The following is a 144,179-nucleotide window of genomic DNA, read 5'->3' as shown; positions in this document are numbered from 1 at the left end:
TCACCGCTTGGATTCCTCTGTGCCATAATGGGTCAGCGGAGTCTAATTGTCAAATATATTAATTTCTCTATGTCAATAAATCATGTTTAAGTCTTTCTGAATATCTTTCCTTACTGAAGGAAGACAGTAAAAACAAAAAGCAATAATATGGAGTCCGTCTGCTATCAGTTTACAGTTCAATGAGGTTAAGTTGGCACTCTGTACTTGCGATCCATGTGTGATAATCTGGTGATCAACTGTGAAAAATTGTCAGAAATCGCACACACATACACAGAAATTTGCAATAAATACAAACTGATATTAGCTAAGCTACATAAAGTTTAACTCCAACCAGAAACTCAAAGATTTGAAACAAATTCTTCCAGAAATAGTTACAAAGTTGCTACAGGGTGGGTTTACTACTACAAGCCACAGGAGCTAGAAGCGCAACCAGCTGGCAACTACTCGAGTGCTCTTTTGCAAAAAGATATGTTGTAGATAAGTTGGATCATCTGCACCGACAAAGTCAGACTGATGCTGGCAATCAGTCAGTGTTCCTGAGAGTGATTGCAGTCAGTCCGAGTCGGACCACAGTTCTTTGATACAGGCTGCTTCTTACCAGGCGACCTGTGCAATCAGCTTGCAATCAAAAGTAGTCGTTGCAACTACTTGCAATCATTCTCCAACAGCCCAAATAATTTAGTGCAAACATCAGATTTTTTCCTGGTCACAAGGAGGTTGGCATCTAGCATTACTAACTCATAAACATGATTGGTCATTGGAACTACAAGTTTTAGCTGTATACACCACTATAGTGGGTTTTAATTGAGTAAATCAACACAGCATAATGTTAAATATAAAGATTGTTTTTAATACTTCGATGAAAATCCCAGTCAGTTGTTTGGTTTTTTTACATTGCACATATTAAGGTTTGCAGAAACAGTACCTCGGGCTACGTGTTCTTTCAGTTCTCAGTGGTGTTGCACCACAGCATGCGTTGGGCCTGCTGGTCCTTCCAAAATAAAATTCTGGAGGAGTAATTTACTACCAACAAAAACACTCAGTGGTGCACTCTGAATATTAGTGTTATTGAAACTGAAGTTCCATAAAAGAAAGAAAAAACAGACATTCAGAATCAGTTCAACTTAAGCTTATTTCTAAATACAGAAATGTCACACTGCATTGAACAGATGTTACTGTAAGCAAGTAATTTGATATTCTGAAGTAATTTTATATATAAATAAAAGTGTACATCAATTAGGAGATTTGTTTCCTAGATGAAATGTGACATTGCATTAAGATTGTTGAGCCAGCATCCTGCAACACACAGTGGCTCGGTCTACATGATGGTCTGTGTTTTCAAAAGTAAAAGTAGAGTATTGCTTTTTTACCACTAGAAAACAACATACGATTATATTATAGCCAGTTTTTTCCCAACAATTCACTTCTTAAAGGGCGAATGCCTACATCGTCCCTTTCACACAACACTGTGGTGCTTCATGTGCCAGATACGATCCAGCAGGTAATGGCTTACTTGAATGACGGGGGGAAACAGATGGTCAACAACAGCCCAGGAGAGACGTCTTTGAGTGGGCCACAGCACCAGGAGCTGCCAACAAAAAGCTCTTCAATCCAAAGTCCAGGGAGGGAACAAAAGGCCAAACGCAGGGTGAGTCAAGCCTTATTCACTCAGCAGCTGGCTGGGAACCAACTGGTCAGCAAACCCAGCACTTCTCAAAGACAACAAGAGAGAAACTCAGTACAGTGTGGCAGAGACGGATGGACAGCACATCATCGGAGAACCAGTAAAATCACTGATTGTTAGAAAACGTAAAAAATGGGAAATGTTAGATGAAAATTTGTAAATCTTGCAGGATTTGAATTTGCAAAAAGCAGAAACACATGCTCCTGATGAAATAATAAGGAATTTTTTCTCGCTCGTGTTTTTGAATGCAACCCAGAACTTAATTGACTGCTATTTGCTCTCATGCGGATACGTGAAATAGATAGAAATACAAATCGGTCCATTTAAATGCATTTTGAGTCAAAGCCGAAGCCTCGTAGGGCATCAGAGTGTTCATTCCTGCTGTAATTCATTCAGATTTTGATAATTATTTCTCCTGGGCAGAGATAACCACTACCAGACAAGTGAGTGTTTAATTTAATCTGTGCATTTGCAGACCCTCAACCGCAGCTGTGATCAGTGCCAGTGTTTACACTGAGACAACAGTGCAAACAGCCACCTTGTATATTTTAGAAGGCTTGTGGCGTGATTTATAATACAGTACAGTAAGATTGGCTGTAACTGCCTGTCTACCTGCCTGGCTGCCTAATTACATTTTTTCTTGTCTGTCTGTCTCGCTCTTTTCTCTTTTTTTGCTAGATTCAGTAGCCTGACTGAGCCCTGTTAAAGTTAATAGCTCTCCACAAGCACAGACGCCCAGACAAGCCAACACTAATAAAACTCAAGCAAATTATATCAGAGAAAAGGAGGCACCGAGGAGTCATTTTGTTATTGGGTTCGGCATTCCTCAGCTTCGGAGAGGGACTCTTCCGTCATGCAGAACTCGCTCCGAAACACTATAAAATAACAAAAGGAATAATGCAGACTGTGGGATTGAATATGCACATGGACTCGGAGCATGACTGAGACATTGTTAAGGCCTGGCAGCAACATCCCGACAAGGTGAAAAGTGTGCTGGCAAAGCTCCTGTCCTCTTAGCGTCTGTCATACACCATATCCTGTGGCCGACTGCTGGTATTAGACATCTGGCTTGTTACTGTCTGCCAAAATACAATTATCACAAAGGTCAGCAGAATATAAATGTTAAGGCAGCACCACGTTCACTGTGATTAAAGCAGGTTGAAGCCAGGTAATTTGATTAAAAATTATCCTGGAATCTTGAAATATAATTTCTCCTTTTGTTTTTTAAGCCATTGTCTGAGGTATAAAAATAACATATCAAATAAACTCACTGACTTCTATAAGTATCCTTTCATTTTGTTTTTGTGTTTTGGTTTTTGTCCATTAATCTGTACACTTAGCTCTGCATCAGAGCAGTCTTCCAAGGAATTACATTCACACTGGGCAATAATACAAGATGGTTTGCATCCAATTCCATGTCCAACGTCAGTGCAGGAAGTAGTGTGTCCGGTGCATGGCAGGGGAAACACGAGGTATTAAGCCTACAATGTTGAACAGTTCCAGAAGTCAGCATCTGCATCAAAACTACTGGAACTATGTCTTTTTCAGATTATGAAAACCAAAGCAGAAAGTCCAAGAGGTCATAGATTATAATTACTCTTGACCACAACAGGAATACATTATTTATGAGTTTTTTGGGTTTTTTAAATCATGCTTACGCTTTGTTTGATGCAACTGTTCATATGTTTGAATTTTAGTCATCTAAACCTGTCCACTCAACCTGTTCGTGAGTGGCTGCTGGAGATTGCTAGCAGTTGCTGTGGATTTGATTGCTAAACCACAGCCACACAAGGCTAGAGACTAGTCAGTGACCAACTGGTAACCACTGGTTGCTAGTGAAAAATGCATATTACTCAGTTGGTGAGTGGTTATGGGAGGTTACTTGGTGTCTTTAAGTAAAATTTATGGCAAAGAGGTCTAAAGGGCTGCACTGAAATCTCCTTGCTATTATTTAGTTCCCTAACCGATTGCTACTGCCATCTTTAGTTTGCATGGAAGGCTCTTACTCTTCTCCAAGCACTCGTCAATTACTCGCTAAGCGGTAATAAAATTAGCTTCACCGCTTTACCATGTTTCAGCATTAAAGCACAACTTTTATTTTGAAAGGGAACATTCTAGTTGCACTAATTTGAACTTTTAATACAGTTTGGAGATAAAATGGCGAGCGTGCATACAAGTTGGCGTCATTCATGCACACTGTTTGCCAACCTGGCGACCAAGCTATCTGCTAGCAACCAAATATTTTTGTGCTACACCCTCTTTGGCAACAGCCAGCAAACTCCAGCAAGCATTCACCAACCAGTCGGGGTATCCACATTTTGCAGAGAAAGGCCTATAAAGTGATTTAACATAAGTGACATTGGTTCCAAGTGAAACTGGATACAATACCAGTAGTAATGCAGTTCTGTTCAACTCGCAGAGCTTCATGTTGTGGCGCTGACACACAGTTTGGCTCACTCCCCCAGCCTGGCTGGCGGTGTGTATCCCTGTCTGAACAAGAAAGACTGGGTCCAACATTAGTCACTGATTCAACAGAGATTAGCGTGTACCAGAAGTGTTTATACAAAGAAACACTGTATATGAATTGAAAAGTTGAGAGTGTAGCTGTCTGTGACCGACAATGAAGCAGACACAAAAACCTGTGGTTAACTCACCGTGTAAACAAATGACATATTCACAGCTACTAGTGGAGCGCTTTCTCTGTATAATGAGAGCTCACAGTTCACCGAGGCCCAAAACCTCGGGCAGAGGCTCTGCCAGGCAGTGTAAATATTTAGGGTCACCTGTCGCACAATGGAAAATATAAGCCATGACTTTCACTGCGCGTGTGTACGTGTGTTTGAGTGTGTGTCCAACAGAGATAGAGAGCCCTTAGCATGAGTGTGTTTCTCTGTTAGTGTATATACTAGAATCCACGTCTGTCTGAATTGCGTGTACGTGCGCGCATGCACGTGTGCGTTAGGTCTCTGTGGACAGAAACCAACAGCAGACACTTGCACATGTTCGACTAAAAACTTTGATTCCCCCTTTTTTAAACGTTTCAGCTCTTCCCTCCTGCTGGTACTTTGACAGGAGGCAGAAAACAGTTTGTGTGTGATGTGGAAGCCGTGACATTTGGGGCACCACATTAATCACTGCTCGAGAAATGCCTCTCCGCTTAACATAAACACCATCCTCCAGAAACAGATCATGACACATCGTAGTGCTGAATGCAACAATGCTCGCTTTTGTTTCGTCACTCAGCAGCTTCCGTCCTTTGGCTCTCGTTTGAACTGGGAATTTTTACCTTGTATCTTTTTCTTGTGCATCTTATCATTTATTAGTCCTCTGGCGGAATTAAAGTGCCTTTTAGGTGTTATTAGTTAAAGCTGTAAGGCTCATTTTTTTATTTCTGTTTTTTATTGTTTGATCTGTTATTCATAAGTAGATTCAGCACATGATTATGTTTTACCAATAAAACACCTTACAGCTATGCTCAGATACATATGCACATAACCAGCTCTAATAGCTCTGCCATAATAACTGCCTTAGCTTAGTCAACAATTTTATTTGCAGATCATTTGGTTTGTGATTCCTGAGTCTTTTCCTCCTTTATGATTGTCTGTCTTGCAATCATCGGCTCCACTTCATTAGCTTTATGTATTTATACTCCTCCATTTCTCCTTGGTTCAGCGTGTCAGTTTTCTCTTTTGTTTTCCTGGCTGGTTAGCTATATGTGCTCCTTGCATCTTCTTTTATCTATGCTTCTTGTGTCGTTTGGACTGTTCTGGATAATTACTCAAAAGCCCACATTTTCAACTTTTCTGCCTCCAGGGCCCTGCGCTTGGGTCTTTATCTTTGTAACCCATGACAAAAAAAGAGGGTGAAATTGAATTGATTAGCTCATCCTTCACTGATGCTTTCACCCTTCAACCCCCAGAAGATCCCAGCATGGTGGGCAGCAGAACTAGATTTCTAATAAATCCTGCATATATGCAGCAGCTTTCTCACAGAGCAGATTTAAGAGCAGAAGGTTAAGTGAACAAACTGGGGGAAAAAACTGCAACTAAAGTTGAAAAAGGCTTGACATATTAGAGCACATAATACAGAAGCACTGTTAGTTGGAGGCGACGGCTGTGATTTGGGAGGACGGGGGCGACTTTCAGAATAAAAATCCAGTGTTGTCAGGGAACAGGGTTACACTAGGAGCATTTATAGGTGCTTTGAAAAGAGCCTCACAGCCCTTGCGACGAAAGAAAAACTAGCTGGAGACATGGGGGGATAAATATAACTTTGTGTGTGTGGCCTGCGGTGGATACCCTGCTCCTGTTTAACACCGAGCCCACAGGGCTCATTCGCTCGCCGAGAACAGACAGCTTTGACCCCACAAGGAGTCACGGCAACTCTGAAACCAGCAAGTCATAATGTTATCGTCACTCTGCCGTTTTACAGGGGACAGAACAAGGTTTCAGTCTCACATCTGCAACAAATTGAACTTGATAAATAAACTGCAGAATCAACACATGTGTTTGTTGCCTGTGTAACTATCCTGAATGGTCCATATTCAGTTTATACCTTAACAGGTCTGCCTTGTTCTGCGCTGTGCCCGACACTCCCAGAGACATTCACCCGGTTGTGATCCTCTCAGTCATAAGCAGAGGTGGAAAGTGCCTGATACTGGGAAGTTCTTTAGTTAGTCATCCTCCAGGATGGAAGTAAAGTGTATTTATATAGCACCTTTCTACTGTATATAAGGGTTACAAATTAATTCCCAAAAACAAACAGCAAATAAAACACAAGTAATTAATACAACAATCAAGCAGTATCCACAAGTTATTAGTTCTGTTTAATACTGCTCAAGTTCAATACAGGTAATTTCAACTAACTCAAAATAGCATTAATCAGTATTTTGGCAAAAAATGTAGTTTTTGGCTAAATGTTACAATATTATATTTAAGTAGCTGCTGCTCAGACTACAGCTACACTAATCTGGATAAATCTGAAATTTTTTCAAATTTTCTATCGTTTTCATCCACTCTGAAAACACCTACGTTCCTGTACTGTGCATGCGTGAAATGTAAGACAATTTGACCTGCATCATTTCTGTCTGCCGTTTATTTACTTTCCAGTTCTTTGAAACGTCACGGCAAAATGTCGAGGAAAAGTGCCGAGTTTTTTAAATGGACTAACAATGAGGTGAAGTTGTTGCTGTGAGTAACACAAGAGTAGAAAGCTGCAAAAGCGAGCGAGAATATAGACTTGCTCTCTCTCTCTATATGTATATATATATATAACAAAGCAACTGCTGTACAGTGCCGTCCGCCATCTTAGTTGAATTGGTCACGACTGCCTCATATGACTAAAATGCGTATCGTTTTCGAAAGCCTCCGTTTTCACAGTCCACACTGCGAAGCGGAAAAAGCGTTTTCAAATGTATCCACTTTGAAGAGCTCAAAAGGAGAGAAAAAGATGCATTTTCAAACAAAAACGTCTTAGTGTGGACATGGCCTTAGTTAACATCACACCTTAGTTATAAACAGGAAGTTTGGGGGTTGCCTGAATTTCTTTATTCTGATTATTTGCATCCAAACTGAGATCATCCCCCAACAAGTCACGGCAGATGGCTTCTGGAGCTTTCTTCCTGTTAAAAAGGAATTTTGCATTCAGGCGACTGTTGTTGTGACTCTGCAATATACAAATGAAACTGAATTGAATTGAATGACTTACTTTCTTGATCATCCCCACTCCATAAACTCCATAAACAATCCCCATCAAATTGACAAAAAGTTGAAAATATAAATCATTCACCTCTGGAAATATCAAAGTTGTCATTCATTTCCAGTGCCTGGCATCTTTCAGGCTTCTCACAAGGAGTTTTAAGCAACTGTGACATAAAATATATTATCTGCAAAAGCTAAATTAGACTCGGGTGGAGATGCAGAGATACATTTTTCATGAGTTTCAGCAGACTCAGCTGTAATTTAGGTCATCCCACATCATTCTAACTGATTGGAGGCGAAATGCAGCCTCTGTGTCTTTGTCAGCAGCTTTCTTGCTGTAGCTGAAAATGAGAAGAAGCCTGGCAGCTTTGATGACTGATCAGGTTAAAGAGTCTGGAAGTGTTAAGAGCAGCACTGATGCGGAAAGTGAAAACTGTTTGACGTCATCGGACTTAAATACTGATGTTGAAGCAATGATGTACTCTTTTTTCCATTGTCATTTTGAGAATGTGACATTTAACACATTAATACGAAATATATATCTGAAATATCATCAGTTAGAAGTTTGAAACTTACCTTTAGCCTCTGGATTTGAGCAATGTTCGCATGAGAGATTTCAATTTTTTTCTGGTTAGTCTCAGTAACCCTGATTAGTGTTACCAATTTTTGGTATCGTTTAAAAAGATATATCTATAGATATATGGATTACCTTCCTTTACTAATTAATTCAACTAATTCAGAACTAGTTAGGGTAAACACCACTTTTGTAATCATAAAATTCTGGACCTGTACCCGTACTGGTAATCGCCAGTGCCACCCTTAAGAGTCCTAATAGACACACCTATGGTATCGATTTCAAAATCCTACGTTGCTTTGTTCTGAAGTTATCGCATTCACAAGAGTTTCAGAAAATTTACTTTGACCTTGAGGTCAGTGAGATTCAAACTCATCCAAGATTTTTAGCAGATTCACATCCGATGCAATCAATTTCAAGTCCAACGTCGCCGTGTTCTCGAAGTGTCACAGTTGCAAAATTTTCAGAAAATTCGACACCCGACCCTATCCTGGATGTCCTCTTCTGGCCAGTTGTGTTTCTGCCGTCCACCATGGATCTCTTGCACTTGTCAAAATAGCGACCGTAGAGCTGGAATTTCATTTAGTCAAAAAATGCTTTTCAGGAGTCACTGAACTTTCTGATTGAACCTCACAGCTCTCCTTTATCAACTCACCAGGTGTTAGGCTCTAAATAAGTCTGTGAGGAGTGGAGAGCCGAAACACTTTTGGAGGGGCAAATCTAATCAGCTCTTACGCCAGGGGAGATTGATGAGTCCTCGCAAAAGGAACAGATCTATTTCAAATACTAATAGCGGTTCAGCCTGGATTTGTCCATTAGACAGTGCCGAGCTCAAGTCTTCTATTAGTTTTTAGAGAGAAAATGTAAAGAGTCTGCAATATGGATTCACTTTAAAGAAACAGGCTAATATATCAGTCAGCCATTTAACAGGGGTGTGAATCAACATTAGTGACTCAAAGATTACTTTGGCATGTTGAAACGTCTGGCTTTAAAAATTCTAATCTGTTCTGCAACAAATGCTCCACGCCTGTTTTGATTTTTGACACGTAACTCAACAGCAACGCCACCCAGCCTTTTGACTGGTGATTTAACTGGCTGTGCACAAAAAAATAGCCAGCTCATGTCTCTCTCAGTAAGTGTCGTATAGGTTTAAAAGAGGAAACATGCGAGGTGAGAAGAAAAGGCACCAGTCTAGTGGTGAGGAGTTTATGTGCAACAAATAGATCTGCTGATGGATTTCAGTATGAAGCATTACTCAGAGCATGAATGAATGAATGATTGAATCAAAGTAAATGAGCACAAGATGACAACTGAGGGGGTTTTTGTACATTAACGCGATAAATCAACTGTCATTACAAAAATCACCAAAGTCAAATTTATTTATCACATGTGAAACAACAAAGATTACCAAAGTGCTGCACATTAAAAGTATATAGCCCCAAGAAAAATGACACACAATCCAGAAAAATTCAAAGACAATAAATAAAATAAGATAAAAAATAAAATCAGCCAAAAGGATGTCACACTAGACCCAAATGCCAAGAAAAGTAAATGTGTTTTTAATAAAGATTTGCGTGTACCACATGCACTGTGTGGATATGGAAAGGTCGCCTTGATCGCCTCTCTGCTTTGAGCACCACTGCAAACAGCAGGTAAAAACCTCTGCAGTCCCTTCAGTCCGTATGTTGTCTATTTATAAAATAATGTTTTTCAAGATGGACTCTAATTTTATCCTTTTATTTTCATCCACTTATCCAGGGGTCGCGTGGCACCTATCCACTATGTCACCATAGAGTGAAAGGACTGGTCGCCAATTTGTCAGAGGGTAGCACGGGGAGACAGACATAGCTTTAAACCTAATGCCAATTTCAAATCACTTAACCAGTTAAAATGCACGTTTTTGGACTGTTGGATGAAGCTGGAGTACCTGGTGAGAACCAACGCAGTGCTAACCAGTGTAGTTCCAGTTAACGACAAATTCAGATTCATAACAAACCGTGTATGACAGCTTTTTCATGTCTCTAAATAAATGTTGGTTTTTCAAATGGAACTGTTCCTTTCTAATGTGTCCTTTCCTCTTTGTTTTTTTTTTGTTTTATTTTATGCCAACTGTCTACAAGTCGGTACATCTGCTGTAGTGGCCTCGCAGTGACTAAAGTTAGAGTGTTTTCCTTTTCTCCAGCAGCAGAGGTCTTTCACCCTCTCTAAGTTTTACTTTCTGGAGCCACACTATATAATTTTCTCTAAGCCAGCTGAGTCTCTATTTTTTTCCAACCACTAATTAATTATAATTCAGCGCAGTTTGATGCAGTCAGGCCAAAGGAATGCCGGAGCCTGCAAGTCGAGTTGGAGAAGAGGAGGCGGCTGACAGAGGGATGGATAGAGAGTGGGAGGGGAGGGAGGGAGTTTGTGGTTTCTATCTAGCTTGAATGCCCGGCCCATTGAAGGGAATTAATTACTTATATGACCAAAGACTCAGAGGCAAGGACATAACATACTGATGTCTGCAGAGGTGTGACTATCGCGCCACAGACGATTACCGAGCCTTGTCTAACCTCGAGCGCTTAATTGCTCTAGTCCCGAGCTGGTGTTTGGATAAACCAGAAGAGCTGAGGAACAGACACTTAGCAACAGGTCTGAACTCTGACAAAGCCACTTAGCTGCCACAATACACTGTGTATGAGATTCATGTTTCCAAGCAATTATGGTGGAATCAACACATGTAAATGGACAATATACATATACATATGTATATATATGTACACGATTAATCCAAAACTGGGGAAATTTACTTGTAAATTTGAGACAGAAGAATAAATAAATAGAAAAATAGACACAAAAAAGCAAAAATATTGTACAAGACAAATTAGAGTTACAAAGTTACTATACACAGTAAAGTCCACTAGAATACATGTCACAGAGATTTTTATATGGACATAAAGTGCAGTGGATTAAATACACTTTTTTTTTTAGCAGGTGTTTATCAGATATGGTATTTTACAGTCTGACTGCTGTTGGTTCTACATCATCTGTTGAACCTTTAATCTAATGTGACGTCCCATGCCATGGATCAAACATAATTTACACAGTGATACCAGAAGAGAAAAGGTAAGAGTTTGTGTGTTCTTTGGCAAACCTTAACATTGCAATTTTTTTTCAGGTGTATTTCTCTCTGCTGACTTGACAAAACTGACGAGACTGCAGTTATTTCACTCATGTTACTTAGGACATCAGCTCCAGGTATGCAAACAACCCACCTGAATGTCAGGCAAGAACATCAATATTGACAAAAAAAACACCAATAAGAACTCCACATTACAGCATATGATTGCATTTTGTATGACCAAGGGCCTGCTACTCTTTTTTAAAGTAAAATATAGTCTGCAGGACTTGTGTGTTGAGAAAAATGATAGATTTGCTTCTTAGAACAGTGGATCAGTGTGTGATTGCAGAAAATGTGAAAAGCATGAACAATGTGCAGCTGAATTGTGGAGTTAGACAATTCAAGTGTATTAAACAGTTTTGTTTGAAGAACTTTTTGGGCTGAGCAGAATCGGTCCACGATAACGTCCCAGGGTTGTTTCTCTGGCATGACCCGCCCCTTAAAACTATAACGTTATAAATACCAGAGCGCATTGGCACCAGTGGCTCCCGCTCCCAGCTCGACTACACGTATCGTTTACACGTCTAAATGTTAGCATTGGTTGACAATCATCAGGTGCCAAATCGCCCACTGAACTTAAATTCCTATGAATTATAGGCTGGATATACTAGTCGCAGTGACACTGCCAGTATTTCATTTCCAAGAGCAAAATAATGAGTGAGGAATACGATGTAAAAAATGGTGCGATGACCCACAGCAGAAAACAGATGTTGTCAGCTATATGTTCTGACACATTGATTTTGAGTTTATTTCCAACAAGATCTGAGTCAGTATGATTTGGGGAAAAAACATTTGCTATAGGTTTAAAGAGCAAGCATCCTTTAATACAAAAAACATATGTCCATTTTTGCAGTGCTTAAAGTGGTAATTTATGGATTTGATTTACTGGAAGACGATATTAATGAAATGGGCCGCTTGCACTGAGGTGTGAAACCACAGCGTGGACTGTTGCACATTCTAACTGCTCACCCTGAGAGTGCAGTCAGAGAGGACGTGAAAAGGGAGAGACGCAGTCCACGTGAGCTCTTTTCTCCTCGTCAGAAACAAAAAAAAATTGCATCTCCAAGAACCTACAGTAGCAAATTTTCTGTGATTTCTTTTCTCTGCACAGCCACGGAATCAGCAGTTTGCCAGATCTTTCACCAAGCACACGTGTCCTGTTCTGCTCAGTAAAAGCTCTGGCTGCTGTTTGTGCACGGTAGCAAGAAGTACTAGCTAAATAATAAATATTCAAACCCATTTAAGGACCCTCAAAGCTGATGATTGAAATTCAGATGTCTGAAGGATGTGCTCATGTGTTATTCAGAAATATGGCCAAAGAAGGTATTCCTGCATGATGGAATTAGTGCTGTCAAAATTAACATTATTGTTTTATGTACTTTTATTTGTATCACTATATTTTATTTATTTGCCAGTGTTGATGTCTAAAGTTATTTTCTTTTAAGAATTAAAACACAACTGTGAGTACTGCCTGGAGGACCTATATAATCTTTTAAAGAGGATGAAAATAATTTCTCTTTTTAAATGTTTTTGAAAACGTATCACTGAGGGTGTCAAAGAACAATTTTTAGATTTTGGGAGTTGCTGATGGAAGAGTTTTGGTTTTTTTTAACACCTCTGTGTTCCCACAAAGCAAATATCAACAGAAAGTCTTGATGTTCCAGAGCAGTTAATGATACATTAAATTTCACTTTGTCATTTTCGTGCAGTCCATTAGAGAACCAAAAATGCCCCCATTTCCCATGTTCTACATTTCTGCGGTAAGTCTTTGTGCGTGCACTTACACAGCCTCAATAAAAATTTCCTCATTGATTTAGCAGACGGATCTCAGCTTCAGCCTGCTAAATCAGTGAATTTGCTGATGTAGGCCCGTGTGGGTGGTCTGGCTATTCTGTCTTACATTAGGACTTGTTCTACGGGGCCGACGATGTCATCACTGCCTTGTCTGCATTGAGTTCACACAGTCATCACACACTTAGGGGTTGAGGAATATGATGAGGAGGGGGGGAGGATGATTTATGAACACTTTCAGTGTGTTCCAGTTTGCTTTCACACTGTCACTGACTGTAGTGCATTCAAGCTTGAGATACACATTATTCATCTTTCGCTCTGTGTTCATGAGAAGAGCAGCAACCAAAGCAGAACTTAGCCGCAGGGCACTTTGGTCAAAGCAGACTTTAAATTGAGCAGAAGATTCTGCTTTCACAGTTATTGTGACCAAAAGAATTCACAGAAATTCACAACTCACAAAAAAAGTCAAAATTATGCTTATTTTTTAGTTTCTTTGTCTTTATTAATTCACTATCCGGTCTTGAAGTGATGACGTGATGAATCCTGCTTCCAGGTCCAAACTCTACTCTGCGTTTATTAAGGCTGTTGTGTTGTTAACATGTTTTAATGCTTTGTACCTTGGTCTATTTAATCTGAACAAGTCCCTAAAAAAGGCAGTGATCACTGTCGGCCTCTCTCGGTTTTTATTACAACTGTTCATTTTAAAGCTCAGTTTTTAAAACCTTACGATCTAACTACAGCCCAGCCCATGCATAAATAAAAAAAATTATAGCCTGGTATTGTGGATGGATTATCTCAGTTGATCTCCTGACTGAAGTTTGGTCCGTTTACAGCATCCTGCCATACAACTGCATTTGTACCTACCACTGGGAACCCTCACGCTAACTTTTATCAAGTGGGAAAAAGTTAGCGTTCATCCTCCAGCTTCACTGTGCAATGTGTTTATATTATGCTAACCATAGCTGTGTAGCTAGCCACCATGTAGCACATCATTATATACAAGCTAGCCCAACTTCAGTAACCCTACAAACGTCACTGCTGTTTAGTTTCAAGTCTTCATTTATGTCAGAAGTGATAGCAGAGCTGTATGTTTTAATTTTTTCAGAAATCTCTCGGTCAGAACATGCTATATTATGTTTAGGTGGAAACTAGCGAGCTAACTCCCTGCTAACTCCGTTAAATTTCATTGTTTCTCATGGATGTTTGGATTTTAAACTTAATTGTTACACCTGGTGGAGCAGTAACAAGGTGAATTAACATGTCTGTTTTTTAATATGTGAACAAAGCAAACAAGCCCCACAAGGCAGTTTTTGCTATTACTACCCGTAAACTTTGTTATTTTTCGTTTTTGTCTCTTGTTCATGCAGGTTATTTCCTGAATAATTTGCTTACTTGAAATGACTTGAAAAGAATCGATATGATTGAAATCCTTGATCTACAGGAGGCCCTTCACTTCACAGAATTAATAACGTGTCTGACCTTTCTAACTTTACAGCAGGGCATCGGTAACAGTGGGTTGAATCCAGTAAAGTAGAGCCAGTGTTTTGGTCAGAGGTTACGGTAAGAAGCTCCCCGAATTGCCGTCCAGTTATAGCTCAGCAGTCTGAATAACATGCTGCCCAAATAACCCAGCATACACACATAACACTCATAGAAAATACATGGTTAGCATCCTGAAAAACAGCAATATACTTTCACGCAAGAACCAATGCAGCTGTTTTACTCTCCCATTTTGGGGAAAGGCAGCTGTGCCGTGGGCATCTTCACCACAGGGTGGTTGTTTGCAGAGACCAGTTTAGACCTGTTTGTCTCACATCCATCCCTCCGGGCCCTCGGGTGGAAAAATTTCAGCCCCGTCCTATTACTGTTCAGCACCACAAAACCTGTACCCAAGTGCTTGATCGTAACTTCTTTCAAAATGAGCCCAACAAGAGAAATGCTTGGACGCGGAAGTTTGAGATCTCTGACTCAGGCTGGGTCTTCATAAACACAGAGCTGTATGTTAGAGAAAGACTTTATCCGGGATTATTTTAAACTTGAGTTTACCAGAAATTTCCGTTGCTGGACTGTAAAACTTGCCGTTATCCTCGGCTCTGTCAGACAGGGCATTTAAGGGTACTGATTTGTTTCTGGCAGTGTACAGAGAGGACTTTATTTGAACACCTTCATTCACACTTGTCCACATTTCTCTGACGTACAAAATGTGCACTCTCCCCCCCATTTCTTTCTAATTTTTTAATAGATATAAATACACACCCAGTTAGTCTGTTGTAAACCAGCTTTTATTGGGACATAAAACTTTTTTCCATCAACACCACGCAACTGCTGCTGCACACAGGAGCATTTAGGAGGTTTATACTTAAATACCTCCACTCAGGCTCCAGAGGAATTTGTCCATCACAAATTCACAAGAATTCCTGCATCACAATCTTCTCATTGTTTTCCTGACTGGCTCCTCTGTGCTTAAACTCTCCTGGAGCTCCAGCCTCACTTTTCCCTGCAACTCCTAATGGAGTTTTCTGTGACAGAGTCAGTCAGAACATGGCAATTTATCTTTAGGTGTAAATTGGCAAGCTAACTTCCTAATAACTTCTTACACCATTTAACATGGTAAATCTTCTTTTTTGCGGATGCCTGGATGTTCAACTGTATTGTAATACCTGGGAGAGCAGCCACACTGGTCGTTCTCTTACAGATGAAAAAATTTGGACTGTTTTTATCTCTCATTGATGAACTCTGTTGCAAAAAGCATGTGTTTGATTGTGGAAACCAAAGAAGAGTTTGGACTCGAAAATGGCTGATGAAGTCAGACTTAAAAATCAGACACTTCAGTATCTCGGCCCCTCCTGTACCAGATTTGTCCAACATGTTGTTGTTGGGTTTTTTTTAAAGAAATGTATCCTGTGTCCTGTTCCGTTGTTTTATCCATACTGTTACTTTGTCATTTTAATCCAGTTGACGATAGCTTTTTAAAAGTAAAAAATAAATGAAGGCTAGTCTTAAACAAAAGGTTTGATAGCTGTCATCAGGATGTAGTGACCAAAATATTAGAAAGTATAAGAGAATTGCCTGAAACATAATGACTACAGGTGATGATTACATATTCAGCACAGTGGATGTTCATTTCCATATGACGCGGCATGCACTGCACCGACCGCTAGCTAGAGCGAATGACCAATAATCTGTGTTGCGCTGGTCGCTGCGCTCTGCTTGTATGTCGTTGTTTTTGTGCCTGCCCTATGTGTACTAGATGTCTCGTAAAGAAGAAAGCTGTGTAACTATCGCTTTCCACTATCAGCAAAGCGATAGGAATGAATGGGTTTTACAGTGCGTGGCCATGTGTGCTGCATCCTTCGTGAAAGGGGCTTTACAGATGTTTTCAGTCAGTCAGTTGCTGTTCCCTTGCGTAATTCTCACTGATGGCTAGACTAAAATAAACACCCACTCTTACAGTAGAAGCGGCCATTACTACAAAGGTCAGAAGTCACAACAACAACCCTCGGATTTACTGAGATAGCAGCTAATAAACATGTCTGTGTTTCGTCATTTATACTACACTTTTTTTTTCTTGTAAGACATGACTGATTACAGCAGTCTGAGAGCTGTTTGTGTTCAGCAGTAGTATAGTGTTACTGCTGAATTGTTCATTTGGCACCGTTAGTGAGGATCTGCAATATGAGTCACACCGTCAGTGAATCATGTTTTGCCATTTCTAGGGATTATCTAAGACTGGCACATGAAAAAGATAAATGTTTCCTTTTTCACCTTTCCCTCCTTTGTTTCGGTCTTTCGTTCACTGCCTCTACTGTGTTTTAAATTGTTTCTGTCACTTTTATGCCTTTTTTTTAACTTCACGCTCCATAGATGCCTCTCCCACTCACACTTGCCTCTTTCATCCTCCCCTTGTGGCCTTCTTCTCATCACATCTTTTTCTTTTTGCTGTTTCCTCTTTAGTCTCTTTTCTTCAACCTTCTCTTCTTCCACCCTTCTCCTTCATGTTTCTTCTGTCCTCCGTCCCCGCTCAAATCCTTCTCCAGCGTTGTTTGTCGTGCTCCTCGCCCCATCAGCTGCTGCTGTGGTGGCTAGGAGGTAGACAGACAGCCTCAGGAGATATTTGTGGTGCCAGGAAGACATAATAAAAAATAAAACCGGAGGGACGGATAGGAAAATCTATTAAAGGGACTTATTCACGTATAATGTGGCAAATATTGCTTTTGGTATCCCTGAATAATATTGTTATTATCCAGCAAAAAAACATCAGCCAAAGACTGTCTAACAGGCGGGAAACAAGAAGAGGCATTTAACTGCTGAATGTCATTCCCAGCTTAAATGAGTCTCTCTGAAATAAGGCGTACAAACAGATGACTTATTCACACCATACAATGCTTAACGAAATATCTGTTAAGTTTGTAGATTGTGTAACTGATGGTGTTTGTTTGTATTTACCAGGAGAAGTTAGGACCTCATGGTTAAAATATGAGGCTTCTCTGAAGTGTTTAGTATCTTTTAATTTGAAATTGCACACTTTCTTGTAAAATCTAAAATAGGCAAAAACTTAGAATCGGACTTTCCACATGTAATAAAATCACTAAAACTATACTGTGATGTAATAGGAATCTAAGAGTCCAATAACTGACAAGCACAGTAACTGCCACACACCATTACCACAATAGCTTCCTGTTCAGTGCTGACCCAGAAAGCTCAGTGAATAATGTTTTAAAGAGTAAAGGAAACTAGTATTCCTTACAGGGTATTAGCTTTATCTGATATGAGATAAAGTTGACATCACACTGAACAACCTAGCTCTGTTTGTGCGCCTTTAGGCACGGGAGTCTTTTAAGCTAAGTGTTACTGTTAGCATGCTAACATGCTTGTAGAATGCTAACATGCTACTGTTAGGGGTGGGTTTGATAATCGATTTATCAATTAAAATCGATTCTAGCTTGGATAACGTGATATCGATTCATTAGAATCCTGAATCGATTTTTTAATATGAATTTATTTTGCCCGAAACACCAGAATCTCAGGTTAAACCTCACAAATTTTCAACAACCACCAAACAGCTAAAACAGTAAATGAGAGCACGTACACGGATTCTGCGCAGAGATGTAAACACAAAGCGCGGACCCGACGGATCAGAATCAGTGAGATGTCGCCTTTCTCACACGACGGCACGGACACGGTCGGGGCTGAAAGCCGACAGCTCGCTGATTCTGATGTTTCGGCGGGTCCGCGCTTTGTGTTTACGTCCTTTTTGCGCTAGATTCAGAAGTTGTAGCTTTTATCTCTCTCCAAACAATATTCACTGAACCAGCAGCAAAAGAAGATCCAAACTACGCTTCACATAAACATCGTCATGAATCCCCTCTTCCTTTTGCTGTTTTGTTTCCACCATGATAAAATCACACTTCATGCACAGCTCTCTCTCTCTCTCAGTATACTTCAGGAACAGTTTCCCATCTAAAAATCTGTTTTCTGCATTATTCGCTTGCTTGTTATGCACAAGTCTACCGTTGTTTACAGCGCTGTCGGCCGCCGTTTTTTCCTTTTACTTACTTCCGAAAAGAAATCCTCATTTCTGCTGTTCAATACTGAATAAAATTTAAACTTTAAATTATGCAAAATTACCAGGAAAATCACCTTCACGTTTTTCTGTGTTTTATCCTCGGCTACTTTGACACAAAGGCATCTGCTGTGATGCTTGCACCTTTGATAAACTCTCGCAAGTGTTAGCTTTCTTTTTATAGATATAAAAATATAGTAATGTACTGATGCATGATCTCAATTATAATATTTCTGACTGTCTGAGGCAAAATTTCCCCGATTCGAATCGAATCGAATTGAATGAAATCGTGGGTCGAATAGATTTGGGACCTTGTGAATCGGAATCGAATCGGTTCTACAAATCAGTGACGATACCCGGCCCTAGCTAGCGTGTACATATTTAGTAAAAACAAAACACCAATTATAGCCGAGGCTGATGAAGATGTGAAATTTTGAGGGGCTTTTTTCTTTCACCAGCATGTTGGACAAAATCACATCTTGATGTGATGACAGCATTGTATGCAATCTCTGAACCAAAGTACTGCACAACCAATCAACAGATTAGCTTTCCCTGAAGTAGCAGGCCTTAAGGATGGGAAAGTGACTAAAAAAAACTATAGTTAGGCATGAGAATGTTGTATTATCCAGTTTATACTTTGCAATTTTGTTTAGTGATGATGTATAGTCTCCTATGGGGTGTGTATGACAAGTGTACTAACTGATTTAATATCTTTACTCAGCATGTTATATCTCTTTGCATCAAGTTGTAACATATAGCTTCATGCTACATGCCTTCATGTTATTATTTACCTAGAGTGCAGCATCTGAAGCCTGTAAGTTCTTTGTATTCCCATGACTGTATGAAGGTGGTGACAGCACCAGTGGTGGCCGCCAAGGTGACGGGATTTTAATTTGTCTCGCTCAGCCTGCTGTCTGGCAGCGTATGTTAATCGCCGAGATGCCACTCTAACGGTTTAACAATAATAACGGACCTGTTTAATAGAAATGAATTACCATCATTATACAGCGAGGGCCTGCCGATCCCAGCAACTGTGAGCGCTGACACAGTCAGGGGGGGTAGACAGTAAGCTGGAGCTCACTTCTCTCCTCTGCAGTAAAGTGATAAATGAGGCTGGTGGAATACTGAAGACCTGGCTGCATAGATAGGCAACTGTCAGGGTGAAAATATAGTTATACGGTTGCTCTCTTCACCACTTTACTTTTCTTGTTATTTAGCAGGTAATTGCACCAATCAAAGTAATCTCTACTATTTAGTTGATATGATAAAAGTGACTGAATACGATCTAGTCACGGTCACTTTTAGGATTACTGGGGAAATAAAGTTAGCCAGTATTGATTTCTTTCATAGCATGAAATGGTCCTTTGACAGGCAACACACAAGAGCAGGGCTCAAAATGCATGATGCAGAACAACAAGGGTAGAGGACAAAAGGCAGCTTTTTAATGAGCAAAGAGGGTTCAGTAAACAGGACATCAATCCAAATCAAGCAAAGAAATCCAACACAAAGTACAAGGACAGTCTGGCACGAAGAGAGCAGAAGACAGACGAAATACAAAGAGGGAAGGACAACTAAACACAGATGGCACACTTTAGAGAAGGGCAGTTAATCACACAGGTGGGAGAACACAAGGACAAGGAGTGGACAGTCTAAAACAAGATAAAGTTCCAAATTAAAACATGGAGCTGACAAACACGAACAGAGACAACACATGACTAAAGGTGGCAGTTTTCTTAATTAATTTCAAGTAACTAAAAATTCCTCTTGGACAACGAAAAGTTATAGCACACCTAAATCCTGATGAAGTTCACATTTCAGGGTTTTATCCTTGCTCTGCCCTACATGGATATAAAAGATCAAATTAAAACACTAAAGCTGTGTGCATTTAAAACCACAGTTGGCAGCTCATGGTGCTTAATGACAGCTTTTGGAAAAATCATCTTTTGTTGCTGTCTGTCAAAACAGCCCGGTGACGGGTGTTTGAAATGCTTCTGTTCAGGCAACATTTCATGACAGACAATTAAATTAAATTAAGTTCAAACCACAGATCAACAAAGCCAAAGACACAAGCGATACATTTAAAGAAGCCAGAGCACTGATATGACAAAGAAAGAGGATGTGGCACAAATTTGCAGGTAAACATTTATTTTTACCCTAATATGCTGGATAACAATGACTGGAAGACCTCCATCTCGTTCCCCCAACACGCAGCGAGCAGGTTCGTGTGCCTGCACATTTATGGCACGCCACCCAGCCAAAGAACCATTGTTTTATTGTAGCTTTACACAATGCGAGTTGTTAAGCCTGAAAATGAACTCACATTGAATCAACAGCAGCTTGGGCTCGGTTCACTTTCTACGATTGCTGTTGCAGGGGAAGAATGCGTCCACTTTAACAGACTATCAGGAGCTTAAAATGCACCTGCAGAAGAGCTGGTTTAATATTTTTACATGTTTTTAGAAACTCTCCAAGGTAATTTTTCAAGATATCATGTCTAAAAAAACTATAATTTGGTGTCCTTTTGTGTTGGCAGCTACTTTGTCTTCATTGTCTCATTTGTAAAAGAACACTTTGCACTCCTCCCACATACCCTCATTTATTTTGCTGAAACTGAACCACTCTTTTAAAAAAAAACCAAAAAAAAAAAACCCAAGAGGATCATCTTTCATCATAAATTCCTGATGAGTGGAGCTGAAATTATCTCACATGTAATGTGGTCATTGTTATGTTCTTACTCCTACAACATTTCAGAACGCTTCCACTTGTCAAAAGCAGAAAGCAGAAGGAAACAAACCGCGAGAGGCTGATTCACAGATCCCACCGCTGCAGACCTGTCTGATTCCATAAAGTTGTATATGCAAACAACGTCCCGTGCAGCCAAACTTCTTTAGGTAACAGGGTTGAGTGATTTTATTTTTGTCACCTCTCGGGTATGTATCTAGGTTGTCGGAACAGGTTTGTGCTCTAGCGCTTGGCGGCCTGGCTCTTTCGGCTCAGCTGCTGGTGATTAATGAGCTGTCAGTGTGGAGGGAGGCTTTAAAAGACAGCCTTCCCCTGGTCAGAAAAGATAATTACTGTTGATCACTCGCGCCGTAAGAGTAATAACTGTCTGCCTGTCTCTCTGCACATCTGCCTCTGCCTACGTGACTGTGTGCCTGCTTTTCCAGACTTTACCTCCTACCTGTCTGACTGTTTAGCTGTCTGCCTGTCTGAATTCGTGCCAGGGGTGTTACCAAACGGGTCTTATTGAAATTTTGTTTCCCATCATTTATGATTAAGCATAACAAAGCCTGGATAATAGATCTGGTTGAATTCTCTCACTGAGCTTTAACACAGAATGCGGGGGCACTAGTGGAAAAGGCTAATCAGAGGAAACTCAGTCAGAACTTTTGTTTATTTCCACATACAAAAATAGAAAGGTTAATAATTTTGAAAAGTTTCAAAGTTACTAAAAATGCAAAAATTTTCAATGTTTTCATTTCAGCATTAAAGGAAATCTGTACATCAATCCGTATCAATACATTGCAATCTTTACACATTTTAAATTAGAGTAGCAGTGTGAAGATTAACCTCAGAGAAAGTTTCAGGCTAAGGTCCAAACTCAGACTCAGACAGGATGAGACAGAGAGAGAACGGTTTATTGGTACATATTCAAAGGGAGACACAGTCCAGACTTACAATTAGATGCAGAACACTTGCAAAAGCAAAATGCAGAAAAAATCGTTTAAAGGTTCAAACGCAGCAGGTATGTCAAAACAGACGAGGGTGAGGACGGGGAAGCAGGGGAGTCAGCTACTGAACTCGCTCTCATGCTTTCTGCATCATCAATAATAAGTAATATCAGGTGAAAACAGTGACAGTCTTTTATAGTTTCAATCCAAAAGAAAAAACAGCTTCAGTCTTAGAGAGCATATTGCAACTGAGTTATATAAGGATATAATAAAAAAGGGTGTCTGCAACTCTGCTATTTATAAAATCTGTCTTTTCTGCTGATGCTGTAGGTTTAAAGCTTCAGGAAGCCTTCAGTCTCTCAGACTTTGTTCACAGTCTTTGTTCTAACTAGAAAAACTGAGAGCTTGCACATTGCACTGCAAAATATGTGCTATATTTTAGCTAATGCAGCTGTGCCTAATGAATTACTGAGCTATACTGTTAACTATTAGGTGACACCAGCAGCATACAAAGTGGTTTCAAACTAAAAATGCCATTGATTTAAAGAAAATAGCACAACTTAGCCTGAAAGTTTCCATTTTTCTATGTTTTCTAGAATTGCAACTATAGTCCAGTTATTGCGTTTCTGTCTGAACCCAGGCTACAGCCACACTCTGTGTGAACATACAGGCTTATGTGTGGCTGTAGCCTGTTTTTCCTCCTGATCCTGACTTTGAGATATTCTTACACTGTAAAACAGACAAATGTGGCAGATCTTGCCCGAGAAAGCATTTGTGTGTCTGATTGCCCTGACAGTGAACAAACGTAAAAGGACCCAGTTCCTTCCTGTGTTTCTGCTTCCAAACTATGTGACAACAGGTTCTTTTTTGTAAGCAAAAATCAGCTATGCAGTGCACGCTGCACACCTGGTGGCTGCTTTGAGCTGCTTAGTTCTGCACACACATTTGTCGGGAATATATAAGTGTTTGTGAAGAGCTGCAAATGTGTAAATATATTATAAATTGATCCTCTGCAAACCAGAGGAGAGGTTTTGCCAGAAAAAAAGAGGCTGCTTTAAGGGTATGAAGCTCACAGACATGCAGTAATGGTCTTCATCTTAAAATATCATGTGCTGTAAATTTTGAAAATCCTAAATTTCAAGTTCAAAAATGTTATTCTTAAATCATTGATGATTGTCCGATGAGCCCCTCATCCTCTCTGGATGCCCTTTTTATAGCACTGATACTGGCACTGACCTTTATTAGTATTATTATTAAGCTTAGTGCCACTCTCAAAATTTTAAAAATGTTTTAGTTGCATCAAATTCAAAATAAGAACATGGACTTCTAAAGACAATAAAAAGACACAACTGATATCCTGTCTTTATACAATTTTAATTAAATATTTGCAGATCTTTTTTTTGGAAAGAGGATTGTGAAAATCAGTTTCATTTGAAGTAGTTGCTCACTGTCCCACTTTGAGCTTCTGCTTTTTCTTAGAGTTTTCTTTTCCCTAAATCTTTTTATGTCCTCCCATTCAAACAGTGCCACTGTGCTTCATTTCCATTCTGCTCAGAAATATAAATATAGAGAGACAAAGATAAAGACCTTATTTGGAAAAGTGCCATTTATTCATTTTTGCACAACTGAGGCTTCACGCATCAAAATCCAAAGACTGCAAAGATAAAACTTTGGTTTAAAAGCACAAGTTGGTATTCCTCTTGAACTTTCAGTAAACATGCTTCCATGTGGCTTTTCTTCTTTGTCATCATTTCTCTGCAATCTTCCTTACCACAGTGCATATAGTAAGTTTACATATAGCTCTATGTTATGAAGCTTTCCATATATTAGCCCATATAAATCATCGCTCTGACAGCAAACTGCTCCAGCGTAATGACCCCTCTTTATGTGGGTTCTTCAGAGCCAGCCCTCGGTGCACATACAGATGCAATTACTTGAAGGATGACATGGCTTTCATGTGGTGCAAGCTTTCCCTCTATTGATTCACTTCATCTTTCAACTTGACTATTATCAGTTTGGATGTTTGTTTTTTTAAATCGTGTGCTCCTTGGAGAGCTCAATTCCTAAATGTATCGCCCTTTTGAATGCACTTTCTATAGCTGATATATAAGTTCAAGTTCAAAATGGCACAACGCTCTCTCTGGTTTAGGGAGAGAAGCCACCTCCAGTGGGGGATTTCACGGTCTCATTCATGTGTGATGGGAAGGCAGGGCATGAGTTGGACTGAGTTGGTGCAACGTCAGCAGTAATGCAGTACAGCAGAGTATTAGATGTTGCAGTGAAAGATTTACCAGTCCAGCTGCATTCCAACCCTCACCTATGGTCATGAGATTTGGACAATGACCGGAAGCTTAAACTTGCAAATACAAGCGGATGAAATTAGTTTCTTCTTTTAGATTGAGGAATTTGGACGGCCAGAGCAATCCCTGAGTTCAGATAATAATAATGGATTGGATTTATATAGCGCTTTTCAAGGCACCCAAAGCGCTTTACAATGCCACAATTCATTCACTCTCACATTCACACACTGGTGGAGGCAAGCTACGGTTGTAGCCACAGCTGCCCTGGGGCAGGCTGACAGAAGCGAGGCTGCCATATTGCACCATCGGCCCCTCTGGCCAACACCAGTAGGCGGTAGGTAAAGTGTCTTGCCCAAGGACACAACGACCAGGACAGAGAGCCCGGGGATCGAACCGGCGACCTTCCGGTTACAGATACGCTTCCCAACCCCCTAGATGAGTTATTTCGATCTGTAGTAGGCTACTGGTGTGAAGTCTTTGACCAAAGAATCAAAAACAGATTTTATGAGGGTCGCCTGAGAGCCATGTGCTATCTGTCTGGCACTGTGGAGCCATAGAGTATCAGAATTGGCAGATCCATCACTGGCACCCTGTGCTTTTCACAGATGAGGGCAGGTTCACCCTGAGCACAAGTGACACACATGAAAGGGTCTGGAGAAGCTGGGGAGAACGTTATGCTGCCTGTAACGTTGTTCAACATGACCGTTTTGGTGATGGGTCACTGATGGTCTGTGGAAGCATATCCATAGAGGTACACCCAGACCCAGGCAACGGCACCCAGGTATCAGGATGTCCTTGTTCCCAATGTCAGACCCTACGCTGGTTCAGTGGGTCCTGATTTCCTCCTGGTGGAAGACAATGCCAAGCCTCATGTGGTGAGATTGTGCAGGCAGTTCCTGGAGGATGAAGGAATTGATACCATTAATTGGTTCCCACGCTCGCCTGACCTAAATCCAATACCACACCTTGGGGATATTATGTTTTGCTCCATCAGATGCAACCAGGCTGCACCTCAGAGTGTCCAGGAGCTCAGTGATGCCCTGGTCCAGATCTGGCTGGAGATCCCCAGGAAACCATACATCGTCTCATTAAGAGCATGCCAATCAGTGAAGTATCTATCTACCACACATCATTCCTTGTATTTTACTTAACACTGTAAATGATTGCAGCATGCCCCCTTCTCAAACAGCCTGAAGAGTTTTCATGTTTTCACTAAAGAGACTAATCAAAGTTTCCCATTAGGATCTAAAGTGCATGGCAGCTGCCAAACATAACATTAAGTCAAGCTGACAGGAATGCAGAAATTTTCTATATATCCAATATCTCAAAAATACTTGTTTTTCTTCTTGATTTCACTCTCACTGTGACCTCAAAGTATTCCTTTTTGAACATCAGGTCATCAGTTCAACACATGCCTCTGAAATTGGCTCCTGGCACCGTCCTGCATTATTAAGTTTAGGGTGGGAAGCAATATTCCTCCTGCCCAAGAGCACTACAGCTTACTGGGACATCCTCAGCTGCTGGAGCCATATACAAACATTGGTTCCTTTAATTAAGGGTGGCAATGAAAGTGCAGAGTAATTAGTCACTGCTCGAGTCTGGGGGAAGAATGCAGCTACACCTCCACGAAGACGGAAAGATTTAAAGCTGCAGACCTCCAATAAGATGTGTTTATCTTTGATTATGTACGGTTCTCCCTTTTCTTTGTTTTGGCATTTAAATTTCTTGATGCGTGAAAATGAGCACTAATTACCCACAGTCGATATGATAGATGTAGACAAAAGAGGTCACATTTTTAAAGACTATCTGCCTGCCTACATTAAAACGGCATTGAAGTAGCATTAAAACTTGATTACTGATGACCTGAAGGCTAGGGATTAACCTCCAGTCTTTGGAGCTGATAATAGTTCATTAATAGAACCTGATATTAATAGCCTCAGTTGCTGCTGCTGCCAACCCACATGCATGTGCAAGCAACAGTTTTGGCTTCTTACAGAGAAAGTAGTTGTCTCTGAGATATGCAGCCAAGAGACATGGATGAGTGTGGGTTGCTGGGTGTTGTCTGAGATGGTATATTAGTGTGTGGGTGTGTATATTGTACTGTATATTAGTGGTAGCAATGTGCACTTTTAGACATCTGTAGTGTTATGTTTGGGGTTCAAAAACCGAACCAGCCACTGCCTAAGGACTTGGCATCGTCTTGCTTTTAGGTGCAACAGGCATGGACTTGCAAAGTATGTAATTACAAAATTGGATGTCTTACCAGCAACACAGCGATTTTGGTCTACTGCAGGTCTGATTAGCGCTCAAAGTGGCTGTAAAGGGATTTCTGGGATACCAGGATTTACAGATGCAAACAAGCAAAAAGCTGTATCCTGAAATGAGATTTGCTCACCTAAAAACTCTAATAGTCTGCCAACACCCATTAACCCCACAGATTTTTTTCATTAACATCCCAAGTTCATCTGCACTATTAAAAAAAAACATCTTAAAAAAACAGTAATGTTCCAGCAGCTGGGGCGCCAAAATAATACCGTAAAATAACAGAAAATAACTTCCTCATAAAAACACGGTTATTTTCAGTAATGACAATACAATTTGTTGCCCTAATTTTACATGGGATTTTGCCTTTTCCAAGTGCTTTTAAACATTAAATTTGGAACATTTTAATGTGATTAAACAATGAAATTACCTATAAACAAGGTCAATGAATGTGTCAATATGAATAATAATGCTTAAATTCACAGAAATATACAGTTAACAGTTGGGTTAAATAACATTATTTGATGTAAAAAAAAAGTTGTATATTCAATTATATTTGATGTAATACTACATTATACAGCACAAAATAATTTGATTTATCTTTCAAAACATGTCAAAAAACTAGATATTGGCTTTAAAATTACAATTCACTGTTAATTTTACATAATATCACACGTAAATTTAGATTTGAAGCGTAATTTAGCATAAATTTCCTGAATATTTACTGGACTTTCAGTTTGAATTAAGTGTGCTCCCTGTAAGATTGTGGGTTTTATCTGTCACAAAACACCCAAAGAACCCTTATTAAACAAAACCCCTGATTATAATTACATCAAGATTATGTTAATTCTTGATCATATGTTGTGTATGAGCAGTTTGTAGATATTTATTTTACTTATAAGACATGAGACATTGTTTCAATCATTAACATGGATTTTACTGACAAGAGGATAACCCTTCCTGGAACAATCCAAGAACAACTAACACTTATGCATAAACAAAGGCACGTAGAAAAAAGAATGTAATGCAAACGCACATTTGAGCCCCAAAGAAGGGGACGATGCCACCTCGAACGTTCATCTGCCTCCCCACATCTGGAGCAACGAAAAGGGGTATATTTGAGGCACATAACCTGCAGGTTTAGAAGTAGCTCTAGCTTTCTGAAAGTCTCACATTCAGGGCTGCTGCTGGCCATTTGGGTTCCCTTGGAGAAATTTGCAAAGTAATCATATGCAAAGAACAACTCGAGTAAAACAAAAGCCTCATTGTTATGCTGATTATACTTAACTGATAAGTATTGATATGTTGTAAGTTGTCACTTTAACACAAACTTTTACCAAAATAACTGAACGAATGGGACTGTGTTTGCAGAGCAAGCACCACAAGTGTCAATGCCTGTTACAATGAACTGAGATGAAGATGATACTTAAGACAATGCTACACCTAAAGCAGGACAGAGTGACAGAGAGCCTGTCAGCAGACAGTAACATACCAACTGGCTAGCACTAATGCTAGCTAAATGTGAATAGGATTTGCAGCCTATATTTCACTTTTCCTCTCTCAAGCAGGCCACCCGTGCTGTTGACATTGACCATGAACCAGAGACCAGTGTTACTGAACAACAGATATAGTTATCCTCAGGATAAAAATAAGAACTTTTTATGCTCTCCACTCATAGTTTGCAATCAACGTCAGAACCTTTGGATTGACTGCAAGGTTTTTCTTAGACGTGTTCCACTCCATTTTGGATCCCTTGTCGGGGTTTATCATAAGGCATCTGTCGAATGAAAAACAACAACTTCTTTAAGAAACTGAGGACTGGACTGTATGTGTTTTTTTACATTTGGGCTACTGGATAAGAAATGTTCGTGCAGTAGTAAGAGGCAAACATCAGGATAAGTGCGTCGCTAAAGATAGTGATATGGCCATTCACAATTGCCTGGTCCACAGATAACATGAAGTTCTCGGCTGCCAAAGTAGAGTTTCCTGTTGTGTACATGAACAAGAGACAAGGGGACAAAAAAAACAAGTCCACACATGACTCAAACAACTAACTGCAATGTTACAACTGATGTATATCAATTACGTACACTGGCATGCAGTTTGGGCCCTACGATCAACTACAAGGTGTCTAAACTTTTGCTGAGGGCCTTTTCCTTTTCTGTTTAAAAAAGTATGAAAATGATTTTATTTAAAATTAAATGTCATCTATAACTTTAAGCCATTTGGAGATTATTTCATCTTCTACTTGCTTAACTGTTCACATGAACTTAAATGTTGACCATGGGTGCCCAAACATTTACATTAAAGCACCACAACTGCGACAGGTGTAATCTTTTGACATCCTTAAATGCAGCACAATACTCACCTTTACAGCTTACTGAATAAATTTGAGAACTCACGCTACTAATCTGCAGGGGAAGAAAAAAAACCTTATGAATCATGAAACCTGCCAAAATCCAAATACATGTATGCAATGTACGTTTAAATGTAGTCAAATAATTCGCCTCAGCTGCTTTAGCCCTACTTCCTTTCCACAAAATAGAAGGAAATACCTGGCTTACATGTTCATTTTATTTTACAGGGCAAAGCTAGCACAGTGGGCTACTTCTATTTCCTATTTCTCTCACTTCCTCTCACTTCATCACGCAGCACATCTTGGCACGCACGAGCTCTCTACAAGAGTGCAGGTGCGTTGCTAGAGTGGAACAGGTCGCCTCTTAGCTCTTAAGTTGCATACTTACTTTCACATTAAGACAAATGCATCAGTGGCAGCTGTCATCATGGGCCCCCTAACGGGTATTAGTGGTGTAGGAACTATCCACATAGCAACTGCTGTGTTTACACGGTCACAGAAAGCTGGCAGCTAACAAATTAGCGAACAACAACTCTGCTAGCTAGCAAGATAGCGGCTGGTCTAGCTGTATACTAACTGCACCTACACCTTTGCCTTCAAAGCTAGGGATTCCATGCTCAGTAAACTACGAGCCATAGTGGTCAAGCAATGCCAAGTTAATTCTACTAAGCTGAGTTTGATATACTTGCCTTGCAGCACTGCATGGATGATCTTTCAATCTCTCTCTTCCACCGCGCTTTCCACAGCCATACCCGCGACCTTGTGGTTGTCAGTTCTAATTCATTGGCCGATGTTTATAGTCATGTCGTTATGTGTCCGAACATCCAATGGCATGTCACATTGTTTTCATGACCGCGCCCTCACCCCAGGTGCAATGTATTTTCACAATCTAACTATGCATATGTACAGAGAAATATATTTGGGTAACAAGGAGATTATGTTTTATTACATTTACAGTGATTTTATGTTATTTTACATTTTACATGTGAAATCACAGTCGATTTATGTAAATTTGATGATATTGTGGAAAAACAGTACACAACTGTAAAATACACAGTAAAATAATTTGACATTACTATTTTTGGAACAGTGTGGCTCATTGAATTGAGAATTAGGATTCATCAGTTACAACCATTTTAAAACCAGACATCTGCCCACTCATAAAGCATGGTAATAACTCGCAAATGTGATGGCAAACTCTAATCTGTTACTGAATAATGACTAACCAGCCCTGAAGTCTTAGTGGCTTTTATTCATACAAATATATTACATGATGTATGCACTTTTAGTAGATGTGTATTTTATCAGCTTTAAAATAATATTATCTGTAATCTGAGCAATTCTTAAAATTATTCAGCTGCTTTCAGATCTTTTCATGCCAAATGCACTGATGGCAGTGAAACTGTTACTTGGCGGCTCAGTAGCCAAAACTTTATACGACTGCAAACACATTTTTATGATTAATGATGCTTCTTGACTTAAAAATAAGTGAAAGTGCAAACAGTTACGTAAAGGAGTTTTACATTCAATCTTTTTTTCCCTATGTGATTCATGTACAGCAGAATGGACAATGCTGATACTGAACACTGTAAAAGTTTGATAATGAGATCCGCTTATGTGCAAATAATCTGAGTGTGTTAAAAACTCAGACTGACCAGCTTCAGACAGTTTTTTCTTACTCTTGGATGTGTTTGATGCCATAAAAAGGAAGCATCCTTAATATAGTCATCCAGGTCAAAGCCATAGCTATGAATGTAGAGGCCCCGCCCACCTGCTTTTTAAACCCACTGTTTATAAGGGGCAACCAATAGGAAGAAGCTGCTTATAAAAGTGGTTCTCAGACTTTTTTAGCGCACACCACTTCAGAAGCTTAAAAAAAAGAGTTCAACCTCTATCAAGATTAACTTTTAGTCCAATTTCTAAAATTAAAATTTCAGTTCATTTTCTCACCAAAAATAATGCTAACAGCTAACGTTTTCCTTGGGTTTATGATAGTTGTCTTGATGTATGCTCCAAGTAAGAAAATCCCAGAATTTTGATACGGTTCATCTGGACGTTGCAATCTAAGCAATTATGCATTTTAAATTTTCTGGGATTAATGTAGGTAATCCCCTGGTCACCAACACCCTGACTACAGTGGCTCTATGCCCCACCCGGTGGGACCCACCCTATCGTTTGAGGAGCACTGGCTTAACATGGCTTATTTCAGGCACTTCCTGAAGAGGCTACTTCAAATATAAGAAAATAAAGGATTATTTTGAACTGACTCATCCAACACCACTCTAGTAGAGTCCATAAATACAAATTTGGAACATAATAGCCACCTATTATGTTTTAAAAACCCAGCCAGTCACATGATCTACCTTATTGATGGGAATTTGCTCACTTGATGTGGAGATAACTTGAATTTTATTAAATGATATACTATCAGATAACAGGCATGTGAAACGACATATAATTGGTACCAACAGTGAAGACATTAATGTGTTCTTCGTTTCCAAACTATACACCAAACTAAAGCTGTTTAAATTAAACCAAGCAGCCAATGGACAAAGAGTCTTGAAAATTCAGCTTGTACTGTGCACAAACCCATCAGAGGTCACCATGCATCACTGCTCTGTTAATTGTTTCTCACCTCTGGTATTTCACACCTGCCGGGAAATGTCGGCACAGACCCAGCAGCCAGCAGCTGAGCCAGGGCATGATTGATATCTGTGGTTATTTCACTCGGTCCCTTCACCCGAAGGCGTGGCTGCACTGCGAGCCTCTTCGGCTGCTGTTGTCTCCCACGCGTGTTGCTATAATTCTTCACCGTTGATTGTTCTGGCACACCTTGAATGCTTTGAGGAAAGACAGATTGATTGCACATTTAAGTGCGAGAGTTCCCGAGCAGATATTCGGAGACACGCTGCATGCACAAACATACATGTGCTGCACGTGACCTAGCTGACACACTCACAGAAGGACTTCTTTGCCCTCTTAAATCTGCTTCAGTCATAAAAGGGCGGTGCAGGAGAGAAGGGTGTTTAAATGATTATTAATCTAGGACACAGTTCAGCCAACAACCTGATACATGGCTGCAAGCCAGCACTGGGAGCTGTAATGGTTTGTGTCTTGTAGAAAGTCGACTAGTGATATCCCAGTAAGAAAACAGGTTAGTCGGAGAATATTTTTCTAGTTTCCTGAGCTTCCAATACTCCCGACAGCTGTTTCAGTGGTAATCAGGTGTACACGTTGTACAGACAGGCTGTACTGAACACACCTTAATGAGTGGCGAAACCAGACTATGAATACACAATCTGCCATTAAAATACATATTTGTGTAACAAAATGAAACAACAACAGATGAAAGAGATTTTTTGAAGTGCATTTAACATAACATTTAACCTTAAACGGTCATGTGGCCACTTGTGCTGAATGAATCATGTTACGATTTTGTTTTGTCATGCAGTTCTTTCATTAAAAGAACATTGTGGTGGGCCTGAGAGGTCAAATACAGCAACTTAAGAAAACCCCAGCAAATAGAAACTGGAACAGAAGCACATAAAACACAGCGGTTTTTGTGTGTTTTGTAATTGAACAGCTAAAACATTCACAAACTACTTTCTTGTGTTTAGTGAGGGTCTTTTTGTGAGATTTACGGCACTGTTTGTTTTTATATTTCCGTTGTGTTTGATCCAGCGTCCATTGTGCTTTGTGTGCTTTTACAGCTATTCACTATTGGGTGTTTTCTTAAACCTGTAATGCCAAGTGTATCATATTTGATATATGAGTTTCTGTGAATCTGTGAGACCTATACATCTAAATTCTAGAATTTTTTTATATTTGGGAGAAGGTTCAATAAACACTCCATTTTCAAAAAATTTTAATTTCCTGGAAATTATTTCACGGTTCAAGCTTTACACACTTGTTTTAAGGTGGATTATATACAGGGGCGTAATTTCCAGGGGGGTTATGACCCCCCCCCCCCCAATAATCAGACCAAACCAATATAACACCCCCAATAAAATTATGAACTATCTTGCATAAATAGGCTGTTGATTTTCTTAACTCATTTCAGGTATTACCAGCAAAATAGTTGCATGTTTAATCATCTGGGAATTTACCCAGATGTATTTATTTAGAGATCTTGACGCCCCCCCACCCCCCCAATGTTCAGCACAAAGTTACACTGATGATTATATAACATGAAAAACTGGTGTCAATGTATTTTGCTTTTCTACATCCAGAGAAATACTTACTCCGCTAACCTGCACCCTTTGTCTCCACGATAACCCACTTCACTGTGATGCATTTTTCTTGGGGAACTGGTATATTCAGCAGGTTAGACAAAGATTATGCGACCACAGGGAGAACATCTGTCAGAGAAATGAGACTAATGTACCACTTATTGCCAAGACACTTTTGATTAAGGCTCATTTGCATTGAAACAGTGAAGGCGCGTAGCTGAATTCAGGAGCTACCACAGCTGTTTACTGAAGTGTACTGACATGCATAGCTGCAAATTCATATTTATGAAAGACTGCACATTAGGAACACTTAACTTAAAGAAGACAAGGAGTTTGAAGGTACAGGGATGGAGACAAACATCCCTTTCTAAAAATAAAAAATACATAAACCTGTAAATTGCTACATTCCCCTTTGTGTTTTCTTCACGTTAAAGAGAGAGTCGAGTGTCTTGTTGCCCTTAACTCTTAATGCTAGTTTAATTGCTCTCTGACTCTGGCAGTGGTGTTGTTGTTAACAAAGCAGGAGAAATCTTCTCCTCCTGAAACAAAGATGGAGAAAATTCAAACAAGAAATTTTGCTCAAATGAATGTTTTTTTTTTATCCAGATATTACAAAGGCTCATTATAATCCTTCACTGATGCTCTTCTTGTGTTTTTCTTTCAATAGTTTGAATACAGTTCAGTCATAAGTGGCTAATTTATTTACTTAGAAGTAACATGAGTGAATCTGTCCAGTATGTACCTTAAATTTTAACCAGTTATTATTTAATTAATTAGGTGTTTGTAGTAAATAGTTTCATTAAACTTTTGAGCATTTTATCACACAAACAACATCAACTTGCACTGATTTCTGCTTTCTTTGTATCATTTTTAACAAAACCTCCCCTTGCGGTTTGAGAAATTGGAATTTACTACAAATTTACTCACTAATACAACCTTAAGTCACGACAAAAATACATGCATGCTCATTAGTTGCAGGTGTCTCAAAATCCCTGTCACTGTCTGTAGTATTGGATGTTAAGTTGCATATTGGATGAATGACAGAGAGTGTATTCTCAGCCTGCATGAATTCTTTCTAATAAAGGTACAGACGAGGAGAGACAGGTTAAAGATTCAGTGCAGATTCAGAGTCAGACCGGGCTTTATCTTTGAACAACAGTAGTCAACCGTTTCAGTAAATCCACCAGGAATGAAACATAATACTTTTGGGGTTTATTGTGGGAGGACTGACCAGCACTAACACCCTTTCCTCAAAGATCCTTTTTGTCTTAAGTGTTCAGTGGTGGACAGAGCAGAGCTAACAGGCGCTCCTAGCGCTTAGGCAAGCAGTTGTGAAAACACATGAACCCCGGCGCCAGGGATCTAACTGTGCTTTTTTGACCAAAAGCGAGAAGCTCTGGTTGAGATCACGGGGCTTGGAGGGGGCAGTGGGAAGGCCAGAGTGAAGATGAGGGGCTTGAAATTGTGGAAGATTATTGTCCGAGGCCTTAATCGGGTTTTTGAGGCAAGGCTCAGCGCCTTTAAAGGGGGCGGTTTGGAGTCAAATAATACTCACTCCGTCTGGAGTGTGGAACTCCTGTCAAAACAAGCTATCGTGAGAATGCAAGGCCTGGCTATTAGAGGGCACAGGGGAGGGGAAAAATCCTACCCACAAGACCAACAAAGGTGATTTATATGAAATAAAAGAGTGGAAGAGTGAATTCAAAACGGTTATTCAACGAAAAAGAAAAAATTATGGAGTGATACTTTATACTGGCAGTATTCAAACACTATCTATCATGGTAATATATGAAAAGGTATAAAATCTGCAAAAGAAATAATTGCAAAAAATGTGTTAGTACTTTACTGCTTCACAGTCTTCTCCATTAAACTGCTCAACAGAGAAATATAGTTTCATTAGAAAACAGTAGAAAACAAATACAACAAATTTACTTTGCAGACTAATCATGATCTCATTGCCCCATCCTTTTAGTTTAATTCATTTCAATTTTATTCATATAGTGCCAAATCACAACAACCCTCACCTCAAGGTGCTTTATACTGTAAGGCAAAGACCCTACAATGATAGAGAGAAGGACCCCTACAATCACAACCCCCTATTAGCAACCACTCGGCGACAGTGGGAAGAAAAAACTACCTTTTAACAGGAATAAACTTGATCTATCAGCTACCTGCCACAACTGGTTTGTGGTGAGCGGAAATACAAGACGGGACAGGAAGATGTGCTGTAGAAGAGAGGCACAGAGGTGGAATCGAGGCACAGAGGTGGTTGTAGCTTAGGAGGTAAAGCAGGTCATGTACTAATCAGAAGGGATGTGGTTCAAACCTTGGTTGCTCCAGTCTGCTTCCCAAATATCCAAATTCTTCTACTCTGCACCTACTGGAGTCTGAATTAAGATTAAAAAGCATTTTTTTTAAAGTGCTTGTGTGAGTATAGGTGAATGCTCAGGTAGAGTAGAAAAGCATGTCATTGGCTGGGTCTTTTGATCCGGCATTTTGAGTTTCATACCTTTTTGTATAATGATGTCCTTGCTTGTATAGTTGAGGCTGTAGTTAGTTCTGTTTCCCTATTTAGTTCTTGTCTGCCGAGGTTCCTCTCATTCTGTCTTCCCCACTATGTTAGTTATAGTGTTGTGTCTTCAGTGTGCAAGTCTGTCATGTCCCCTGTGTCAGTTAGACGCCCTTTGTGTGTCTCAGTGTGCCTTGGTCCTCTGTGTCCCTTTCTGTGTGTCTGTGTTTATGTGCACATGTCCCTTCTCAGTTTATGTCTCCATGTTTCTTGTTTTATTTTGAAAGCCTTGCGTTTCATGTTCAGTGTGTTTAGTTTTGCTTCCCCTGTGGCGTCATGTTCGTTTGTATCGGCTGTGTTTCCCGTGCGTTTCCACTTCCCTCATTACCCTGGTGTGTGTTTCTGTGGTTGGTTCACCCAGTTTATGTTGTTGTTTAGTTTCGCCTTGCCTCTTGTTGTGTATGTTTCTTATTCAGGCATCAATGAATCGCTCGCCCTTTGTTAAATCATAGTTTTGTTACAAGTGTCTGCATTTGGGTCCACCTCCTCTCTCCGCTGTATAAGAACCAGTCCATCTACCATTAATGTGCCGGACAAAGTGCATATCATGAGGTCTGTTTTATTTATTAGTCCTGAATATGTTTAAATTAATCTTCCTTTTTTCTATTGAAGTTCAATAAAATGCCTTTAACTTCAGTATGGAGAGAAAATATTTCTTTGGAATCACGGCATGTATTTATATCCAGACTCAAGATTATTCAAATGGCAAGCTTGGATGGTATGCACTCCTACTGCATTCCAGTGCTTAGCTCGAGTTGCTGTTTTACAGGTGTAGCATGTGTGAGCGAGCATTTCAGCTATACACAGACCTTAATGACTTTACTTATGATTGTATGAAATATTACTTTGCAGCATTAAACCAGCCAAACTAACAATAGAGTGAAACGTGAGGCTTTTAGATCAGAATTTGCGCCCTATCTGAATCACTCTGCTGCTAGTGTTGTTCACGCTGAAGTGCTCTCAGAGCTCTTTCTATTACCATGTGTCATTTGCGGTCTTCTATTTTGGATGCGACCTATTTAAGAGTGATGTGTGTGTGTTTATGCAGTCCTTTCGCCCCCACAGAAACACTAAGGTTACTATGCTGCAGTAATTGCGCTCCCTGCTTTTAGCTGTCATAACACAAAATGTTTAGGCTCAGGGAGAACAGGCGAGGTTGTCAAACTGAACAAAACCGCTAACCAGACATAGTAACCCACGTTTAACTGCAGGGGATGGCTGGGCTGCTATATAGCATCACTTAAAGAGGGAGGGAGCATAAAAGTGGGCAACTGTCCACTCATACCAGACAATAAAAGAAGAAAAAGGGGAGGGAGACATATATATACATATATATATATATATATATATATATATATATATATATATATATATATATATATATATATATATATATATATATATATATATATATATATATATATATATATATACACTGTATGAGAAGAGGCAGAAAGGAGGGAGGGCTGACTGACCGACTTTGAACTTACTCCCAAAGAATGCTTTTGAATGTTGTTTAGCACATTTTAGATTTTGAGAGGCAGACAAAGGAAGTCAGATAGACACAAAAGCAGATGAAGTCTGGTAGACACGCAAGCTGAAATAGATACAGACAGTTAAAAAATGATAGAGCTAGCAAGGTCAAACAGAGTGATAGAATTCCCGATCAGCATGAGCTACAGTTCAGCTGTAACCTTTTTTTATTCAGGCTATCAAGCCTGGTCCACTCTGGTGTTATTACTTTGCCAGACTGGGGCTTTTCAGATGATGAGTGATACTGAGGACTCCTGGCTTTGAGTTAGCTTTGACCAATTTTTTGTGCTCAAACAAAATTTTTAAATGAACCACAAAAGAGAAAATGGTATGAGCTTGGTAGCTGAGAAATTACCATTTCAGTTGAATATGATGGTACAAAATTCCATTTTGCTCATTAAAAAAGTAACAACGTCCACTAATGTGTTACTTTTTTTGCCTCTGACTCTCTGGCTTTCTGGCTGTATAAATAAATAAAGTTTTAGGGACATGATGTAGTCATCAGTGGATGTGTTCACATCCTTGGCCACAATCTTTCCATAACCTTGTTAAAAAAGTTTATTTATTTGCTTCATCCCAGCTTTATTCATTGACTTCGAGCAGCTCAGAGAACTGCCATGTGCCCCCCCACCACACACACACACACACACACACTATCTATTAGAAAAATTTCTGGGGGGTTTTGTTTTGTTTCTTTTTTCTTTTTTTTTTACAATGGTTTGTTTGTTTGTTTGTTTGTTTGTTTGTTTGTTTGTTTGTTTGTTTGTTTGTTTGTTTGTTTGTTTGTTTGTTTGTTTGTTTGTTTGTTTAAAAAAAACTATAAATTAACATAAAATTTCTGTTTTATGGTTACAGGACAAACTAATTTTTCACATTACAGGTGAGTCACGCTGACAAATTTCTTTAATTCATTACATCAGCATTTCTTGAAATTAAATGTCTTTTTATTATTTTAAATATTTTATTATAAATGGTCCTGGGTTCAGTTCTTGTTGTGAACTGGTGCTATAGAAATAAAACTGAACTGAACGTTATGATATCTCAGGAAATAAGTGTGTAATGAAACTTCTTTACACTGACAAAAACAGGCAGTTTCATTGGTCCTGCCCATTTAAGATTAAAGTAGGCCTATGTGGCCCACAATGTAAAATTAGCTTAAGAGGTTTTGATAATATTAGTGTACTATTAAACCCCTTGTTTCAGCTATTAAGGCCTCAGTCACACAGGTCTAGAGACCTGTCAGCGACCATCAGACATGAGGGAAAAGATGTATTCTCTATCTGGTGGGAAAGTAATTGGCAGGGCTAGAGAACAGTCAAAGGCCCCCTGGTAAGCACAGGTCTACAAGGAAAATTGTGTAATCTGCAACCAGTTGGCAAGTGGTTGTTGGAGGTTTCTTGCAGTTTGTAATAGCAGGTCACTGGTAGTTGGTTGCATACTGTAAACACTTGCAAGTATTTACAGTATCAGTATTGTTATGAAACCTAATATGGTCAGTTTTTTGGATTAAATATATAAGTGTAACTCTCTTGTAACATTGTGCAATGTTTTAAATGTAATTTAAAGTGGCTCTAAACATAAAACATTTCACGAGCACTAACATAGGTGACTGAAACCAAACAATTTATAATGCAGCCCTTTTATTTAATTAACAAGTTAATTAAATGCATTCATTATATTTAATTAATTGCTTTTAAAAGGAGCATGGATGGCTTATTTTGTTAAATGCCACGACTCCTCTCTCCTCGTACCCCTGTCTTACCTCCTTTGCTCACATCTCTGGTAGGAAGGACTAAGATGCCAAGAAAGGAGTCAAGGAGTCGAGGAGAGCTGTGCACCTTGAGAAATGAGAAAGTGGGTTACGGTGCAATCGATCTGAAGCGAGAAGTCAGAGATTTCAGGTTAAACGTCCCACTCAGAAGTTGGAGAAGCCACACCAAAACAGACTTCAGAGATGACAGCAGTGCATCTAAACTTATCAGTGGTGTTTTAAGTGTTTGAATCATTTCAATCAAAATCATTCGTGGATTGCATCCCACGTTATTCCATTATTGCACAGAAGCAGACAAAAACATCAGCGAGAGCCAAACATTCCTAGAAAAAGTGAATACTGCACTGAGGTATCTTAATCTATTTTCTTTGTTTCTAACTGCATTAGAGCCCAGTATCTACTCTCTTAAAGGACCATCCTCTTTTGTTTCCAAGGTAACCACCAACTGGCATCCTACTGAACCTCACCTACTATGCAACGTTAAAGTCCTTGCATGCTTTTGTATGGATTTCCAATTAAGGCTACTCGCCATTGTTAATCACACAATTACCCCCGGGACTGCAGAGAGCCTGTGAAATTGATTTTAAATCTTATAATCATGATTTTTAAATTTAGCCTCTTTGTACAATCAACAAATGAAGAATCTTTGTTGAAATAAAATTAACACTTGAGTTATTTGTGTTTTGTTTTGCGGACTGGTTAAGCACTACTAATTAGTCACTCTGCTGCGAGTTTGTTTTAAACATTTGAACAGTCTAATCATTCTTTACAATTACAGAAAGTTTTTAATCACCTGCCGTTTGCTGAAGAATTTAATTTGATCCACAAATTAAGAAAATGTTTCTGACGTGATTACTTTCTTTGTTTCCAAGTTCTTGTCACTGGAACGCAGGCTGAGTGGGTGTGTTGAAGGCAGTAGCTTATCCCCAAGGGAGGAAAGACAGGTACACAAAGAATGTAAAGACTGTGCCATATCAGATCTAAGCGTTGAGCTGTTACCTACCTCCTCTATGCTATACATATCGAGGATTCGGTTGCTTCGGAGTTTTGAAGAAAATGTACATATTTACATTGACAGGCTTCAAGAAGACTTAGATTCTCCCACAAACGTCAGCTGTCTGGAGTGACACTTTGACACCGCATTATTCTTAGCATGAGGTTTTGCATAATGTAAACATGTAGCCATACTTGTCAATGTGAATGCATATAAAATAGTACGTGTAAGCATGCTAGAAGTAGTTTAAGAACCATTTCTCCTGACTAGGTTTTTAGCGAGTTTTGGGGATCACATTTTTGTATATAATTTGTTTTTAACATTACAGATACAAATGCAAGTCCTGTTTGGCAAATATTTGTTTGATTGATAAGTCTGGATGGCACTGACATAGCAACATAGTTGAGGAAAAAGGGAAGGTAGTGATGTTTGCTATCTTGCTGTTAACTTCACTGTGAGATATTAGTTTCACAAAAAGGATCACCTAAAAGTTACAGTGCATAAATTCTCACTATAGATGTTGGTAGATTCCAGATTGTTTTTTACTTATGGCTCCCATTTCAAGTCCATTATCCTCGCCACAGTGACCACCGTAGAGCAAACAACTATAGCCTTTGCTGTAAATATGTCTACAGTGTCAATATGCCAGGTGTCTATATCTATTCTGTGAAATTTAGTGATATTTAGAAAACTCTGATGCAAGTCGATGAGCCAGTGAACATCCCTTCTGACCAAAGACAGTGATACTGAGGTCAGTTGTTGAGGATTCTGTCAGTAAGGACTGCTGTTTTTGCAGTTAGCTACTGTTAGCTGCTGTTAGCGGCTAACAGCAGCTAACAACATCCATTTTCTTTGAAGTAAATGTAACTTTATTTGACTGTGATGCTTAGTGAATAAACTCACATTTAAAATGAGAAAGTAATGAAACTGCTTATCAGATGAAAAGTGGGATTTTTAGGACCTTTAAGCCTAAAAATTATGCCTGTGGGCTGGCATAATGTTAGCTTATAACCAGTTGTTATTGTTGTTTAGCCAGCTTGTTGTCTGCAGTTTGGAGATGGAAGGATGCCATGTCCAGTCTTCTGACAATAAGTAACTGTGACAATATCTATAACAAATAATCCTTTTTATGCATGTTTTTGTATGTTAGGGACCTGACTCTAAATTCAGAAGCTCGGGCTTGAGGTGAGCAGGAAGAAGATAAAGTTTTAGTCAGATGTTAGTTGTGCTTTGTCTTTCCTTGACCTTTTCACTTCTTTGGTGAAGGGAACGCCATCTCAGATAATAAAATATAGGTACAATCCTTCAGTGTATCTTTTTGAGCACATTAAACATTGTTTTTTGTTTCCAGTAACATTAAAAAAATGACTGATGAAATTATGTTGCTTTAGTCCGAGATAATTTGAAGATCCAGCTGATTAACTTCACTGACCAGAAGATTTTTGACATCTTGGTGAAGGCACTTGTTAGCATACACACATTCAAGACAAAACTGATCGCACAGTAATTGTGTATGCAGTAAATCTGAGACAGTAATTTCACATGTTTTCCAGGGAGTTCAAGTGTGAAGCCCACCAAAAATTGACCACACATATCACACGTCAACCCAGGCTGCATTTCATCTTCATCTGAAACATGCATAATGTATAACATTGATTTCCATCAAGCTTTGAAGGTTGCACATAAAAGGTTATATGTTACATAAATGCAGATCTAAAAGTGTTTTATAGAGAAATCTGTCTTTTTATTGCTCCCTGCTGCAATAATCATTGCACTGCACAATCATTATTCAGCTTCTCATGTGGTCCCTGGTGGTCTAATTTACTTGTCTCAATTGCACATGCTTGTTTTAATGCAGGCTTAAAAAAAACATGTCAGGCGTTGTGACCATAGCACAAGCTTCACAGGGTTAACAAAGAACTTAATACAGTTCTAATAAAGCCAGTGTTAAGTGTTAGAGTTACACTTACACCTGCCTTCTGTGTTACATGAAACCTGGTGTGAAAATAGACTTACTAAAGAAGCCATACATGTGTACATTTGTGTTGCACATCTACTGTTAACAAATCATGTTTGTCTTCTGGTCACTCACACTGAACGGCACATACGTGTGCATAGAGCATGTAAACGCTATCTATGAAAGACGAAGGAAAAACTTCGGTTGATGATGCATGCATTCACTTTGAACTCAACAAAAATAAACAATGTTACCGCAGCATGTTTTTCCTTCACAACCTCTTAACAACGTCTTTAAACTGTTTAAAGTTTTGTATTTGTTGTGTCACCAGACTAAGTAGGTCTGCATATAAAACACAGCAGGAAGCTTAAGTTGAGCCATTAAGTTATTCTTAGTTTAAGCAACACAATATAGTCTTTATGTCATTCAAGTTATTGTCTTTCTGATACCTTCCATGCGAGGCTCAATCCAGCTCATGGCGAATTACATTTGATTCTGTAAACTCTTTGCATATTTACTTAAGAAAAACTTAGGGTTACAAAGAAAGTGGTGTAACTGGCTAAGAAACAAAACAGACTCTCAAACCTGATTTATATAGAAACTGAAGGACAGAACTTTACTGTACAGCTCACTTTGTGTGATTGACAAGTTAACAAAGCAAAGAAAGGGCACGCGGATTAGCTCTTAGCAACAGCACGGTGACAAAACAAAGTCAGAAGAATACACAGTAACGCTTGGAAATGAATAGATGGCATTACGTGGAGAAATGTCTATTATTGCACATAAAATACGGTAAGGGCCCTACAGGTATTTTTATTCATATTTACACTATTTGGACAAAAGTATTGGATCGCACCTCTTAATCTCTGAATTCTGGTGTTTATTTTCATTGCCAAATGTGTATGAAATCAAGCATTCAGCCATGCAGTCTGTTTTACAGACGTTTGTCAAAGAATCTGTCTTTCTAAGGAGCTCACTGAATCCAAGCGTGGTGTTGTAATAGGATACCGCTTTTGCAATAAGTAAGTTCATGAAGTTTCTTCCTTCCCAGATATTAGATAATCAACGGCAAGTGGTATTCTTGGAAAGTGAAAGTATTTAGGAACCAAAGCAGCTCAGCCATGAAGTGGCAGACCACGTGACATTACAGAGTGGGATTGTCATGTGAATTGAGCCCAGTGGGAATTCTGGGTCCCACAGACAGGCTGTATGTCCATGTGGCACGCAGATTACAATCAATCAATCAATTATTGATACTCTGCATCTCAACCTGTTATGTACATAAAGCAAACCTGTCTACCTGTTATCTATTCCAGCATCTCCACCACCATGGGCAAGACCAAAGAGCTTGTCAGGGAACTTGTTAATGATCTGAAGGCGTTTGGGATGACGGTCACCAGGAACATTACTGGTAACACACACTGTTGTAATGGACGACCCCCTGCTCAAGAAGGCACGTTTACAACCCAGTCTTAAGTTTGCCAGTGAACATCTAAATGGTTCAGAGAAGGTTTGGGAAGAACAGGACAGAAACAAACAGGACAGGACGACTTCACTACATTGAGGGGCCAACAGACTGGGCTATGTACTGTAAAATTTTGTACAAGAGCTTCACTCCATCAGGCCATGTCCCACTAATATGTTTTTGTTTGAAAACGCATCTTTTCGTCTACGTTTTGGCCTTCCATCCACGTTTTCAGACGAAAACGCCGTTTTCAAATCTATCCGGGCTAGTGTGGACGTAGCCTCAGCCAGAACACTAAAGGTGGGTCATGGATAGGTCTTCTAGGAGTGGCTAAATAAGACGCACATTAAGGTCATCGAGTGCCCTTGCCAGTCGCCTGACAGAAAATTTGTGGAGAGAGCTGAAGCTTCAAGTTGCCACGCAGCAGCCAAGAAGTCTAGAGGAGTTTCTCTGAAGAGGAGTGGGTCAAAATCCCTCCTAAGATGTCTGCAAACCTGATGACCAACTACAAAAAACGTCTTACTGCTGTGCTCGCCTAAGTCATGTTTTGGTTGAGGATCAAATACTTATTTCACTCAGTGACATGAAGATCAATTTATCACTTTTATATCATGTGTTTTTTGTATTTGGTCTCTCTGAATTAAAATAAAACTACCATCAAAAAGAGACTGTTTATCTCTTTTATATATATATATATGTGTGTGTGTGTGTGTGTGTGTAGTTGCTTTTTTTTTAACAATTTGGAATATTCCATTATAGTCCTGCACTTTCCCACAAGTTAGCCCATAACGTGGAGAATATGCTTAATCCCATGCAAAGTTATGACATATGGTCAGCGGCTTAAGTGATCTGGAGCCATCTTAAGATGTTAGTGGAATGCTATTCCCAAAGGTAAATAATGGAGACAATGCTCAGAAGATATGGGAAAATATTGACATGGCTGACCTCGCTACTTAACTGATTATGGCCGGTAACATGCCACAGCTGTTTATCTAATAGCTAGCAGTGTTTTGTTTTGTTTTTTAAATGTCAAAATCTCTGCTCACATTTTGGGGGAAAATCACAATTTTAAATTTGAAAACCAAGTTATGTGTTGCTGGTTTTGTGGGGACTATGTGGTTGTTAAAATCATTTTAACAACCACATAGCGTCGTTGTATTTATACACTTTAAATGCAGAAATACACCAACAAAATGAAAGAGGACAAACAGCCGGTGTAAACAGCGTAGATCTCAAAAGATTTTAGGTTTAGGTTTACATTGGTAATATAAATATAAATTAGCCTGTTTAAATGCTCTAAACTGGTACACACATCAATCAACACTCTTTATTCTCCCTCCTTTTCCCTCTGTGTAATCTTTGATAAAGGAACAGACAAACATCAGGAGACTTTTCACTTCACAAGTTACACTTCTGCACAAATAACTCAAACACAGTCAGAGGGCTAATCCTGCAGCCACAGGGCAAGAACTTAGCACAGCCTGCACAGGTCACCACAGAGACACAGATAACCATTCATACTCACATTCACACTTACAGGTTAGAATCACCAATTAACCTAACTTCACTAACCTTGTCTTTGGACTGTGGGAGACCAATATGACCCAGTATTGGACTGGTTTTAGCTGTCAGACAAAAGGTCTCGCGGTTGAGTCTAAAATACTTTGGTATGCTCAGGTCCTGTGGCTGCAAAAAACAAACCAAAATCATCACCCGTCCACCACTGTGCTAGACAACTGGTATGAGACGTTTATTCGGATATTCTGTTCTTGGTATTTCCCAAACGAACAGACATCTCTACCTTGGTCTCATCTGTCCCAAGGACATTATTCCAGAGGTGGTTTGTTCAGATGCAGCTTTGCAAACCTAAGCATGTTTTTTTAGAGAGAAGAGGATTTTACCAGACAACCCTTCCAAACTAGGAGAGGTTGGTTTTTCACACTGCTTTTGCATTTTGGCTTAGTTTTGTTACACAGATAATGATGCTGTATATTTATCTAAATTTAAGACCTGCTGGTGATCAGGTCATTTTTATCATGTGCAAAACCTTAGAACTGAAAATACTTTCTCTCACAACGACTGGCGGTCTGTTTAACTGAGATGGGTGCAGCTGTGTAAAGCACATGCTAAATTCTGATCGTATTATTTGTTCTTGTTCATACGTTCTTACTCATCTTTCTAACCAAAACTGGTCCAAGGCTGCTTCCAAGGCTTCCAATTACTGATTACCTGTGTGTTTCTCCTGACCCCACAACCCACACCATTACCGGGTTCCTCTAGTCATCAATGACGATCAATAGTCAATAACTCTGAAGGACACTCAGAATGTGCATGAGAATTAGGATTCGGGGTTTTATTTCAACAGCTATTCAGAACCAGATTTTAAGTGTTGATACAATAGAAAAACAATTATTCCGTTTTTTTGATTGGCATTTATCAGATAATTATGCTTGGCAACAGTTCTGCTAATTTAAATATGGGCTGCTGTGACAGTTCTTTGTTAGGCAGACATTGCGAAACTCTACTGTCTACACATTTTGTCCTTTCTCTTAGTTTAATAGCGGCTGTGTGTTGTTTGGTAAGTTAACAACTGCAAACTGTAAAGAGGTGAGCACTGCAGGGCCCCCCTTTGTACCTTAACAGAGCTGAATGGGAATTTGTCATCATCTGAATGAAGACAAACGACAAACAGTGAATAAAACCAGCCTGCAGCATGGCCACCTTCTCTAGAGCGTCATAATGTGCGACTGCAGATGTAACTACACATTTTTAAAGAACTATTGGGGGAAAATGATGGTGGTGGAGGTTTAAATTGTCTAAAAGCGAGAGAATAGCAGAAACTGAGCTGCACTGCGGTTTTAAATGAGACGTCTCTAATTGACAGCCTGCTCCTCCTCAGTGTTTCAGACGGCATCTTGTTGAGGGTTCTTCTCCGTTACGCCTGTTTTCTTTGCTGGCCTGTGAGTGATAACAAAACCCCCTCTTTAAAACACTCCTCAACACAACACCCCGCACCCACACCCCCTCATAAACACACAAACACTCTTGGTTTCACATGCCTGCGCACAGCGTGAGATGCAAGCAACACAAACCCCCCACATACATCATATCACACTGAGAAACGAGTGCAAGCGTGCACACGTTCACGTGCACGCACATGGACACACACAGCCGCATAATTTGCCATGCACACGCTCACACTATCTCACACACATGCACACACTCACTTACTCACATGCAGGGAGGGAGGAGTCAGCGCTAAAAGACTTGTAATTTGTGTTTTGCCAACAAAGGCTGGCTAATCCTGCAGTGGGCTTTGTCGCAGCTGCTATTTGTGTGTGTGTGTGTGTGTGTGTGTGTGTGTGTGTGTGTGTGTGTGTGTGTGTGTGTGTGTGTGTGTGTGTGTGTGTGTGAAAGAGAAAGAGAGTTAGGGACAGAGCGAGAGAAAGACAACGTGGGGGTTAAAGAGAAGACAAATTTAAGTGAGGGATGAAGAGAAAACTCGAGGGAAAAAGTGTGAAAGAGAAAGCCAGTGTGAGAGTGTGTGCGTGTTACTCTTTGTCCCAGCTGTGTGTGCATATCTGTGGGGGGTGGCAGTGTGTATTTGTCGCCTCCTCCTCCTGCAGTTTTCTGCATGACAGAGCTCATTTCGGCTCATCTCCTTCTTATTCCCATGGCCAATCCTCCTCGCCCTAGCCCAGACCTCTGCTCCTCTGGCGGCCCATGGTGCCGAGGGGTCGTGGGGGTCATGGGGGGAGAGGAATGGAAGAGCGCAACGCTTGTTGGAGTCGTTTAGCTTAAGATGGAGATGATCTCTCTGATATCTGCAAGGGGGCCTCAGTCGAGTCCAAATAAAGTCACCAATGTGTGACAGGTGGAAAGAGAGGGAGCTAATAGCTTTGGAGAAGTGAGGGGGTTTTCCTCCTCCAGCCTCCTGCCCATCCGACTCCATTCACAGGCTTAAAGAAACCACTGAATCAGAGTTATCCAAAGAAAGGCAAACCAGCGGGAGACTAATCAGATTTAGCCAAATTCATCAGCTGCCACAAAGTGTCTTCAAGGGGCACAGGTATCCTAGTTTTCGCTAGTTTTTATACTTCGGTTTTTTCCCGTTTTAGTTCCACAACATTTTGTTGTGTCAGGTTTGGGTTTTTTTTGTTTTTTAAGAACTTGCTGACAGGCTTGTGCACTCGATCCAGTGGCCTGAGGGAACCAACTGACGTGCAATCTGTAAATGCTGCTCTTTTCAATGAGCGGCGAAGTTGCGAGCCGCTCTTGGCAAATTCCCTCCATGTTGGAGCAGAGATTGTAATCTGCGTGAGGGTTTTTAGTGTTTGTGCGCTGGTATGAGTGACAGAGTACACAGGTGCAGCTCTGTAACAGTTTTTAATCTTTAAAAAACTGACATGCAGCAATAAAGAGGAAGATGGGTAGACTCTAGCTCAGCGGTCCCCAACCCCCGGGCCTCAGACCGGTACCGGTCCGTGAGTCGTTTGGTACCGGGCCGCGAGAGTTGAGGCTCAGGTGTGAAATGTATGGTTTTCAGGGTTTTTATCGGTTTTCAGCGTTATTTTGTTATCGTTTTTATCGTTAACTCGGTTTTCCTGGGTCTTTTCACGTGTGTTATGAATAAATCTTCTTTTTTCGGTACCGGTACTAGTTTTATTTTGTTGTATTTATCTGCGACACCATAAAGGCCGGTCCATGAAAATATTGTCGGGCATAAACCGGTCCGTGGCGCAAAAAAGGTTGGGGACCGCTGCTCTAGCTGATCAGGGATTGCCATCTCAGCCACGTCATCACTTTTCTATGTGTTTTTTTTGGGGGTTGTTTGTTCCTTTAGACCAATTTGAACCAGCGATCCCAAAAATATTCAAGCATATGTTGTGGCTCTGACAAATGCACACAGCACAATTTCACAGCAGTTTCCTCTGTGTGTTGCTGGGCATATCTACTTGTTACCAAAGTGAAGACAGAGGTAAGTGTATGTAGGTAAGTTATTTTTCTTGGCTTGTTACACTACGACATGAACTACCCTGGAATTTGTTCAAGAGTTCTGATAGGTTGAACCAGAAATCATGTTGTCACTCTTGATTGAAGGGTTAACAAAGTTGTGATGTTGTGAAATGTCACACACGTGGGGAGGAATAAAGCTTCGGAAACCTGATTGTAAGGCATCATACGTTTTAAGTGGTTTCTGTCAGCTGACTGTCTCTCCTCATTTACTTAAACCTAATGATCCTGACCATTGCCTTTATGCTCCAAAATCATAACCATGAAAGAAAAGGAAAGAGAAAGTATAGACATTAAAAGCATCATGACACTAAAACAGTAAGAAGGCCCTGGTTAGGGGATCGGAAAGGTCGGCTGCAGTGATAAGGTTTCAGAAGCTCTGCTATATCAGCTCTGTCCACGTAGAGCGTTACTTGTTAGTAACTGAATTTTAAACTCCATTCTGAATTTCCCTGGAAGCCATTGAAGGGACACGAGAAGAAGTGTGACATGTGACTGGCAGCTTGTTTTTGTTAGCAGGATTTCTGCTGCACTCTGCAGTAACTGGAGACGAGCTATGGACAATGCGCGTGAAAAGTGAATTGCAATAATCAAGGTGGGAAAATACTAAGGTGTGAGCTAGAATTTCCACATGACTGAATGACAACAAAGGATTAATACTGAAATATTTCTGGTGTGAAGGAAACAAGGCCTTCAAGAGTGAGCGCGAATCACCTAACCAGCAAACTGAAAGGAGGTGAGCACAGAAATAGAAGGTCTGTGGGCTGGTTGTTTGCTTTGTCAACTTTATGTTTATATGTAAAAACTACAAGAAAGATCATATGTGTGTCCTGATTAGGAAAGGGATTTATGTTGGTGTGTGGGTGGTGAGTTTCACATCATTTTATGGGGTAACAAGAAAGTAATGTAACAAGTAGTATAAGGCGATTCATAAAGTAACGCACTGCACGTGTGTAACAAAGTACTTCTCTTAGGTAACGATGGCAACGCTGGTCATAGAGACAAAGTTTCAGTATAAAGCTGCACCTTCACCTACAACATACAACCGTGACGTGTTCGGTGTTTCTTTGCCTTTAAGTGACAGATCGGGGACGGGTGAAAAGCACTGATGATTGATAAACGCCGTGACATACCTCCTGTCTGCCAGCAGCACTCCTTCACAGGCTCGTGCACTGCTGTTTCACAGGAATGCAGCTAAAACCAACGACCAGCAGTCGTCTATATGCAGACGCAAGGCTTTATGAATCATCAAATGCTCTTTGTTACACACATCAGAGACAGATAAAGCTTTAACTGACAGTTGCATGGAGTCTCGTCTGGATATATTGTTGAGTTCATCAGTATTATGCAGTGGCACAAGTTCATATAAACTATTGTTGCCACATAGATATGTCTGGACAATAGTGCCAGTTTTCAAAGTCGCACTGGTTTTCTTTTATGGATCAGTAAAAGAGACGAAAAGACTGCGATTGTGGTCGTGGTTCAAAGAAATCTGAATTTCCCAGATGTTATTTTTCCTTGGGAAGCTTATTCCTAGTACAGTCCCTTTGTAAGTTTTCCCACGTTTGCTTTTGCACAAATTCTGTGCAGCCCGAAATCATAAAGTTCAAGTGTGACGCACAAGTAAATCGGTAGCATCGAAACAGTTGATGGAGTACACGTGAAGTCACCGTTGATGTGCTCATTCTGTGTTTAAACAGATTAAAGAATAAGTGCAGAGCAAAGCATGTGTGCACACCTGTTTGGAGGGTGATGAGGTAACAAGGCCTTGTTTCACTGCACAGCAGATGAGATAACATCTAGCTTGACTGGCGGATTGTAAATCAAATCTGTCTAAAGTCAGTCATCAAGGCACTCTGTATGCCTGCTTTCACCGGGGCTTTACAAACAGGTCTGACAAGCAGTGTGAGTCTCTCCTCCACCTTCACCTCTCCTCCCACGCTGCTGCGCTTGCTGTACTGCAATCCAGTGGACGAGCCCAGTTCAGTGCGTAAAAACGAGAAACCCGGGGCACAGTTCCGCCTCTCCGCCCTCCCACTCAGTCATTAAAACAAGCCACATGCAGCCAGCGGAAAGAGAGAGAAACTATCTCGCTCCCGTCAGATGAAGGCAGCACGGATGTGCTCGTGTGATGAGAACATCTGAACAGATACCACACTGTATCACAACAAAATTATGAGGGAAGGCGGTGCCATTGTGTGTGCAGCCAGTATTGTTTTCACTGTTAAGCTTCATTAAGATCGCAATACCCACAAAAATTTCTACCCCTCCCCCAGCTCTGTGGTCATCCCTGCAACACTGCCACTCCTGTGTCGGTGTAATAGCATGGATGTGCACTGGATGCATATTCTGCTGCTCTGCGAAAACCCATCTCCTTTCCCAAATGTATCTTTCTTCCAAGGCTCTTGGTTGGAGCGGAGGCTTTTTGATGTTAGTAAAAAAAACAACTGAAGGAGCGCCTAAGAAGAAAATAGCGGGCTAAAAATAGCCTTTGGATGAGGTGCAGGCGGAAAATAGCCTTTCATCTGTCTTTGCAGCGTGCATTTTTATTTTTGCTGCTGTCCTCTTTGTCAATCACAGGGAAGGAAACCCTGATAATCTGCATGATAAATGATTTTTTTAGTACAGGTGAGATCAGTGAAAAGAGGTTCCAGCTGGACAGAATGACACTTTTTCTTTTGCAGCTGTTAAAATAAGTTGTTTTGTCAAACTGTGTTAGAGATTGTCTTTTTAATTGAAACTGAAAATGCCAATTTTACACCACGTTCCATGAATAATTGAAAATACTACTCGATTTATTTGGATGAAACAAAAGCAGCAACCCCTGAAGCTGCAAAAAATTGCAGTTCCCCAATTGGCCACTTGAGGCCTTGTCCAAAATATCGACTTCCATGTTAAAATGCCCAACTTTAAAGCATTTAAAAGCATTTCACATTCCAGTAAAAGAAAAAAAAAAGCAGCAGCCTATTCCAGCGTATCAAATTGTAACATTGTAAATGTAACCAGTAATGTAACCAGTATGTCTTTATGGCATTTTGGCTCTTGCTGGTAAGCCGAAGAATGGAAGTGCAGCATCTAATAAGGTTATTATTATGAAAAGGTCTGTTTTATCCACACAAAAACTTTTAAATAGAATAGAAACAGTAATTATTTTTTTAAACTAACTTAAAACTGAAGTTTTGCTGTTTGTGGCCCTGTTTTCTAACCATTTGTAGTCTTTCTCACACGACAAAAATGATGTCAAATCTGTGGTGCTCAAATATGTGCACAGTATATCACAATGTGTTTCCCCCAGCTGTTATGCTGCTTAATTATTTTTATAAGAGGACCTTAAGCAGTTCCTGTACTTGATTCTGGCCTATTTCATCATCAGTTTCTACAATGACAGACTTGAAATGATTTCTCCTCCTATTACTGCACAGCAGAGAAAGTTACTCAGTCTTTGTTTTAGGGTGAGTGACACAAAACCAAACAAATTGGCATACAACAATGGTGCTGCTGATGTAGTTTCCTATCATACTTGCGCCATTCAAGCTCATCTCTCGCTATGATGCCATGATCCTCTTGCTTATTATCCTCGCTGCACGACCTCCACCTCCTTTCCACTTCTGTGTCACTGTATCAGCAGCAGCCTCAGTGAACATGCGACCAGATGCCTCTGTGCCTTTTAAAATGTAGCAACGGTGTGGCGTGATCAGAGCGCTGCCAAGGTAGAACTCAGATGCTCTGATAATGTGAAACTTTAAGGAGAGACAGCCAAGTTTATATAACCTCAATAGCAAAATGTACACACTGTTTTGGCTTTGTGCCCGCTCACCACTGTGCAGTGCATGTTTGAGTAGTGAAATGTATAGTCTGCTGTCTGATGTGTGTCTTGGACTGTCCTTTGGAGCCGAACGTGGAGTCGTTTTGAATTTTCATCAGCTTCGGAGACAAAAAAAACCCTCCAAGTTGTCACTTTAGTAAAAGTAAATAACTCACAGTGGGAAATGACTGCAGTGCAAGAAAGAGAACGATACAGGATAGCATGCATTCTGATAAGCATAGGTAGGTCAATGAGGGGAACACATATGAAATAATGAAGGGACAGACTGTGCAGCAGTGAAAAGAAAAAGAATAATGGAAGGATATACGAGAAAGGCTCAAAGGATAAAAGAAAGGACAACATAACAGTGATGTGAGCCCATAAAATCCTTAAGAATTCAACAAAAGGTTAAAATCTGCCATCAGTCAGTCTCATTTCACTAACTGATTTAAGGAGATTGGGTTTGTTAAACTGTTGTACTTCCTGCTGTATTTCGGCTGCTGTGTGAGTGTGGAGACATACAACAAAATGTTTCTCTGTAATCCAAACACACAGCAGCGCGTCTGCCATCTCCATCTTGATACGCTGAAGATCAGTAAAGCTTTTTGTCACACTGGCTGGCTGGCAGCAATGCAGCTGGCAAACTTTAAAACACTCTACAGCTGATACACAGCAGGCAGGGGTGATTTTTCCATACTCTATTTTCTTCTACTCTCTGCTTCTTGCCAAGAACTTCCAACTGCCTACTTAACCGAGATATTACTTGACATACAAGGCTAACCATCGGATAACGTTACTTCCTTTGATCAGTTTGAAATGTTTAAGTGTGTGCTGGAACTTGAGAGAAGACTACATATCAATATGTAGAAAAAGATGCCTTCCTGGAAATTATTTTCATTTGTCTGATTTTGCTTTCTTTTCTCACTCCTACAAATCTACAAAATATATATTTTGCCATGCAAGCACGGTGAGAAACTCATGCTCTGCGTCACACTCTGGCCTCACATAGAGCATTCTCTGTTGTTTGAGTTTGCTTTAAATATAAATGAATATGTGTGGCGTAGCATTTCTTTTTGTTTGCTCCTTGTAAACAGCAGATTTTCTCTGAGTTTTCTTGGATGAGAGGTAGAAATTAAGCAACCTGCTTTTTGACTCTAAGAGGTTTTGGGGGGTGAGTAGAAATACAAACACAGCTGAGGGCTTGCTTTGTTTGATCTGTTGACTCTCTGTTTTACACCTCAGCTCGTAATCAGAGCAGAAGGGAGGTAAAGCCGAATTTGGAAATGGAGACACGCGGAGTGTGCCAAGTACCCGGCATGGAACAACCAGGCCACTGTACACTGGGATAACAGAGAGATTTAGTATCTCAGTGCTTCTGTGCCAAACTAGCATTGAATAGCAGTCATCAAGGAACTTATTTTAATTCACTCAGAGGGCTGTTTTTATCCACATAAGAACATTTGCAACCTCGCACCCTCAGCCTCAGGAAGCTCCACTGTCACGCAGAGGGAAATAATCAAACTCAGATTACAAATCATAAATTTGGCCATTAAAATATGCAGATTACAAAAAGTAGCAAACATCTATACTGAGAATCTGTGTGCTAAAAGTTCAACCAAGAGATGCGTTCCTCATAAATGATGTATTCATATATTCCATCTAAAACTAAACTACAGGAAAACAGTCCGCCAGATACAAACTGAATGTTCATTAGTTTTTCGACATAAGCATAGATGAGGGAGGGAAGTGAGAGTAGTGCTGACAGCAGGAGTTTCCACACTACTGTAAAACTTGTATTTAAAAAAAAAGTGCTTTAAAGATATTCTTTTCTAAATATTGAATAATAAGCAGCTTAATAAGTAAAATACAAAATTAATGTGGGTATTGTGAGATGAGGCAACAGAGATGAATCAGACGTTAGAGAAATGTGGTGCAGTTTCTGCACCATCTGATATTTGTGCAGAGGATAGTCAGGACCTGTTTAGGGCCAAATTTATTAAATGGGACAAAATACTATGTGAGTGAAATCTCCGAGCAGCGTTCATAGGTGTGGTTAGCTTTACAGGTTATTTACAAAAGATGCAATGTTTTTAACATCAAGCACAAGAAATAAGACTTTCTCTCTGGTTTTAAATATTGGTGCAATGAGCAGCAAGCAGAATGACACAAACAGGATTTAAATATTCTCCTAAGTAAGACAGGAACTCCCATGAAGTAATGATAGTACTTTTTCTATGCCATTAGTAAATCTGGCTCTTAACATCCATAAATCTGACATCAAGTCAGCTGATAGAGGAATCCACACAGTGTGATGCTTCAAGCTAATTTCAACCAGCAGTGATGGAAGAAAATTCTCTCAGCAAGTAATACGAACATATTTCACAGCTAGCCGTTGAATATCTGTGCCACAGAAATGTTCCTTTACAGTAACATGCTTGCAACTTATTAATTACAGCTATTGCAACCCATCCACATTTCTTCCTACTGCTACGATTAATGTCACTGTCCACCCTGAAGGTCCTGAAGCCAAGTATGGTCACACTGTGGTCAAGCAAGTTCCTTCCTTCGTAGCTCCCCAAAGGAAAGTCGACCAACAGAGCTAGCATAAAAATGGCTTGTTGTATTAAAAGATTCTGCATCTCCAGGACTCTACAGAAAAAATGCCCTTTTATAATGCTGTTTTCTACCTAAATAACACAACAGTAGCTCAGCTTATAAGGCATGAGTATGTCTTTGATGTAATTAAAACCAAGAAAAAAAACCTTTAAACTAATTCTGTAGCCAACAGGTAGTCAGTGTGCTATAGCAAAGATGAAAGTGATACGTTTCATTTAGCTTGTCAAAAGTCTGGTAGAGAAGTTTGGAACAAGTTGGAACTGAGGGCGTAGTTTTGGCTGAGCCCCAGTGGAATTACAATAATCCAGACATGACAAGACAAAAGCACAGATGATGTTTTTTCAAGGTTCACTTAAGATTAAAAAAATATCAACTACAATAATACATTATTCAAGATCAATATAATTTTTTAGAGTTTGGTTAAATATAGATTTATTATAAATTTATTATAAATAAATAATAGATTAGTATAGATTTATTTAAACGATTTAACTTTCTTTGATATTCGTATGTCAGAACAAGGTTTAAAGTTAATTATTACATCTAAATCTAAGATCACAGGTTATATCAAGTCATAAAATAACAAAACATCTCTCCATTACTAACACTCAGGGGAACACATAGTTGAATATCATCTGCATAACAATGAACATTGATCCTATAGATTATTTCTCCCAAGGAAACTATAAATAGAGTATAAAATGGGGGTAAAAATGGGGAAATGATTTCTACTAAAATTACAAAAAGGAATGAAACTAGACAACAGCAATATGATTTATAACAACATCACAATCAGTTATATCAAATGCAGAACTCGTTCAAAAGAACATGATCTGATATCGGAATCTTCCTGTTTCTGTGCTGTGGGTTTGGAATCTGGATTGCTACTGCCCAAAAACATTTTACTTCAATAAATGTGTAAGTTTAAAATTGGTTCGTTCAGAAAAGGTTAAACTCCTGCAAAGGTTATAAGCAATAAAAAATATATTAATAAAAAGATTTTAATGGCCAAAGGTCGGGTAGGGTAAATTTTTAGTAATCAAAGTGGAAAAATGTGAATTCTCTGCTTTTTAATCAGGACAGTGAAAGGTCAAAATCAAGCAGATGTCTGGAGAAATATTAATTTTGACTATTCCATTTATGATTATCTCAATTATTCTGTACAGCATGCTTTACTGTTTTACTTTTTCTCTGTAAAATTGTTTTTTAATTGTGTTTTTGGGTTTTGCACAGAGGAAGTTTACAAAATGCAGCAGTACCGAGCAACCACATTAAAGCCATTCACTTGCCATTAACAAGGCAACTTAATTTCTTTCTCAGCTGCTCATTTTGCACAAGTGACTAAACAAGAATTTTATGCCCATCCCAATCTTTAGCCCTCCTGCTGTCAATAACTTAAACATTGCCTGTTTGCTCTGATCTGTTTGCAAATGTGCAATAGGCACCCAGGGGAACGGAAGCTCAGTATGTCCAAAGTTTGTCTTGACGGGGCAATGAGTATAATCAAAAAGGAGATTTCATTTTTAATTGAAATTTGCAACTTCCAGCATAGTTCTGAAGTATCATATACTGCGTTGCCATCACAAATTTCCCAATTTCCTAGTTTTTGCATATTTTTCACACTTGAACGTTTCAAATCATCAAATAAGTTTTAATATTAGACAAAGATAACCTGAGTAAATACAGAATGGAGCTTTTAAATGAGGATTTCATTTACTAAGGGGAAAAATTATCCAACCCTACACCTCCCTTTAAATCGTAAATTAACTGTGAGTAACCATATTTTTTTAAAGCTGAGTTCAATTTCACTAGACACACCCGGGCCTAATTACTGTCAGACCTGTTGACTCAAGACATTCAAAATCATTTCTAAGGCTTTGGCATGATGACAGCCCTTATCTACAAATGGAGAAAAGGCGGTGAATGTTCCCAGGAATGCAGGTGTGACGTCACTCAGTCAAGGTCAGCGTTCATCATGAGACAATAAGAAAGAGACCAGGGCTGAAACCACTGCGGACCAAAGCGCACAAAGCCTCGTCTAACTGTTGCCAAAAAACATCCTGATGGGCCTCAAGACGTTTAAGAAAATGTTTTGTGGACTGACAAGACAAAAGTAGCAGGTTTGAGTCCTGTTACATCTGTCGTAAAACCACAGCACTTCAAAAAAGAACATCATACCACCAGTCAAACATGGTGGTGGTAGTGTGATGGTCTGGGATCTTTACCGGCACAACCACCTACTAGGTTTCGGGGTAATTACTTTTTCACACGGGGTCAGCTACGTTAGAATAATAGTTTTTCCCTTAATAAATAAAATATTTTTTTAAAACAGCCTTTTGTATTTACTTGGGTCATATTTGTCTATTTTTGGGGGGGAATTTTCTAAAACATGCAACAAAAATGTAAGACTAAGGAATTAGAAAGGGGGAAAACTTTTCTCAAGGCATTCTACTATTAATTGTCAACCATATTCTTATATTATTTAGAGAAAGTGACAATCGAGGAGTTCGTCAAAGAGACCACAGAGTCCTTGTGCGGCTCAATGCCACATTGAGAGCACAGTTATGTTGTGATTTACTCTTTTCGGTCTTTAGATGCATTGCTCTGCACAAACGTCCAGGGGCTCAGACTCAAGCTGTCTGTTTTGCAACTTCACCAACAAGCTCTCCACTCTCACAGTGACGAAAACACTAGCCCATAGAGCGAAAATGACTTGCAGCTCAGTGGTCTTCTAGAGAGGTGTAATGGCAGTGACTGTGCCAAACAGGTGGACTGGCTGTGCTCTATAACCTTTTCTCTAAAAAGCTCCCATTACGCCCAGCAGAGGAGAGACAATACAAAACTGTGTGCTGGAACCCCGCTGAGCCTCAGGAGAGTGTTCAGCTCACCTCACACTGCGCCTCAAACCTGTCAGCCTCATTTCGCTTTGAGGTGTGGGCGCCCATCGCAATTTGTGGTTACAAGGGAGTCGCTGCACGCATGCACTCGCATCGACTGTTTCCCTGTGTTCTTGGGTTTGGTCGCACAACTACTCGATTGCCAATAAGCTTGCTCTAAAAGATGCTGGGGGAAAAACGCCATACTAGCAATGCCCCAAATTATTTTGTGATCTAAAAAATAGTATTAGTATTATATTGTTGCAGGTGAAGCCCTATTGGTTGCACTGATCATGGTACATAGTAAATAGGTTGTGCTTATTATGAACCTGGCAAGCCTGTTTGTTTTATTAGCCTGGATTAATAGTCACCCATACTTCTTGAACTAATGTAAATTATGCAAATGCACCGACGTGTGATTTTGCTGCAAGCTGTCCTGTTTGCACTGAGATCTGAGGAAACAGAGCCTGATGACAAGCTGTCATGTTAGCAGCATAGCACCACTGTTTTCAATACACATAAATGGCCTCAAAAAACTCTGGCACGGTTTGCAGCTAGTGATAAAACCGAAGTGAAAGCTACAAGTTCCAACAAGTCAAACAGATATCCAACAGTCGGGGCTGTGTATAAAATGTAAATAAAATTAAGAGCCAGTTTGTTTTATTGTATAACCTCGCTTCCAGATAATTGACCTTTTTGGATTGCGCCTGCTTGGGCGCGCTTGTCTCTGGTTTCACATACTTTGTGTCTGGGAACGTTTTCTCTCAGAATAAAACTGTTTTTTCTCGTTTCCCATCATTCATCTCACAGCCCCTGTGAGTCATATAGTGTCTCGCTGGAGTGGTCTCAACCCCCTTGTTGAGAGCCGCTGATATACAGTATGTTAGCGGGTGCGTGTGACGACAGCAGTTGGTCACTAGCGTATGTGCAGGACCAAGAAAGCACTGCCAAGTGGAGTGCGAAGTGACCTCGGAGATCGACTCCCTCCCATTGTGCTGCATCTTTGTCTGGCCCGAAACTCCGGTGTTAATGATTAGCCCTGCTGCTTTTGTGCACCTCTTACAGACAAAACCAGTGCGAGTCAATTGGCTGTTGCCCACACAGGCAGTGTGCTGCGACGAGGCCCAAAGAGAAAACAATCAGGGCTGCCTGCTACTCGGGGTTATCAGTGAAAATATGTGCCGTGATAAGCTGAATAATGTAATGGGTGAAAAAGAAAAAAAAGAGAAAAACACAGAATTTATTAAAGCTGTCAGTTTCTTCTGGGCATGCCAGGCTTCGGATAATCAAGTTAAACTCTACGGACTCAGCGTTGTTGTTGTTGTTTAATTTTTAACTCCATTTTAAATGAAAAGGCCTCACCTTTCATCTCCTGCTGATCTATTCCCTCGAGGGGTTGGGTGGGGGGTGGGGTGTAAGTGTCTGTATGTGTGTGTGTTTGGGTGGAGGGGGTGTGTTATGTGTGTGAATACATATGTTTGTGTGAGTTCATTAGAAGTTAGAGTGTCGTGGGGGAGCTGGGAGGAGTTTTGTTTACGTGTGTGTGTGTGTGTGTGTGTGTGTGTGTGTGTGTGTGTGTGTGTGTGTGTGTGTGTGTGTGTGTGTGTGTGTGTGTGTGTGTGTGTGTGTGTGTGTGCACAAAGAGGTCATTTGGTCAGTTTGCCCATCAGTACTTGAGCTGTCTGACTGAGCATTCTCACCATCTGTATGACCTCTCCTCCCGACCGACTGGCTTTTGTTCCCGAGCTTGCCTGCCTCCCACCAGCGTTTCTCACAGAGCTCTGTAGTACGAAGGGTCACCGGGACTGGCCTTCATCATTAGTCTGCGCTCTTCGTCTTCACCAACATTAATGAGGACCTCTTTGTTCTTTCACCATTTGACTTTCCCATGAGGTCGGGCACGGGTACAGTATCACCTGTATGCATGACGTATGTAGAAAAATACAAAATAAAGCAGAATTCTTTGTCTATTAAAGCCAATGAGCAAATATTAAAGCATCCAAACATCTATATCATGTATGTAATTTAGATCCATGTCTAAAAACCTTCATTCACTCTCACACGTATGTCAGTTCGTGCACGTCTGACACATATTGTCACAAATCACTGCCGAGGAGCCCACCTCTGCTGAACAAATAGCGGCACACTCCTCAACCTTCCTCGCAGCCACTTAGCAGAGGTCTGCTGCGCTTTATGGTGTCATAAAGTTGCCTTCTCAAAACACAGTTTAAGAGATGTCGGTAATTGGTGTGTTGTTTGACGCAGAGTCGGGTGCTATCGCCTCTGTCCTGACTGCGGTAATTAGCCAAAGGCTGCAGTATATGGCAGATTAAATGGGTGGTTAATGGTAATTTGCTCTTCACTCAGCACACTTTGGGGTCTGAATGGTCAAACATTTGCATTGGCTGGTCTCAATCTTGAATGACAGTTCTGACAGATTATCGCATGACTTACAGTTTCCACAGTAAGCTGTAATTATTAGACAGCAATAAACCTACTTAAGGGAAAAGTACATATTTAATAATGTTTAACAGTGGAAAATAGAGGCGGTAAATTTTGAATCAGCAGATGCAAGACAAAGATCAGCAAAGCTTACTGAAAATGCATTGCTTTTGGCATGTATCCCTCAGCTTTAATGGTGCTTACGCAGAGCTACGCTGTATGCACCATGCACCCCGAAAACCACTGGCTGCAACATTCTTTGATATTGAGAATCATAGAGAACAGTCAGGGAGACGAGCAAAAGAAGTGATGGCAGCCATCAGTATTACTTAGAAGCTTTTTGAACATTGGCTACACCAGAAGCTCACAAAGGTGGGTGTTTTAGGAGAGTGTGTTTTATTTAGTTTCCCGCCTTTTTAAAAAAAAAAAAAAAGATAAATAAGTTAAAAATATTTTACAGTGGGGGTTTTCTCATATTTGTTATATCCAGGACTTCAGATGGACAAAATATAAATTCAACAAACTTCTGATCCAAAGACGTTTTCTGGTGTAAGTTTTTTCAGTGAACGGAACTGGTTGAGATCCCCCTCACTCTTATAGATAACTAAAAGTCTGCGGTCAGTCACCATGTGCGGACACTGTATTCATTTCCATACAGCACGCTTGTCTTCATTACATCTCAGAGCCATCTACTGGTGCCTCTGTACCCACGCTGAGTGTCAGACAAAAAATTCGGGGCTCATAAAGCAGCTCAGGATTCTCAAGTTTGAAAGAAAGAGATGGGAGGCGCTTGGACCATCCATCACTGGCTGCCTCTAGCGGACCCCGGAGGGGCGGCGCGCCGAAATCTGATCGCCCTTCCCCCGCTGCTGCTGTTTGTCCCAGCGGCGCGCAGGCTGGCAGAGGGAGGCATCGTGGACTCAAGAGGAGTGATGAGCGTCACACAATCGTACACGCGATGGTTCCACCTTCAAAATAAAAGCTTGATATCTAATCGCCTTATTGAATAGGACTCTTTTTGATGACTCAATTGAGTCCGCCAGGCTGATTTAATTGAGTTTGCTGCTAACGACAGCTAGCTGTGCTTCACTTATTTGTCTCCTCAGATGGCTCTGTTGGTATATCATTTTAACATATTTTAAATTTAAATTTACATATTCATTTATTGAAGAATGCATTCAGATTTTCATCAAATACACTGATTCACAACTTAACAATGATGACAGGATGTGAGCAATTAAGCAAAAAATACAATTAAAAACAGAAAAACATAATAAAGACTCTTATTTAAGTACACACAAGTACTAAAATGCATGAAACGATACGATATAACCATTGCTGCATTACAGAGTTCCTTTGTAGATGGCTCATAGGCTGGCGAGTGCTTTTTTTCCCTTACCTTTCCTGCATTTTCATAATTGAACGAGTGCCTCGGAGCAAAGCATGCGTCATCGGATCCGAGCCAAGGATTTTATTTTGAAAGTAAACCTGGAACTCCTCGTGTTTCCCAGCGGTGCACGGTTGACGGCAGCACCTTGCAACTCCTACTTCACAGACAGCGAGAGGAGAAGAGTCACCACTCTGCGTTGGTTGATCAGAAGCGACGAAACGCACCGAAACTGGCATCTGCGCCGGAGGAGACGCAAAGGAACCGCGCATCCCGCGTCCCCGTCCGCCTCGTCCACTCTGCCCCCTCGCAGGACAGGATGAAAGGACTTTGGAGGACTGGACACTTTGGACAACGCGGACAGCAGCGCGCGGCGGAGGACGGGATTTAGTGGAGAGAAGTTGGCGAAGACACTCGCCTTCAAGTCGTGAGGGGGGGATTTGTGACTCTTTTTTTCCGCTGTCGCTAAACTGCTCTCCAAGCGCTGGAACGTGAGGATTTAAAAGTAGTTTTGTGGGTTTTTGTGAAGTTTACCGGAGACTAGAGGCTATTTCACCAAAGGAAAGCTTGGTGCCATCTAAACTCTGAAGGCTGATCTTTTCTGTCAAAACGGGATACTGTGGGTAAATATTATTATTATTATTATTATTATTATTATTATTATTATTATTATTATTATTATTTACAAGCAGGTTGCGCAGACTCAGACACATAAGTCTCACAGCTTCACTTCCTTGTAGATGAGGACAGGTTAGAGCTTTGAGCACTGTGTACACTGCGTGAGTCGTGAAGCAGCCCCGCGGCTGTGCCACAGCACAGGTGGCGTGGAGGTCCCTGTTTGTGCGCAATTGGCGCATCTTGGCCAGTGTCAGCAGACTCTGGAGGAATCAACAGTCAGTGCGCAAATCTATTGCCACGGGTTCGGAGCAGGAGCGCAAAGCGGCTTCTGTTGTAGCTTGTGGAGGTGTGTGTGTGTGTGTTGCTGAAATTACGCACGCTGTAAGAAAAAAACGAGTGGAAAAAATACTGTAAAACATATTTGGGTTGGGAAACGTGTATGCTTTTTCCAGCAGTTGATTGAGTTTGGTTGATTTTTCAGTGAGGGGAAAAAAGTAATTTGCGCTAAAGCGTTCTCTCCACATCCAAAGTCATTCCCTTCATCCTTTCCAGTTTTTCAGTATTTACAGAAAAATCCACGAATGAGGGAAACTGTGAAACTGAGTGTTTTAGAAAGAAAGAGGCCAAATGAAATCACGCACGCTTATCCTTACACAAAGGGTGGTTTGTGGTGATACCTGCCAGATTTCGTTTGAGGTGAGCTCGCTCTTCATTCAGAATGAATCGAACCTATCCTGATTTTATCTTGTTTTTTTTTTTTTAAATAAATAAATAAATAAAATCCAGCCATCCCCGTGCTCGTTAGGATGGGCACGCCGTTTCTCCTCACCGCAGTAGTGACGTCTTCTCAGGTTTGGCGCTGAAATATGAATTGCACATCTCTTTCACAGAGCCGCACTCCCCCAAATCCTCTGATCATCTCTGAAGTTAGAAAGCGGCGGATTGTCCCCCCTCCTCTCCCTCTCATTGAATGAACTGTGCGGTTCTCTCCCCTCAGCAGCAGATCACTCATCCCCTCTTCAAACACATGCGCATCAATGGGATTCAGATGGTGATTTTTTCTTCTCCTTCTTCTCCTTTTTGGCCACTCAGCTCGGCTTTGACTCCCACCATGTCAACTCCCAACCCGAAGAAAATTATTAGATTATTGCGTCCTGCGAGAGAGACGCTGAAAATGAGATTTGGGCTCTGTTGCTTTAGCTTATTAAAAAAAAAGAAGAAAAAAAATGCTGTCATAAACAAGCGTGCGGCCGATAATAGTTGTGCTAATGCTCCAAATTAATTGTATCTATTGACCCGAGAAATAATGCGTGCCAGTGTGCAGCTTTTTCAATCAGAGGCGAGCCTCAGACACTTTCGGTTCCAAATGAGACTCTGATTGCCTCTTTTCATTAGTGAAATTGGCCCGAGACCATCGCTCTGCTCCTGGTTTAGTGCCTTTACGTTTTCCTTCTCGTTCATAAAGAGAAGGGTTCATTAATCTGCTTCAGCTTGTCTAATTTGACAGAGAAAAAGGATCATTACTTTCATGCACAAACACTCATTTATTATTTAAAGAAAACAAACTTATGTGACCTTATCTGAGCTTTACACTATACCTCTGATATAAAATTTGTGCCTATATATGTAAGGACTTCTAGTCTTTCTGTTCCCCTGTAATTAGGATTCTCACATGTCTGAGGTAGTAAAAGCTGAGTTTATACCAACCTTAGTACGATTTATAACATTTTAATGTCCCCCAGTGTCTGCTAGCAGCACTTCATGTAGTCTTTATAATTTCAAAAGGGACTTCGCTGTCCATCTGTATCTTCTGCTTTAACACAGAGGACAAAGCCCTGGCGTTCGGATCTTTTTCCATGTGCAGGCTGAGTCTCAGACGAGACGCCGCCCGTCTGAGTGTCAGCCCGAGGTGAGCTGAGCCCGGAGTCACCCCTGAACCTCTGACAGCTCTGAAGTGCCGAGCTCTCCTCTGCCTCTCAGCTGATCAATATCTCTTCTCACCTGAGGACTCGTTCGAGCGAGCTCTCTGAAGAGAGGGTGGCTCAGCTATGAAGGCAGGCAAGAAGTCGTGAAGGGACAGGCAGAAGGGAGATGGTGGGTGTGAGACATGCATTGCATTGCAAAAGAAAAAAGCTGGAGTGGAGAAAGGCGTGCTGCAAAGGAAGATGACCCACTTGTGTGTCTCTTTATTACCCATCTAACCTCCACTTGGCTCCACTCTCCAAAAAAAACCTCTAATCTCCCTTTTTTCCCCACCAAGAACACAAAGCTGATCCGGCCCCAGCCGCTGATTATCCGACTTAATTATTAAAGATTGCTGACACTCCATGGAGGTGTGACTAGCATGTGACTTCCTCACGTCGCTCCTCACTGAGGATAGAGGGATGGCAGGGATTTGAACCCGGGTTGAAGCGTTTTTCCGCCCCTGAGCTATTACAATGTGAAGATAGTCCTGCATGATTAATGCTCATGCCTTATTCATTGCCGTAGTTGTGTTTCCCTGCCATGCTTTAAGAAAATATTAGCATGAAAATTTGAGGCTTTGAACTCCTCTCTCGGTCTTTGGGATCCATATTACCTCATGTTCTTCTTCTACTCAGCTATTTGAGGTTGTTAAGTGATATCAAAGTGTTTTTAGCTGGTTGTGCTGTATATGAGGGTTTCATTTTCAGTGAGGATATCAGGTAGTTGTGTGTAATAAGGGGCACACATTAATTACTGCTCTTGCACATGGCTGTCATTTATTTCACCCAAATGCATCAATTACACTGCAGCACTTTGCTGCTCTTCAGATTCAAACACTCGCCGTGGACTCTGGCCTAGTCTAAACCCCTACCTGACACCAGATAAGTCAATGCTGCTATTGTATTAGATCTTCTTCTCACATGGTTTGAGAGGCTGTCATGCTACTTGTCTAAACAGATCTACGGGTTGATATGAACCAACTCTGAAGCCCTGTCAGCTCTCCAAGTGTACTGCCTTGTAAAAAGCTACTATTTTATATATATATGTATGTATATATTTATTTCTGTGTGTGTGTGTGTGTGTGTGTTTCTGTGCCTGCCAGAGAAAACAAAAGTTTAGATTTAGAGAGGCCTGTAATCAGCAACCTCCACGGCCTGAGAGCGAAGGCCTTATTGTGCTATATAAACAAACCTCAGCAGCATGTAGGCGTCTCGTGTTGTAAGAAGGTGAGGATGGGCTGAGACGGGAATAGAAGGACTCCTGGGAGTTCATAAGGAGAACATTAAAGGCTGAAGTATGTTGACGGGTAAAAGGTGCGGTGGCACTGTTTAAATTAGGACACCGTGTGTGTGTGTGCTGCTTTATTTATCCACGTGTGTCTTGTGAAGTGTCCCCAGTCTGTGTTTTTCTTTACTGAAGCTCGATAACGTGCAAATGCGTCCTCGCACTTGTGCTAAGCGAGGAGTGGGTCACAGGTCCTGCAAGGGAAAGAAAACAGTACTGTTAAGACTTAAGACAACACAACCTTTCTTTTGACTGTGTGTCTGTGTGCAATACACCTCAGTGTGTGCAAGTGAAGCTCGTTCTGTAATGTTAGCATGTGTATTCAATAAACGTCTCCGTAGGAGTGTGTGTGTTAAGGTAGACGTCCCACAACCAAAGGTATTCAGAAGATTCACAGACCCTCTGACGTTTAGGTTAATAGTGGTACCATGTGTGTTTACGTGTGCTCGTGTGGGAAGATTTTTCTTTTACTTTTCTGGGCATTTCACTCACATCTCACTGGGCATTCCAACTTTTCCTTTCTCGGGAAAACTTAGGGGCTGAACACTCTGCTATCCCTTTCTGTAGCCACCATGCTGCAGTCTGATAATGGAGGGTGACTTTGTCGAGAAGAGTCCCCGGGAAAAGAGCGTCAGGCTGTTTAGCTCTGTAACAATGAGCAAGTTAACTGATTGATTGTTGAGCTTGTGATCTGAACTCACGGTAGGGTACTGAAGTTTTCACTTTGAGCTGTTCGTGTGTTGGAATTTCTGTTTTCCCATCCTAAGAACCAGGTGCTCAGAGAAAGTTTCTAAGAAAAAACTTTGAAGAGGGATTTCCCGTCTAATCTTTAAAATCTGTGTGGACTCTCAGGTCAAAACACGTTAGCATATGCACAGACCCCAAGGCGCTTTGTTGCACTGCGTTCAATGTACAGCCATTTGATGTTGGTTTTTTTTAAGTTTCAGACTGTGTTGATTTCTGTGTTTATAGTCTCAATGGACATCCTGGCTTCTCTTTGACAGATTCTGCTGCTTGTTTCAGGTCCGTGGTGGGGAGCTGTCGGACAGATTCTTGCGGCATCTGCGGCCGCCCTTCTGCTGGACAGTATGCGAACGGAGGATGTTGTCTAAGTTGGAGTCGGGCCTCGCTGCTCTGCGTCTGACCTCTTCGCCCAGAGGAATGACTGCTCTGTGGTGCTCACTCTGGCTTTCTCTCCTCCTTCCTCTCACCGTCGTTCCAGCCGGGCTGCCCACTGCTCAGCCCACAGGTAGGAGACAGACATCCAACCCCACACTGCTGATGCCACATTATTAATTGTCCTAAGTCTGCTTAAGACGCTGAGAAAACTCATTTTGAATTTTGTGCCTCAAACTTATTGCAACATAATTTTAGAGAACAATTTGAGCAAAGATGCCCTTTAATGCGTTGTGATTTATATTATTAGCTAAAAATACCAAACTCTGAGTGGTTCCAGCTCCTTTTTTTAATCGTGATTTGAATAATCCACATGTTGGCTTTACATTGAAAGGGTAGAAAAGGTCATTAAACAGTGCTTCTTGTGCACTCTTGTTCATTGCTTTCTTTTCCATGTTCTTTGAAAGACATTAATTTTTCTGTGTTCATCACTTCAAACAATGGTATTTAAAAGTCCCATTTACTGTTTATGCGAATGGAGTCCTTTCTCTTTTTCAACAAAAAATTTTTATGACGTTTTTTGTCCGAGGAGGATTTAATTGGCCTCTTCTCGGTTCGCTGAGCTTAGTGAGATTTTCCCTCTTTGTTCTCGAGGCAGAGAAATACCCAAAGATCAATCCAAAATAAACTTTGACTGCGTTTGCTTTAATCTCTCCATATTGCTATTAAAAAAAAAAACAACAACACAGAGTAATCTTTATTCGTAGGTGTTAGCCAACACTTCTTTCTCTCCCCTCCCTTTTTTTTCCTTTTTATGTGAGGGTTATTTAAAATGAGTCTTTGACACTCTTTACACGGTACAGCGCATTAAGAAAGACGAGGAGCCCGGGCGCCTGCTGGAGAGGGCCCAGCTGTCTTACGCAAGCTGAGACACTTTGTGCATGAGTGTAAAAGATCGTGGTATTACAGCTTTTCTAACTGCTGCTTTTGTGTGTACAGTTTGTTTTGGCTGTCGCCCAAATAACTGAGGTCAGAGCAGAGATGCAGACTTTGAGATTCAAGACTTGGACTTAAGTCACTAAAGTGGAGTCTTGTGTTTGTGGGACTTAATCTGCTGATCAGTGATAATGAACACAGCTTTGAGAGATAACAGCTAAATAGCCACATTATCCTCTGCATCCAGCGACTTAAAAAGAGACTTGTCCCCCGCCCTCTCTCGTGTAAAACGCATAATGTAAGGAAAGACAATGTGTGATTCTGTCTGCCTGATTGCCTTCCCTGCTGGAAGCCATCACAGTCTCTCATGCGTGGGATCATCCAAAAAGCTGAGTGTGTGTCTGTGTTTTTTTTTTTTACCCCCATCTGGGTGGCGGGTGTTCAGGCTGTGATCTTCATGTACCTGCAGCCAAATGCACGCGGAGCCCACGGCTCTGAGGAGGATATTGTTTCAAGTTCCTAATGTTGGGGTGTGATGATTCATCTGATGTCAAGTGGATAGCTGTGGTGATAACACGTGCAGCAGTGCTTCTGCCAAGGACGCTTCCTGGTGCAATGGAAAGCTTTTTACCTTAGAATCAAACTGAAAACGCGAGACTCTTTGTTCACCTTCATAATTACCCACCCAGTCAAAACTTGCTGGAACGAAATGGGTTTTGCTAGACGTCTAAACAGCTCTGAGCTTTCGCTGTTAAGCTCCCAGCATTTTTGGGTACAATTTTTTTTTGAATGTAGGACAGCTACATGAAGGTTAGATGTATTTGCCCATTTATTTACATCTACATGTAAATTTAATTCCTTTTCAATGGTGCGTTGCATGGCAACCTTATTCATTCAGTCGTCTGGATTGTCATAGCACCTTATGACCACACCCCTAAGATAATAGACATGGTGTTTTAGAGTGGCTGATTAGCTCAACAAGCAAACAAAGTGGGTTGTGGCGATACTCCTTTAGGTCATTTTATGATATTGTGTTTCTGATGAGGGTGTAGGCACATGAGGTTGATCTAAATGTCATTTTTTGATTCAAATTGCACAGTGGGTTTGCATGTAAAGCAGCATCTTTTTCTTAAAATGTCCTTTCAGAGAGCTGGAAAGACTCTTTTTTTGTCACATTTGGCTTTTCAACCAAATCTTAAAGTTGTTATGTCTGCTAAAGTTTGTGTTATTTCTTCCGGGGGGGGACATTTACAGGCCCTATTTGCAGGTCCAAAACAAACACATCTTGGGCCAAATCAGATCGAATATAAACATTTTCAGTTGATATTTTTGGGCTAAAGAAAGAAAACCCTTGACTGATCGGTGTAGAAACAGCGAATACACCAACGTCTGATGTTAAGTGGGTACTTTCTTTACAGCCTTCGTGACACTTGGAAGTCCTGTTGTGATCTGGATATTATTTCTGAGACTTGTTTCACTTGAATATCTGGCACAAATTAATGTTTGGGGGGGGGGGGGGGGGGGGGGTTGTCATGGAAGTGTTGTTAGCTGTTTTTCTTTCAGTCATAGCAGAAATAGTAGTAAATACAGGTTGGTTTTGTTCACACATCATCTTAAAAGTGATCAATGACATTATCTGAGCATTGAGTTAGCATTAGCCAAGAAATTGGCTAATGCTAATGCTAAAACAAACACTAGCACACCGACAGTTATCAAGCTAACTTGACAACATGTTTATTGTGTTGTGTAAATTAATAAAGAATACACTTAAAATGCTTATCATTGGTTCAAGAATAGACTTTAATATTTAAAAAAAAACAGTTTTCCCGTTTTTTCCATTACAACAATGTGATTGGTCAGTTTGAATGTTGATCCCAGACCAACATTACTATGAAGATGCAGAAATACCAACAAGGGAATATCAGACACACCCTTACTTTGGCTAAGAGGACTACTCTGCATTCGAGGGTTGAAGCTACATTTTTATTTTATGTGAAACTATTAAAAATCCCCAAATTTCAGGTTCAAATTGATTTTTAAAAAAGTAAGAATCTCAAGTGTTGACAATTCATTGCTGTCCAGTTGGGACTGCTCCTCGTAGGCGTCTCTGGCCTGCGTCTTGTCTCCCCCGTGGCCCTCTGGCCTCCAGGAGAGTTCTCCACATCCACAGATGGACGAGCAGTAGGGGTAAAATGAGTGTTGTTTAATGGCAGATGGCACAATTTCCCCTCAGCAACCGCAACACCGGGCTGCAAAGTTGTCACTTAGGTTTTGTGTTTTCCGTGTGTGGCACTGTGTGACTTTGGGGGGAAGTGTGTGGATTAGTGTGTGTCAGGATCAGCAGGTGTTAAGGACAAATATGCCCTTGAAGGTTTACAGCTGGCCTCTAAATATCAATTCAGATCTTTTTCAGTATGTTTAAAGTGTGTAGTTGTTTTGGTTGAACTCTGGTTGTGATCACTGACCTCTGTTGGCTGCTGGATAGAAGTTATAGAAGGAAACCGCTTTATTTTTAAGCATAAACATTTTCCACAATGCCTTCTTAACAAGTAACAGTAATAGATCATAGTAGAAAAAAAGGTCGTAATTACCCTTTAAAAAGTCATCTAATGGTAATATAGTGGGTCTTTAAAAATCCTGTTTAAAGTCAAGCTGTTTTCTGGGTGTTTATTTATGTGTGTGTGAGGTAAGCAGGCCTTGTGGTGTGTGTTAAGTTGTGTCGGTGCGCAGCGTTGTTTATTTCTCCAAGAGCTGGTGTCATTTGCTGTGACAAAAAAAAAAGTTTGAGAGGCCAAGTTGACTGATGTGAGAGACTGATGACATAGAACAGAGACTGTGTGTGTGTGTGTCATTCGTAACCTCCCCTGAGTATTTACTGACCACACACACCCCCTGCTGATATCCCCGCGGAGCTCTGATGGAAGTATACGGCACATGTGAATCAGCAGACATGCACATTCAGTTTTGCCATTGCATCGCTGTGTGCGCACATTTGTGTTTACGCGTGAGCAGAGTCTGCAGTTAATGCGACATTATAAATAAAAGAAGGCAGAAGAAGAAAATGTGTGTCCGCATGAGCGAGAGGAAGACGCACCGTGGTTGTGTGGTCACCGTGTCCTTCAACTAGAGAAGAAAGCAAGTTGTTTGCCCCGTTTAGAGACTGAAAATGTGTGCGTGTGAGCGTGTGTGTGTGTGTGGTCACGCCACCCCATCGGCAAGGACTGTAAATGTCAGCAGGAGGTGTTTGGGTGATTAGGCGACTCGTTAAAACCTCAGCATTTGCCGATTTACGCTCATGCTCTACAGTTCACACACACATCAGTACACAAACAAGCATGAGTGCACACACACACACACTCTCGTTCTCTGCCTCTCCTTGTTTCTTACTTTTTTTCTACACACGCTCACTTCTACACACTTTCGAAAACCTTTGATGTGTGCTGTTAGTCTTTGATGGTGACAGCATCTTCCTGAAGGTAACAGATCTATCTATACCTGCGTGCGTGCGTGCGTGCATGCATGCATGCGTGTGTGTGTGTGTGTGTGGACAGAGATAGTTTCCAGTCAGCATTTATGGTGTGGTCAGCTGTTTCCCATCTCATGTCTGGAGGAAGAGTTCTATGTAATCTTTGTAATGGATGTATTGATGTGTTTAATCAGGATGTTGCTACTGTCACAGCAGAAGCGCTTTACTGTGCTGCTGTAGTGCACGTTAGTTTCTTCTATATCCACCTCTAAGCCCTTCTTCGCACTCTGAGTTTGCGTCAAGCAAGCACCCCTCTAGTCAGATGTTTATTTTTATTATTATTATCATTATTAATACCCACCCACAGCAGCTCTTTCCTTTCCAGTATCCCTGAGTATCCCTGAGACTTCTGGTCAGTCCGAGTTTCCCCTCTTTCTTGCTCAGATGTCCCTGTGGAGAATCCAGTTGGCTCTATCATTCTAGCACCATCAAGTCCTTTCCTTGTCACCTCTTACATGAGCTGTAAGTGATCTTACAGCTCATGTAAGAGGATTGTTAGTTGCCTTTGTGTTTACCTACTTAGCTCAAACGCTCTTATGTTCATAGGTCTGCACATGTTGCCAGCTGTGCAAAGTTTTCCTTAAACCTTCTTGTTTTTAACTCTTATTTTTTAGTCCTATTTCTTTATAGAGAGTGACTAAAAATAAATCATCTGATCTTTAACAAGCATCTATTTTAAATCACACCACAATGACACTGATCGTGTTGACGATTAGTCATCCGATGCACTTTCTTTCTTTTTTTAAGCCCTAAAGCAATACTCGTGTACCTTCTTGGTCTTATTTTGCATATTATTAGTATTTTTATTTCTAATTGTTTATGGTGGAGCAGTCTCCACATCGCTAGCCTGTAATTAGCCAGTTCTGTACATGTGTGGGCTCAGCGTGGCTGCCTGTTCATCACAACTTCAGCGTAAAAAGTTCCTCCGTTGTGTTGTGTTTTGGTTTTCACAGTGTCTGCGCGAAGGCTCATTTCCCCGGCAACATTATCGAGAAATCTTTCTGGCAAGTGGAGTAAATGTTCAGGCCAAACAAGCTTTGAATGATGATTTGTTAAACAATGGCACTTCTGTCCTCAGTCTGTCAGGCATTTAATCCAGTAGGCATTTCAGACACGTTTGTGGATGGGAATTAATCATTACAAACAAACTCACAAGGGATCATAGCGGGGTATTTCTCCTAGACTCTCTGCAGTTGTACAAACACTGGCACCAGTGTTCAGTTTTTACATCTGTAAACCTACACATGTTACTGTATTCACACAGTTTTTTAACAAAGAGTAATAAATGGTAGTTGATCATTTAAATCAACATTAAAACATGTTGTGTTGTCTCGTCCTTCTAAGCACGTTATGCATTAGGCGGCACTGTCTAGACGCAGTGTTTTTCCAAGGATAACACACAGCTGAGCATTAGTGGAAAAAGCCTGTTGCTTAGCAAAATGTTATTAAAGGTTTTCATATCAGATCACAGACTGAAGTGAAAATGCTCAGATTGAACTGTGCTATACTGTGAAACAAAAACCGGCTTGTATGTTGGGACCTCTGCTGTGTGAAAGAAAACCCGTCTTTGTCAGGTACGAGTTGGATGCACACCTTGGTGCACCTTCACTAGGTAGGCAAAAAAGAAACACAAAAAATTAGCAGACAGCTGTAGATCAGTAGGTCATTGTCTGCCCGCGGCCTTCGTACGAGCCGTGTCTGCAGGCCACAGCTATGCATGTATTATTACACCTCATTAATGCCCTTTGAAATCCTCTCTGCACACCGTTCAATGAATTATGGATGAAAAAGGCCCGTCTGTGTGTTCTGGTCACGTCTAACTCCCCGCCACCTTTTCTGCATTCTTCTTTGCCATATTTGAATGCATACATATATTATACAACATTTTAAGCCTTAAAGCCTCCTGTGTATCTGCTCATTTTTCTCCTCTCTGGCAAGTTTTCAAATCTCCATCAGTTTCTAAGCTCTGATTCCTGCATCCACTGCCTGCTTTTTTTGTTTCTGTTTTTTTTTTCTCCACCAGCACGTACGCACACTCGCCTGCCTCGTACACACCTGTGCATGCCCTTTGCTCTACCCCTGGCTGCGGTTCAGGGCGGTTCTTAGCCCGCTGGCTGACAGTGGCGTTGACATATGGTCGGACTTTTAATTACAAAGCTTCCCCTTAAGGAAATTGTTGAGATACTTAACAGATAAGGCAGACATGGAGCAGAACAAAAAGGCTCATTGTATCACATCAGGAAGACCGCTCTCGGAGGGCGCACGGGGAAAAGAGAGTTGGCGATTAGTCAACTGGAGCCACAGTTGAAGCTGACAAAATATTTTTGCACTGTGAAGTGATGGGTTGACAGGATTTTTTTTTAAGTTAGGTGTCTCACTCTTTCTGTTTTGCCTTCTGTCCTGCTGACATGTGGATTTATTGCCACCGTTGGTTCAATTGCATAATCTCACCTGAATCTTCAAGATGGATGATGATTGCAAAATGTACCCAATATACACCGTGCATGTCTAAACGTGTTTGTATGTGAACAAGCTGACTGTAAGCGTGTGTGTGTGCGCGCGGTTTGAGCCAACCCCATTGGAAGAGGTAATTTTGTTGCTGGCAGAGTCAAACAGATGGCAGGTTGCGCGCTGGGCTGTTAGAAATCCAGCACACACAGACACACACAAGTACCAAGAGAGTCACAGTCCTGGCTTCATGTCCCACCCATCATTAAGCCCCCAGACTCTCCCTGTGTACCCCACTTGTCTTCTGGGCCACACAAATAGTAGCTTACGTCTGTCTTTCCACTTTCTTGTTCTTCTATTTGCACCAATTACCATTTTTAATTGCATTTACTCCACCGTTCTCACTCATACTCATCCTTACAGTGATATGAACAGCACTCATGTCTTTATTTCCTCTATACAGAAACTCAACTCAGTGGTACTTCATTTGTCTTACAGGTCTCCGCTGTATCAGAGAACACGCTGTCTAACTTATAATAAAGGATCTCGTTAGCGGGAGTCAAAAGCATATTGAGTCATTAATAACGTGTATTTTCAAGATAATTAGACTAATAAAAGTCACATGGTGAGCAAGTTTACTCCAGGCCTCCCACGTGCACTGATCACTCTCCTCCTAACAGGTCCATCTCTCTCTTTCTTTCTTTCTTTCTTTCTCACTGACCACTAACCAGAAGCAGAGCTGTCTGGCTCTGCTGCACCCCATTTACATTTCTGTGAATGGAACCAGAGAGCCAACAGACAGTGTTTAATGCCGTGTGTGTTGGGGAGCGAGGGAGGGAAGCAGTTACTGCGCAGTATGAGATTACCTCCTTGCTTGTGATTGTGTGTGCGTGTGTGTGTGATTGTGTGTGTGTGCATCTCTTTCATATTCTTCTGTCCTCTGTCTTCCTTCCCCTTCATCCCTCCTTTCCCTGTCCCGGTCTTTGTGTCTTTCCTCTTCTTCTGTGTCTTTCCCTCTGCTCTTTTATTTCGTCTCCTTTACTTTAACAGGTGACTGTGATGCAGTAAGACTGAAAAAGGTTATACATGAGCAGTAGTTTCTTTCTTTCGTTCTTTCTTGGTTGAATCATCTATTTCCTGCCTTGATCCCCCCCAAAAAAACCAAAAATAAAAGACCTGGGGTCTCCACTCACACCCTTGCATGCGCTTCTGTTTAATGCTCCCTCGCATCCAGGGCAGCTGACACATCTAATATTGAAACCAAACTCCCTCCCATGTCTCGCTCTCTCACCCCTCTCCCCCCTCTCCCCCCCTTTATGTTATTTTGCCAGGAGAGCTAAAATAATAAAGCCTTGTGCCCTCTGCAGAGCGTAAGGGAAGCCTTTTTCCTCCCTGGAAAGAAGAGAGCGAGAGCGCTCGGTGTGCTGGCTAGCAGCAGAGCAGTGACAGAAGAGCTGACTCCAGATTTGTTTTTATGTTGGTTTTTTTCTAAACCATCAGATTTTTTTTCCTTTTTCAGAACTCCCATGAAATGTTAGTTTTGAGCGCGGTGGATGTGTTAATTGGCCGTCTTTTCGCCTTGTGCGCTGTCTTTCTCCCCGTCGCCCGTGCACCATGCAGTCAGTGGTTTATCTGCTGGCTGCCGTCACAATCAAACCAGGAAACAGCCTCACTTCATTTTTTATATTATTGATTCTTTGTTTTTCCAAATGTGTCCACTCGCTGCATTTTGGGGCGTCACCCTGCATCAGACTTTGTTAGGAGCTATGATGTCATCGGTGACCTTTATCGACTTCCTCGGCTGACAAGGAGTAACTTCAACAACGCTGATAGAACTGAACCCGATCTTTACTTTTCTGACACCCTGCTGATTCGGTGGCCTCTAACTGACAGAATCTGTAAAGTCAGACTTCCACAAAGGAGAGCACAGGTCCAGCTGATAAAGAGGCAACACGGAGCACGGCTAAATACCAGCAACCTACAGCAGCGCTCCAAAAACTGTACAGCAACACGCTTCGCTCATATGACGATGCTTTGAAATACATTTTTTTATAAAGGCTGGAAGAGCAGTTAATTTGTAATTTTATAAACTGTTGAGGCATTTCTCTCATTTTTATTTTCGCAGATAAAAGCCGCCTTCAACCCGCCACCAGCAGCAGCTTTTAGCTATCATCCGTCTCTAGCCGTTTAACTGTAAAAATCAAGTTTGAATTCTTTGCTCAGTGACAAGTTGGTGCTGGTCGAACAAGAATGCAACTGAAATTTTTCATGTGTATGCAGTGCTGTGGAAACACCAATGGATGCTAAAGGAGCGTAGGCGATCACATGCAGGTTTCAGCCATCCTGATAACTGATTTGGTTACCGCAAGTAAATCAAGCTGTCTGGGCAACTGCTAAGTAGTTAGTAATATTAGCTGCCCATGTCTTGTACTTAGAATTATTAATAAAATCAATTTTTTTCATTAGTGAGTTTAAAATGAAATCCAGGCTTTTTAAAATCATCCCTGGCTCTAAAAGCCTTTTTGCACAGTGGTAACAATGTAACAGTGTAGATGTCTTCGGACAACTGTGCTCCAGTTGTTCTTCGCCCCAAACAGAGGCTCCTCTCTACGGTCAGCCTGTGCTGTGAGTGGAGGCAGGACCTGGAGGGAAGCAGGAGGCAGGGATGATGGGATTAAAGGGCTTTTCCTGCCCCTGCCCTGCTCTCATAAGCTAACATACTCTAACAGTACTTCATTCAAGGCTTTCACCACGCTCAGACAACGACCCGCAGGGAGCTGTAATCTTGATACGTCCTCTGTGACATGTTCCTCATTTTTCCTTGTCAGGTTAGAGTGAGAACAAAAAAACGACTATAGGGAGAGCAAGACGAGAAGAAGAAGAGAGAGACGAAGTGACGAAGTGGTCGGTTGCCCAGAAAGCTTGGGATGTTTTTGACCGTGCGCCAGGTGATCTGAACCATGTGGCTGAGCCCAGCAGCAGGTTTCAGAGGAGGCAGGTTGGAACCAGGCTGAGGGAGAGACCCGCACGGTCCCGCCGCACTAATAAACCGCATCATAAACAGAGCAGTAAACGCTTTCACGTCCTGCTGATCCCAACCCCAGGTCTCATGCAAACATACACCGCAAACCCCCCCAACCACCCTGGGACACGAGTTAACAAAGGTAGACCAAATAATGCTGATGTATGCGCTGCTTGATATCAGTTGAGTTTCAATTAAATTCCCCAAAGGAACACAAAAGACATCAATCTAAAGTTTACTTAGGACACATTTATCTCCTGCAACATGTTTCTGGTTCCAACTGTGCTTACTTGAATTCACCTAAACACGGTTAATGCTTGATAGGCTAATTACCAAAACCCCAGTTGAGGTTTTAATTTTCAGCTCTTTGTTAAGTGAGAGAGAGAGTAAATACGATTACTGTAGGTTTCTTCACCAGATGAATGCACAACGCCGCCATCAAAGTTTGCACCGTTGCCAAGGGGAACAGACTAGACACGGAGCGATCCAGGATTTAGGCTTGTTTTGTAAATGTGTGTCTGAGTGCTCGAGTTGAGTACTGTGATCAGTGTTAAGGCACACTTTCCTTTTTAACACACACGCACACACATCGCTATCATTGTCGAGCCAGAGATTTTGCGGGGGAGGGTCGTCGCCGCTGGAGAGTATCAGAAGTACACTTGCCACACTGGGAGGTCAGAGTAGGGTCCTGGTCGGGGTCAGTTGAGGTCAAAGTTTAATGTTTGAATCAAGCATCTCCCTGAGGTGTGTTCGGAGATGGTTTCCATCAGCTGAGACGCCTTCAGGCATCACTTTGAACCCTTTAAAACTCTGTTTCAGGTCAGATGTGCAGTAAACGTGTTTGTGGTCCAGATGTTTAGCTGTTCATGCGTGCATTCATTTGTCTTGTTGCTAATCACGTGATGAGTTGTTTTGTAAAAGACGAAGAACATTGATGGATTTAAGCAGGAAAAGAAAAAAAGTTCTCACACTACATTTTCAGTTCTTGCAAAAACGTTTGTTTTTCATGCGTTTGCTCAGATTTTTCGAGTTTTACCTTTTTTCCGATTTCCCACATTCACTAAGTGTTTTCCGAGTACCGGTCTGCCCCCCTCCTCCTCAAAGTCTTTGGGAAATCATGAGTGATTTGACTTTCCAGAAAGTGGCACTAAAATTACTACTACTCGACTACTCGCTCTATTAGGAACACTCGAGTAAGAAGCTGTGACGTATGAATTCAAAGCTCTCAAAGCTGTGCTGTAATCAGATTGGTTCCTCCGCGTTGTTCAGGGAAGGGTGATTATGTTGTTTAGTAGGCCCCCACACACACACACACACAGACACACACTCCGCAGACATCCTGGCCGTTGTGGGGCGAGCTTCTTACACTTGTCTGTTGAATTGAAACTAGGCCAGTTCGTCTTTGGAATTACAATTACCGTGGACCAAACCCCGGTCCTATTCTGAGGCTGAAGGGATGAAGGCGAGGTGGGGGGTGATGATGAGGGTGTGAAAGGAGCAAAGACGATTGGGCGCTGCCAGGATACCCTGTATGTACAGTAGCTTCCGATGCTCGTTAGCGCAACTGAGTAGAGGGCCAGCCACCGAGGAGGGATGAGGTGGAGGAGGAAGGGAGGGTGAAGGCTGGCACAGGCCGGGGCGGGATGTTTAGAGGCAACGTCTATCTTTAACTTGATTTTCGAGGCTCTTTTGAGAAGGCGCGGCTCAGGCTCACAGAAGAATAGAGGCAACAAGCTGGGGGAAACCTCACCCCTCTCTCTCCTCTCTTTCCCCCTTCCTCCTTGATCTCCACCGAGCCATCCCTCTTTTCTCTCCAGTCTCCTCCTGGCAGGCTTCTCCACAACGGTGTGAGGTTGTCAGGCTGGCCCAGATTAGGGGCATTGTCCGAAGGTATTTACATCCGGCCAAACCATATTAAAGAGAGATTAGCGGTTTTGCAGCACATTTCGAAAAAAGAGAAAAAGCAAAGTGTGGGGGGAGCTTTTCTAAGATGAGCAGGATTTACAATTGGCATAGCTGTGAAATGGAGGAAGAGAAATGCGCTCTTTATGGCGAGGGGAGGTGATGGTTGTTGTTGCTGTTGGGGGTGGTTTGTGGGGTGGGTAGGGGTTCCACAGATCCTGTTTGAAGGTCATGTGATGCTGGCTCGTCTGGTGGGGGTGTTGAGTTTGCCAAACGGTTGGCAGCCGGTCTGGATTTACAACATAGGAAGCAGAAGTAAAAGAATCTGTTGGCGGGACACAGTGAGCAGACGGGCTGCTGTGGAGGACATCATGGTCCGAACCAAGCTGTCCGTCTGCGTTCATCGAGCTCTTCGGGAAATATCTTTAGAGGGTAATTTAGTGTTTTTATAACTCAAAGTAACTTTATTTTTTTATCTTAGTGTTTATGATTTCTTTATCACGGCTGATAATTTAAAAAGTGAGAACAGTGCACGTAAAGCATCTGGCGGAGTCATAGCGAGCATGCGTCATGTGTCTTTCCTCCTGCACGCCCGACCCAGACAGGACCTTAGCCTAAATAAAAGTGATTAAAAGTGATCATATTAGTGTAATTTGCTTACTGAAGATGTGTTTTTATAAATTTCTGTCTGTTGTTTGACCTGTCCAGGATCTGCAGATTAAAATTAGCTAGTAGCTAAATTTGATACAATGCATCTTTTCTCTGAGGAGATTATGAAAATCTCCTGCTGAACAAATTGAAAACATGTCCTGATTCTGATCTGGGCTGACTACATCTCAGGAGGAAGAGCGAGTCATCCACTCATGGTGGTTCATTCCCTGGCTGCTCCGGCCTGCATGCCAAAGTATCCCTGGGCAAGAAACTGAACCCCAAGTTGCTCTGTGATGTGTTCATCAGAGCTTGGATGTGTGTGAATGTTGGATAGAAAGCGCTTAGGCATAGAAAAAACCGCTTGTATGATTGTGTGTGAATGAGGGATCTTGAGTCTTAGAGTAGAGTAGAAAACCATTTTCCTAACATTGCACGTGCATATGTGTGAAAACAACTTAAGATTCAGCAAAAGTTAGTCATTCTCTGTGTAAAATCCTAAAACCTGTTTGTTGCCCTGTGTTGAATTAGTGATGTATTTGCTTAAAAAGACGAAGTCCGGCCTTTTTCTGCAGTAGAAGCAAACAACTAATTACCTTCTTGAAAAGACCATTTACTGCTAAATTGTTTGCTGCTGGTTTAGCATCGGCACGCTCCGCACATGTTGGAAACATGGCCTTGTTGTGTTATTAGCTGTAGTGAGGAGGAGGAGGAGGAAAAAGAGGGCGCTTGATAAAGATGAACGTCTCCCCGGCCCATCTGGAATCCATCACTTTCAAGAGCAGTTTAGAAGCAGATATGGTCTGAAAAAGTATGTGCTCCTGCTTTTGTACCAGGCTCAATAAAAGTACCTGTTAAGCCCTCCTTCCCCGAAGAAAGTGAGTCCTGTTATCGGTCACCATTTACGATCCCTCTTGCCTCTTTGAACCAGTTTGGATTCTGCCTTATGTAAAACAGCCCGACTGAAGCAGCTTCATAAATCAACCCGGACCATCATCAGCAGGAAGTTAGGAAGGGTACTTAAACAACCAAACTTTTTAAGGATTAGTCTCTCAGCGCTGAAAGATGAAACTCGACGTGTTCGCCTCCTTCAGAGCAGAAAATGAATTCATCAAAATGCAGCATCGTGATGCATCAACGTACTTGTTTACTGACGGATGTGAACTTCAGAAAATGCTCTCTTCACTCTGAATGTGTCAAGAAGGATACGTATCAGGAAACATCCCACCCAAATACAGAACGTAATATAAAACCGCATCTTAAGGATTCTTGCTCAACTCGACCCTGCTTGATCTTCCTCTTTTCCCCCATCGCTCAGACGTTGGCGTCAAAAGCTTAGATTTAGGGGGGGAAATCAGATCTAGACATGTAAACAAATATAGTGAAAACAGGGTGGCAGACCACAGAAACAGGAAAGCCCAGGGATGCACATGCACGCACTGAGAAGGCAGAGAGGAGCGTGCCTTATTCAAGACTGCACCGTTTTTTATATTTGTGATGTTGGCCTGCATTTGTTCACATCTCTATCAAAACCTCGTGTTCTTTCTCAGAGCGAAAACCTTTGAGATCTGCTGACAACTTGAGAATTTCCCTTAAAAAGTCCTGATATGACAGCGGCCACGGCGACAGCTTCTCGGTCTGGCCTACACTCCTTCCTGTTCCTCGGGATCCGTCGCTCAGTCCTTCAGTGTGTGCGCTCGAGTGGGAGAAAGACAGGCGTGGAAAGGTTCCCCCACATAAAGAGGCCTTTTCATCGAGAAGTTTGTAGAGGATAAATAAACCTCTTCAGAGGCGCAGAAAAAGATGGGGTCTGTGAGCGGCACGTTAGCGGACAGCGCGCGGTCCTATCTCAAAGACAGACTTTATATTATTCTGAAGGGCTATTTGTTATGATATTGAGCCGCGAGGGTTAGAAGGGCCAGGAGGGCAGGGGTCTCTTGATTTATGGAGTGACTGTCCAGCCTGTACTGCACAAATATACGCACACATATCAGAACCCACATCCACTCTAGCACACACACTCAAAAACACACATCACACATTGCTTCCAGCTGGCTGCAGGTTCCGTTGGGAGATTTCCACCCTCAAACACACACACAGACACACACGGCAGGAAGATCTAGATCAGGGGTGTCAAACACCAGGACCCAGAATCGTCCCTGCAAAGACGTCCAACTGGAGAGCTTCGGTAAATGTGAAAGAAGGCACTCATTTTCAACATTTAACTGTATTTTCGTAACTTTTATAGCTTTATCTTTACTGATAAAGACCTCCCATATGACCATTCATGCGGTACCAAAGATTACACAGTGTATCTATTGGATACACTTCTTCTGTAACTCAACGCATTTGTTTCTTACAGTTTGGGAGTCGTGCTGACAGATTTCTTACTACAGCATTTATCATTTAAAAAAACTGAGGTGTACTGTTGAAATTGCACTTCTTTTTCTTGTATCTAGGATATCTCAGTGATTGACTGTGTTGTTAAACTTCTTTACACTGACAGAAAGGGGAGTTTCACTAATATGGAAGCCTGTTTCCGCCACTAAAAAAAAAAGGATCCATAACTCAAAATTTCGAGTTACTTTCTCGAAATTTCGACATATTAACTCGAAATTTCGATTTATTAACTCAAAATTTTGAGAAAAGCAACTCGAAATTTCGAGTTAGCGCTGCCAATCAGTAATCTACGTGAATGACGTCATTTCCTTGTTACCCGGAAGCTGAAGCCCTCAGCTACAAATGCTACAGCTAAGCTACCGGTATTACATCCAGTCGTGAATGCACAGATTGCTGAGTGTTTTCAGCCTGGCTTCACAAATGATGAAATCCCTGTGTTATTAGCTGAATCACATGGTGTTACTATCAGCAAACGTATTCGCAAAAGCGCCAATTTGTTGGGATCCGTTTTTGAGTGCGCGTTCCTCTGCGCGATATGCTTCCGGGTAACAAGAAAGCGACCTCATTCACGTATATTTTGGATTGGCAGAGCTAACTCGAAATTTCGAGTTATGGATACTAGCTTTTTTGTTTTTATTTAGTGGCGGAAACGGGCTTCCATTCACTAAGGATCAAAGTGGTCTGTATGTGAAATGAGTTTGTCCCCGACCCCTGATCTAGACTGGATGCTGTCAGCAGGATAGTTGTGCTCTGGATGAATCGCCTCTGGTTTGATGATTTTCCCTGCGTTTTCATCAGAACTCGTGTTTAATATCTAAATTTATTTTGAAAGTCTGCATTATGATTTTTTTTTTCAAAGTAGCCAATTATTCTTTAGTCTGAGTAGCGCTGTACTTCCTCGGCTCCTGCTAAGGTTTCTGGGAAAGCTTCCTGTGGTCTTTCAAGGACTCATTTCAGATTATTAGGCCTCACTCTTTCAGATGCAGGGAACCACGTGAGACGCTGTGGCCGAGTTTTATTTCATTCTGCTGAATGAAATGAATCAAACTACCTTTGATTCGTTTCTTATCTTAACTTGTATGCAGGAAAAAAGTGCCCGAGCAACACCCTGCTTCACATTTAGTCACTTCCATAAGCACCCACCCAGACGCTGCCTATTAAAACCCCATTCTTCCACAGCTAGGCACACAGCAGCCGGATTTTTTTTTCTTTAGGTTATCAGCTGCTAATTAAGGAATATTTCTCTGTGACTCACCACCACGAGCACATTTTATTGCCGCTCAAAGAGCCGTCTCTTGTCAGTGTGATCAAACACATCACTTCACGTAGGAGAAGTTTCACTTGAAAGGTGCAGCGTGGAGACCCGGGTCTCCACCCGAGCTCACCGGCTGGTACATCTGTCCTGAGAGGTTGTGCAGCCGGCACGGCGTGAGGCTTTTTCAAACCAAAAATCCACTTTTTATTCAAAGCACTTTCCAAATCTGCATTTCAAAGTGCAGGATCTGAGAAAGAAACACATATTTGGTCATTGATAGTGACTAAGAAAAGGGTTCTTTGCTCCTTTGTGCAACATCTGAAAAATTGAGGGTTTTTTCCTCCCTTAACGTCCAAGAAGTATATTTTTTCTTTGTTTTGCTCTTTCTGTAAATTGCATTTGTTTAGCCTCTGGTGGTGTAAACATCCAAGTGGTGTGCAAATGTTTGTCCTATCCATTTTCCCCAGGATCAAAGTGAAAAAGGAAAAAAGTATTGTTTTGCAAGCTGGATCACATGAACGCCTCGCCTCGCCTTGCTATTAACAAATCCTAATTAAATAAACTTTACTGCTTAATCCAGATTTTTCTCCACTAAAGCCATAATCTGCTTAGAGTAGATTTGTACACATTATGAATATTACCAGTTTTCTGGAAAGAAGGGCAACTTTGTGGCATGTTTTAAGCCTGTATGCTAATATTGGCCAATCCTTTTGTATATATATCAAAACTTTAGCACATAAAAGTGAGACTCTTTGAATGGTTGCACATTATTGTGTGCAAGGAATAAAAATGGTTCTAAACCAAGTCAGTGCCTCATACAAAGAAACACTTCTAGCTGCTGCTGCTGCTCATTCAGAGCTGCCATACGAGGTTGTGCTCGAGCGCTCGCCTTCCATAAAGCACAAGTGAGCTATGAGTCTCTGGAGATTATTATATCTATGTCATAAACCCAAATTTCCCATGTTTTAAGACCTGGAGATATTCTGTGGCCTGTATTCTGCCTTTGTTCCATAGCCATTCATTCATTCATTCATGCTGGGCTTGGATTTATGCGTTCGGCACTGTTGCCTCAGTGTTTTTCTTCTCCTGAATGGACCTTTTTTTTGTTTGAACAAAAAGCATTGTAAATGCGGCTGTCAAAGCCAGAGGCTACGCAGAGAACTGCACAGCGGCGTTCAGCACATTGACTTAATATCTCCAGGATTCTTTAATGGGTCGATGGATGCAATAAGACAGAGAAAAAGACGCACAAATCATCTGTCCCGTTCATTTTATTCATGATCCGCGCTACATGGGAGAAATGCGTTGGGCTTGTTGACTCCAACACATTTATCTAATGGCTGAAGTTGCTTTGTGCGTTACTTGTTTAAGTTTAATATCAGGGTGATAGTTAGTAAATTAATTGGCCTTTTTTTAAAATCATGGAGCGTTTCTCCAGAGGGCTGCGTTCACGATCGCTGCTTGAGTAACATCGTTGCCCTTTTAGCGGGTCAACAGTGGGTGTATTTGCCATCGCAAATCACACTCTTAACACACCTCATTCACTGTTTCCCATGGGTGGGTGGGTGTGCACTTGTGCAAGCAAACAAGTGTGCGTTGTGTACTCTGTTGCCTGAGCAGCTCATTCGAAGACTTTTACAGTGGCTACATTCCCGCGTGTGTGAAAGCGTCTGTGACGTCCTCGTAAGTGTCCTAAATGTGTGTGTTTTTTAAAGTGTGTTTGCTTAAATAAGCTAGTAAATAAACCAGTGGGCGCATAAGGCCATCTTTCTTGTGTCTCTGCAATGGGTGATGACGTGTGATTAAGTTCAGAATAAGAAGACATCTCTAATGAGGGGACTGCAGGAGACACGAGGGGAGCCAGAGTTTGTTTATCCAGACGTGTCCCTCCATGTCTCCACCGTCCTCCAGTGGAGGCTGGCATCCTTAGCAAGGCTTGTAAACATGTTGATTTTTCCTTGGCTCTAACCAAGCTGGCTCACGGAGCTCGCGGAGTAAATGAGCTGGTGTTTGACCAGGGCCAGCTGAGGAGGAGGCGTGGAGACGAGGGAGGGAGGGGTGAGGGTGGGGAGGTCATTACCACACAGATCTGCATACTCGACAATTAAAAAAAAGTTGCACTTTTCTGACTCTCAGGGTCAGATTACTTAATTCTGCTACTTTATTGCTTTTTTGAAGGTTGATATGGGCAGAGGTGTCCGATCTTGCTTTATTATCAGATTGTTTTTTGACTTAGATGTGAGGCTAAATACTGACCCCGTGCATGAAGTTGATTGCATTTATTAAAAATTTCTTCTTACATAAACCATTCCTTCTTTTTTTTGTTTGCAGACCCTGTATCCAGCGAGACGGCCTTCCTGGAGGACTATGTTCTGGGCATCGGGGACACTCTGGAAATGTCATGTGACCCGGAAGAGCAGGAAGACCACACGGAGCCTATTGTGTGGTTAAAAGACGGCGCTGGACTTGTGCCTTGCAACCGGATACGGTTGGGCCAGAGGATACTCCGCATTATCAATGTGTCGTATGACGACTCCGGGGTCTACTCGTGCCACCTCGCCCGGAGCAACACGCTGCTCAGCAACTACACCATCAGGGTGACAGGTGAGAGCGTGGGGAAAGTGTGTAGAAAAGACAAAAGTTGTTGAGTATCTGAAAACTTTAAGTAGGGGCATCTAGCCTTATATTTAAATGCAAAAGTGGAAGGCAGATACTTTAACTGTTGAGCTTTAAATAGGATACGAGACCCACAATATTTTTAAGATAGTTGAGTTACTAGCAGAGCTCCAGCAGAAACAGGCGCTTTGGCTGCACCTCGCAGAGCTCTCTGAAATCCGACCTGTCTCGGTTGTTCTGCCTGTCTGACAGACAAACCGAGTCTGAAAGTATTTTCTATCAACAAATATACTCAAACAGTTACAGTAGCGCTGTCTCTACATGACAGCTGTTTATAGAGAAACACTGAAAACTTAGCTCAGGAGGAAATTTCTATTATTTGCTACTCCTGCTCAGTTTCAGCTCCATGTCATCTGCCTGCCAAGCTGCACACACACACACACACACACCAACACACACACAAGCACATATCCAGCATACCGGTACAGGCTTTCACCAGCTAACACCCAGCCAAGCTTCACACAGATTCCCACCTCCTGATGCATAGTCAAAGGTGAAATTCATTATCCGGCGAGGGGATGGGAAACATTTTAAACAAGTGTGCGATGCAAGCGGAGCTCTAATAGGAATGCTTGTGTAGGGGGTGGGGGAGGCTCTGTGTGTGGGTGTGTGTGTGTGTGTGTGCTTAAAAGTGGAGCCGCATTTACCCGTAAAACTCATGGACACCAACTGAGCCTGTTATTGACAACTAATTAGAAAGCAATTAGCTTGAAACATTTCATCATTGAAAGCAGATGGGGTGGCAAGAAATGAGAGAGTTCACTCTCAGCTCACTCACCCCACCTCCTCTCTCACACACACACACACACACACACACACACACGGATGCACTTGTTTGGCAGAAAACTGGGGAGAAAATGGGCATTTTCGATTACTGATCAGAGGTGGGCAGGTTCTCCTCCCGGATCTTCGTATCAGCTCCAAACTGCACACCAGGACACTGTGCAAACACAGTACCTTCATCAGTGACTTAAAAGGAAGAATAAGAGGCGTTCTCCTTTAAAATCTGACTGTTTTTATGAAGAAGTTGATAAATAGAGATAACTGAAGCTGGTTCCACCTCCACTTAACATGTCTCAGGTGTTGCACAGGCTGCCAGTTCATTTCACACTAATGTCTGACATTTCATATTGTTTCGGCTCTCCGTGCATGTTTAAATTACTCAAGAAGCCAGACTTCTTCCAGTATGCGTTTCAGTATCCTGTTTTTTCCCCCCTTATACCGCCGATTCTCCTCCCTCTACTTTAAACATAGAGCCTCCGTTTTATCTAAAACACACATGGACTATTGTGTTTTCCCTCAAATATTTGAGCAAGGTGTCAGAAATTTAGGGGCGGTATCAGATTTAGCACTTGGACAGCTTCCAGGCAGTAGAAAGGGGCCAAATCTCACTGTACACACACAGCACACATGCAACAAGTACAACTACAAACTGAGGTTTGTACAAAGGAGTGCGTGAATTACTTATTGACAAAAATTCAGTTTTATTTATAAAGCGCTAAATCAGAATAAGAGTTGCCTCAAGGTGATTTATACTGCAAGCTAAAGACCCTACAATAATACACAGAAAACCCCAAGAATCTGGTAACCACCTATGAGTAGGCACTTGGCGAAAGTGGGAAGGAAAAACCCTTTTAACAGGAAGAAACCTCCAGCAGAACCAGGCTCAGACACAGGCAGCAACTGCTGCGACCGTTGGGGGTGATGGGCATGACAAAAGACTTATGACTAATGATTAAATGGTTTAAACTCTTACGAGTTTATGGACTCCATCACTTGTTTCAAGTGCTGTTTAATATAGCGTTAACAAAATCGATCCGAATACAGTAAAATAGACAATAAACTGGGATTTACGATGTGGCTACTTTGTCGGTCAACCTTTTCACGTGATGTCTGATTCCACAGATAACAAGATGGCAGCTGTCAAAATGTTTAAGGTGGTTACGTCCATCCTTTATGTCCAGTCTATGGCTACACTGTATCCTAACTGTATGCTAAAGCTAAACTAATCCTTTCATCTATTGAGGCAGAAGGCTTTAGAGCTTTATCAGTGCACTAAAATACATGTGCCTGCTTTTCTCTATTATTTCTCTCTTTTATTCCAAAGTTTTCTATTATGTAATTCATTTTGACAACCACTATAGTGTGTTAAATACTTGGTTTACTGATACAGTGCTGGCACCCGTCTGATCCGTCAGTCAACTGTAACTGCTGCCTTGCTTCTAAGGTGCAAAGCACTAGCAGAGTGGAGTTGTGGGCTGAGGTGTCCAATAATAGAAACAAAACCTCCTAGTTCCAGGAGCAGTTGAGTTGTCGAGGTAACAGCTGGCTCTCATTAACCAGACCCGTGGAGCTGAACCAGAAAACGTTGAGGTCACATCGAAAATAATTACAGCAGTGGAGTGAAAACGTGTGATACAGCAAACCTAAACAAGATGGAGAGCAAGATGGAAAGTAATTTGGCGTAAACTGGCGCGCTAACCGTTAGCAAGAGTTAGGGTCAGTGTGTGTTGCAGAGATAGCTAGAAAGAATAGTTTTTGTGCGTGTATCAGCACATGTGCGCACACTCTTGTGCAAGTGCGTCTCAGCGACACTAATGACCCTCTTATTTGTACCGTCTGTGGAAATGTTTGGATTGCAATATCTGAGAGAGCTGCCACGCTACAGAGAACGGTGGGCTCATTCATGAGTTTCTGAATGAACAGCTTTAATATGCATTCATGCATCTGTGTGTGTGTGTGTGTGTGTGTGTGTGTGTGTGTGTGTGTGTGTGTGTGTGTGTGTGTGTGTGTGTGTCTTTGTGCTTGTTTGTCTACTCGTGCTTGGTTGTGAACACCCCCTTTTCCCTTTATCTCCCTCTTGTTGCATAAAATACATTCTGGTCTACAAACTTTCCACATGTAATTTCCTTCTTATCCAAAATGCAAAATAGTTCAAGGAGTTGTATAAGAAAATACACTGTATTATGTGTTTTCTCATACAACTGCTGTATTTTTTAAAATGAATTATTGCTCATTTATATTATTTTAAATGAAATAATTTCATTCCAGCCATAAATTAATAATTAATTAAACTCTTTTTTTTGTATTTTCTTTCGTCAGATTCTCTGTCGTCTGGTGATGATGAAGATTATGATGAAGACCCTGAAGGTGCAGGTAATGAAAATGGTGAATTCTTTTCTTAAACCACATTTCACAATCAGAAAGTATGATACGTCTCTCATCAGGAAATGCAGTATTGTGCAAGAGTGTTGAACCAGTCCTCATCTCTTTATAGTTTGCAAGGAAAATGGTAAATGGGTACAGCGATTTCTTGAAACATGTTCAAACATATGTGGAAACACAGAACATAGGTCAACAATAGAGTTTGTAGAATGATAGCTTAAGTCCATATTTATTATGAACACCTTTACTCTGCAATGCCGATTGAACTCTCTTAGTCAAGCTTTCTTTAAGCAGTCTTCATAAATGGTTCTCCAGGGTTCTTCAAGGACATTTAAGGTTCTTCAAGGTTCTTTGGTTTGTTCTGTTCTCTGTAAAGATGATTCCACACTGCTTCAGTAATGCTGAGATCAATAACTGATAGGGGTCTACTGTGTGTTTTTATATTCAGGCATGTTTTTATTGGATTGGCAGTGTGTTTGGGTTCATTGTCATGCTGAAAATGAAGCTGTTGCAATTCAGACACTTTTCAGATTGCACTGCATGGTGGGTCAAAACCTGATGGTACTTTTCTGCTTTTAAAGCTGCATCAATTTTGATAAGATCTCCAACAGCACTGGTTGAAATGCAGCCCTAAACATGACAGAGCCTCCACCGTGCTTTAGCTCTACACATCCCTCTGTCCTCACCTGCTCCATATATATGATGTAAATTTGAACCGAAAAGTTTTAAATTTGGATTCATCACACCATGAGACCTGTTGCCACCGACTGCCAGTAAAGTTCTTGTGTAATTTGCCATACCTCAGTTTTTTCCTCTGTTTCATTCCATAAAAATTCAATTTTATTCAGTTTTATTTATACAGCGCCAAATCACAACAACAGTCGCCTCAAGGCACTTTATATTTTAAGGTAGACCCTACAATAATACACACAGAGATAAACCCAACAATCAAATGACCCCCTTTGAACAAGCACTTTGGCGACAGTGGGAAGGAAAAACTCCCTTTTAACAGGAAGAAACCTCCAGCAGAACCAGGCTCATTGAGAGAGAGAAGGAAGAGAGAAGAGAAGGAAGACAGGATGAAAGACATGCTGTGGAAGAGAGCCAGAGATGAATAACAAGTGTGATTCAATGCAGAGATGTCTATTAGCACATAGTGAGTGAGAAAGGTGACTAAAGAAGAAATACTCAATGCATCATGGGAATCCCCCAGCAACCAAAATGGCATCAGAAATCAACACCATTTCTGATGAGGCTTGGAGGAACTGAAGGGCCAAATGCATCTTTAAGGTCCTGTGTCAGATATTTATAAAGTTATAAATTCCCTATGTCGTACATAAATGAGCTCTTCATATTATTTACACCACACTTGCACTTTTATCCTCAGAAGTTAATGTGCAGTTTACAATTTAAACTCATTTCATTTGTCATAGTGATAAAAGAGTTCATCTGCAGGAGCAACAGCACGTCCCCACAAAGTTGCTTTTATGGGCCACTGTGTGACTACAAATGGATTTATGCAGGCTTGTATGAGCGTAATCAGAGTTGTATATCTGTAATTGACATTATATGGCTCTTATAATCGCTCGCATTAAACCTTCCCCCACAAGCACAAAACTAAATGCCACTGTCGCACAGATCAAAGGCTGCTGTTTCTCCAGCAGGTAACAGCCCCTCTCACTGCTCTTTTGTGATGTGAGCTGTTTTGGCATTCAGAGACCTGCGGAGTTCAGGTGTAGGTGAACAAAGAACGAGGAGGGATGGCTTTCACTGGCTGCACACACTTTACACGCTCTATTCTGTCAGCTAGCATGACTCCAGAGAGACAGAAAGCACCTCCACCCCTCTCGGCAAGCTCTCGACCAGCCAGACGCCACACTGTGCTGCCTTTGTTGTACCATACGGAGCGAGACAGCAGAAGGTGAGGTGCTGACAGTCAGAGACGAATCTAAAAAATGAGAGGAAAGAGTTGATGGAACTACAGTAATAAAGGGAAGACAATGGGATGTAAGTGAAAGGTAAAAGATAGAGTGTAGGATGCAGAGACGAAAAAAGGGGGAGTCAGCAGACTGTATAAAAGTGAAAGCCCAAAACATGCTAACGATGTCAAACAGACCATGATATGTTGAACCAACTCCCAGTCCACCCTTAACCACTCAACAAAATTGGTGCCAAAAGCAAAATGCGCAACTGTTTCAGTGACAGAGCGACAGGCGCACGCCCAGCCGAAATCAAAGCCCCTTTGTGAAAGTCGCTACAAAGATCCAACCAAATCAAACGTCGTCACACTCAGCTCAAACTAAAATAAAACTGAAGCTGAGGCAATGATTGTGGGAGATACTGCCGCTCCTGAAACTCTCAGTGCCCCGTGGTCATCATTAACAGTTCACCCAATCGTTTGTTATCCAGCTACAACGATTGCATGGCGAGAGATGGATCGGGAAGGGGAGATGAACTGGTGTTCAAGAGAAACAAGAAATTTTAAATGTTCTAAAATCATGTGAAAAACAAGCAAAGCTATTCCACGGAAATATAAATGTGGCCACTCCAGAACCAACAGCAACTAGGTGTGTCCAAAAAATAAATAAGAATAAGAATAATGCTTTTTAAAGTGATCTGGAATTAAGATGGTGCTCATTTAATGATTCTGGGGAACTTAGTTGCATCTTATACCAGTTTCTAAATGTTTGATCTGAGGTCATCTTACAAATGTTTTACTTCTGTCAATATCAACATTTAAACTATTCAACCTACTCAATATGTGTGAGAGACTCAAACCTAATATTGCTTCGTTTTCATGTTTGACTTTTAATCTTTCAGACTTGATTCAGTTCGACTTCAATTAGAATTGATTTAATTGATTGCTTTTATCCAGAGAGATAGAAAAAATGAACAAAATAAATACGTTTTCTTAAAGAAAACTTCCCGATGCGGTCTTTGTAGTGCAGGCCGCTTTGGAAAAGCTTGCTAACAGCTCCAGCGTAAAATCTCTGAATGCACAGCTTCACGTCACAGTGAAAGCCTGCAGTGTGTTTTTTCTAAACAGGCTGAAGTGGCAGAGGCGGTAACAGCTTACGGCAGACATCCTGAATGCCGGTAAATAGCCTCAGACTGCCAGACTTAATCTCTTAAAGTAAGTCTACCTCATGACATATAAGGCTCTGATTTCCTGACCAAAAGCAGAGGGATTAGCCCAGAAACTTTAAACCCCTATCGCCGCTTAATGTCCGCAAAGCCAATGCTAATTAGCCAGCTGTAGCAGGAAGGAGCCATGTGACAAACCACACAACCAGACAGAGTCCCCGAAAGAAGATCCACATCTACAAGCTGAGCAGACGATAACAGATATGTGGAGATGGTGAAAATGTCGGGGTATTAATTAATGAGAAGAGAGGGCGCAGGAAACAAGGAAAGGAGGCAGCATTAACCTGACCACTTTAAGAAAAAGTTTCCAGCTGGGGAACTAAAATATTTACTGAGTAATTATTCATCAATGAGAGTTGCATTGTTGCTGTCGGTAGGCTTCTTTTGTTAGCCTCAGCAGCATTTTGAGATATTGAGAGTGAACAAAGATATCAGGGAAACAGGTGGCCTCCTCTGTGCAACACATGTCCAAATTAATTAGCGGTACCTTTGCAGCTGAAACAGCGTGGTGTGCATTGTTTTCAACATGTATTTCTGTGTTTGTCATCTTTGCAATTTTATGGTCTTGGAGACACAAATTTAGCAGAAACCAACACAGAGACAGTCTTGATTCATTTGCCAGGTGCTCGTATGAGAGGTTTTCTCAATAGGATGTGGATGTCGTCACGCAGTTTTGCAGGTGGATTTCAGAACAAGCTGAAGGTTGCATTCAAGGACGAGTGCGGTCCGACCCAGGAGTTAAGAGCGCTTGAAGTGGGGAGGAAGAGGCCCTACCTGTATGATGACCTACATGATCTTTAGAGCATGGCCCTAAAGAAAACTGTTGGAGAGCCAAGGTGGTTTCAAGGACTTTGCTGTCTGTGGACTATTTTTGCAGTCACAAAACTTGTGTAAAGTGACCAGAGCGATGCCAACTTCAGCAATGAGTGCACAAGAACCTACCACTCGAATCTCTCAGACCTGACGTTTGATCTCTCAAAATATGCGTAAAAACTTGAAAAAACATTTTAAAATGGAGTGCCCTGAAGATGCTGCGCTGACAGATGGGCAAATACAAAGTGAGCAATTTTTGAACAGCCGTCCGCCCTCACACGATGAATGCGAATTGAGTGTGTGAGTATTTTTTGCAGCATGGAAAGCAGCGAACACACTTGGAGCCTGTGCGAACTAAAAGGGCAGCGTGTATGTGAACGAGGGTGGGAGGGTTAATCTGTGCTGTGCTGTGCTCCTGAGCTATGCAGCCTCCTTGTTTACCCTGGCAGGAGAGCAGAGAGCTGGACGCCGGGCCACGCTACGCTGCTCCACAGCCGCCATTCCTCCTGCTCTGTTTGCCTTGAGTCCCCGCAGGCCCTCCAGGGCAGTGTGCCTTCAAAGAGCCCCAGTGTAATCTGTAATGAAATCTGCCTGTGTGCTCGCAGGCGTCAGTGAGGGCAAATTATACAATTACACAATTAGACCCCCCCTTTTTTTTCCCAGATCGGTGTCTGAGCGCTGAAGAGACTTGTGCCGTGGCGATCAGCACTGCACTGTGTCGTGCTCCAGCTAATTGCTGTTGTACTCAACATAGCTGATAGAGGAGCCACAGTCATGCTTCTCCAACCTGCAGCACAGATCCATGAGCCAGAAAGACGTGAGCGCACTAAGAAGTTTATGAGAAAATCTTGAAAATTCCAATTCAGTTACGTTTTATTTAAGCGCTTTATATTGTAGACCCCAACAATCATAGGAACCCCTATGAGCAGGCACTTGGTGACAGTGGGAAGGAAAAACTTGCTTTTAGCAGGAAGGAACCTGCAACAGAACCAGGCCCATCGAGGGGCATGGGGAATGGTTGGGGGTGAGACAGACATTAATAATGACTAATAATGAAATGTAGAGCAGTGTATAAACACAAAGTGAGTGGAAAACAGATGAGTGAAGGAGACTCACAGCATCATGAGAAGCAGCCTAGGCCTATTGCAGCGTAACTTAAGGGAGGATTCTGGGTCACCATATCCACCCTAATTAGAAAAACAATATAATAATAATAATAATAATAATAATAATAATAATAATAATAATAATAATAGGGGAAATCCCAGCTCCAGACCAAAAAGTGGACGGTCTTCCTATGTTAGCTTGTGCTTTTTGCACAATATTTTGCACCATATCACTGAGTTTGAGTCTTACCTTAAGGGCTGCAGCCGCAATGGGGAAGAATATACCTGCTGACAATGTGACACTTTGTGTGCCTGCGGAAACAACCTTCTTCCTTTGACTGATCTCTACCCCGTCTGTGTTGGTGGGATTTCTCCAGCCACACTTTGAAATCTGTTATCAAACATGAAGCAAGCAAGGCGGATCACGCTCGTGTATTTATAGGCTCCCAGAGAGATTCCCCTCGCAGTTAGCCTCCGTGTCTGACAGGTGGACATGACACTGTAGCTGCTGAGTTGTGCTAAGATGTTATTGTAAACCAGTTTCCACTACAGCGACTGCATATCCGTGCAGGGCAGGGTTATCTGTCGAGTCCCTTCTAACCCCCCTCTGCGAGGGGTTGAGGGGTGCCAGCCCTCCCCTCCTCCGTGCCTCCTCGCCTCCCTCCCAGAAAATCCCACTCCCCTCTTCTGCTGAGGAAATACCATCCTGCCAATTAGACACGGGATGGGATTCCTGCGTGTTGCTGAGCATACAGAGCAAGGCTGCGCAGTAAATCAAAAGCATGCTGAAATCAAAATATCGACGGCTTTTTCTGAACTGGAAAAGGCTGCGGCTCTTTCACTTTTTTCCTTCTGGTGGAAAGTGTCTGCATCAGCTCTCTGAAAAGTAAGCTGTTTTAAGAATCGGCAGAGCCAGCATATCGTATTTTTGAAGCACCAGAAAGAAAGCTTTTCAGTCTCGCGAATAAAAAAGATTTTTTTTTTTTAAACTGTTAAATCACCGTCCCCGCTTAATCACGGCATAATTTCACGTGGAATAAACATTTGTTTCGGCAAGCTACTAATTGGCTTAATGGTTCACAGGAGGTGATTGTTACATCTGGAACACGTTGAATGAGAGGAGACTTGCTCGCATGAGCGACAAGTACAACAATGGGCAACAAATTACGAGAAGATTTCAAAAGCTTCATCCAGACTGCCTGACTGACGGCTGATCTCCTGATTCCACAGAGGAGAGCGTCAGTCAGAGCAGCTGAAGGTCCGCGAATAAAACAACCTTCGTGTGTTATGGTGACAAAACCACGGAGACTCCTTTAGTCCGTCCTGTGAATCCACCTAAGCATCTATTTTGGGTTATAAGCGTCATTGTGGCTGAAGGATCAGCAGCAGGAATATGTTTTCAGGCCCAGATGAGTTCAGGACCCACAGCAGCAGCAGCAGGGGAAGGAGGAGGATGAGAAGGACCACACATTGGGTTAGAGACTTGTTTAAAACCTCACTGAGCGTTTCTGTTTGACTGAGTGTGTGTCTGTGTGTCAGTGTGTGTGTAGGGTGGCTGATTACCATGCCAAAAAACAATGTGTTCAGACTGCTTTTGGAGGATTGTCCCAGTGTGGAGTGTGGAACTTCGCTCCAGAGACAGAAAAAGAGAGATGGAGGGAGAGAAGTCATGAATTCAAACAGACACTTCCCTTTTAAGGTGGAAGCTGTGTGTGTGTCTGTGTGTATGTGTGTGTGATTGCACGTGGAGGGTGTTTGTCTTTGCGAGCTGGGGAGTCTCTAAGTCAGCCAGTGGTCTGTGTGCTTTATTAGCAGACACACACACACACAGTCTGTTTAGAGGGTTCAGTAACATCCTGTTTGTTTGCTTTCTAAGAAGATAGGTAGGTGTCTTTAATCGCTGAACATCTCTCTCAGTCTGGTTGCAATTACTCTGTGAAGCTGAAGCCAGAGTTTGATGGTAGGAGCCAAAGTGTCAGAAAAGTATCAGAACACCCCAGACATTTGATAAATAGACACACAGTAGATCAAAGGCATTTATAGGTAGATGTTATATCGAACGGTGATTGACATCTCACCTGAGTTGCCAAGATGAGACGGGAATTTGCCCGTTCAGCGCTCGAGGGTGAGAATTACTTTTTAACTATTGCCTGACTCACTCAAATACACACACACACACACACACACACACACACACACACACATACACACACAAGCGCGGCTATTGAGATGGTAATTAGCTCCACTCTCTCCTGCTGTATTTAGAAAGTAAAACAGACATCTGATGACCGGTCAGCCAACTCCCCAGCTTTTGTCCTGGGAAGCACACACACACACACAGATTATACCAAGAGGAGAGTGAGCAAGCCATGCCTCGTTGCTCTCACTCTCCACACCCACACAGCATGGACAATAGCCCTTCCTGACTCACTACGCTCTCTTTGTCCACCGTCTTCTCAATACAACTCAATAAATCGCCCTGACAGGTTTCCAAACTCTCAAGATCTCATGATTCAGACCAACTCCTCATCTTGTTATAGAGGAAAGATGGTAAGATGGTTTTGTCTGGTCCCCCCGTGACGCTTCATGCGTCCGTTTTGAGCTCTTTCAGCATCCGTCAAACTGTGTTTTACACCGCTGGTGCATCTTCAACTTAACTGTATCTCTGTGGACAGCGGGGAAGGGCCGACTTGGAAGAAAGATTGTTTTATCGGTAAAAAAATGAAAAGGTTTCATTCAAACATCTATAAGCAACTCTTCCTTTGGGATCCATCCATCCATTCGCTTCCGCTTATCCTTTTCAGGGTCGCGGGGGGCGCTGGAGCCTATCCCAGCTGTCATAGGGCGAAAGGCGGGGTACACCTTGGACAGGTCGCCAGTCTGTCGCAGGGCCAACACACAGGGACAGACAACCATTCACACTCACATTCACTCGCACATTCACACCTAGTGGCAATTTGGATTATCCAATTAACCTATCCCCACAAGCTGCATGTCTTTGGACGGTGGGAGGAAGCCGGAGTACCCGGAGAGAACCCACGCAAACACGGGGAGAACATGCAAACTCCACACAGAAAGACCCCGGCCTGATGTTGGAATTGAACTCAGGACCTTCTTGCTGTGCGGCAACAGTGCTAACCACCGTGCCACCGTGCTGGGATATCAAAACAAAAGCCTCATGATTTACTCAAGAAAAACATCTTGAAATCACAAAAAAAAAAGAGCTTAAAATGACTGAAAATGAATCACAGAAACCTAACAGTGTACATGTGTATTAGTCTCTGTAAACACTGCAGGTACTCTGTGTTGTTAGATGAGGGAAGACCTCTGGTGACACCACATCTGTTCTGGTATAGTGCATAACTCATCCAAGATGAAGCACTCGTTTAAAAAAAAGGGCAGAAGAGCAACTTGTCCCATCTGTGCCGTCTTTTAACAATTACAAAAACATGTAACTGTAAATTCCTGGAGGGTCTTTCCCCAAATGTTTTATGATCTAAGAGTAAATGGAAAACCGTAGACAGATCTGTTTGGAGAAAAAAAAAAGTGGCATCTTCGTATTGCGTGAGTCTGCCTTATCTATTTAATGTCTTTGAAATGGAAATATTTAAAAGTCTTAAGAGTTTTCAATGAGTCTTTTGTGTTTTCCCAACAGAAGCGCCATATTGGACCAGGCCAGAACGAATGGACAAGAAATTATTGGCCGTTCCTGCGGCCAACACCGTCAAATTCCGCTGCGCTGCGTCTGGAAACCCACCACCAACCATACACTGGCTGAAGAATGGCAAAGAGTTCAAGGGAGAGCAGAGAATGGGAGGCATCAAGGTGAAAGCAATAACATGTTAACACCTAAAGGTTAAAGGAGCAGGACTGTGATTTATAGATTCAAATCTTCACACAGCACCAAAAAAATCTGCTTGGAGGAGTCTCATGTTCTTCCCTGTTTGAGCTACTGTCAAAGTGCCTTTTAGCAAGGCATTTTAATCCCCTGCTGCGTGTCCATCAGTAGATCAGTGTGGGTGTTGCAATGTTCCCTGGTGTGAATGTCTATAACTGGGAGACTGTGAAGCAGAGTGCTGAAAGAAACTCACGCTCTGTGAATCTTCTCACGGTAAATAAAGGTCAGGAAACACGCCATAGTCGAGGACACCCCCGGCACTCAGAAACGGATAAGCTGAATATGAATTTAGGGTCAGACCGCTGTGCTGAAATCAGAATGGTTCACAGATACATGCATGCTCGCGTGATAGCTCAGTGTTGACAGTAACCCAGTGCAGCAGACAGCTGTTGTGCTCAGTTTTGTCATCGGATTCACTCTAAACACTAGGCTCTCGGGTGGAATGGCACTGCTTAAAGTAGCGGGGCTTGGTTTACTTTTGTTTTCCCTTAATGGCCCTGAGCTGCAGAATTAAAGGACAAACTTGGTGTGGTAAGACCATCGGAATTCAAACAGTAAAAACGTGTGTTTTGGTTCAAAATAAACTTCAACCTAATGGCACATAAATTCTAAAAATATGCCCAGAGATGTAAATTCTTTTGAGGGTCATTCAGCCTGTGTCTTATTATTTTGTCCTTCTCATTCTTCTCAGTGCTTTCCTAAAATGATGGTGGGGGGACTGTTTTAGATGCTAACATTCACATATGTGGTGAATTATGTAAGGGAGAGCTGCATTAATTTGTTACTTTCTAACCTGAAATTGCTGTCATTTCAGCAATTATGATTTATTAAAATGTAATCAAGTCATTACTAATGTTCCAGAAAAAAATGTACATGAGGTTTGCCAACATTTAGTAACATTAGCCACCCTAAGTTAATGCTTTGTCTGCACTTCTATACTTAAACTCACTAATTTCAGAGTATTATAGCGCTCAAATTACTAACTGTGGCTACACTGAGGGCTCTAGAAATATCGAATAGTGTCTCCTAACAGTCACTGTACACGTGGACAAACATTTTTCAGCCAGTTAAAGGAAGTATATATTATCAGATAATGACGGCGTTGTTAGCTAGCCATTACTAGCTAGCTAAGAGCTAGCTAACAAACTTTTTCATTTCGAGGCATTGCAGTTAAAACCCAGTTAATAAATGCAATTGGGTTTTTTATAAGCGTGTTAAACTGTCATCTTCACTGCTAAAGAATTTAGTATTATGTTTTGTGAAAGCACCACAGTTGTGCTAAACGTTAACGTTATTTCTAGATAGTGTTACAGTAGGCTGTCAGAATTCACATACTACACAAGTAGGTATGTAGAGGACATAGTACACTAACTGAGAGTGTATTTGCAGAATAATTGCTGAATTAAAAATGAGAAAGAGTGAGGTTAAAGAGTCAACTGAGACAGGTTTTTTATTACAGAAGAGAGGGAAAGTGTCCATTTGAGCTATTTCCTATTACTCTAACATTTCATCTTCCACTTTCAGCGGGGTAATCATGTGTCAGACTGCTATAGAAGCAGTGAGAGACATTTGGCCTTTAAAGAGTTAAATGTAATGAGACTCTTCAGCTATTAACAGTTTACAGAGATCTTCAACATCTGCTCCCAGCAGACCAACAGCAGTTGTCTCCCTCTCTCTGTCCCCACTCTGACACACACACAGATTCACACACACCTGCCACCAGTCCTCAGGACGCTCCAACTTTGACTGGAGTGGTTCCCTGACAGCAACTTTTAGCATGTGTAGTACACATGAAGATTAATGGATGAGAAATTTTGTTGTTAGCAGCAAATTAATCCCAAACTGAGCGCTCAGAGCACTTAGATGTTTAATCCAACTGTTCAACAAATCTCTGAGTTCTCCAAATCCCAGAGTTGTTCTGTACTCACCAGTGTCCAGTTAAAGAGCACAGCGGAGGTGTTTTTAGCATTAAGGTCTGGTCTTAATGTCAGCGCCATCTTTGTATTTTCCTCACACAAACTCAGCCTATGCAGTGTGTATAGCTTGGTGTGTTTGCCCCTGAAGCAGCAGTAACCATTTTGTACACCTTTATGCTTTAATACATGCTCCTATGGGATGCTCCATGTATAGTTAGAGGTCGATATGTATAGCTGCCTCTTCATACTAAGCCTTTACGAAGTATGTAAAGTCACATTGACCTCGGGCTGGCTTTATTTGAGTGTGAGCTGTGACACTAACAAGTCATTAACACTAATTCCTGTACATGCTCTGCTCTGTGTAGCTTGAGCAAAACAACCACTGCTGTGGGTTTAATTGTATCTGTGGCCACTTGTACTCTAAGGATAAAATGATCCAGTGGAATGGGACGTTGTAGTTGCAGTACAAGCGTAGGGACTGAATAGGTTCTAGTAGTGGCTTGGCCATTTCTGCACACTATGGCCTCAGTTATTTCACTGTTATAAATGGTTAGCATTAGCACACGTAAGAGCACGTCCTGTGATTATTAAGACATTCCTCTACGTGTCTTTATCAAGACGTTTTCACACGCTCCCCTCGTCCCTCCCTTCTTTCCCAGAGATGCTTCGAAATCCATTTAGCTAATCACCATGTGACCACTGTTGGCCTTAAGGGAGGTGAACAGAGAGGTCATCCTCTATAAAATCACAGTGCCGGGTGACAGACAAGTCTGTGACCCAGCTACGTTTCAGTGAGGTCAAGGGTGACAGCTTCAGTCCATCTCAATGCCAAGAACTGCTGCTCGTCATGTTATTCTGCTACTATGCACGCCACAAATAACGCCCTTCTTCAAATGCAGACCAAGAAATTTCCATAATGGCTTAATTTGCACTAAAAGATATTAACACTGAAAATCTAGTCACATTATCCTCGGTTAAGTTGATTGATGTGCCTGATAGTATCTAATATAATTTAATTTGCCTTTTTTTTGTTCCTGCCATATGCTTGAAGTTGTTAGTCCACAAACTACTTTTATGCTTTATTCCTTAATCCTCCATCTCTTATTTTTTTGTCATTTTAGACACAGTAACTAATGCCGGTCATGTTAAACATGATCTATTGAGGATACTTCTTTTCTCAAAAAAGTCTAAACTTGTAGCACAAAATGATATTTACAGGTAATAGTCATTAGTCTTTCAAACTAACAGCTAAAGTTTGAATAATAGTTGTGTTAATAGAAATATATTGGTTCATCTTAGTGGGCTGGGGGTGGTTAGGGGGGTCTCGGAGTCCTGACAGCCTGACAATGGCCTCTTAAAGACTCTATTCCTCCAACAGGTCGTCAAGGTGAAGTCGCTTCCTCCAGCATCTATACTGAAATGACAAGATCATTTTTGATGTGACAGCCATGGTTAACTTTGGCTGAACGAATTGGCTTCGGATGGGGGGATGAAACGACTCTGTCGCATATATCTCAGGGCTTGGAGTGTGCTGGTTGGGGACTGACTTGCTAACTGATCCATGCTGACGGGCACAGTGGAGTCCACTCCATGTAAGCGCTGCCCACCAGCCAGTTTGTCATTTTCTCTTGAGTGCCTTCAGATCTGCGGACGTGTGAGAGAAAGGCACTGACTGAGTGGACCATTAGGGTCCATTAGCCACCTACAGAAAATACGTCCTGTCTTCACGCCAGAGTGCTTGAAAACAGCCTTTCCGAGGATGCACTACGTTCACCTTTGTTGCTTAAAGACTTCCGCTTTAACAGAGGGTTTGACAATCGCTCTTTTCTTTTGCAAATATGCACACGTCTAAACTAGTCTCCGGTTTTACTTTTCTTTTGAAGAATTTATTGAAATGTAGGGGGGAAAGTGGCACATTGACTCTTTTGTCGATCACCATCAAAACTCTCATATTTTAAATACAATTAAGATGTTGACATTGAGCATTTATCCTGAAGGTATCTCAAAGCAAAACAGCTTACGTCTATTTTCAGTGGTTACAATGTAATCAGGGATAAAAGTGCTCTCTTGAGATTAAGGGTATCTTTTACAGGAGGCTGAAGTAAAATGATGGCAGAGATAATGTCATCTCTGTGGTAAAGAGATTCAAAGGTGTTATTGTAGGGTCTTTATCTTACATGAAGTGCCTTGAGGCAACTGTTGTTGTGATTGGGCGCTATAAAAATTAACTGAATTGAATTTCAGAACAGGCAAGAAAACAAATGGCAGAAAGCAGGATTGTATTAATATTCCACCCATTTTGAAGCATTTTTTCTGGCCACACAACACTTTTTTTTTTATTAGATCAATGGATTTTATACTTTATTTTGCATAACTAAACTTTTTAAAGCTCTTTCTAGATTTTTTATTTTATTTTATTTTTTGTAGGTCAAGCTGCATTTACCAGCTGCTGACAACGGTATTATCAGACAGTCTGGCTTTCAGTGTTAATGTCTTTCACATGCTTTCCATTCTGGAAGGTAATGTATTTCTGGGGGAAAATGCTGACTACAACAAAGGGATTGTTTAATTTACAGAAGAGGATCAGCAGAATGATCCGTGTGTTAGCAGCTCCAGTGTCAGTATTTGATAGTCTAACCCTACAGGCCTGTATATTTGTACACTGACACCTTTTTCCCCATGCAAGCTGGAGGCTGTTTCAGATATTCGCTTAAAATCTTGCAAGCACTTTACAATTCTGTTGAAATGCAACCGAGAGAGCTAAGCGGTGCATTAGCTGAAAACTAAAGGAAACTAAATAGGATGTGTGGCTCATTTATAAAATGGAAAATAAAATTCCAGCAGTGCGATGTGCCGGAGCATTATTCGCCTTTCCAGACAACTGCGGCGCTCCTTATTGTGAAGGCCAAGCCCTAAAGGTTAAAGTTCAGCCGTCTATTGAGCCATCAGATGGACGTGGCAAGAGATGGGCGTGTTGTCAACCCATTGAGCCAGCCCGAGCCTTCGACAGACAAAGTCATCGCCGTTGTATGATGCCACATATGGCGGATGGGATTTTGTTGTGCTCATGCTAAACTTCGGCAGCACAAGCGAGGCTAAAGCTGACAATGTAATTATTGTGTTTCATTCCTTCCAGGTCGCTCAGCACTTAACTGATTTTTCATTCCCTGTTTTGACAGCTTTCCAAGACGGGGCTCTTAAACTGGCTCCACACTGTTGCTTTTTAAGACTTTAAGCACTTTAAATCCTTGTTTTTTCCACTCCGGATTTTAACACAGCCTGGATTGTGAGTCTCAGTAGGCCACGCAGGAATTTCTACACATTGCAAGATTATTTTTGGACTCCTTTTTTTAATTTTAGACCAGCCGCACGTCTTTTTCCCCTCTCGGTCATTTTAATCAAACACATCGCAGATATCAAAAGATAGATGATCCAATTTTTTGTTGTTTTTTTTACTCATATACTTCCATTTTTACAGCCTTCTGCTGTCTTGCAAAGCTAAACTTTACCAGCTTTAATAGCAACCCCCTTAGGGCTGCATCTCTCTGTTTCTACCTTCTCTATGGGTCAAATTAGACGGTAGCGCAGATCCGGGCCACTGGTCCGCTCTGACACACTCATAAATTCTGGTAACTGGCCCCGCTGGTTCTGACAGAAGCTATTTTGTGAGGTGAAGACGGAGAGTTTGGACTATAAAGGGAAAAGAGCTTCCTGTGTTTTCTCAGACAACTAATACACTGCAAAAAATGTCAGCATCTTTGCCAGTCTCTCAAGCTCGCTCAGAGTCCAGAATTTGATGAAAAGACGTGAGAGAATCTGCCCATTGGATGAGGGAACTGAAGTGTTTTCGATGGCAATCCCGGTGAAGCAAAAGGAAATGCCTTGAAAGGCAGTTTACTTTGTCCCAAAATATTTCAGAGAAAAAATTAACACAGAATACAAATTTCAAGTTGTTTCTCTGTCCTTCTCAGACTCCTGAAAAGCTGGTAATGTCTCTTTCAAAGTGCACTTTTTGCAGTGTAAAACTGCCTGTCCATTCCCATGGCATGCTCTGTGCGCTCCGTACATCCACAGCCAAAGCCTTAAAACCTTTAAAGCCTTGTATGACTCTAATGTAAGCTGCTTAATAATTTAATTCTGGTTGGAATCTGGCATGATTGGAATGGATAGGATTATCACATTTGGGGACTAATGCTACGAGTTCAACAGGGGTTAGCCAGTGTAACATGGTAATAAAAGCCAGTGATGTGTGTTTAGAAAATAATGAAAAGTGCCAGGAGGAATTAAAGTAGAATGGCACTCAAAGTTAATTATTACCGCAGACAAGAAGTTCGGTTTCAGTAGCCACGATATTAGTGGCAGTTAACACTTTAAAACCGAGTGCGTGTATCAGACACAGATGTCTCGGGCTAGGTGTGAAATCAGAATCTGCAATGTAACAGCAGCTGTCGTATAAATGTAGTTGCGCAAAAGCTCCATCTGAACTGAAAGTTTGCAAAGAGTTACAAAGCAAAGAAGTCATGCTTTGGATCGCTCTCTTTCTGTATCTCCTGGTGGTCTTGCCCACTACTGAGCTTGAACTTGTTCTCATATTTTACCACCTTTTCGGTTCCCCCTGCATGTGTCGCCTGTTTTCTGGGGGGTTTTTATCCCTTCACTCCCCTCTCAGCTCAGCTCAATCCCAGCCACCACAGCACAAGGCGTCACTCAGCTGCTCATGAGAGCAGCCATTGACTTCGGTTTGACTCCTGTCTCTGAGAGGGGTAGACGGGGTGGAGCCAGCCCTTCTGAAGAACCATTTGCCAGCGTCGAGCGAGCCTATGTTACCACGCAACTGCAAAAAGCACACACAGGCATAATATTTACACTGTTACATTATTTTCCGTATACGCCTCCAAGAGTGGGAGTCAAGAAGTGTATACTGTAAGACAGACAGAGGAGAAGAAGAAGTAGGGAGGAGAATTTGATCCTCGGCATACAAATATATATATATATATATACATATATATATATATATACATATATATATACACATATACATATACATATACATATATATATATATATATATATATATATATATATATATATATATATATATATATATATATATACCTTCTGTGAATGGCTAGCTGGCCACCAAAATGTGTGGGGTTAAATGTTTACAAAAACATTAAACCTTCTCTGGGTCGGCACATTTTCCTTTGCGGGTGATGTTAAGTGTTCCACCCTGAAAAGCCTCCTTGTTGACATCACTCACTCCCGTCGTTAGTAATTCTGACCTCTCGCGGAGGAGTTCACTCTGCTCCTGTCTCGCAGCGCTAAGCGCCACACGTTTCCACTTAAACCGTGGAGGTCATTCCTCTCGGCCCGTGGAGACTCTGCTTATCGATGCGTGGCGGGTTCTGTCTTCGCGCCTCGCGGTGCCGGACCACTCGTACGTTCGCTCTCCCATCCGATAGACTTCTGAATCTGTCAAGTTAGTATCTGTCTGCTGCTGCCATCCAGCCACACCTGGTTTGAATTACTACACACAATTCAACACTCGGGTCTCCGGGGATGGCTTGCTCCTGAGTGGCACAGTGGAACCACTTTCAGAGGTGCAAAAGAAGAAAAAAAATCCTTCTGCCCTCACTGCAGGCGGAGAGAAGAAAATACTTCTCTGCTATTTGAAAATGTCATATTTCATCAAGTCATGATTCCAGTTAGTTTAACTGGTTTCTCAAACATATGGCGTGTGCTGCGTTCTTTTTCTTGAAAAGGCCGTTCCTTGTGATTTATTCAAAGCGATACCTGATGGCACCACTCTCTGCAGCTTCCCTGGCCGCTGCGGGCACGCGGAATAATTTCCCATTAAGACGTTTACACCACGTCAAAATATTGCGTTCTGCTAATCACATCTGTTCTGCATCAAGCGGGATGCAATTAATAAAAAGAGGTTACAGTTGTGTTGTCGTTTGAAATGTTTGTTCAAAAGGGTTTGCACCTCAGTAAACATGCACTGCACAAAGGCCTCTCCTGTTTACCGAGCGGTGCGCTCTGTGATGTTTTATACCAAAGGATATCAAAGGAGGGAATAGCTCTGACAGTAGAGAGGACGCTTCTATAGCAATAGCTGATATTTATTGGAGCAATTTCTCTATGGTGACCGTCTTATTAAACGTAGGAATATACTAAATGGGTATTTGTGTGTTGCTCTCTTGAAAATATGAAAGCAAATTCTCCCAAAGACTTCTGCACCCTTGTCATTTTTTATGACATATACTAAATATTCTCTCCTCTCTCATCTCCGTCGTCCCTCCACCCCATCCAACCCCAAGCTGAGACACCAGCAGTGGAGTCTGGTGATGGAGAGCGCCGTGCCGTCAGACCGGGGAAACTACACCTGCGTTGTGCAAAACAAATATGGCTCCATCAGCCACACCTACCAGCTCGACGTGCTCGGTGAATGTCTTTTCTCTTCTGCTGTTTTAACAACACATAACTTAACACACAGCAATTATAAAAGAGCTTATTTTTAGCTGTACCTTAAGTCTAAATTTCCTGCAGCATATTATTGCCACAAATGAGTTGTGGTAATGACTCTATAATTTCTTTTTCCTCAGAGCGTTCACCTCACAGGCCCATCCTCCAGGCTGGTCTGCCAGCTAATCAGACGGTGGTGGTGGGCAGCAATGTGGAGTTTCATTGTAAGGTTTACAGCGACGCCCAGCCTCACATCCAGTGGCTCAAACACATTGAGGTGAACGGCAGTCGCCTTGGCCCCGACGGTGTTCCCTACGTCAACGTGCTGAAGGTGGGTCTGTAGCTCAGAGCTCTTTGTTTTACATCTGTAATGAGCCTGAGTCTCACTGCCTGGAGTCGATCTCAGTCTGCGATAATTCTACTCATAATTAATCTCTCCTAATAGTTCTGTTTAATGAGCTTTTACAGTAGGTGGGTCTGTGGGGCCCACAGGCTGTTTTCGCTGCAGCCTGAACCCGAAGAGCTCATTCCTCAAACACCATACCTTCATTATGGGGAAAAAACACACACCTGCATTTTGCGACATACCACACCATATAAAAATGGATTCTCATAAACCTAATAATAGCCCTGTAAATAATTTTCTCCACTTAACCACGGCACCTGCACTGCTTCAGTTTATTCTAATGCTGGCCTGAGCAGTGTGGTTCCATACTGGTGATGATGGAGCCAGTTCACTTATAATTACAGTGTTTTATTTTCTTTCTCCTTTTTCTTATTTGTTCCTTTTTCTTTTTTTCTACTCATTTATGTCATGATGAAACAGTAAGAGGATATCATTTTTAAGATTGTCTCAGACACACAGCTCTGGCTGTCAGCACAGACGTTCTAATTCAATTCAATTTCAAATCAGTTTTACTTGTTAAGGTCCAAATCGTAACCGTTGTCACCTCAGATCACTTTATATCGTAAGGTAAAGGCCTTACAATAACACAGAAAAAACCTAAACAATGAGATGATCCCCCCGTTAGCAAACACTTGGTGACAGTGGGAAGGAAAAACTCCATTTTAACAGGAAGAATCCTCCAGCAGAAGCAGGCTGAGGGAGGGGCAAGGGGAATGGTTGGGGGGTGAGCACCTATACTAACTTAGTGCAGGATTGTACCCAGTGATTGCGCATTGTGTCTCTTCCACCACTCTAAATGTATTCATGTTTCTTTAATAGGCTAACAGCAATTAATCATGCTTAACCAGCATTTCCACAAGCCAATCAGTCGAGTGCCGCTTACTGGTTACATTCGATTTGAATAAAATATGTTAGGAGGAAGTGCACGAAATAGGCAATAGCTGCATTTGCAGAGAAATATTTGTTATTGTTGAGATAAATGTCATGGTTTATCCAAATATCAGCTGTTGGTATTTCAGTCTCATTGCAAATCCCAGATTTGTTTATTTAACCACTGGAAAGGAGATTGCCAAGGCAGTCATGTTTGCATTGTTTGATTCAGTAAGTGACAGACTGACAATCACAACAACGAAAAGGTTTTCTTTGTCAGATTTCCTAAAATCTATATTTGGTTACAGCATTATAGAGAAGAAGAGATACTTGACTTTTTTTTTATTGCGCTTTATTTCGTATTGAGTCAAACCGTAATTCAACTAAAGAATGTCAGAAAAACAAAATACATGAATAAAGTGAATCAAAAATCCACCCTAAAGGTTATAAGTCTGATCAGTCAAGGTGGCCCTACGTGTTTACTTGCTTGGGAAAGAACTATTTAATTATAAATCGAGCTGGAAAATGATGTATACGTGACTTGCATTTTCAGATGTCCCTGTAGATTAATCACAACTTTTCTGAGCTATTCAGCGTAGCCCGTCTTCAGTTTTTGTCCTTGCCCTGATGAAGCATCTTTTAGTTTTTAAAAAGATATTTTAATCGCATACTTCCTCATGAAGTATTAGGAAAGTGTAGATAGGATTGTCCTCAATCAATCGAAGAGAGGGCAACAACCTTAAACCCACTTCGAGGCGTGTTTTTAGATCTGGGGTCTAGAAAGGAAGACTCCCATCCACATCGCAAAACCCGAGAGGGCTTAGCTGTCTCATTTTGACCGCCCCCCCTCCTTTTTTTCTTTTTTCTGCCTCTGGAGAGAGAAAGAGGAGAGGGTGAATAAAACAAACATCTGGTTTGGACTAAGTTAACTGCTGTGGTGGCGGCAACGCAGGGAGAGAGGCAGGCTCTGCTAACCGCCACTGCCGTCAGATGTGCTGCGTCGCGTGGTTTGAGGAGGAGGAGGAGGAGAGAGGAAAAAGGGAAGAGGCAACCAAAAAAGCCATGGAAAAAATTAGTGGAGGAACACGAGGAAGGGCAAAGTCAGCAGGGAGAGGGAGAGAATGTGTGACAGATTGGTGGGCAAAGATGAAGAGCGAGGGCGAGAACGAGTGGCTGGGGTGTCAGAAAAGCAGCGAGACGGGCGGGAGGAGGGGACGAAGGAAATAAGATGCAAACGTGAAACAAGAAGAGCAAGAGATAGAAGCTGAACAAAGCGCATGGAGAAATGTCACAGTGTTAGCTTTTCACATATGAAAGTAACTGTCCAGGTACAAGAGTGCTCTCAGGTTGCAAATAGATTATTTTGGAGCTGAAGCCTTTAGATGATAACCTTCCTGAGTTGAAGAGATGCTCAAGGCCTGAGTTTCTAATCTTCTAACACATTATTAGAATTATTATTAAAATTTTTAAATATCTTCACACTATGAGTCGTGAGCTTGAAGGTCTGGGTTACTCCATCTTGACATTAAAGTTTCATTGACTTTTAATGTCAAGTCATTTAAATAAATAAATGAATACCTTCACTTGTTACATGAGACGCTCTCCTATCCGCACGTTCAATATGAGGCTATATGAGCCTGGTAGTTTAGCGAGGTGTCCTAGGTGCTCACTCATTTAATGTTGAAATGTCACTTTAAATCTGCTGGATTCACAGTTATTTTATGACTTATTAAAACACTGACTGTGCCGAAGCCTTTTACATCAATGTAGTGTCATTTAATTTATGCTTGAGCTGAAACACGTGGGTCGTTTGTGGATAAGAGATATGGTTGTGGGTGCAGTATGTTGTCTTCGTAACTTCACGACTTCAAACACAAGATCAGCATATAAAGTGTCCAGCAAATCTTTAGAAATGTACGTCTGAGAAGGTGGAGTAAAATAGAAAGCAAAAGGACTGAGAGAGTGAGAGTAAGACAGAGCGAAAGAGGAGGAGAAAGAGAGAGGCCAACAAAAAGAGAGAGAAAGAGGGGGGAAAGCAAGCCTGTCAGCCCAGACTGCGGCTCCACGCTCTATTTTCGACTACCGCATAATTGAAACAGTATTTACTGAGATTTGTGTGTGCCTCCCTCTCTCTCTGTCACTCTCAGTCTCTCTCTCTAGGCCCACCACAGTTCACTCAGACATGATATGCTCTCTCGTGTGTGGCATATACTGTAGAAGTTAAATACAGCTTAGGGTGAGACGAGGGGGTCAAAAAAAGAATTTTTCTTTTCTTTTTTTTGAGAAATGCCTGAATCGTTCTTTTGATGCCTGGAAAAAGAGTTAACGATGAGTGACTCGCCCCGCACGGGGGAGGGAGAAGGACACGTCTGGAGCCAAGCCGTGGATGTTCATTAAGCAACTATAAAACATGATGTTTTCTCCTTTATGCGCCGGGCCCGTTTAATAATTTAGCAGCAGTTTCTCTGCGAGCGAAGCACCCAGTCAGATCGTGAGTGTTTACACTCACAGGTTTACACCCTTATAGGACTGACATACTGTAATGCCTTTAAACTAGCAACAGACAGCGCGGATTGGTGCGAGTCTGCAATGTATGGTTCGTGTGTGTTCCTGTTGTTGTGTGTTTATGATCTTACAGGTTTGACATGTTGCTTTTAATCAACAAAACTGACAGAATGACACTATGCCTCACTGTATCACTCTCACGTCATGTTAGCATAGCTTAGCATAAATCTGTAAACAACTGGAAAGTCATAGCCTGGCTGTCTCTGTTTTTTTTTTACAACAGCAGCTTATAAAGAGGATTTATTCATCATGCTTTTCATTATTTTCTATCACATATATACTGTTACAATAGTGGACTAAATGATGAGGATGATAAGACTTCTTTAAATGTTCAGTTTGAGGCAGTTTTTTCCACTGATGGCTCTCTGTGATGTATGAAAACACACGGATCGGCCAATCAGAAGAAAGTTTGCCTTAAAGGGAGAGAAGCTGGATCGTTTTTGAGCTGTGAAGCACGTATAGCTATGTGGAGATAAGAATGAGCGTAAGAGGTCTCCTTTGTTCACAATAAACAATGAAACTAAGCTAATAACACAAAAAAATGTTGTAAATGTAAAAACCAATGTGCAGTGCTTCTTTTAGATGTGTGTGTAGTATGTAGGTTTGCATGTTGTTACTATGTGTTTTTGCAGGAGCTGTGAAGGCCTCACTCTGCCTTTCAATTTTCCCTTTACAGAGTGTTGTCAGTAAACACATTGAGACCCACAGTAAGTTGAAACTGTCCAACGTGACAGAGAAAGATGCCGGGAAGTACTGGTGTCGTGCTTCAAACTTTGTAGGAAAGTCAGAAAACGCTTTCTGGCTTAACATATACAAACCAGGTAAATTCTGAACTCTGGGCGAGAACCGTCGTCACCACATTTGATCTGCTGTGCCTCTTCCTCTCTGCAATGTTCCTCTTGGTTGTGGGTTTTGACTGGCTCGCTGGCTTGCTGACACCTATACACATTCATCAGTGAGGTTTGAGTTCTAATGCTCGCATTTAGTTAGCTAATGGCCATCATCTATTTTAGCTCCACTTTGTCTTCCTTCCCGGTCGATAAGAGAAAGACAATATTGCGCCATTAATTAATGCAAAAACTTCAAAAGTCTCTCACACACACACACACACACACACACACACACACACACACACACACACACACAGATTAAAGCCCACATAAAACCTTTACTGACCAAAGCGTACCCGTACACAAACAAGCCAGTATTGATTTCTCTGGGAGAGCATCCTCCTGCTATATTAATGTGCTTTTATATGAGAGCATGCAGCAGGCGTCTGGATGTCAGTGTTCATTACTGAGGCACGGGGAATAAGTCCTCCACCTCAGCCTTTACTAAGCCACATCCAGCACTGCCTTTGAATCAAACTAACCTAGCGGTCATCACACCAAATGATATTTGAAGAAAGAAAAATCGCAACTGCAGTGATGCACTTTTTAGGCTGGGCTTTGGTGCTTAAAAAAAAAGTTGTAGTTGATGATACTCTTGATATTTACAAAAAGTGCACAGTGACAAGATGGCGTGTAAGAGGTGGGAACTCAGACCCTGTTGTATTTCTGTGAGTTCCTTTCTCAAGGCACAAACTATTTAAGACTAAGACTGTTTAAATCAAGCGTGCAAACTGATTTACTAACGTTAAATATCTGCACAATTTAAAAAGCTGGGGGGAAAAAGGGTTTTTTGTGCTTTATGGCGCTTTATTAAATCACCCATAAAACTAACCAGGCCTCTGAGCTCTATTTGGGGATTGCGGACCATTTAATAAATCTGGCTCTCTAAATTTTACTTGTAAAAAATTCAGGTGAAATCCCATTTTGGTAATGACATCTTGCAGCAGTAATCTTAAACTAAAAATATCTTTTTAAAACATCTTTACAAAACCCGGTGCTCATTTGAATTTGTTTTCTTTTAAAAACATAAAGGATCTAGGACTGATCCTTGAGGCATTCCTAGAAAAACACTGATCCAAAGGCGCAAATCACTTTCCTCTCACAAACACACAAAGACCTTCATAAGCAAGTCCAGAACCAAAGGCAAGCTTTGTCATCAGGTCAACTGTACGTGGTTCAGTTTAAACTCACGGGTGCATTTGGAGGCAACAGAAAACTCTCCTTATCAAAGAAGCTTACAGAAGTCTGTAAGAAATATTTTGTGTTAGGAAACTCTGTTATGACACTTCTGCCTGTTCTAAATGTGGAAATGGATGCCTGTGTCTTACGATTCCACATATGAAAGTAAATCACTGCTACAGTCTAGAAAATTCTTGATAGGAGTTCATTACATCAAAGAGTGCCTGTGGCGTTAGGCTGAACCAACGAGCTTGTCTCACAGCGTGGTGTAGGTGCTGCTTGGGTCTTTTCAGGTGTGGGTGATGGTGCTGACAACAGTAAACAGGACTGTCCTTTCCTCCAGGGTGCATTTGGTGTTTCTTCTAAGAAGCTTTCGCCTTACGATATATCTTCTCTCTCTGTCTCTTTCTCTTCCCTCTCATCCTCCACAGACGGCTGGCATTAACACTACAGATAAGGAGCTAGAGGTTCTCTTCTTGACCAATGTGTCTTTTGAGGATGCGGGCGAGTACACTTGTCTCGCAGGGAACTCTATCGGCTTTTCTTACCACTCTGCTTGGCTGACGGTGCTTCCAGGTATACTCTTCACTCTGTGGGTCCATTTTCTCCCACCTGTGTTACCTGAAATGTTAGAAACGCCACGAAACTTGTTTTGCTCTGCAGCACAATATTTAACATCAATTTTCAAACCTAATTATCATAGATTGCTACTTGTAAGCACATATTTTAAGTGCGTCGACGCTCTGTCACCATCCCTTTAATTTAACCAACCGAACATGCAATCCATCCTTCACTGAAAGGTGCTTTTTAATCAGAGCAGATCGTCTGCTCAGATGTCTCTGGGCTATGAGGCAATTTAACGACACTTCAGCTTTTGCTTTTCAAGACAATAATTGCCTCCCTGAGGAAAAGCGTATCACAGGTGCAATTACCTGCAGCAGGATAAAACTACACGATGATCACACCGTGGGTTGCTGCCCCAACCCACGGTGTGAATGCGAGCTTTCAGTGAGGAACAACAAGTTTCTGATCTGTTTCTCTTTTGATTTATGGATATTTCTTCACAGAAAATGCTCACTAAAAATCCATTTGGTTGAAGTGTGCTACTGAACAAAGCAAGCTATTTTTGAGTGGGAATTAAAACAAAATGCTGTGTGAATTTGGTGAATTTCAACTGACTTTTCACATTTTCCCTCCTAAAGCAGTGAGTCCACAAAAGGAAGACTACTACGCCGACATCCTTATCTACGTGACAGGCTGCGTGCTCTTCATCCTCGCCGTGGTCATCGCAATCCTCTGTCGTATGAGGATGACCACGCAGAAGACTCTGCCCACGCCTCCCGTGCAAAAACTGTCAAAGTTCCCCCTCAAGAGACAGGTAACAGAAAGTAGATACAAGATTTGCACAAGACTTTCCCAAAACCCTTCTTCTCTCTGCTTGTCTGTTTAATGCAGCTTTTAGTATATAACCCAGGTCAAACTAAGAAAGGAAGAGTTTGGGGTATCTGTCATTTAAATAATAGAACAAAGTATAAATTGGTTAAAGAAGGTTTCTACGCGTCTGTCTGTCCTGTTGTTTAATTGGCACTGTGTTGACGATGGACGGCAGCACACTGGTGACATGTGTTCACATTTATCTTGGAGCAGATTTGGTTCAGGGATATTTATGCGCTCCTGTGACTGTCAGTGTTGGTTTTAGATTTCACTCTGAGTGTATCACACACTCTCTCTCATCAACTGTTTGCGAAGAAACACAGAGTGGAGCAGCTGCATTGCCGCAGCTTTTAGTCCGAAGAACTCTTTGTGACTTCAAGCTTAGATACAGTATCTACTAAGATCGGGCTAATCATGCTCAGTTTATTATCGAACAGGCTGTTATTGAAATTAAAGCAAGTCTCGAGGGCTGAAGGAATAATTTATTTTGTAAAAAAATTGTTGAGCACTCTTCCAACAAGAGTTGAGACAAAGGATTGATCATCTCTTTATGTAAACACAAAGCTAGAGCTAGTAGCGGGTTAGCTTAGCATAAAGAGTAAAACCTGGGTACGCTAGCTTGACTTGTTAGTAAACACTCAGAGACAGACCGACAGATACAGGATTTTTTTTTAGACTGATGTTGATATTTTAACCCTTCAAGCTCTTTTTCTGACCTTAGTGGTTTCTGTCATATTTCAGGACTGCTTATAGAACAAAATTATTGGGTGCACATCAGACGTTAGCATAGCTGGTCTCTGCTTAAGCAGCTACCCTTGAAAAAATAACAGAAACTGCTTCTAATGGTCATCAAACCACATCCTTATTGATTTATACTGAGATGCTAAAATTCGTCATTATCTGTACGGGGGACGCTGTCAGATGTCATCTTTTTGGGGGTAGAATTAAGACTAGAGATGGCACGATACCACTTTTTTATGTCCGATACCGATACCGATATCATAAATTTGGATATCTGCCGATACCGATATGAATCCGATATAGTGTTTTTTAATCAACAAAACTGTTTTTTAAAATATCTTGCTGCATTTTGCAAGTCTGCAAGTTCATACTCAAGTTTAAAACAACAACTACACTAAAGCTATTCTGTTATACCTGTATACAAAAAAAATATTTCATAGTTCAGCAATACTGATCAATCTAATAAACTTAGACCTACACCATCCTCCCTATTCTGGTATTTTAAAGAGTACTTAGCGTAAATATTAAGCAACCTAACTAATAGGGTTCCAACTCCCAGCAACAACAAAAATAAATAAATAAAAAATAGGGAACCACCCCTCACGCTCCACCTCATGATGCTTAATCAACGTAATCAACCTTAATTTGATGCAGTGTGAAAAAAAAATGCACAGAAATCAATTATTTTTCAAGAAATATTAAATAGATTCAACATCTTTCTTCAACAAAATTGCAGACTGCACAGATGGTACCTTCCCAAAGGAAAATGTACTATAGCTTACTAGGGTATATATATTAGACTTAATAGTCACTATATACAGTAATTGACTTCTATTCATTTTACATCAAATTAAAACTTTGGGTGTCAGATAATTATTTATTAAAAGCTCAACATTTTAAATGAGAATAAGAAAGAAAAGTATGTCTTTGTGCCCCCTTTTCCCAGTTAATGCCCTATCGGCCCCCCTGGCTAAACTTTGCTAGATCCGCCCCTGCACAGTTACCAGCCGTCAGCTACGTAGAAAAAGATCCTCGAGTAGAAAGTAATATTAAATAAATTGTAACAACAGCTTATCAAGCTTAAACGTGCTGCTGTTGTTCAGCCGCTGGTTTGCTCTTTCTGGCGCAAAGTGGACCAAAAACAAACAAGAGAGACTCACGACAGAAAAGCCGATCAGCTAATCATTAGCAGTTTCACGATTGAAGTAGCAGCCGGAGAGCGAGAGGCAGTCGCTCGTTAAGCTTAACGTGGGAATGCTTTACAAACATTCAGAGATGGACTTACACACTTGCTTTACTTCTCTCGGGGATAACTTTGTCGGAGATGAAATGCCAGGTTGCTAGCGAAGCTCCAAATGCTATTCAGACCACCGACAGGTCCCGCATGCCACAGCCGCTCTATCACGTGATGCATACTGCTCCGACGTGCTAACGTTCTGAGGTGAGTTACTGCGTGTTGCAAGTTTTGTGAGGTGCTTTCGTGATATTTAATGGATCGGATTACATTTTTTATTTTTCTCCGATATCCGATCCAGTAATTTAGGTCAGTATCGGACCGATACCGATACGTAATATCAGATCGGTCCATCTCTAATTAAGACGCACGAAAAAACATTTCCTCAACATTTGTTATGCAGTTACTTATTCATGGATCATTTGCTAAGATCAGTTGCGGATCGGATCGCGAGTCGTCGTCACCATTTTACGCTCTGTTGTCATCAGTTGCAGAGCGCCCTCTTGTGGACTAACTATACAACGTCAGCACTGATATAATGGTTAAAGTGTGTTTTCTTTGTCTCTTCTTTACTTTTTTAATTGTTATTTATATGCCGTTATAAATGCTGATTCTTATATGTTGCCAAATAGCTAATATAAACCAATTTTTACTGTGCTTTACTGTGAGCAGCTCTAATGCTAACTTTTAACAGATATATGAAGGGGGCTTTCAGTTTTTAGGTTAAATCAAGATAATTCTTTTTTTTTTTTTTTATAATTTCTGCTACAAATAGCATTTTGTGCAATTTATTGTTCACGGTTTGTTTCCCTTAAACAAGCAAAATCATATTAGGAGAAATGAAAACACACTGATGAGGCTTCAAAAAATAAGATATCAGATATGATACACTTGGCAGTACGGGGTTAAAAGGGAACTATTACGCTCTTTTATAAGTCCAAGTTATTATTTTTGGACTCTAGCTTTGCATGAATCACAGTTCAAGAAATCCTGATTTATCCTACGTACTGTAGTTTATCTTCCATCTGAAAAAAGCTTTTTTACCTTCAACCTTTTCTCTAAAGAGAAGGTCGAACAAGAGGTGGGACAAATAGGCTTCTGTGCTCAGAGCCAGAGCTGTGAGTCTGGGTTGAGCATATTAAGGATAGCCACTTTGAATGACATCACAGAGAGCCAAGAACAAAACAAGACAGTCAGAAACAGATTATTTAGAGCAGTCGCACTAATCCCTGTGAGCCTTTAGCTCATTACTTTTGGTCTCTTACAGTAATTATAATCCAGGTAGGGATGTGCATCTTACCATTTCTCTCTGAATGCCAAGATTGTCTGAATGTCTAACATGTAGACGAGTTTGCGATTATCTCTTCGGCCCCACCCTGCTGGCTCCCACTGTGTGCAGGACATAGCCACTATGTGTGTCTGTGTGTTTTGTGCAAAATCCAGCTTTCCGACTCCATAATTAAAGGGTTGTGCATCTCAAAATGGAAACGATGCATTTTTAGAAAAGAAAATATTATTTGAAAGCCATAATGCAGTTCTTGGAAAACAAACAGACTTTTAAAACCACGATAAGGTTTCAGCTGTAAAGGCTGTTATACAGTCTGAGGTTGGGTTTTTTTTGGTACATAAAGAAGTATTGTTAGGTTATATCAAGTAGAAACCTCAACTATCGAAACATTTTTTAATTGTAGCCTCTAAATCATTTCTACTTGTGCGGCGCTCATATAAATGGTCTTATAAGGTAGTGCAGGGAAAGTTCTTATTGCATTTTTCTATAATCTTTGCTTCGTTTTTGTAAAGCTAATCTCCCTGTTCTCTCCTTTTTTTTCATAACTCTGAGTAAATCTCCTGTAAAGCTCCTGGCATGTTCTATCAGATATTACTTTTCATGCCTCTGAAATTGTGGTCAGGGCCCTTTTTCTCATTTTCCTCCAGTCAAGAAGTCTGGTAAGTGGACATGTTTGTTTCAGGACCCCACCTGAAGGGTCTGAGCCGGCAGACCCTGACATAAACAGATCTATCAAAAAGCAGACCCGAGCCATCGTTTTTTTCCCCAGCAGTCAGATAAATGGCGGGAGGATGCCGAGCCCAAGGGCTCAGCGGAATGACCGCAGATCCAGAAATGGAGCTTGTTGATGGATGGAGATGTCCACCCCACCTCGCCACTCACTCGCCCACCTCTGCATCCACCTTCATTCATCTTTGTTACCTCTCGCTTCCTCCCGTGCGCAGCCACAGGCCTGCTGTTTGTAAAAGTCACTGACATTGGTCTGGTCCCGAGATGTGTGATGTTTCCCAAAAAGGGTTTTATCTCAAGTCACTGAATGTTGTTCTTTAAACTTCAAAGCGGTTTTGAATTTGACTGGATTTTGCACTGGATGTATTTTTGTCAGTTTTTGTTTTTTTTCACCCCCCAAAAGAGTGTCAAGATTTTCAGTGTGTCACGAGAAAAGATTTCTTTTGAATATATTTTATGTTTCAGGGGCTGGTTCATTTTCAAAAACATCAAAAATATTAGGACTGTTTGAATAAATAATAAAGAGTCAAACTGATCTGAAAAAGGAATTACTTATTCATTATTTAGTTAAAAAATATTTGGTCAAAGATCACGGTTAGATTTCTCTTTTCCCTCTGTCTTTATTTGAATGCCTGTCACCAAACTCTTTTTCAGAGACTATAACAGTTTATTCTTTTGTACCCAAGCAGGTGTCCTTGGATTCCAACTCTTCCATGAACTCAAACACGCCGCTGGTCAGGATCGCCCGTCTGTCGTCCAGCGACGGCCCGATGCTCGCCAACGTCTCGGAGCTGGAGCTGCCGTCCGACCCCAAATGGGAGTTCCCTCGGACACGGTGAGGAAAAAAGCACACTGCACGCGCTCAAAAAAAATTATTCAGTCAAGTAAATTATATTTCACACTTTACATTGTGCTTATGTGACAAAATTACATGTGAAATTTACATGTAATCAAATTACTTAAAGTCTTATGAGTATACACACTGAACTCCAAGTCTGAAATCTGGCCACTTGTTTCAGGCTAACTCTGGGTAAACCTCTGGGAGAAGGCTGCTTCGGTCAGGTGGTTATGGCTGAGGCTGTTGGCATCGACAAAGAGAAGCCCAACAAGTCGCTCACTGTTGCTGTGAAAATGTTGAAAGGTAAGTAATCACTGTGGCTACCCTGCAGGAATGAATACATGACCTTGGCAGTGACAGTGCTACCATGCTCGCTGTTGTTCTGTTTGTCTTGTGTACTGGATTTGCGTTGGTTTGATTGCTTCGGTTCGTATTTTCGTCAGTACAAATGCTCCATTGATTTTCTTATCTCAGATGACGCCACAGATAAAGATTTATCAGACCTGGTGTCAGAAATGGAGATGATGAAGATGATTGGGAAACACAAAAACATCATCAACCTACTCGGAGCCTGCACACAGGATGGTGAGCGCAGAGTGCAGTAACAACAGAATTAATGCAGGACTTAACCATTGCCATGAAAGTCATATTTGTTCTCTGTTTCCCGTGCAGGTCCTCTGTATGTCCTGGTGGAATACGCCTCCAAAGGCAACCTGAGGGAGTACCTGCGTGCACGGCGGCCACCGGGCATGGACTACTCCTTCGACACGTGCAAAATCCCCGATGAGCAGCTCACGTTCAAAGACCTGGTGTCCTGTGCCTACCAGGTTGCCCGAGGCATGGAGTATCTTGCGTCACAGAAGGTTAGCCACGTTGCTTCACTTTAACTCAGTTATCATATAAAAGGATGCTTTGGCCTGCACTTAACTTCTCAATCAGACAACCCCCTATGAGCAAGCACTTGGCAACAGTGAGAAGGTAAAACTCCCTTTTAACAGGAAGAAATCAAGTCCATTACAGCAATGTGTTAATTGCGAAATTGAAAGATAATTAGATTAGTGAATTAAAACTCTAAGTTTAAACTAAATTTGAGGCTTTTAAAGTTCAGTTTGTGCGTTTCATAGTGCAAAGTAAAACTTGTCAACTTGCATCAGTGTTTCAGTATATTTGCGTGTATGCGTGAGTGCAATGCGCCGTGTGTTTGATGCATTTGTTCTTCTTCCCTCAGTGCATCCACAGAGACCTGGCAGCCAGAAACGTCCTTGTGACGGAGGACAACGTTATGAAGATCGCCGACTTCGGTCTCGCCAGAGACGTGCACAATATAGACTACTACAAAAAGACCACAAATGTGAGGCTCATTCCTTCAGTGCTGTCCTTTAGGAAAATATTATGTGTTTGAAGCGATACGATGGGATGGTATTGAATACAGCAGCAGCTTATTACATATGGCTGAAAGTCTTTTCTTTCAGTGTCACGGTCGGGTCGCATCTCAAAAGTAGAATTGAGCAGATTGAGCAAAATTAAAAGTGTATATGCGGATTCCACAGTGTTGATATGAATGTGTTTTCAAGCAAAGGCGTTGCTGCGAATGAAGCACCGAAATGGTCATCAGATTTCTGAAGCTAGCTGAAGTTCAAGCTGTGGTGGTGGCAGCGTGACTAGGCTGAAGTTTGTGTGTTTGTGTGAGTGTTTGGTTGTCAGCTCCGTACAGAGTGCTTCTGCTGACCCAAGCGTTTCTGTCTCCTTTGTTTCAGGGTCGTCTCCCCGTGAAATGGATGGCTCCAGAGGCTCTCTTCGACCGGGTCTACACGCACCAGAGCGATGTGTGAGTTTGCACAAACTAACCGTCACATACCAACTGCCCAGTCGCGTGTAAGCGAGTGCACCGGCGGAATCCGGGTGTTGAAATATCGTGACTGAGCGTGTTAGCATCAACCGTGTGCGAACATGGAATCATAACATTCCCTTTCCAAATATCTGCGGTTCACCTGATAACCCCCGAGGTTCTCGCGTATTAGCCGCGGCGCATTCCTGCATTTGTTCTTTTAATCTCTATCCAACGACAGCAGAGAGAGATAGGAACACAACAGAGTCCCGACATCTTAGTGCTGTTTTATCAGTGAAAATCCAACCTGCCCCAGAGCAGGAGGAGATAAAGAGGGTCAGTGGATTTATCACAAGGTGTTCCCTCAGGGCACTTTCCCCACAGCACTTCAAAAGGAATCTGGGCAGCAGAGACAGTTTTCACAACCTCTGATTGCTTCCGTGTTGGCCACGATCAAGAGAAGAAAGGTGAGGAGGCGAGGCGGCCTGCCTTGCAGTAGCTGTAACATACCACCCCCCACCCCAAAACGTCTTCTCAAGCCCCGCCGGCTACAGCCAGACGCCGTGTCCCCAGCACAGCCATCCAAGCCAAACACAGGCCCCTGTCAACACTGGCTCGCCGTGTGATTACACTAGACTGGGAACAGGCCGAGGGGAGAATCAGGCTTCTCTGTTATTTCAGCAGGTCTGGATTACACAGTCAATCCTCCCGCCAAACCTCCTCCTCCTCCTTTTATACAGTAGTCGCTCTGAAGCCAGTTTACTCTCACACACCCTGGGGGACCTTGACTTTTGACTCGCAATGATTTCTTATTTTTCCCCCTTTTTTTTTTAGGAAATATGATGGCGAATCAATTAAAAAACAATGAAAAAACTGTAGTGCATATTGTTTCTCCTGTCAGATTCATGCTTGTTGAAACCCTCCTGGCTCATTTACAGCTGTAAAGGCAGAAAACACAGTGGCAACATTTGGGAGCCATTTTTATAGGATTTTTGTCCTTTCGCACATTTTTCATTTTTCAAGAAAACGTGTAAGTCGTCATTAACATCACCAGTTCTCTTTTCGACTTCAAACACCAGAGTTATTTAGTGCAGATAGAGGCTCAGCCAGCACTGCGGCCGCTGCCAATGTCACGGAGGTGAGGATTTTATTTTGGACAGCTTCGGAGGTGTCAGCCTATAAAAGCTGCAGTGGAGAAATCTCACTGCAGCTTCACAGTGACGTACTAGCCCATTAAAAGCAGGGAAGGTGGGGAAGGTGTGGGCCAAAAGCAGCTGGGTTGTAAAAGCAGGTATGATTAAGACTAAAGCTTTTGGCACTGACACGTTTGTAGAAATGATTTTAAAGGGAAAGAAACTTACCTGTAACTAAATAAACGAATTAATGTCCAGTAGAACAGTAAATGTAATGCTGGTAGGCTTAGAGCAAAGATATGGTCACAGATAGAGTAGATGCCATTCTTTTCATTTAAGCCAGGGGTGTCCAAACCCAGGCCTCGAGGGCCGGTGTCCTGCAGGTTTTAGATGTGTCCTTGCTCCATCACAGCTTTAAATGGCTAAATTTCCTCCTCAACATGTCTTGAAGTTCTCCAGAGGCTGGTAATGAACTAATCATGTGATTCAGGTGTGTAGACCCAGGGTGAGATCTAAAACCTGCAGGGACACCGGCCCTCGAGGCCTGGAGTTGGCCAAGCCTGAATTAAGCAATGTCAATATCTTTAGATGAAGATGCAATTCTAAGTCCCCCTATGAAACATTTTAGCACAGCTTTTCCAAAAACCAAGGCTTGCTTTGGATTAAAATTATTAGCCCCCATGATGCTGATACTCAATTGTATATGTCCTCCTGAGCAGTCCCAGCCTATTCTTCTTTTGTGAATCTCTCGAGCTCCTCCAAACTTCCTGCACAGACCCTGGTCGTCAGTTCACCCCACAGTCAATGACACTCACTGTAGACTTCACCAGGACTGGGACACTCCTCAGTGACGTGTGTTGCTGTTTTCTTTCAAAATCTTCACATATCCTTCCTTTATGATTCCTTCTACTGTGAACATAATACTCCCACCACCGTGTTTGACTGTGAGGACGGTGTTCTTGGGGTTGTTCGCCTCTCCCTTCTTCCTCCAAACACAAGCAGTGCCTCTATGATCAAATGGCTTTATTTTTGTCTCATCTGACCAAAGCATGTTTTTCCAGTATGCAGTATCTTCCTCCAGGTCATCCTTAGCATAGTTGAGTCTGGGTTGATGGTTTCTCTTCTGCAGAAGTGGACTTTTTCTCGCAGTCCATTCCTGTGCAGAGTTTGTGTGCGATTGTCTTCTTTGCGTTCTGGTGTTCTGGGATTATTTGACACTTCTCTCAAAGAGTCTTTGAAATCTTCTGCTCCCTACCTCTGCCAGGCTCGTTCTGTACGGTGTGGCTCTCTTTGAGTTTCTTGGTGATACTTCTCACTCCAAATCTTGACACTTGGAAACCCTCTGATAACTTTTTATGTCCACCTCCTCTAAACCAATTCCCTTTTTGTTGGCACGATGCTTTCACAGCGACAGCTAAAAACCCTTACTGAAGTTTTTATACTGTATATAAATAGAAAGATACATTTTACAAGCGTTGAGCATTACAGAGTTAAAGCACATCCTGTAGTGGTTTATGCTATAGCTCAGTAAAAGTAGTATGTTTAGATATACTATGTTAAAAAGACACATGGGAAAAAGCCTTTCAATAATTTTGCACTTATCTGCTCACAATATTACTCAAAACTTCTTTAACAAAGTCGGTCATTATATTGCGACGCTGATATATTCTAACAGCCTTCATTTTCTTAATTTGACTCATGCCGCTGCTTATATGAGTGGCTGACGTTTATTAATGTCTGCTGTAAGAATACACGATCAGTGGTGTGTTGATTGGTATCATGTGCAAATATTCTTTATTAAAAGTGTCTACAGGACTGAAATCACAGATGGATACCATTCGTCAGAGTCTATTATTAGCCCCAGAAACAGATGATGTTGTTTTTCCGTATAAGTCATGAAGAGAGTCGGTGCTGAATATGAAAACAGCAAGAAGCAATGCTTGGGCAACAAATAAAGCCAATAAAGTTGTGGCTGACTTTTCATTAACTCTCGTCTCCAACCACCTAGCACATGCAGTACTGCCAGATTGTCAGTAACAGGTTTGGTATGATTGGTGAAGAGAAAATCCAAGCAAATAACGAGTTCCCCACTAACGAAATTAGTAGTGGCAGCATGGCCTTTTTGCTACTAAGGCAGCGTTGTTCCTCTTCGTCTGTTCGCACATGTACTTTCAGTGGCTTTTCATCGCCCAACAGGGCTGATTGATGAACACATTTGAAGTCGATAGATATTGCCACAGCTATCATTGAACCAGCACACCAAATGCAGGATTATATTCATTCCTCCCCAAAGTGATTATCCTTCTAAATCTCACTAAATCAGCCATCGGTGATGCTTGCATTGAGATTCCGAGACTGTCAGCTCCCGTTGCTGCAGGTGCCCAAATGAAGTGTTTATATCTTCATTGCCTTCTTCTCCTGTTAGTCACCTAATAGCCTGTGAATATTCATTCCTAGCAACCATCAATAAATATAAGCAGCCTCTCTTTTCTGCTCTTCCTTCTGATTCCGACTATCCTGCTGTGACACTGAACACCTGATTTGTTGACATGTTTCCCTCTCTTTGAATATTGATGTCTCTTTTTCACCACAGTCGTCTCTCAGGCTTTCATCCGACTCTCTCCCTCTCTGTCTCAGGCGTGCGCCGTATTCGGATTTAAGACCAGCCGGCTAAGCCAGTGTAGCGGCCCTTTTTTTTCATTTATTCACCCTCTGGACCAGAGCGCGGATAATTAGATTAGACCTAGCGAGAGCTGCAATAGAAGGAGGGGACTCATTCTGATTCACTGGACGAATAGCCAAACAATAGTATGCTGAGTTAATAGACTGCCCGTTATATGATTACTGTCCCTCATTTTTTAGACATTAAGAAATAATACGGGGGTTCATTGGAGCTGCTGCCACCGAGAGACAAAGAAAGAGAGATGATGGCTTGGTTTAGATAGCAGCTGCGCTTTAACGCTAGATGCTGTATAATAAGTTTTCCCATTTATCTCTGCTTCTCCCTTCAGGTCAGGCCTGTGTTGGTGTTGTGGAAACATCATTATCTGCGTCCATAGTTAATAGCTGCCTATTTACCACAAGATTTTTGTGCACGCTTCGTTTTTTTGTGTTGTTTTTTTTCTTGAGCCATCAAAACAACGAACTGATGATTACATCTCCTTCTTTCGTTTACTCGTCTTATTTCTTGCTTGAGGCAAGAGAAGTAGATTTTTTTTGTTTGTTTACAAATATTGACCAGCTGTCTGAAACAATAAGAATTTCAAATGGATTTTTTCAAATTGAGTGCAGTTAACATTACCGAGGATCGATTTTTCCTTCAAACAGATCGATCGGTGGACAGAGCGCATCTGTGTGAACTGTGACTGCCTTAGACCGCGGCGTCGCTACGACCTCTGATCTATATTCCTCGTGTGTTTGCGCTGCTGTTTAGGTGGTCTTATGGGGTACTGCTGTGGGAGATCTTCACCTTGGGAGGCTCGCCGTACCCAGGGATCCCAGTGGAAGAACTCTTTAAACTGCTGAAGGAAGGACATCGAATGGACAAGCCTGCCAACTGCACCCATGAACTGTAGGTGTCTGCATGAGTATAAGTGTGTTGCCTTTGTTTACAGGAGGCTGTCCAGATGAGCCAAACAACAGCAGGTTACACCAGGGCCCTGTTATGTTCCTCAGTAATATTCTGTTTATCTGTCATACTGTCATACATTTGCTGACATTCCCAGAAAGCCATAACTTTATACCTCTTTTTTGAAGTGTTTTTTGTTAGGAGGGTTTCGATGTTTTAATGAGTTGTTCTGTCATTAAAATACTGTATTCATAATATGTTTGTATAAGGCAGGGGTGTCCAACTCCAGGCCTCAAGGGCCGGTGTCCTGCAGGTTTTAGATGTCCCCGTGATCCATCACAGATAAATACAACAAAATAAAATGATATGATAGGACGAAAACTGTGGTATTTTGTAAATATAATAATAAACAAGAATTTACTGTGTAATTGTGTAACTTTATTAGCAGCGTCCCCTTTTGAAATGCGCCAACAAGAGAGTAACGTCCTCCTCTCTGCCCCTTAATGCTTTCTGGTCACTATGGTAACACGTAAATATTTTTTTCAAAATAAGACACACAACTACAACACGGGAAAAGATCCAGGGAATCCAAGTTAATGATAAAAAAAAACCCTGAAAACCTTAAATTTCACACCCGAGTCTCGTCTCTCACGGTACCAAACGACGGCCCGGGGGTTCGGACCGCTGTTGACCCAAGGTGATATCTAAAGCCTGCAGCACACCGGCCCTTGAGGCCTGGGGTTGGACACCCCTGGTATAAGGGAACCAAACAGCTTGTTGGCCCTGTACAATATAGATATGAGATCATTTTCAACTGTGAATCACTCAAAGCTAAGAATAAAAATAAGGAGCTGGAAATGAGCCTAATAGGGACCTTTTGTGTTATGTCTAGTCTGCTAAAAAAACCGAAACAGTAAAAACAGTCCATCTAAGACCGGAGAATGTAGTGAACGAGATGCAGTGTGACTAAATCCTCGCTGTTGGGATTCCAGGTACATGATCATGAGGGAGTGCTGGCACGCTGTGCCATCGCAGAGGCCGACCTTCAGACAGCTGGTAGAAGATCACGACCGGATTTTATCAATGACCTCCACAGACGTAAGTCTCCCTGCAAAGCTGCAGAACACACACAACACCAGAAATAAAAGCACACGCAGCTTATTGCGTCACCCAACCATAAAAACACTGCTAAAGAGTCGCAATGAGAGATTCTTTAGATGTTTGGGTGTATTTTTAAAGTTGCATGCGAGTGAACAATGTAAAGCAGCATAACATTTCCAAAGTATTTCATATTCTGAAGACCTGGAATAATACGCTAAACTTTTTTCCAATCATCTGACCACCAAAAAGTGAAAAAGTTTGACTGTGACACCAGAGTCTAACCTCTGACCTCTCCTCTGACAGGAGTACCTGGACCTGTCGGTGCCCTTCGAGCAGTACTCGCCCACCTGTCAGGACTCCAACAGCACCTGCTCCTCAGGGGACGACTCCGTGTTCGCCCACGACCCGCTGCCTGACGAGCCCTGTCTTCCCAAACAGCTTCCCAGTAACGGGGTGATTAGGACATAAAACCTGTGCCGGAGGAGGTCGGACATTAACCTCTTCTCACAGTTTGTGACAGAAATATCACCGCTCACTGACTCAAGCACCTCAAGATACGGAGAGGGACAAAAAAGAAAAAAAAGAAAACTCAGCATGCGATACTTCCACAGTGCTTCAGCTCTTTTTGATTTGTCTTAAACTCTCGGACAAAGCTCTGTTTCGTGTTTTCTTTTTCTCCTCATCCCCACGAACTCTCTTTAAACATTGAAGGATTTTTTTTTTCTTGCCGTTGAACCATGTTTGTGTTCTTCTTTTCAGAAATGAAATTATATTTTTGTACTCGGGCCAGTCTTTTGTTACAGACAATCTGTGGGGTGAAACCATTCCGTGCCTACTGGGATTAAACCTCCTGAGACTGGATTTAGGAGGAGGAAATGAAGGGCATTGATGAGTGACTTGTTGGTGATCCAGTGGGTGGGGGTCCTCCAATTTTCGGTTTGTTTTTTTTTACTACACGGAGCCCTTTTATCGCAATAAAGCGATCTGAAAGAAAATTGATGAACGAGATACCAGCAAAGCCAGCGTGAGCTCAATGACAGGATTTGTTCTTCCGCAGAGTTACTAGAAGACGTTCAGCAACAGAGAGGATCACGTGAGCGTTTCCTCGTGAACGTGTACGCCATCATCCGCATTTTAGCTTCCTGGGAAAAAGAAAAAGTGATAATCATGGAACAAATTTTCCTCATCAAAGATGAGGCAAAGCTTCAGGGCCATTCAGTAATAAGAACAGCGAGGTTATGAGGGGTTTTTTAAAAATGTACCTACAAAGTGATTTATTGTAAATATATAAATGCAAATATGTATCATAATGCTGTCCACAGCCGTGTACTTAAAAGACAAAAAATGACATTTTTTTAAGATATTGTTTTAGGATTGGAAACTTTGCAATCTAGGAGACACTGTCATGAACGTGTAAAACACTTAATCAGAAAAGGTTTATTTGAGTAATTAACGTGTATATTTGTAAAGATATTTATAGACTTAACATGTGGTTCTTAAGTTCGAAAGGTCTAGTTTAGGATTTTTAGTACTGTACGCAAAGATTTCTATTTCAATGGGTTTTTTCCTTTTGTTTTTGTAACTTATTTTACAACCAAACTGCGATATTATTTTCACAACTGGCAGACTCCTCTGGTTTCTGATCCATCTTTTTATTGGTTTGTTTACAGTTTAGAATGTATGACACGAAGATGATTTGTTTTGTTTTGTTTTGAGAGCGAGAGAGTGCGATTTGACTGCCGGAGGAGGACTCACGAAGGCTGAAGGCTCCTGCTGAGGAGAGCCGGATGTTTCCAATGAGTTCTGAGTTCTGGTTTAGAAAAGTTAGCGTTTGCCGTATCAAAGCGACGATTCACTCTTGCTGGGCAAGAAAAAGCAGGAGATGCGTACCGGGGAGACCTTCTAGTACTTAAACACATATTGAACATCAACAACAATGACTAGCTGTGAATCATAAGAAGCCTTCAGACCCTTTGTAAGGGAAAAAAAATCCTCCTGTTTGGACTGTTTTACTGTTCAGGCCATGAAAAGATTAATGTGTTTGCTTCTATTATTTCAGTTCAATTTATGTAATCACCAAATCACAACAGTCTTCTCGAGGTGCTTTATATTGTAAGGTGAAGAAACTACAATAATACAGAGAAAAACCCAACAATCAGAGCGAGCATTTGGCGACAGCGGGAAGGACAAACTCCCTTTTAACAGGAAGACTTCTGCTAGATCCAGGCTGAGAGAGGGGCAGCCATCTGGATCAATTGTTCTTCCAAGTTTTGGCATTATAGTCATTTTTTACATCTGACCACAAAGGCTGGTGTCAGAGTAACATCTCACCTGCAAACATGAAGGTGTTAGCCTGTATTGACAGTTTTCTGTAGAGGGTTAGGGTTAAGATTAGCAGCTACGATGAGGGTTAGAAATGGGCTTCTTCATGTGTAATTGTTAAATGTCACTTGTTTCGTAGTCTAAAAATGACCAAAAAGAGGAATTCAAGTTGCATCGCCTGTAGCTGGTGTTGTTTGAAAAGATTTAACGTAATTATAGGTGGATTTTTTTTTTAAACATGCTTCTGAAGGCTTCAATTGCTTAACTCGTAAAGGTCACAGGGTCAGCGCTAACAAGCTTCAGTCTCAAAACTCTGAGCGCCTGTGTACACTTTCACGGATGAAAAGATCAGCTTGAAGGCAGAAATGTAAAGCTGTTGTCCTTTTGTGCTTGAGTGTGGGGGAAAAAAACACTCTGCCCAAACGCTTGAGATTTTATCGCTGCTCTGTAGTATTAATACTGAAATGAAGGCATGCTGTGCGACTTACAGATCACACGGCAACAAAAGAAACTATATATACAATATATATATATATATATATATATAAATATATAAATATTGGTTTGTTGAATGAGACTCTGTGGTGGGTCCTTCTTCAATTTCCATTTGTTGAGAAAAGTGCCAAATTAGTCTTAAAAGTCTATTTTATCAAATTCTTCATATCTCTGAACCAAATACTGCACTGGTGAATGTAGGCGGGCAGAGGTTTACACGTGCAGGGAAGGATCATGGGATTTCCAAGATGGATGGATCCATCTTTTTATTTTGTTTTTGTTTTTCTTTCTTTTTTTTAATGCAGTCATCTGTCTAGCCGACTCCTCCCTCCCCCAAAAAAGCAAAAGCGTTGAAATGTTTACAGGATCTGTTTTCAGAAAAGTCACAAAAGGGAAAGCGACGTTCAAGTGGCATTGAAGGGTTCACTAACACATTTTACTCGCTGCTAAATGGAAAAGGTGCAGACACGCCGCTCTGCAAAGGCCTCGCTTCAGTGTGTGAGATGACTTTAAACATGTGGTCATCCCTCACCTCACCTGAAGTACTTTAAAGTGTGAAAATTCATATTTTAATTGATTGCTTCACTGGTAGAGCACTGAAACAAGGCCTTTGCGTAGTGAGCAGCCACACAAAGTCGTAGTTATTTCTGTTTTCAGAACAGTTTTTGGCCCAAATCTGTAAAGTGCCTGGAAATAATTTAGGAAATTGGTTCATTTTGATCACATTTTGAATGTATAATTACCAAAATAAAGTTCTCACTAGAAGCGGGCAACTATTAGCCTGATTTTTTTATTTCGTTTCTTTCCCAAGTGAACAAAACAAACAAAAAAGGCACTTCGGTAAAAGGTTGGATGGATCTAATGAAACAGATGATGTTTTGTTGTATTTATTCTTCCATGCTGGGTAAAAGCTTTCCCTATGGTGAGAGTATTTTTATTCTTAACTATTTCAGTTTTTCAGTGTTGTTATTCATTAAAGAGCCAGAAGAAGAAGAAGAAGATGATGATGTAGAGTAGTAATTGTACTAGATGCTGATGCTCCCCATCAGGATTTGCTCCTGGCATAGTTTATCTTTTATTTTTCATGTTATTTCTGTGTCCATGTTGAGCTTTTTACTCTTGACACTGATGGGCTCTCTCTGTTTCATCACTCTTAAAATGAATGTGTTGTATTTAAGACGTGTCCCATTTTTGGCAATAACCAGGACCTCGTTTCCACGGTTTTGATTTTGAGTCATGTGATTTCAGCAACCTGTCAAACACATCTATTAAAGATAATAAATCTTCTATCAAATGTGACGGTGTTTCACAATTCAAATAAAATCGGAATCGGGAGTTTTAGTGGAGACGTTTCCGTATTATTGTGCAGAAGTATCTGCGACACATTAAAAACAACACATATATTTGAGTGAATATGGTTGCTTTGCTACTAAACTGAACAACCCCCACAGCCTCAGCAGGGAGCGACTCTTACTGTACTTACAGTCACGCGTTGACCTTTAAACGCTTGCGGTCACTGCTCGGATTTATTTATTTATTCTCCCGTTTCCGATCAGGAGGGGAGGGAGAGGGGTGTCATCTTAAGTATACGTCTTTCCTTCCCTATATTGCACAACTACACCCAAACATTCACGTCCTTTCTCACGTGGATTGTTTTTTTTCAGTAAGTTGTCAAGCAGCTCCGCACTATTTTCATTTTTCTCTACGCTTCATATAGTTCTAACCTCGCGATGAGTTAGTCCAGCATAATTTATAGTTTTTTTTTTTTCGTTTTTTTTTTTTTAATTTTGTTTTTTTTCTTTTTCTTTTTTTTCTTTTATTAGTAATATAAACATACAAACAAAATGCACCATATATTACAGATTCAGAGAATAAACATTTCTTACATATTAGCAACTTTCATATATAGTGAAAATAAAATATAAAGATGGGGTCACATAAATTAACAGATTATTAACTCACTAAATCAAAATCTTCTACAAAGGAAACAAAAAAAGCAGCCTTTTTCTTTTTAACTAAAGTCAAAGATTTAACCAACAGGTTTAGGTCGTTTTTCCAGTGAGCCAGTGTTGGTTTAATCTTAAAAAAGCGACATTTATGTATAAAATACTTACACAAGATTAATAACACATTAACACCATAATTAGCTTTCTTTTCTTTCAAAAACACTCCAAACATTATCATATTTAAGGTAAATGGGGTAATTTGAATCCCACTGGAATAAAGCCAGGTATGAAAATCCAACCAAAATATTTGTATAAAATTGCACAAAAAGAATAGATGGTCCAAATCCTCCTCTTCTGTTTCACAAAATACACAATTACCAGTTTCTATTTTGAATCTATCACTAAGGAGTCTATTTGTCGGGTAAATTTTATTCAAGATTTTAAATTGGACTTCTTTCCCTTTAGGAGGGATAGGGAAGGTGATATAATCAGTTCTTATTTTTTCAATTTCTTCCCTTGCATAATTTATAGTTTGAAATGCGCTTTTACGTTGCTTAAGTATGCACGAGTAGAGCTGTTTTGTAAGTATCGTTTTCATGCATTTGTTTTATTGCCGCCATTTTGCATTCTGCAGGGTTTGTTTGTCGGGGGTTTTGTGTTTTTTTGCAAAAGTTATCCTCAGATTTTTTTTTTGTTTTCACAATCCCGCACTATTTATTTTTCCTCCCTCTGTATTCATGTTTCTAACATAGAAAGGTGGAACTAACCATTTGGCATTATTTGATTTTTTTTTTTTTTAGCGTGTGTGTAATTCATAGTTTTTGTTGTAACGTACCTGTTCTGCTCATGGTGAATCCTCTGTAACATTCCACCATCACACCCCCTCTGAGCAAACAAAACAACTTTCCACAACTCTCTCTTTATGTCTCTCTCTCTCAGTTTCTCTCTCTCTCTGTGTCTCTGTGCCTGACAAACTATGCTGTCAAAAAAAAAAAAACGTTTTCAATAAACAATATAATAGCGTTTGCTGTCAGCAGTGTGTCTGTCGCTAAGAGTATGAATTTGCAAAAACAAACTGTTCCTGTGGCAAAAAACGAGTCAAACATTAAAAAAACCCCAGACAGATTTTATGATTCATGGTAGAAGTTTGGAAGTGTATGTCAATGAAATGGAGCTAAAATACCACAAAAGTACAAATGTCAGCATGTTTGTTTGCCCGCTGTCTCAGGTTGTTTCGTCTGAACGTTGTCAGTACAGACGCAGATTGCGGGACTTTTCCCTTCTACGCAAACTTACATAACTGAGGGATGAAATGCAAGACTTTAACAAAGACAAAGAAGTTGCTGCAAAGAAACACACTCACTGGAGACTTTACTACATCCATGTCACTAGTACCCAGTTCAGCCTTATTTTGTCTTCAGAACTGGCACAGATTCTTCAAAGTCCTGGAAACATTCCTGACAAATTTTGCAGACTTGTCGGTTTACGTCCATGATATAAATCTTGTTTTCTACCACATCCCAAAGGTGGACTGAGACCGGATCACTGCGAAGGCCAGTTGCATTCAGCGAAGTCATTGTCATGCTTGAGAAACCAGTTTAAGGTAATTTGAGGTTTGTGACATGGTGCCTTATGTCAGGATAACACTGTGGTGTAAAGGACACTGTAAGCGATGCTCATTTAAACTGTGGCATTTAAACGATGCTCACGGGGTCAATTTGATGGCAACTTATCAACGATGAGGTAGCCATCATGGGGTAGCCAAGCTGATTTTACTCTAAAAGGAAACATAATTTACAAAATGACTATCATGCTATTTTTTATTATGAGATCATGAAAACAAAAATGTGTTACAAACATGAAAAGCCAACATTTTTTGTCATTTTTGTCACTGATTTCTACACAAATATACTTGTTTTTGCATGCAGAGGAAAATTGTCCAACAAAGACTTCAGCATTAGATATACTCAGTTTGTAGGGCCAACCCTTCAGGCCGTGTCACAAGCATGGCTAAAAATAAATATCCATGCATCCATCCTCTTCCATTTATCCAATTCAGGGTCACGGAGGGTCTGTAGCCGATCACAGGTACCATAGGTCGAGAGGCAGGGTACACCCTGGACAGGTCACCAGTCTGTCGTAGAGCCAACACATAGAAGCAGACAACCATTCTCACTCACATTCATATCTACGGGCAATTTAGATTAACTAATTAACCTAACCTCACTAACTGCATGTGCTGCAACAGTGCTAACCATTGCACCAGCGTGCTGCCATACTGTCTTTAGCAATACCTAAACACGGTTTTTCAGTCAAGTAAAAAGCAACTACAGATAACTGTCGTTACTGGATGGTATTGTTTCCTTCGATTCCCGAATATCTCCATCGACAAGTGGACACATTACTGTGTTATTATCTTATTTAAAGGAGCTTGAAGAGAAATAAGAGACCGAGCGTTTATGCCACTCTGCATAAAGAGGCTCTTATATGTACAGAGGAGGATTATGGGAATTCGACCAACACAGAGACACACTTCCGTTGTCCAGCAACAATGGCGCTGTGTGAAAGTCAAATGCTGATTGATTAACAAGCCGAGTCAGCAAACCAAGGATGCCGAGCAAAGACAGTGACCGTACTGGTTATTGTGGTGATATTTAATTTGTAATAGAGTGCGTCCAGTTAGCTTTATGACAAAGAAATTCTTTGTATATTATGACCTCGTCTCCTCCAAGGTAGGGGCTAAACTTAAAGGTCCAAAACCAGTACATGCAGGTATGTAAATCAGCTGAATGTGAAGATGTGTTATTACAATTTAAATACAATAATTAATTGTTTTCTTCAGTAAAATGTGTATATTATCATGACATGGTATGTGTACAGCATGCAGAGAGGGAAACTAAAGATGCTGAGAATTTGAATAACACCTTTAAAGTGCAACAGGAAATGCAGTGAGCAGAGATTTTGTTGCCCCAGTTCCTGTTGATTCTGTCACGCAGTGAACAAATTAGCCTCTCATAGCATCTTAACTGCTCTTTAATCAAGTAAAGTCTTTGCCTCTCTGTCTTTGTTTGCTGAGCATGGTTCCACGCCCTCCCTCGCCGCCTCACTGGCTGCAGCTCAGTAAATGGCTGGTAGGAGGGGAAGATTTTTTTCAGAGGGGTACTGAAGGCACGGCCAGGGTGGGAGGGCAAAGCTGGACAGTGACAGAGGGAGAGAGAGGGGTCTATGTATTCAGGCTTTTGGCCCTCAGCCCGTCTCAAGTGCGTCCTGAGGGGAACATCCTGCCCCTCGTTGGAACTTCCTCAGCCTGCTGAAGTGGCCCATTCATGGAGGTCTTGTGAGGGGGGCTTGTTTTTGCTGCTAAATGGATGTTTCTGTTTCAGAGGTGTTTGTGCTACTGGACGCTTTCCACTCCACGCCATCCCCCAGACACACATACTTACGCACACACCCTCTACCCCCACTTTTCTCCCCCTCCTCCTGTTGACTTCCCATTTCCCCTTCTTCTCCTTCTCCTTTTCCCTTCTGTTTCTCCTCCCTGCTCTCAGCTAACTACAGTCTCAGCTGCAGTTCATCAAACTTACACGCCCACTTTAGGCTCCTGTTAGACCTTTAATCCACCTCTCAGCACAGGAGGAGCTGGAGTCGAGGAGGGGTAACTGCAAAGCAGATATAAAGGGATGGATACTTGTTTCACTTCTCTAAAGCAGAAGTGGTGAGTCTGCTAATCAGCCAGCTACACATCTGTATCTTTTCATGTAAAACAGTGCACATGTTATCAAGTGTAAAATGATGAGAAACAGTTGCTTCAGGAAAAAGCTGCATTAAAGAACTGCATCTGTGGACTTCCAGTTTGGGCATCATTTACGTTTTGTTCCCTGAGACTGTTTAATCTGTGAGTCTGATAAGTGCTGCCGTCACATTAGGGGAAACAGTGGTTGGAGACAACAACAAGATCAAAAGTGCAATGAACTTGCCATTTCTTTGTCTTTCAAATGGCTGCTTTGAAGTCAACTTTGGTCACTCAAGAAGATAAAGCAACAATAACACAGTCAGTCTACTACGTGTCTATTAGTTTGTGATTAAAAACGGTCATATTGGTCAATTACAAGTAATCTGTCTGCAACAATATGGTGACGAACGGCAAAATCTGTTGCCGTCTACATACAATTTATTTTTCTGTGAATGTTCTGGCAAGACATTCAGAATCTCGCCAGAACTTCATAAATGTGAAAATAGTGATGTAGTTACTGTGTGATGGCAAATTAACTGCAAAATGGCATAGGCACTTGGCAAGCTTTCTGTTATATGGATATATAAACAGAATAGAACCATTTGGCAACCAGCTGAATTCAGTCCACTGTTGCAAAGAGATGTTGCACAGAAAAGTTGCACTCATTGGCACAGACTGACTCAGATTGTAACGAGTTGGCAGTCTTTCTCCATTTATAAATTAGACAATTACTCATTAACCTTTTCCCACTGGTCTGAGACCAGTCGTGGTCAGTTTGAAATGGCTATGACAGGTTGCCTCTCACCAGGCAAGCTCTGCAATTGCCTTGCTATCAAATATGGCTGCACAGAGCAGCGAGCAAAATCTACTGAGGAGAACTTTGAAATGTTACTAAAGCCCTATGATAAATAAATCATTTAGCCCAATTACATTTTTTTGCAGGTTTCCTATTTCAAAGGAGGCAGAAAGTTACCCGACATCAGGGCAATCTACCATGGTGACAAACCCTTGAAACTTTTCAAGAATTTGAGGGAAGTGCACCTCGGGATTGTTGGTTCACTGCCATGGAAACTGCTGACATTGTGAGTGTGTCACTTGGTTGATTCTTTGTGCCGTGGCTCCTGACTTCAAAGAAACAGCAGCGTCATCAGGCACGGGGATGCCCCAACCTTGATTTTGAGCATCATCACTGGTGTTACGAGTCGGTTGTACAGCTATGACACAGCTACCAAACAGAAACAGAGCCCATAGTCTCTGAGGAAAAAGAAGGCACACTAGTTAGGAAGGCAACAAACACATGAATTTGTACTCGAGGGTCAGTTTATCAAACCAGAGTTCTACTGTTGCAACAAACGCGCTCGTAAAAATGCACTGAGTGGCAGCGCATTAAAAACACGGATTTTTCCAAAACAAAAACACACAATCGTGCTCTCCGTCAGCTGAGATTTAGCTTTTCATCTTCCTCAGAAGAAGAAGCTGGAACCATCTTTCTCTAAAACTTTGCATTAAAAAAGGACCCTGCAGACTATTAGACAATTCTGCACACAGCTGTTTCTCTGGCAACACATAAAACCAGTTTCATTATGATGGATTCCAGATGTTAGAAAATGTTGAAAAGTTTATGTTGTCAAAAATTTCAATAGAATCGTCCTTTCAACAACTAGAGCAGTCATGAGGCAGGTCTTTGCAGTGCATGTCAACGCTCATTTAAATACCCAGGGTTGTCAATGAGCCCTCACAAATTTGCAAAGCTGAAGTTGAAGCAACCACCTTGAAGGATTAATTAAAGCCTCGGCGTAGGCCCAGAGTAGCTTCTAGCCCCCATCTTGAGACTGGATCTGTTTAATCCAGAACAGGCTAAATCTAGAGCTATTTTAAGACAAGTCTTTGCAACTAGGCTTGAACCTTGCCTGTGAAACCTTCCCAAAAAGAGATTAATCACTGCACAGAAAATATTCAATACGACAGTCAGATTAGTTCACTTGCCTCAAGATTTGAAGGAGACCACTGGGAGTCTCTAAAAGACACATGAATGAAAATAGCATAATAAGTCATGCAGTTACAACGTTACAGTGGCTAGCTACAGCATGATTAATCCCTTTCACGTAAATTAGCTCTGATAACTAATATTTAACAAACGTGAAATGAGTACAGCAGCAGAACTTTTGTATTTTTGTCCCTAAATAATGAAACCCAGGGAGACCAGGAGGAAAGTTTTCTGGAAGATTCTCAGACCTCCTGACAGGCCAAACTGAGAGGCCTCGCCCGTGCTGAAAAGCTTGACCATTTTTATCGCTGTCTGGCTTCATGTGCTGCCAAAAAGTTCTTTAATTGTTTCCCATTCAGTCAAAGCCACAAAGCTTCACAAAGCGTTCCAGTATATACAAACTGTGGGTCTTTTTTTTTCCTTTTTTTTTTTTGCAGGCAACTGAAAATAATTGCACGTTTCAGGCTGGCTTTGAAAACGCAGCCTTATGTGTTTCGCACAGTTTGACTGTGAGTCAACATTGGGAGGAAAATCAAAGATGTCTGCGGAGCAGAGGGACTGTTTGTCTCATCATGAGGTCTCAGTGTCTGTTACATACGCTGTGTGCCTGTGACATTAGCATAATGTACATGTTTCTGCAAAATTTTTTGAATTGTGTGTGTGCGTTTATCTGTGTGCATCCAAGTCTGAAACACTACATGCGTGTGGGAGACTATAAGAATGACAGTTTGTTTTGTGAGTGCGCGACTGAGTTCCTGAAACTGGACCTTGGTATGTTGTCACTGTAAGTGTGCCAAATCAGCGATTAACTGCGCTCCCTCTGAGACAAGCGTGTAGCTGAGTGACATTTTGAAACAGGTGTGTGTAAAACAATCCGGTTTTCAGCACTCCTTGGAGAACTGCTGTCCCACTGAAAAGCAGGAATAGACTTGATGATAGTTTAGGGACCAACATAGGTTTGTCTTCGCTTAGCTAGATGCCCTTCTAAAAGCTGGCTTCTAGAGTGGCGGGCGCAGAAGCAACAATTGGTTAAAGAGGTAAAATAACTGTTTAAGTGATTAAAGAGCATTAAATGACAAAAAATCAAGAATCTGTATAATATTTCAAACAAATTCAAATTTAAGTCTTACTGTGTGACTGAACGTAGCATAGATTTCGTTTTTGATTGTGTTTTCCAGAGGTGGGACCAAGTCATTGTTTTGCAAGTCTCAAGTAAGTCTCAAGTCTTTATCCTCAAGTCTCAAGTCAAGTCTCAAGTAATGTCAGGCAAGTCAGAGTCGAGTCTCAAGTCACTGGTGTAAAAGTCCGAGTCAAGTCACAAGTCTGAAACTTTGAATTTCAAGTCCTTTCGAGTCTTTAAAAAGAACCCGAAAAAAAGCATGTTGCAGTTATGCTAAATGTAAATATTAGACCATGTAATTTTAAAATCTGTGTTTTTCTCAACACATGACAAAATAGTGAACTTAGAAAATATACACAAATTGTGAAATTGCACCTCTTTAAAATGCAGCTCAATTAAACTTAGCTCCAAGAATAATTTTCACCGACAGTTCTGAGATAAGCTGCATGTTATTCTTGGATGCGGTTGTAGGACCGGCTTTAAAATCGCATGACAAAAATATCATACACATTAAAAAAAACTGTATCACCAACGTAGCCTGGACAACATTTGCTAGTTAGATGAAGTCAGCCATCTCATCGTAGCATATTTATATGCATATTTATAATCATACGGTTCTTGGAGTGAGTGCATACACTCATGAAGTTTAGTAACTTCCGGTCACTGCAACAAGCCCAGGTACAGTTTACCGACGGATGGGTACAGGACCTTGAAATGCACCGTGTAGAACGAAAGACCATCGTACGTATCATAAGTTTACCAGTCTCACAAATCGTCTTCATAAATACACATTCGTTAACCGTTTATTAATAGGACCTTTGAGCTCAACGGTAATTAATTAGTAGTAGAAATAATTTCTGGTACCCATCACAGAAATGTAGCAGTGACAACAATATTGTATGCTGTAATCGTACTGGGCAATTAGTGATACAAAAAACCTGTTTTATCCTGTGAATAAAAGTATATGTTTTTGTCAATGTACCATAATAACAGAAGCGAAACGCAATATTGTGTCAGGACAATTCACTATTTATGCACAACAAGCAAAGGAGCATAGCGCGACAATTTCTGTTCAGCACCAGACTTGCTTGTAACCTATATCACCAATTATGTTAAGAAAAATGACGCATTAACTACAACAGCAGACTGACCTTTGTGGAAATGCTTGGAGCAGACTAACCTGTGAGCTGGAGTGTTCTGGGACGTTATATTTGATCTTTGAATGGCTGCAATCCAGTCGCCTCTTTGTTACTTCGGAAACATGGTTTGAACAATTTCTCTTCAACGACGTAATCCAATAACAACCGATCTCTTTACCCGTCGGCTTCCCGTGGCTGTCATGCGACCAGCTATTGCAGTTAATAATACAACGGCTTCTTGACATTTTTGTGTTTCTTTTTATCGCTGTATAACTGATTTCAATTGAAAGCCTGCGTGCGCTAGTACCGCTTGCCACGAGTTCCCAGAATCCTTTGCGGTTCTACCCGTGAATGACGTCACATTTTCAATCTCTATATAATATGCGTGTTAAATTTTATATTTGGGGTAAAATATCAAGTCTTTTCAAGTAAACCGGTTCAAGTCCAATTCAAGTCCCAAGTCATTGGTGTAAAAGTCCAAGTCAAGTCACAAGTCTTAGAACATTTTTTCAAGTCAAGTCTAAAGTCATAAAATTAATGACTCGAGTCTGACTCGAGTCCAAGTCATGTGACTCGAGTCCACACCTCTGGTGTTTTCTATTTCAGGAGAGAAGCTATCAGAGCTCCGCCCACAGTGCTTGAGGGACAGGTGATAATGAGGTAAGGACACACAGCCTGAACTTAGCTCATTGTAAACAGGGGTGAATGGATGGCTGGAAGGGTTTTTTGTTTTTGGAGTGCACAAACATTTGTGTTGGCATGTGTGTTGATCTGCCAGTGCAAAATTACCGATCATGATTCTGAAATTGCATTGACCGCATTGTTTGAACTGTGGAGAACTGTTTTGTATTTTATGTCATACATTATGTTTATATGACGAAGTATAAAGAGAGGCTCTCAGTCTTACCACAGAAAAAGTGTGTCATCATTAGGACAAAAGAACATGTTGTACGTCTCCAAAACTCTTGGTGGATATGTACTAACCAGTGCTTTGTTTAAAATGGATTAACTATTCAAGTCAATTCAGTTTTATTTATAGAGCGCCAAATCACAACATCAGTCGCCTCAAGGCACTTTATATTGTAAGGTAGACCCTATAATAATACATACAGAGAAAAACCCAACAATTATATGACCCCCTATGAGCAAGCACTTTGGCGACAGTGGGAAGGAAAAACTCCCTTTTAACAGGAAGAAACCTCTGGCAGAACCAGGCTCAGGGAGGGGCGGGGCCATCTGCGACAACCGGTTGGGGAGAGAGAAGGACGACAGCATAAAAGACATGCTGTGGAAGAGAACCAGAGATTAATAACAACTTCAGTGCAGAGAGCACAGTGCTAATGTTGCTAGCTGGGAAAGACAATACGTAAAATTCACATTATTTTTTTTAGAAAGCTACACACTATTTTTGTGAGGAAAAAAACTAGCTGGTAGCTGTCTCACTAGAGCAATAGATAAGCACCCAACAACTCCAAAAGTCTGTTTAGTAACACTTTCACCAAAGTGACCAGTGGTGGACTGCCTGTCCAGAGAACCAGGACATTTCCCAGTGACGTGTCAATCATTTTGGCCTGCCATGAACAGTTAACACAGTGAGCAACAGCAAAGGATGCCATTGATTGACATATGGCAGGGTGATACAGTATGTTCATCAGATGTTTATCTACGCAAGTGGTGTCCACTAATTACCAACCATCAGCTACAGTGATATACACTGAGCAAGTTGCTTCCTGTGTGACCCCATCTGTATGTGCTATTCCTAGTAAGCACTATAGCTTCACTTTGGATACTTTGAAAATCCAGTGTTCAGGTTAACTGGTTTGTACCAGGCCAGAAGCAGCTATCCACTACTGCTAACGCAACACCCACAAAGTGTTGTGTGATACATTCTTTCCTTGCAATCCCAACACTAGCCAAGTAAAAGGGCAAATAACACTTAGGTAAGTTAGATTATGCTTTTGTATAAGAGCAGCGTTCTGTATATTTTTGTGTAACAGTTTTCCGTGTGATGTGGCGTCATTATGTGGAGCAGTCACAGATATCCACACTGTGTTCATCAAAGCTAACTTTTTTGTGTGTGGAACCTGTTCGGTTATCTTGCTCTCCACAAACATGTGGTTCTTTAGTTTTGTTAGTGTTTGATGAGGTAATGACCAGTTCCTTTGTTCTGTCCCAAAGGCTCTTTCCAGTTGAACCAGATGCAGCAGAAGTCAATATGTGAGTTTGTAGCCATTACCATGTACCTTGCTTGTTTTTAGGGGTGGGTTCCCATTTCTTTTGACACTGTTTGCTCCTAGGCAAGGAGGTAGTTTGCTGTATTTCAATTTATTTTAGTTAATCTACCATGGCTGTGTTCCTTTGATGTGTTTGTTGGCCTGAGTTTGGCTTGAGTTCATCCTAAAGCTAACTTAAATATATACCTATGGGTATGTAGACAGGATTTAGGGAGCAAGTCGTTATGTGGCTGCTTGAGAGGATCAGTTACGTTAACTTTCAGGACATCGCTTCCCATACCTGAGAAAATACAATGAGCAAAGAAAGAGCCCAATCCAGCGTGTACATGTTGTGCACAGTATGCAAAGTACAAAGCTAAATTTAAATCAGATAAGGTTTTTGCAGTGCAGTAGCATGGCGGTTAGCATCACTATGTCACAGCAAGAAGGTCCTGAGTTTGACTGCCAACATCTGGCAGGGGTGTTTCTGTGTGGCGTTTGCACGTCCTCCACAGATTTTTCACTGGGGGACTCCGGCTTCCTCCCACAGTTTAGAAACGTGTCTAAATTGGCCATAGGTGTGAATATGAGTGTGAATGGTCATCTGTCTCTCTGTGTTAGCCTTATGTCAGAATAGCGAAGCTGCCTTTCGCAATCTTGCTGGCCTAGGCTCCAGCCCCCTGTGACCCTGATAAGGATAAGTGGAAGAGAATGGATGGTTTTTACAGGCAAAGTTGCAGAAGGTCTTGATTGCTCAGGTCTCCTGTTCTTTTTTGTTATTTCAGTAACACAGCACTGCCATATTCAGTCCCACCAAATCTTCCAAAATCATGAATCACTCTTCTTCTAATGACCAGGTACACATGCTTATTGTATTGTTGGTTACCGTAGATCCTCCAGTTTTAATAATAGAAGGGTGAGCGAGTTTGTTGATTAAATAAGCACTTTACTAGATTCAAAGTGACCCTCTTACAGGCAATCTCAACTATTTTTGGCAGCCTGTCCAGATTAAATTTAGCCACATGAATTATCAGTAGACTATTTGAAATCCGTCTGTACTACAGGAGGACGGCTGTTCTCTTACTCTCCTTGGTCATCCTCCTTAGAGAGATTAGGAATACCTTTGATGGCCAGGACTCCCTCAGCCTTTCCCATTTATGGAGCATCTGCTCATCTCTCTGGCCTTTTCTCTAATTGTTGGATTAATGGTTGACGGGAAGGCCCTGGTTGTTAAGAGTTGTCTCAGAGCTGTTTTGACAAGTTCACCCGTGATGTGCAATCATGGGGGGAAAATGCCTGTGTAGGTCACGGTATCACAACATTCAATAGCATTTATCAGGGTGGTTGAAGGGAGTGGAGGTTACAACGTGTTTGTGGTTCTTTCTTGTCATTTTCTGAAAGTGTCCTTGGTTATGTAAATACATTTTTGTGTGCTGTTTGAACTCTGATGTCTCACGTATTTGATCATTCCTGCACACATTATTGTAGCAAAGCACACATCAACAGACATGAGGATGAGTGTTGAAAAGTCAGCTATGATGTAAGATGTATTTCAACCTAAACTTGGATAGCTAAGGAAAAGATAGGAAAAGGAAAAGAAACTCACCATCTATCTTTAACCATCAGGTTTTCTTTATTGGTCACAGTTGCACCATTTGTGAGAGTAAAACACGCACACACCGATTCTTGTTTAGTAAACCGTAAAAGCATTTTGGTAGGCAATAACAGCTTCACAGTAACAGAAATGGAAAACTTTTAACCCATCAAAATACATTTACCTTATATTAAAACTTGCAATAGATAATTTCCATGTTCTCAGTATAGATCTACAGTTACGTCAGATGTTCATAAGTAAGAGTTAAGTTACAGTTAACTTTCCCAGGGGAGTCAGTAACTGGTGGCAGAAAGAAATGGCCAGTGAAAGCAGATTTATAGGAAACAACACTGGGGAAGTTATTATCCTGTTATTACTCTGTTGGCACTATATTGTACAATCAGCATTTATTTCATGATGTGTTTGATGCACTTAATATTAAATTCATGTATTAAAATGCCACCGCTGAGTTTTCCTTTCTTTATGGTAGCATTAAAGACCAAATGTGGTAACACCAAAGTTGCTCTGTTGTGTTGCGATCTGGTTACTGTGCAGGCCGATTTAAGAGAACTCAATTTCCATGTTTAAGCAAACCGTTTGAAATGATTAGAGCTGTAAGGCAATGCATTATCCTGCTGGAAGCAGCCATCAGATGATCGGTACGTTGTGGTTATAAAGAGACATGGTCAGCTCAGTTGGTACTAAGCGGCCCAAAGAGCACCAACAAAATTTCCTCACACTAACACACCACCAAGCAGTGGCCTGAACTGTCGTACATGGCAGGATAAATTCATGCTTTCGTGGTGTTTAAATTCCAACCCTACCTTCCAAATGTCAGAGCAGAAGAGACTCGTCAGTCCAATGTTTCTATTGTCTCATTTTGGAGAGCCCATATGAACTGTAGCCTTGATCTCAGAAGTAGCACCCAATGCAGTCTTTTGCTGCTGCCGCCCATCTGCTTCGAGGTTCAGTGTGATGCGCTTTCAGACACCCTCTTCTCTCCTGTCCTTTGGTCCTGTCAGCTTAAAGCAGTTTGACTATTCTTCTCAATCGATGATCACTGGATGTTTTCTGTTTTTTATACCATTCTCTGTAAACCCTTGACTTCCTTGTGTGGGAAAATCACAGTAGAACAGCAGTTTCTGAAATATTCAGGCCAACAACCATGAAATTCAAAGTTGAACATCCAGCCATCCCTCCATCATCTCACAAGCCTATCCCAGCTGCCATAAGGTGGGAGGCGGGGTACACCCTGGACCGGTCTGTTGCAGGGCTAACACTGGGAGACAGACAGCCATTTGTACTCATATTCACACAGATGGGTATTTAGAATCATCAATTAACCTAACCTCACTAACTGCACGTCTTTGGACTGTAGGTGGAAGCTGAAGTAAGAACCCACACAAACATGGAGAGAACATGTAAACTCCACACAGAAAGGCCCTGGCCAGATGGTGACTTTGAACCGAGTACATTCCTGCAGTGAGACAACAGTGCTGGCCTATGTTGCAAAACACACACATATATATATTTATGCACTGGTCCACAAAACTAAATCCGGCTGAGTGCACTCACAGGTCGATTGGTAGATAAGAAAGGAACATTTAAGCTGCACTTTAACTGGAAAAGAATGTGATTTTGTCTTGTAGCATTGCTCTATAAATGAAGCGAGACTCAAAGACATCATTGTTTAGTTTATTTGCCATGAAATTAGCAGTCATTAAGGCTGGGGAAAATGGTTCCACATGCGAAAACTGTCTTCAGTCTCACGTTCAAGGTAAGCAACAAAGACAGCTCTCTCAC

The 144,179-nt window shown here is 41.4% G+C and overlaps 1 protein-coding gene across 4 annotated transcripts; it reads left to right on the top strand.

Moving 5' to 3' along the window:
* Positions 1-61,875: 61,875 nt before the first annotated feature.
* Positions 61,876-128,721, top strand: fgfr3 (fibroblast growth factor receptor 3). 4 transcript variants are annotated; one of them, XM_080870666.1, is made up of 18 exons: positions 61,876-62,343; positions 66,611-66,836; positions 85,172-85,444; positions 88,619-88,684; positions 97,400-97,569; positions 105,879-106,002; positions 106,164-106,354; positions 112,365-112,509; positions 113,139-113,311; positions 118,046-118,194; positions 118,379-118,500; positions 118,672-118,782; positions 118,870-119,060; positions 119,426-119,548; positions 119,955-120,025; positions 124,592-124,729; positions 125,719-125,824; positions 126,131-128,721. In XM_080870666.1, exons 2-18 carry the CDS (start codon positions 66,689-66,691, stop codon positions 126,293-126,295), a joined length of 2,466 nt encoding a protein of 821 aa, XP_080726792.1. In that variant the 5' UTR covers positions 61,876-62,343; positions 66,611-66,688; the 3' UTR covers positions 126,296-128,721. The 4 variants fall into 4 exon arrangements, with proteins under 4 accessions (XP_080726792.1, XP_080726791.1, XP_080726790.1 ...); XM_080870665.1 differs by having other exon boundaries at positions 61,877-62,343; positions 113,136-113,311; positions 118,049-118,194; XM_080870664.1 differs by having other exon boundaries at positions 61,877-62,343; positions 113,136-113,311.
* The last annotated feature ends 15,458 nt before the right edge of the window (positions 128,722-144,179 follow it).

Source organism: Rhamphochromis sp. 'chilingali', assembly GCF_963969265.1.
Source record: "Rhamphochromis sp. 'chilingali' genome assembly, chromosome: 21".
Classification (NCBI taxonomy): domain Eukaryota; kingdom Metazoa; phylum Chordata; class Actinopteri; order Cichliformes; family Cichlidae; genus Rhamphochromis; species Rhamphochromis sp. 'chilingali'.
Note: the sequence above shows the minus strand (reverse complement) of the source record. Positions and strands in the feature narration are given on the sequence as shown.

What these genes read in the sequence shown, in the direction of transcription:
- fgfr3 (XM_080870664.1), top strand. Translation starts at nt 66,689, where the DNA reads ATGTTGTCTAAGTTGGAGTCGGGCCTCGCTGCTCTGCGTCTGACCTCT. An exon ending in AGAGAATGGGAGGCATCAAG is followed by an intron (nt 97,570 to 105,878) that starts GTGAAAGCAATA and finishes TCCAACCCCAAG; the next exon opens with CTGAGACACCAGCAGTGGAG. An exon ending in CCTACGTCAACGTGCTGAAG is followed by an intron (nt 106,355 to 112,364) that starts GTGGGTCTGTAG and finishes CATCCTCCACAG; the next exon opens with ACGGCTGGCATTAACACTAC.